The 144,179-nt window shown below is 45.6% G+C and overlaps 2 protein-coding genes and 1 pseudogene across 11 annotated transcripts in view; 2 read left to right on the plus strand and 1 right to left on the minus strand.

Annotated features, from left to right (window-relative positions):
- Nucleotides 1–5,954: 5,954 nt before the first annotated feature.
- LOC149354040 (serine/threonine-protein kinase PLK1-like) lies at nt 5,955–78,689 on the minus strand (annotated as a pseudogene). The gene is made up of 26 exons (XR_016291149.1): nt 78,059–78,689; nt 75,718–75,751; nt 73,181–73,242; nt 69,982–70,020; nt 67,340–67,492; nt 63,154–63,187; nt 60,614–60,675; nt 57,406–57,444; nt 54,764–54,916; nt 50,576–50,609; nt 48,038–48,097; nt 44,828–44,866; nt 42,293–42,354; nt 36,195–36,228; nt 33,656–33,717; nt 30,450–30,488; nt 27,730–27,882; nt 24,323–24,408; nt 18,387–18,503; nt 17,343–17,656; nt 15,598–15,797; nt 14,390–14,512; nt 13,649–13,723; nt 12,161–12,473; nt 8,531–8,776; nt 5,955–7,716 (listed from the first exon to the last, which is right to left on the minus strand). The product of XR_016291149.1 is annotated as a serine/threonine-protein kinase PLK1-like (transcript).
- A 2,939-nt stretch (nt 78,690–81,628) lies between these two features.
- On the plus strand, nt 81,629–91,526 carry LOC149354041 (uncharacterized). The gene is made up of 4 exons (XM_089583015.1): nt 81,629–87,963; nt 88,154–88,291; nt 88,382–88,561; nt 88,772–91,526. Exons 1-4 carry the CDS (start codon nt 87,711–87,713, stop codon nt 89,785–89,787), a joined length of 1,587 nt encoding a protein of 528 aa, XP_089439141.1. The 5' UTR covers nt 81,629–87,710; the 3' UTR covers nt 89,788–91,526.
- A 9,269-nt stretch (nt 91,527–100,795) lies between these two features.
- Nucleotides 100,796–144,179, plus strand: part of LOC149354042 (uncharacterized) — a 43,503-nt gene continuing 119 nt past the window's right edge. The window contains exons 1-10 of one of the 9 annotated variants that reach the window (XR_016291148.1): nt 100,796–101,752; nt 103,918–104,064; nt 104,431–104,601; nt 106,634–106,665; nt 113,732–113,858; nt 118,126–118,244; nt 129,650–129,758; nt 131,738–131,812; nt 139,490–139,605; nt 143,313–144,179. The exon at nt 143,313–144,179 is cut by the window's right edge and continues 119 nt beyond it. Coding sequence is in view for 1 of the 9 variants with exons in the window: in XM_089583016.1 (XP_089439142.1) it covers nt 101,573–101,752; nt 103,918–104,064; nt 104,431–104,601; nt 106,634–106,746; nt 113,732–113,840 (720 nt within the window). In the remaining 8 variants the exon portion in view is untranslated. Of the gene's footprint in view, nt 101,753–103,917; nt 104,065–104,430; nt 104,602–106,633; nt 106,747–113,731; nt 113,859–118,125; nt 118,245–129,649; nt 129,759–131,737; nt 131,813–139,489; nt 143,282–143,312 lie in introns of those variants that run through there. The other 8 variants (XR_016291143.1, XR_016291141.1, XR_016291145.1 and 5 more) reach the window with 8 other exon arrangements.

Below are 144,179 nucleotides of genomic sequence, written 5' to 3' on the forward strand. Positions count from 1 at the left end.
TGCCAGTGAAAAATTAGCATTAGTCAATAGACATCACCTTTTCTGCCTCCATTCTTTGGACTATTCTCGCTTGTGGTAACATTTGCGAGTATCTTGTGGGTAGCTTAAGCGACCTTGGAGCCAAGCGCCACTGGAGCCCCATTGCTCCAACATGTTCCATTCACCTCTGCCAAGAGATGACGCGAAGAGCAAAAAACAGAGAGTGAAGAAAAACGGAGAATTAAGACGACTTTTAAAAATCACTGTCATGCTAGCCTGCATGGGAAGGCGATTTGGGAGAGAAAGACAAAGATAGTTCGGTGCGGAAAGGCAAAGTAAAAGCAGAATTAGGGGGAGAAGATAACATGCGGCCTTTAAATACGTATTAACGTGTATCCGCGAGTAATATTGCAACGTATGAAATGATGAAGTCCATAGTCTGGCAACTGGGCTAAGAAAGTTCACTGTGTAAAGAATGCATGACGGTAAAATGCAAGGTGAAATTCTATCTTTTCAAGAGGTCTAATGTCATGTAAATATCCAAAACAAAAATTAATTGCATGTCTTAGTGGCCTAAGGCAGGCTAAGGGACGTAAAACACTGCTCATTGTCAGAACCATTGGGGAGAGCTTTACTATGCAATGTTCATAGTGCACACGCCTGTCAGCGTACGCATGACAATCATTCAGGATGTGCGCCACCATTTCGATCGTGCCGCGGTTGTCACAAAGCGGACTGTTGATTTGGCCAAAACGGTGTCGCAAGCCGTCTGTAAATGCACCATTCAGGGGAGGTCGGGGGTGACGTGCTTCCAGACAGCGCAGAAATCTGGTTGGGAGTCTGGACCGGAAATGTGGGTCGATGGAGTAAAGAAACTGGTAGTGATGTGTCGGCAAGCTCCAGAGCCGATACGTTTTTTTTGGAAGCAAATCTTTTAGCCATTTCGGATGCATCTGATTTGATGAATGTGTGAAGAATGCATCTACGATGTTGATTGCTTTTACGGGCTGCTTCATCTGCTTTTTTGATTGGTCAGAATGCCAGAGTATGCTAGAATGCACTAAAATGCTAGGCAGTTGCCTTCGGTAATAGCCAAATGATGCAGATACTCGATGTCAGGGGAAACGGGCTGATTCCTTTTCTTCAGCAGGTTGGACAGATTCCACAGAGATCCCTTGGAGTCAGTAATAACTCATCTGACGGGAGTTCGGTGCAGGATATTGGAAAGAGCTTCTTTGATGCCGTGAAGCTCAGCAATCGAAGAGGATCTCTTCCGCTGCAGCCATTAAGAAAGGACATGGCTTGTTGAGGGCACATAAAGGCCACAAGACGAAGTTACTTGCGTGGTTGAACCGTCGGTGAAGATGTGGATATACTGCATATATTGCTCGGTTACTTACGCGAGAGTAGCTTGTAGAAGCACTTCGTGTGGCATGCGGCTCTTTCCCGCATGCTCCTTACAAGAGCACGCAGCTCTTCACCTTGAGAGGCGGCAGTGTCCGGGGGGGGGGGGGGTAAAGGTCAGAGGTAGTCGTGTCGGTGGCTGATTGATGGTAAAGAGTAAGAGGATCTGCACAGCTTGGTCAAAGCCAGAGTTACAATGAGTAAGGTGGATGCGGTGTAGGAAGTGCTTCTTGCCTTGGAGGACATGGAGGAGATGGGTACGCACAGTTTCCTGGGCAGAAATCACATCTAGCAAGAGACAGCCTGCGTCCGCTAGTATTCCTGATGCAGAGGAAGGCTTTGGGAGGCCAAGGCATATCCGCCGGGAGTTGTTTCGCGCGGCCTTGAAAATCTTCTTGCTTTCTGGAGATAATCTTTGAAGCACCGGTAGGCAGTAGCGAAGCATCCTTTTACAAAGTCCTTTTCAAGCAGAACCATTGACCGGCAATTGCTGCCCCACTGTGTTCCCGTATTGAACCTTAAAACTTGCGATGCTGCAGTGATCCTATCGTGGAGCTTATTGATCTGAGGTGACCATGAGAGATTGCTGTCAGTCGCAACACCTAGGAATCGCTGAGTTCGTACATAACGCACCATCCACTAAGGAGGAGCGGATATAGCGACGTCGTTTATCTTGTAAAAGCCAAGGCAAAGATCGTTTCTGGCGAACGACGAAGACCTTGGGGCGCCAGTTACATTGACGTGTGCAGTAACGCTCTCTAAAAACTTTGCTAGGTTGTATAGTGCGAACGTGACGCGCTCCAGATGCAGATATTACTTGCAAAAATTGCTATGTGTATTCCTCACGGAAGGTTTCTTATTACGTGTATATGGGTAAAAAATTGGGCAAAAAACTGCCCACATTAAAAATGGATATAACTCACACTTGAAAACACCCAGCCCCATTCGTTCGTTTCTGTATTATACAGTTTTTCAGAAATATAAAGTGGAAGAAGTTTATAGTGCTTTTATATAAGGGAAATTGTTGACTTTTCTGCGTCGGGCTAACATCATATATTGGCAGTCTGAGGTAGGAAGTTTGATACGCTTCAGTAGGTATTAAAAAAAAAAACTACAGGGACAGGCACTGAAGACAGAGCTCTACGAGAAAATAAAAATTGTACAAAGTGTAGCGGCCAACGCAGTGGAGAAATAGCACATCGTTGTGCTCAGACCTGAATCTGGCCGGTCGCCGCCATTTTTAAATTCTGTATTAACTTAAACTTCTCTAAAACCCAATTTACTAGTTCAGACGGACATTATTGTTCACTAGTAAGTCAATAATATAATGAGTAAGATGAGTGCCCTCAAGAACTTCTAATTTCTCTACGCAGGGGAAAGAATGCATATGAAGTTGCCACCACCAACCCTACTTCTGGGTACTGAGCTAGTGATTGGGCGTTAGCGCGAATTTTCCTATTTTTCCTTTCAGAAATTTCCAGTCACATGCCAATGCATCTAATTACTAGAGGTGATATGAGATCCCTCTAGTTCGGACTTTTAGTAAAAGCTCCAGGAACCTAACGTAAACAGGTACCAGTATGTTGGAATCCATTTTCGTATAATACATGTATGTACATTAACACCATCGCCTCCTCAATGGTTCTCGAAAAAGTCTGAAAATCGGTTTCAAATCTGACAGCTAAAGGGCCAGGGGATTTCCCCTGAAAGTAAGAATTTGTTTTCTCCGCCCTCCTTACCTGGTAAGTCGTCCGAATTCAATTTTTTTAAAATGTTTTTTGTCAAACATAAGTAAGTTTTTGGAGTGTAACTTAGGTTCGGCAGGTTTTCATTTCTGATTAGTGCTTTTCTTGCACAGTGGCGTTAAAGTAACCGTGCAAGATGCGTAAGGATGAATTTGCAGGGCTGTTACAAGTTGTGAAAGCGAAATCTCAAAATCTGCTGGTGCTGCAAAAGGCAAGAATTTCAATAAAGAGGCGTTAAGTCTTGAGGACGTGGGGAGTGTTTCTGTGGGAGCCACAGCAATCGACAATGGCTCTGACGCCCTGTCCCCCTCAATCTGTATTGAGGGGCGCAAAAAAGGCGGGCTACCATGTGATTTGTTTTACATAGGTTTCAATTTTCACTACGAGTGCTTGCATTTCCTTTCGCATTTCCTTCGGTGGAATGCATGGTGGTGCAGACGCTGTCTGGATTGATTTTTGTCGCTTCCGAAAGGAATATAAGGAATACTGATAATGCTGTTTCTAATTTCCTACAGGTATGAACTGGAATCCGGACACCTAAGTGTCGGTTGCTTCGAATTCAACCTCTTGAAATTAAAAGAAAAATTGGAGCAGACACTTCAGCTCCGCCTTAAGCGTGTGGTGCTATATCTTAATATATGTAGAAATGGACATTCTCAACTTAACATCCTCATACCACTCCTGACATACTGGTGCAGCGGTTAAGTGATGCGCCAGTGCCCTGTGATGGCAGGCTGTGCCGCCGGTGGGGCTTGTGCGACACAGTTGCTAGCGACAACTCATTAAATTAACTGCCACCTGCGTCGGTGCGCAGTTTGGTATATATTTCTGTGAATAGGTTGTGATGACACGAAAAGGTTTGTTGTGACCAAGGCGGCCCACATGATACCTAGGTCGCTTCACTCGATATTTTTCGTGGATTTTTCGCACATGGTCATCGACACCGGCGACGCAGTGACACCGCACTTTTTGCTACACGAGCTCCTTATCACTATCGAGTTTAAAAATGACAGGCGTTTGTCATAGTTAATTAAATGCATGCAAAGGAGGAGCGCTTGAACTTCTTACCCCTGCTGTACTTTGTTGCTTCTTATGATGATACATGAGCAAAGCAGATGCTCGAGTTTCGAAATAACCCCATTTGGAGCAGTGAGGCGACGTCCCCAGGGCGAAAGAAGATAATCCAAGAGCAGGCTACTGCGAAGGGAGCATAGCGTGTACTCGTCTGCTTCCCGTGAAGGCTTACAGTCGACTGACACGAGGATGAGAGGAGACATGTGAAATTTGGGGGAGTGAAAGGAAAACACGTCCGCTGCTTCTGCAGAGTCCCCAGCGGGAGTTTCACACAATGGTTGCAGCTTCTCAGCAGATTTCTCGCTTCGAAAGAAGCCATACCGTTCGACTGAGAAGCATACCACGTTTTGGGAAGCCGATTGAGAAATAAGAGTTCAGTCTTTCACATCGCTTTTAGCGTCCAGACTTTGCAGCGACGCCAGAACCATCGTAATTATTAGTGTTCGGAATCCTGCGTCTCGTGCACTTTTTAAACTCATTGGCGGTTTCAAGCACAGGATCAGTGCTTGCTAAAACTGGACCACAGTTTTATTCTTACAGTACTTTATTACTTACTGGAGATATTCAAGCCTTGATGCAGAGAACGGGAGGGTCCTCCCTATGCACAAGCTGATTCTCATTATGAATGCAGCTAAATTGAGAGCCGTCGCAATTGCTGAAAAGAAACGGAACTGTTAAGTGGGTTACAACGTACAGGTAGGTTTACAGGTTTCTGTCCCAGACAACTAACGCACGGTGCACGCAAAGGCACGTTGCACTTTTCAGGCGCTTCATTCTTTCATATTACTGCTTCCTCTTCTCAACTTCCTTAGGTGAAAACCACCCCCATTGCTGTGTATGCACAGAACTACATTTTCTGGTGTTCTGTAGGTGCTGCTCATAATGCTAAATTTCTCTGCTCTGAAAAGTTCCAGTCAGATGTTCGGCCCGGGAGGCACCTAATTGGCCGTACACTCGGTGTCCACTGCCGCACCACCCTAGCGCACAGCATTCACAGTGCGAGATAAGTGGAAACATCAATGCAACAAGTGAGCCCGCAGAAGAAGACAGTGGCTGTACCGAAGGCGCTGAGCCTCCCACCCGTTTATCCTGCGTCAGAACAAGCGTGAAAAGAATGCGAGGACCAAGAACATATGGTGGAACAGATCTCTCTATTCATGCGCTCAGACAGCGCCTTCTAACCACAGGACACGGTTAGCGGTCGATCAGTGTTCCTTCTGCACAGACTATCGAGGGTCGCATTGCTCTCCGCGGCTGCAGTTCGATGAAGATGGAACGAATGCTACAAGGTATTTATGAGTGGTAGTGTAGTTCACAATTACGCAACAGTGCTGTGCGAAAAGCAAAGCAAAGCAAAGGAAAAAAATAAAGTATGTCAATAAATTTATAGCCAAACAGTGAAGAGCATGCTCTGTTGAAGATGGCAGCATGAAGAAAAATACGCAATCCAAAGACCGCGCATTAAAAGTCACGCAAACAGAGAAATTCAATTCGAGCATTCACGCTTTAATTTGCGAGCCGTTTCAGATATCTTTGCAATCTCAATTCGCAGTTTCCTTTCCTCAAAAACTAATGTTATCTTTCATGAAAGGGATCGATAGTAAGTTAAAACGCAGTGGAACACAAACGGCGCTATTAAAGTTCTCTCATTCAGTTAATTGCTTTTAGATGTGAAGAGCGTAATTCAAAGTTCGACATATGCAGTGATTTTGCGTGCATCCCACCGCACGAAATATCTTCAGTTCAGTTCAGTTCAGTTCAGTGTATTTATTTCAGTCATGTACAATGGCTGAGGAGAAAGGAAAAAAAGCCGCGCACGCGGCTTGAAAAAAATCCCATCTCCCGTAGCGGCTTGGCACGGCGATGACAGACAGCAGTAAAACAATAACAAGAGAATGCATGAAATAACAAATATGTACAATATCTTCATAACAGATCACCAGAATAGTCTCGGTACTGTTACGCACACGCAAATGATAGTTTAATCATAATGCTGAGACTGCATTAAATGAAACTTATTGTTGCTTCGTTGACCCAATGTTTAGGGGAATCTCCAGGTTTATTTGTAATATTGGTTATTTACTGATTAGTATATAAAAGCAGCCATACCACTACATAGGAAAGCTGCACAGCTATACCCCAGACCAGGACGAATTTTTGTTCAGCAACGAAGTTTCTGCGAAAACTGTATAGCTTTCCTTTTCCGCCGTATTACTGCACTTGGATGAATGCTAACACTCCCTTATTCGTCACCAACCTGACTACGCCAACTGCAGGGCAAAGGCCTGTCCCAAGTCTCTCCAACCCATTCCTTATTACCATTCCTTTAATTACTTTAATTGCATTTGTAACGTTTAACTACGCCCTGCAGTTTATGCTGTGCACAGCGACATTGTAACTCTTGCGGCGGAAAAATCTCCCGTAGCCTAATCAAAATACCATGGCAAAGCAGATAGTAAACCACAAAGTGCAGCTTATTTCACTTTTATTTTCACAATAACCAGAACTATGCTCAAATTACAACAGTGTTGAGAGCTATATTAGAAAGAAATACTCCTGGAAGCCATTAAAGATAACGCAAATTAAAAGCAAAATTGGTACGCTTCCATTCAAATTTACATATTTTCTGCGTATATGCAAGAGCGCGTCATAAACTAGCCCGGTGACCGAAACAGGAAATATCGAACGAATTGTAATAAACACGGTAAAAATTTAAGCCTTTATTGCAACGCTGATTAGCACCATAACGTACACTCCGAATGCGACCTGCTGGCTCTGAAAAGCTTTCCTTAACAGACTAAGTGAAAGCGCACAAAGGTTAATCTAATCTGAGTGTTCGTCACTCTAGCTGCCCCGTCTAAGTGTACGTTGCCCATTACAGGGCAATAAGTTGATAGATACTGCCGCACAAAGGTGTCGTGCAACCCGCGGCCCATTATATGCAACCTTTTGATGTCGCCGAATAGTCAATCTTGCGAGCAGTCTCTGTCGGAATACAAGCTCAGAACACAGCGTTCAGTTCAAAAGAAGCAAACAAAACCTCTGGAAGAGCTTGTTCGATATTGTGGTGATGTGCGAAAAATAAAGGCAGCGATGCTAGAATTGGGCTACGCAGTTCACGATGCATGCATGTGCACTGTGAAATAATGATAGTGGTGCAGCTGATTATGACCCAGCAAAGGAGTCACGTGTCAATGAAAACAAGTATGAAAATATAAAAGAAACATGCGGTAGAAATGCATCTTTAGAGTAAATATAACACGTGAAATCACGGTCTGCCCATTGCATCCCACCAGTCGAGTAAAACAGTGGCCCTGTCCAGCTAGCGTGACTGAGTGGCCATTTTGTCCAGGATAGTGCGGGTGTACTGAAGGAGCGAGAGCAGCTTCGGCGGGCAGCCACGCTGAAGTGTTTTGAGCCTGTATGTGTGAAAGGTGCCGGTGGGTTTGACGTGCGTCACCGCGGTCATGCGAGGACACGGAATGAGCTTCGAATGGTCCTGAAGAAAGTTGACCTGCAAAGATGACACACTATTTGAAACGGATGTTGTGCTTTAGGCGATGGCAACCATCTCTGAAAGAAATATTTGTCATGCATAAAGTAGCCCCGAACATTCACAGGTTGTATAATCTAAGACAATAATAAAAAATACACTTTGCTCTCAGCACGACCGATTTAGCGGAAACGAGCTGTGACATGCCATGGATTGCACTTTCGCATCTTGTTACCCAATCAATATTTGATGCTTGCACTCTTCTGCCATTTTCACGAGAATGGACGCAGAAATAAATCCACGAGAATATAAGTGAAATTTTCGCATTAAAGTTTACACAAAACATCGCGCACGTGAAGCGGCTGACGTTTCATCTCCCATATATTGCGTATTTGGAGTCTTAAGCGGCTTTCACTGCATCGAAAACCTAAAAAAATACATACGATCGAAAAGATAAATGTTACTACGCAAATTTACATGAAAATGCGTTTGGCCAGAATTCGCGTCGAATTCAGCCTCAGGATTGCTGGCTCTTCGCTCGCGCCTTGGATACAGTATGCCACAGCGTTAACGTGGCTAACCACTCACGCCAATAAAATGCTTAGTCACGCGCCGACTTCACGCTTTTGCCAAACTCATTGTATGCATCAACTATACATTTGCAAACATGTCACCCCGTTCAGTATTTTTTTTACTTTTTATAATAACTACACGATACGGTAATCTAAGCAGACTACCGTTACAACGCCTAGCTTAAAACAGAGCAATCCTCTCGAAAAAAAAACTTTGAGTTGAATACTTTCGACATTTAAAGAATAAACGTGGCCACGTCTACCTGCACGATCCCATTAGTGAGGTAGAAAGACATGGCTGTACGGGGGCGAGCCACGATCCCAACACGGGCAGTCTGACCAGATTGTCGCACTCGCGCAGACTGACGTCCCGACCCGTCTTCTGCAGCTTCGACTCCATGTAAGTCGAGTAGTAGTTCAGCAACTTGGTTTTCTTCTCAAGCGATGAGGGGTAGTCTTCCACGGTGTGGTAGTGCTCAGTACCGTCCTCATCCACGTACCTCATACTCCTGCAAAACACGAGTGACAGCATTACGGGCGTAATATTGCATAAATGTGCAAATTTTTCCTCAACAAAATGAGCAGTTTGCTTTTTAAGCTTCCAGAAAGTAGGGGTGGGGGATGTTTATTATTAAGTACAAACACGCCGTATTTCTCAAAATCAAATTACGCAAGCAGCGGCTCCAGGAAACTATAGTACAGTTCTCTGCCGTTGGCAAATACATCACTTTTTCACGAGAGAAATACGGTGAAGCAGTATACATCGCAAGATCCGGAAATCTAGCCATTAATATTGCATGCCCAAGGTCCATACCCTAGAAAGAGTCTTCGAACACGTGAGATGAAGCTTGCCTGCCATAATGCTCAGCGAACTTAACACCCATGCCTTACGGCTTTTTGGCAACATATAATTTCTTTTCTTGTGACGCCAAAGTTGTACCCCAATCTACGGAGCTCAATCAAGAGTTAATCGGGCGGCAAGGCCTGGTGAATATGAGCCAGAAGACACCCGTCTCCGTCTGGGTGGAAGGACCAACGGCTTGGTGCCACGGGAAGGTAATAAAACCGAAGAATTCACTCCGCTACCGTCAAGAAACGCTGAGTTCTGAATGCATTGTAAGGCTGTTTAGCAGCACTGCATATCCTCAGCCATTTGATGCCTCTTTTTTTCTTGTTCCGAGCCCCTAGAGCAAGCATTTTTGCCGTCAGTGTTGAGAACAAGCATTGCAATGGGAACAGGGAAGAATATGAAGCAGCACATTGACAAAATGAGCAAACACAGATGAAGGCGCGTATTTACAGCATAGATAGTGTTTTGGAATAAGGAAACAAACTGATAAATGCAGCACATCTGCAATTACAGGTCTATTAATACGTTAGCATTACAAGCACCTGCGCAAATGGAAATGGCGAACGCCGCCACGCGTGGCGCGCCACCTGGTACGCCACCTATGATATACAGTGCAGTCCACTTGTAACGATATCGAAAAATCCGGAAAAAACGATCGTTATAACCGATCATCGCTATATCTGGACTGCCATAAAAATGGCTGCCAAACTTACCTCTGTAGCTCCTGACTCAAGTTTTACACTTGCGCTGAAGAACAGTAATTGCAGAACGTACGATTTGTGAAACAACGCGTTTATTCGTCACGTTTAACAAGTGCCTCAAGCGTTAGGTGCGCTAAAGTAATTTATATGGGCACTTGCTTGCGTGGCAGTTGCAGTTTCACTACTGCAGTGTGCATAGCATCCAGCTGCTGCGCGTACACTGGCGGCAACCCTTTCGCGTGCATAAAGTCGATCAGCGATTCTATCTTGCACAGCGCACTTTGCGTAGTCATCGGTGTCGAAGGTGGGCCAGTGTCAATTTCGTCGTCGCTGTCGCTGCTGCCGCCGCACTCTGCCGTGACAACACATTCTCGGTGACCTCCTCGCAGAACGTAGCAGCACTATCTGCACTTAGGAACTCCTCAATGGACGTACCATTCATTTCGTCGACATTTGCGGCGTGCTCCCAGAGCTCAGTAATGTCCGCAGCTTCCACCGTATCAGTTTCCACGTCAGGGGGGGTTTCGTCCTGGCGCACAAAGCCCGCCTTCTTGAAGCAGTTTGATCTTCAAGTCCGCGGCCTGCTCTGACGTGCCAAAAACACGATCGGTTGCTAAAATTAGCCATTCCAGCACGCGTCGCCGATACAATGCTTTGAAATAGGCGATCACGCCGGCATCCAACGGCTGCAGGCACTGCGCTTGTTCTGCTCTCGTACAGGCGCGCGAGGGGCGCCCGCTTCTCTTTTTTTTTTTTTTGCCCTCTCTCTCTCTCATCGGCTGCAGGCACTGCGCTTGTTCTCCTCTCTTACAGGCGCGCGAAGGGGCGAAGAGCGCCCCCCCCCGCTTCGTTTTTTTTTTTTTTTTGCCTCTCTCTTTCCCATCGTCTTCCGTAGCCTAGGCGATGCGGCCGACGCGCGGACGCGCGTGACTTTAGACGCGCGGAGCAACTCGCGCCATCTTGCGGCGCTTACGCCAACTCGCGATGCTCGCTTGTGGCCGCCGCGATCTCCTCCGGCGGCGGCGCGCCGCCACGATCACGGAGGCCACGGCTCGCTCTCCGTGGCTTTCGCAATCGGCGCGCACGGAAAAAATGGCGGCAGGCACGGCGAACTCGCGTATCCGAAGTTATCGCCCGATCTCGGCATCGTTCAAGGGAACTTTGCACCGCGAATGTCACGCTCAGCATGGAAAACGATGTCCAGAAGAAAAAATTCTGATCGTTGTATCCGATATTCGGTCACGGACATATCGTTATATATGGTTTTTTTTTTCCATAGCCTCAATGCATAAGTTGATACTCTTAAGACAACTTATCGTTATAACCGATATATCGTTATATGTGGTATCGTTATAAGTGGATTGCACTGTAATGAACTTAAGTGTGTTAAGCTCAAATATTACTAACTGTCGTGTTACATCGCATATAACGAACCTGAGTATGCACCCTTGGATATATGAACTTTCATTTGTTGACCTCTGATGTATAGAACTTCTATGTGTTGACCTCGGATATAGGGAACCCAAGTGTACTACCTGGGATACTACGAACTTAATATGCCAACCTCGGATGATAACGAACGTTAGACTGCTAACGCATTCAACGATCTACCGAGGATCACCTAAGAGTTTTTGCCAAATATAATTACACGCATGGAAAGCAGCAGAACTGACTCTGTGCGGACTCCGCAATGCTTAGAACATAATCTGGCCGGAAAGGAAAGTTCCGGGTACCATTACCACTTTAAAAATACATTGAGATTACAGTTTATCAAGATCACGCCAAGGATATCAAGAATTGATTATAGAAGATTATATTGTGTTTAATGCCCTAAAACTGCACATGGAATATCAGACGCCGCGGTGGAGTACACCGGAATAATTTCGACTACCTGGATTTCTCTCCATTTTACCTTAATGCGTTTTACTGCAAAAAAGTACTATCATGCAGAACCATTCAAAAAATTGCTGCATGTCATGGTTATAAAGAACGGTCACGGAAATCTGTGATCAACTCTTCACATGGGTCGACGTCAATGCCGCAGAAAAAAACAACAGCTTCAAAAATAGCAACCCTGAACCGTTTTCCTTGACCAATAAATTCGTCCAGATGTGCGCTCACCCGTATGCTTTCCACGATAGAAAAAATATCAAAAAACGCGCCCTTGTTTCAAATCACCCCTCTTTATACTAACTTGAATCGAGCTTATTGCGGCTTAAGTTCTAGATTTATTCGGACTCCTTTATTCCCTGTGACTCCACGTTAAGAATGCCTCATAATGTTGCATCCTATCCCTTTTTTACTCCTTAACCGAAACCTTAAGATCAGGCAGAGGTGCTTACACGTTGTTGAGCAGGACGATACGTGTGTTGTCAATGAAGACCAGTCCAATGCTGCCGTCGCATAGCTGGTAGCCCATGTCATACTTGTCGGTGTAGTCCGCCCACTTGCTGATCCAGAACATTGGCGCGGAGGCAGGGTCCTCCGCCTCGTCGGGCCGATCGAAGCAGTGCTCGGGGGGCCGCGCACTCAAGAGCTGCTGCAAGAGACGCTGCAGCGTCTTCACGTACTCTGCACGGTGACTTTCTCGTTGCTGCCCAGGGCTCAGCATTTCAGCTGCTGGAGGTGGGGCTTGAGCTTCCTTCGGCATTGCAGCTACAAAGTGCGGCGAGTCAAGCATGCAATAAGTGATGGTCAAATGTTTAGGGGAATCCCCCAAAGCGGAGTAGATTTGTAATAAGGGAGTAATTACTCACTGACATGCACCCGAGCGCAGCCATACGGCTACAAAAAAAAACTGAACAGCTTTTTCGGAAACTACGTAGTTAAAGAAAAATTCGCCCTGGTCTGAGGTTCGAACCCAAGACCACCGCTTGACCGAAGCAGCCGCTCTATCAATTGAGCTAACCGGGACGGCAAGCTTATAGTAGGGCGAGAACGAATTGATCAGTAACTCGAAGTGAGAACAGTGTTGGTCAAATGTTTAGGGGAATCCCCCAAAGTGGAGTAAATTAGTAATAAGGGAGTAATTACTCATTGGCATCCACCCGAGCGCAGCCATACGGCTACAAAGGAAAGCTAGACAGCTTTCTCAGAAAGCTGTTAAGCTTTCCTTTGTGACCGTATGGCTGCGCTCAGGTGGATGTCAATGAGTAATTACTCCCTTATTACGAATAAGGGATGCATACAAATATTTTGTACCTTATAAATGAAATCATTAATTCAACTTGAGCAGTGCATGTAATATGGACAACAGAGCCTTTCTGGCTTTCTAGGATAAAAGAGCGCAATAAAGGAAAAGAACACAAAAACGTCAACGGCAGATGGCGAGCTGAAGACAGGGTTAAGTAATTTCTTGGGGCAGTCCAGCCCCGTTGAAAAGAGCATTGTCATTTGTTTCATTCGGTAAAATTTCATTTCAGACAGGCATTATTAAAAAAGTTAAACATTAAAAGTTAAAGCGGAAACCAATACCTTAAACGAAACTGACGATATTATTAAGGTATTAGCTTCAAACCCAACGTGACACAATAGTACAGTTGACAGCAGCGCTGCGCACGCAATTGATGCTTTGGGGCACGATAAGAAAAATACGCCTAATCCTAAAGCTTAATCAGTTACAGTATTTGCGAAGAAATTGTAGTGTAAAGTATGTATCACATAGGCCCGTTTCTTCACCGGATCAGTATCAAAAGGCCAAAGGGTACAGTACATGCAATCCTCCGATTATGTTTTCGCGGGAAATAAATTGTCCTCCCATTTTATAATTACCGGAGCAACAGGCTGCTCCATAACTGTGCAGCTGGAGAGGGACCCGAAATGTTACTTACGCAGCTTCGACTTCACGCTCTGGGCCGGTCTTTCATCTTTTCCCTGACGCTTCTTCAAAGGAGTAATCGTGGCCACTAGCTCTGCAAAGCAAAAGCGCGCAATGGAAGTGATATTTTCGTAAAAGGTTAGCTGGCCAGAAGTACGACTACATTTTTTTTTCTTCTGTTGCCTTGCTTCAGCATGCATTCCTAAGTCAATAATGGCTTGTTCTAAAGGGAAATATTTTATTCCAGGAATGCCAAGAATGTGGTTAACAAGATTTAGCGAGGAAATGTTCACAAAAGACGAATATTGTAAGGGTATTCTATAACTTTGAGATACAGCTCAAAAACATTCTTAGAAAATTTCTTCACAATATTCTCAATACCCTTCGACAGATCTGGGCAAATTTGAAACAGGCCCACCAATATTATTTACTGGTCCTGCGACGCCCATAATCACTTTCTAGAAGATTTTATCCCTGTTTCAGCTTTCGTAAGTCGCAGAACTGACGTATTGAGCCAGTTAACATAAGTTTTCGTGCTTGCAATCACTAACATCAATTAGCGGTGGTTACGCCATAGGAAATGCTAGTGACCTACAGCAATTGTGTACACTCTTATGACTTCGGTTGTGAACGTTTGGGCCGCAGCGAGTACTGTTTCGTCAAGACACGCGTGCCCATCCAGTTGACCGCACACGTTCTAGAGTTTCCGGATGACGAGGCGATTCTCGTTCAGTGATTATTATTTTTGGTCGACTCACCTCGTTCGTCGTTTTTGCCATAAGAGGCGGACGGTCGACGATGGTCCTGGCGGTATCAAGAGTGTCAAATCGTGGTGGTATCACCAGGTAGGACGTAGGGAGGCGGGAAGGCAGGGGCCCTGCACATAATAAGAGCACTGCAACGAAGAGCTCCATCTTCCTAGCGCGATGGTCAAAATTTCAATTTTGGTGCAGGATCGCAATTAAGAACAAGAAATCAAGAAAACAGTCTATGCCGAAATGACCTTCATGCAGAGATGGCATTGCTATTGGCACCGTCTTGCTACAGAAGAGAACAGCAAGACACCGGTTGTTTTGCTCAAGCGGCGAACACATCCACGTTTTCCCTGTTACGCGCCTATTATATATTTCTCTTTGGTTTCACTGTTTGCACAGTAATAGCCACAATGGCGCGCCGTTCACTCCTGGTGGCAGGCCCACCCTCAGTATCGCTAGACTCACGGTGCTAAATGTTTGGAATAGGTGTATTTTTTCTAAGTATGTCAGCCTGGCACAAACGTGATAACACATAGTACCAGCTTGATTGTGAGCTGCTGCTATGTGTATTCCTTTCACCTGAACACACGCAGCTTCATATCAGGATAAATATATTTCAAGCATATGAGGTTACGAATTGATACACGGCATGAAGGTACAGCACTTAACTACCCTCCGATTTCCTCTCAGCAGGTATAGTGACAATCGTTGCGTCGGGGACAAAGTACAACACATTCATCGACGTCCCAAGCTACTCCCACCTGTAGCTCCGAAGAGGCGAAAGAGACTCCCTTCCTATTCCGACCACGTGCTTATTATTATTCAACCTTGCCTTTTTCTACTCACTCGTTATAGTTTGCTCTATTTCATTCCTCATACGGTGTTTCATACATTTAATTGCAGTGTTTTAATATATTTCTATGCTGCTCCACATACACCTCCTCTAGTGACATTGCGTTCGTCTGGCAGTGAAAGGTCTCTACACAACTCTCAAAAAGTAATTTTTGGTTGAGTTAACTTTAGAACACGTTAGACAGAAAGCATCTACCACCTATTAAGGGTGAAACATTTCCCAGAACACCTACAGCCTGTGGTGTCAGAATTAAAGCGCCCTAATATGTACCCGTACATCTACGTTTACGGCAGCAGTGACGCTCACTTCCGCGCAAAATATCCCTGCAATGAGAATGCACATTGAAATACGTACCGGAGGTAATGAAACCATCCTCCAGGATGACCTCGATGGTGGGTCTCCTTTTTGGATCGTGCTGGAGGATGCTTCGGATGAGTGCACGGGCTTTGGAGCTCATCGTCGGAGGCATGCTGTATCTGTTCTCCTTAATCCGGGCGTAAGTTTCCTCCACACTCGAGGTCGCGAACGGAGGGTGCCCCACAAGCATCATATACCTGCAGAGGACAGTACCTCAGGGACCAATGACGGCCGTGCACTTCATTTGCAATACCCTACGTGCACTGCATGCTTTTCTTTGGAAGGGAGCACATCTGTGATAGCCCGGAAAACTAGTAAATATAAACACTCAACGCAAGCGTTATTTGCTTAAAATGCAGTGTATCGAAGAAGACAGATTGTGACGTCAGAAATATGAAGATTGTGTCTCTTGAGCGACCCTAGGCACGCGCTTATAGTTGCTTTTTTACTGCACAGGGACATCCAGTGGAGTCTGTTATAGGAATGGGGCGGTTGCTCTGCTTGTCGCCTACGCAGAAAAGCTCTTTCGAGACCACTGTCAGTCACCCTACCATCCGGTCTTCCTGTTCCTGCTTCACATTTTCATTGCACCACTCTTGGTGAGAAACTGGAGCATTGCTCCGGCGTGAGGTCGCTAGCAGGAAATAATGCCCAAGACGCCACGAATCCGAGTACAAATTGAATATTTTCTAGAGTCACAGCCCGAACAGAGCTCTGCCACTCACCTTTGCAGGGAGCTGACGCTTTAGAATCGGAAGGGCCTGATATTTTTACTTCTGCGCCCGCCGGCATTTGCCGGGAAAACGCGCGAACACCTGTCGACATGCAGTCTGAGTCGTCCAGATACGTTCCACGTCTTCTCCATCTTCCTTTGTGGTGTGCCACGTGACTCAATCCTTAGGTTGGCCGTGCAACCCGCGAGCACCCATAGTCGTCTTAGCTCCACCGCAAACGCATGCAGTCATTGCTTTGACCGCTGGGTACAGCTGGTCTGCTGTCGCATAGAGTTGCAGAGCTATATGTTGTACTGAGGTGTGGAGGTTAGTGCAGTGTTTGTAATGCAGCTTTCCGTCTAATAAACACTTGTGCAATCATTAACTACGCCTTCCTTCTATAGAGCGCGGGTACGCGGCAAGTTCTGGCGATGCCTTCAGCTTCCTTTGGCTTTAGAATACACGTCATGTGAGCAACGCATATTATCACCGGCGATTATCCTTCAAAAACTACACTAAGCTTCTCTACGCAGAAGTTTTCATTTCTGAGTCACTACAGTTTAGATATTTGTGACATTTTTACAGTCCAAGAAAGACATACTATTTACTTACACTCCTTATCCCAATCACATGTCAAACTCAATAGGGTTTTGTGTACTTAAGCTTTTTATTTAATAGTAAAGTGTTTTTTTACTTATATGAACATGCTAAGATGTTGCGAAAGAATATTCGAGAATGTTTTGTCAGAGGGTGAAGCATGATCCCGAAATTTCCTGTGATACTGCCGGTGACAACCCAAAACAGTTATTCAAAATTATTTAATGATAACGCTCCAAAAGTCTCTATGCTCGAACAGTCAAACAGTACATGCAGGGACACCTGAACTGCAAATCATCTTGCGCAAACGGACATCTAAAAGTACTTGTTCAGAAGTCGATCTCGTTTCAGATTTTTCGTCTGGCTTTCACCGGCGCTGAGCAGTGTTTATAAAGCAGTGGAGAGGCCTCTATGGCGACGTAGAAAACTCACAGGATGCATTCGATCGACCAGACGTCCACTTCGAAGCTGTGCCCCTTCTTCAACAGTACCTCCGGGGCGATGTAGTTGGGCGTTCCGCAAAGAGTCCTCTTGCGCTCGCCCTCATAGCTGACGCGGGTGGCAAGACCAAAGTCTGCCACCTTCAGCTCCATCTCCTCGTTCAGCAGTAGGTTTCCCAACTTTAGGTCCCTGTGGACGACCCGCTGCTCCCTCAGATATTGGCAGGCGAGTAGAAGGCGATGGATGAAGTACCTTGCCTCGCCCTCTGTAAGCTTGCTCCGTCGCCTGTGCATTTCCGCGAGTGACTGGAAAAAGAATGCCGCAAAACAGTTTATCTAGCCCCGCGCAGCGCTCCACTCTAGGCATTCGGCTCTGAATGACTGCCCATTGCAACACCCGAGCTAAAGAGTTATTTAGTGGTACTGAAGTAAGCAGTCCAATTTTTTCACTAGAGTCAAATATTCGCTGCACTGCATTGCAGTGACAACACACGCGAGCATGTGTTCTTTTTGACGCGAGAGCGTTATCGAAATCGTTCCGCAGAATATGCGCGTCGTCAGTGTCGGCGTTGTGAGCTAGAAATCCCCGGAAATAAAACCTCGGTGCGCCACCTAGGTCGTGTGACATGGTAACATCAAGACAACCTACCCGCCAGATTGTGAGCAAGCTGACCATCGGGGCAGGTGGCTGCTAAATTAATGACTATAGGTCGCAACGTAGTTTGCAGAATCCCCACACGTGACAGCACCTGCCTTCGCAGGGCAGTGGCACACCGCTTAACCACTGCACCACTGCGCCAGGAGGGGCATGAGGACTCCAAGGGATGTAGAATGTTAAGTCGAGAACGAGCAGTTCCATATGTATGGGCATTAACCCATTAACGATATCGCATCCTATCTTTAAGGCGGAGCCTAAGTGTCGCCTCCAATTTTTCTTATGGCCTGTTTACTTGCGCCGCTAAATATAAGACTGGAACCAAACTAGACCAAAGGTCTAAAGTCTCTAACCGCGAGAAACAAACGAAGCTGTTCATACCCGCCTGCAGCACAGCTCAAGGACGATGTACACGTTGTGTTCATCCTCGAAGTAGCTGTGTAACCCAACAATATGCTTGTGATTGAGGTTCTTGTGGATGAGGATTTCCTGGGCCATCTGTGGACAACGAGCATAAGATATGAATCATAAGTGGACACACACTACACAAATGCAGGGCGACGGCAAGACTTGAAGACAGACATTTTAAAATATAATTGTCTAAGGGCGGACCAAAGGTCCAATAACAGTAACTCGAGGTAGATATTACAACCCCGTTTTGAGGCAGGAGGACTTGTGTCTGAGCTAGTTGGTGTGACCTACTGGAAAACAACAGCCAACAGACGGACGAGTCCGTTCTTTGGCGTTGGCTAGCTCGGTGAAGGTGAAACTGTTCTCAAAAGCTAGTGTGGTGTCAAGGGGCTTATATTTGTAAGCAAAGGATGAAGATATCACAGCCTTGTTGCTACGAGGCGAAAAGACTGCACTCGCCGATGTGTTGAGAGCTACGCTTGTCACCTTTGTACATCAAAACCACCCTGGAATCGTACGAACTAAGCAAAGGCTGCGTGACCTTTATTGCGGGCCTCGCATGGAAGAACAAGTTGGACAAGCTATAAGTCACTGTCACATTTGCCAGACACTTCGGCTTTTGTATCGGTTTCGGAAAGAAAGCGTTTGCATCTCTGCTCTGGAATGCTCACGCATGGTACGTGGGTTCAGGACAATTTCTACCGTGATAGTGCGTGAAAGGTTCTCCATAGCCTCCAGGGACCTGTGTTCTTTGATAATGATGCACAATTCTCTCTCCAAGCCACCATCAACACCTCTAGAACATGGGAGAACTCTGTCAAAAATTCGCAACTTCTCGCTCTGAAAGTGCAAACATAAATGCACACTGTTCTTGCACCACTTTCTGGTGAGGATCTAGAAATGCCGTCTGCCCTGCATCTTTTTGGTGATATGAAAGAGGTCAGTGACGTGAAGCCTCGGTTGGTGTACGTGGCATGGAGCTGCCCGCGAATAATCTACGAATAACAAGGAGGTGGTATGGAGCACGAGCGTCCGCCTCGACCTCTGCCGCCCACGATATGTCACTGACGTCTACACCGACGCACTCAGTCGGGGTGGCAGCCTTCCAGTCAGCCATGTATAGAATGTAACAATCATATGCTAGTTACATGTACGTGAACACTGTGCAGAACTAGTAATAGTACTTCGTCACCAGCCCTCATTTTAGCGAAAGTGCAACTGACCTGTGGAGAGAAGAAAATGGTTGGAGACTTGAATCAAGCAGTTTCTTCCTGACCACTCTTTAAGCAGACTGCGAATGGTATTTCATTTTAGAGAGCACCCCGGGCGTCAAAGTCATGCACAGTTTATGCAGGGGTGGATCCGGTCTGTTTTCCGGGAACGTAGATGGCATTTGAAGTCATGAGTTGCGAGTCATGAGTGATGATGACGGGCGCACATAAGGTGTCAGTGCAGGGTCCTTGTCCACTGATCGCTGTCAGCAGTGGAAAGATTCGCGCCATTCATGCCTAGAGTAGAATGTGTCGAGGTGTTTTCGTCTTATTACGCGTCTGTAGTACAAAAGATGGGTTCTAGATGGTCTGCAAATACATGAATTTAGGAAAAATCCCGAATCCAATAAGAATTCATCACAAGAAGGCTCATCCATGGGTTTTTTTAATCCTAGTCCGGGTATGATTCACGTCCCTAAAATATAATGCGTTATGCTGATCTGTAGGACAAAAGGTGGGTTCTATACTGTCTCCAAATTTGTGAATTTTGGAAAAATCTAGAGTGCAATAGGAATTCGTCATAACATGGCGGTTCTATGAGTTTGTTGATTACACTCTGAGTTTACAATGCCATAGTTGTCTGCGTCCTGTTTAGTCATGCGGGAATCACCTCAGCGGCCTGACATCGCAATAGTGGCAGCAGGCTCTGCGGCCACGTTAGTGTGCTAAACCATATCTTCTCTGATGCACGCTAAGCGGTTAGCATAAACAGATCTATGTCCTCTCATGTGCGATAGGACTTCATAACGTGCATCATTCTGAATGATGCATTCTCCTTCGCTAGAAGCTACGTTGCCCTCGCTACTATTTCGAGCTTGTGCATTCTAAGGTTCGATGCGCTGCGTCTCGAGATTATGCTGCTTGCACTTAATCTGAGTCCCACGGTGGCGTGGGATTTTCTGCGACACGAGCTCCCTAACGCTATAGCGCATAAAGGGTACCGTAGCGATGACCTAGGAGTTTTAGCATTTTCGTCGCATGCAGGATGTGCGGGGTTCGATCCCCAGCACCGCCGGGTAGCCACTGGTGATAAAATGGATACAATCTTTCCCCCACGCCTGGTGCTTGACTTCTTTCTGGTGAATTGCGTGGGAGTAGACGAGTAGACGAAAACGTTGAGTAGACGAACACACCTCGTCTGGCATGCTTTGGCCACAGATGCGCTTGCGACATAAAAATTCATCATCATCAAAAGGGTACCCTGGCACTGACAAGAAGGCGCCGTAGCCAAGCACGGTGGGAGTTAACTCCTCGCCTTCTTGCTCGTGGCAATACCCAGCTAGCCTAATTTTAATACACAGCCTATCATAATCCTCTCCCATTTTAGACAGTACAACAAAAAGGTAAAGATACATTTCTCTGGCGCTGTGTTGTATTCGTCGCTCTTGCGCCTATAAACTCCTATTTAGCACCTCAGTCGTGCGACTCGCCTCCGCTGCACCCTCGAGTTTCCCGTGTTTGGCTTCAGCCTTGCGCTGCCGCAGATTGGCGTCACCTAGCGCTTCCATGGCATACACTCAGCGTCCTTCGCCTTCACTGTGGAGTCACACTGCTAGGTCTCGTTCATCCAGCGCAGGATTCTGACAGCATGCACCGTCGCTTCCGTTCAGCAGCCGCCGTACCCCTCTACATCGTTGGAGTCAGATCCCGCGACGAGGTTGGCTCCGGTTTCATGAGGGATCCGTACTTAACGAAGATGGGAAGAAGGCTGGCTATACGGCTCGCTCTCTGCACGCTCATCAGTTGCGAATGGCTCGGAAGAGCCCCGAGAGCTTTCTGACTGGCTCTTAGTACGCTCCGAATGGATTCGAATAATGGCGTTTTGTGACGTCTTACCTCAACAATAATTGCTTTTGTGTCCAAATGCACTGCTAAGGTATATATTCACAGTCTGCTTTTTGAAGACACAATTTTATATCATTCGGTGTTAAATCATCATATTTCGTGAAACTGTGTGGTGGTGTGACATCAAAAGCATTTGTTGGCTTCCAGTTTTCTGTTGCAGGGGTCTTGTGTGGCCTTCAAAGCCTCAAGATGTGCATAAGAGGACAATGTCCCTGTGGTCGGAATTGCGCAAAGTTTCACGGGGCTGCCAGAGTTTGGGGTACCCTACCGGCTCGGATTTTCGTTCGCCTGATGTTATATTTTTTGTTCTGCGTAATGAAAGCCTCTTACCGTATTTAACCTAATGAAAGAATGTCAATATATTTAGTGTGCTTACAATCAAGTCGTCAAGTGCAGAAGCTATTGCCTGTGTCTACATCTCCTTAACATCGGTGGTTCGATGTTTTTCTGAAGCAGTTTGTTATTGATAGTTACATAGTCGCATTTATTCTAGGATCGCGTTTGTTTGGTTCTTACCTTCTTTTCGTTATAAGAGCAAGAAAGATTGCCGGTTATAATAGCATGATCACAAAGACCATCCAGATAGTTTAAGTCGGGGCAGATGTCAGGATTTGTAATCAAGACAAGGTACAAAATGTCAGCTATACTAGTTCTGGGTCGCGTCGGCAGATGAACGAGCTGCGTTAACGAAAAATCAAGACAGGAGTAGAGAAAACATGGGCTTCAGTGTGACTGGGTAGGACGGCGAGCGAGTGGCAGTTAATGCTTGGGTAATTAAAATCATCTAAAATGAGGCAACTTACTGTTAGGGAAATGCGGACGCACCTCATTCAGAATTCGAGAAAATTCTTCCGAGTAGCCAGCTATGAGGTCAGGCGGACAGTAAAAAACACCACTGATTATGTTAGTTGCCCCGCACGGCACTGTGATTGAAACGCACTCGAGAAATGAAGTAACAGTGACTGGTAGAACCATAAATTCTTTTCGGAGAGCGAGAAGGATGCTGGCTCCTCTGGGAGAGTTCCTATCACATCTAAAAAATGAAAGAATGACCCCTGTACTAAAATACAGTCATCATAAACGGTATCTTTAAGCCAAGTTTTGGAAAGAGGTACCAGCGATGCTGAGTATGAATCAATGAGGGGTGAAAGCGTGACGCTCTTCGGCAAGGCACTTCGGATGTTAGTGTACCTGAATGAATAAATGGTATGTCAATATTGCTTTCTAAACCATTGTTTCAAGAGAACCACAAAATTGCGCATCTGTGTGTGACCGTGCGCATGTAACGCCACATGCTACATAGTCTTCTCTTTGTAAAAAAGCAAGGCGGTGGTCACGCTGGCACGCACCTGAAGCCGTACTGGCGATTTTCACAACCTAGAAGGAATCTTCGCTTCATGCATTAAGGCGCCGCTACGTGGGAGTGTCGCCAGGGTCAGCCTTATGAAATCACGCTTGTTTAAAATTGCTCTTGCAAAACTCGCGCTTTTTGCTGTTCAAGCAACTATGCATGCATTAATGAAAGAGGTCTTTGCTCTCGAGGGTCCAACGGAATAAACGAGAAAGAGCGAACAAATTGCTGCCTGCCATTTTGAATGACTGACAAGAAGATGGAGTGATAGACGGGAGACGTGCTCTTTGGAGACAATAGAAAATTGATGATCTTGGCGATGAAAAATTCTGTACAGTGGAGGAATGACAAAGCCAGAATGTCAGGCAAGAAATATCAAGCGATTGACAATTTCGGATAATTCTTCGAACAAAAGGAGCTACAAAAGTCAATCCCACACTGCAGCTGGGATTTCACCTGTAAAGCTATTTTTGCACCCACCACCGGATTTGTGCCCTCGCTTCAGCTGATAAGGCATCGAATGATTTGCTTTTATGCAAACGTGCATCACTTCTAGTGACTCTATGCACTGGGTATAAATGTCAGCGTACAGTATTCAGTTGGCAATATACGTCCTTAGTGTGGGGATCGTTTTTGAAATGAATCTTGGCATCTTAAAGGAATACATTTAACATGGCAGAATGCGTTGCCTCATAAGTGTTCTCTAAATTGCCATGTTTCGATTTGTGGGTTTATGGGGCTTTAAAGACTCAAAGCAACTCAGGCTATGAGGGACGCCGTATTGAAGGCATCCCGGAATTTTGACCACCTGGGGTCTTTTAACGTTCACTTACAGGTACATTCCACAGTACACAGGCCTCTACAATTTCGCCTTCATCCAAATTCGACCGCCGCAGTCGGGATCAAACCCACATTTTTCGTTTAGCAGCTGAGTGCCATAAGCACTGATATGTTATGTTATGATAAGCACTGATATTTGATTTGATTTGTTGGGGTTTAACGTCCCAAAGCGACTCAGCCTATGAGGGACGCCGTAGTGAAGGGCTCCGGAAATTTCGACCACCCGGGGTTCTTTAACGTGCACCGACATCGCACAGCACACGGGCCTCTAGAATTTCGCCTTCATCGAAATTCAGCCGCCGCTCAGCACTGATACGTTATGAAACATAAATTGATATGTTTCGTCTCATAGGAGCTTAGCATGAGTTTAAAAGCTCTACATCTAGTCCTGAACGGGCTGGCAGCATTCAGCGAAGCTGTTTTTTATGCTTTCGATGTAAAAAATTTCAGAATTTGCTTTCACATTAGCAAATCAATATACACTCTGTCTACTGTAGAGCACTATTGTAGAACTGTGTCTATCGGTACCTCAACAAACATGGTAAGAGCACGGCATCACAAAGAAACAGTTGGGGGCAAAATAATATTGGTCTACAAACCTCAGCTTGTCCTATTGCGACCCCGATAAAGGAGACACAGATTAAAACCATCGACCAAGCTTTCGTCATATCTGAGGACAGCAAACCTAGAAATAAGAAAACGGCAAATATATTCTCCCAGATACTTGCTCACTAAAGCACCAACCAAGCAGTCAGTCAGCTAAACAGGTTTACCAGGTATGCGAAAATTAACGATTTCAATGCGTAAGAAATCATTCGGAATATTTTCTTTGCCTTTCATCTGACGTGATTGGCATCAGAATTTGAAAGGAATTTGAAAGGCTTCAGTGCATGTAGTGCTGTAGCTGTGCAATACCGTTTCAGTCGTAGCCACCTGATTGATAAAGAATTGTTTTGTCCTACTGTTCGCTTGTTAAGTTTAATGGCTGTTTTATACACACCGCACTCTTCTCCGAAAAGAAAACAGCTTTCTAGCTGGAGCGCTAAAAGGCAGTAACTCCACCGGCTCGAAGAATTTTCATCCTGGGAATATATCTGATTTACTTCCAACGGCGCTTCAGCTGCAGGATATCACAATGGAAGTCGTATTACTCGTGTTTAGAATTACTTATTTCGATTTCGTTTTCAGAATTCAATAAAAGAAAGACCAAAATTTTTGGCTTGGACGCTTTGTGGAATTTACGCACTTTCAAATCTTCGCCTTCTTGCTTCATCTCCGCCTGCGTCATAGTGGCCTTTCAGCTTGATACCGAAACATGTGAGAATGCTGCACAAAGGCGGCATGAACGCAGAAAGACGATAACTATGGAGCCCCAATGTTTCGGTCACCGCAAACCATTACAGAGGTTCATTTGTGGAGTCTGAAAGAATGGCTTTATGTGCAGTTGCGTTTGAAACTGTGGCTTGAAAAGGCATATCAATATTTTTAACCACAGACAAACCATCCTCCACTATAGCAGATGCCTCTGCAAGTAGTCTCCTTTCCGCAGCCCATCCGCACACTGAAGAATGCCGCCAGCTTCAGCATTCGTTCACCACTCAGCACCAAAAACTCAGCCAGGAAAGCACCAACCCGAGCCCATCATATCCGATGCTCGTTTGGCTTTGGTTTCCTTACACCAATCCTGGTTTATCACCGCTAGCACGGGCCTTACCACGTTCACTTTGATCCAATTCGTTATTCTCTTTCCATGGAAAGGGGGGAGCTGAGAGAAAAGGCTGACTTGCCTGACGAAGGCCTCTGCACCCATATACAGTTTGCGAGACAGTGGCAAAAAGAGAAAGAAAAAAAATCTTATTTGTACATGCTACCTTATTTATAATAAATGTCAGGGGAAAAAAAAAAGGTTGTATATGCAGGTTGTAACACAATGATGCCCCAGAACAATTTGCAACACTCAATTTTCTACATAAAGTAAATAGAACAACCTAACAAAGATTTTCTTCTCATAACACATAATCGTCAAACAAAGTAGCATGAATCATGGAAAGCACCCAGTAACTGCAAGGAAATCTCGAGCGAAATATTACGGAAACTGAATGATACTACTTATTAAGTATTGTTTAAGGTTCTCTTTGGACCTTGATGCGGAAGAATTGAAATGAAGTGGCAGTAATTTATTAATGGCTGCAGGAATTTGGTAACATAGTGTCCATTTACTATAATAAGACCAGATTTCAGGAACCAATTTTTTCTGCATTCTGAAGTGCAATGTTAAGGAAGAATTATCAAAAATAAAAGCGTATGATCAGTTTTTGTGAATATGTTCAAATAGTCTGAACAAATATATCTCATCTCCCTTCAGAATACAGCGTTTGATGAACAATGGCATTGTTCAGAGGTTCTGTGGTCAGCTGTGATTTCCCCAATTGCTCTCAATGCTTTCTTTTGCATCGTTATTAATTTTTTTGTAATTACCAGAAGTTGCAGTTCCCAGACGAGAATGCAGTAAAATATTTTGGAGTGAATGTGCCTAGTTCATTGATATCTTTGGCCATGTAGGTATTACGCCAGCCAATCAGTAAAGGCAGCCAACCACTCTGCTCAGACTGGCAGCAAGTTTCAAATTATGTGTATTCCAACATAGCGTCTCGCTGAACCAAACACCAAAAAATTTGTGACTGGAAAATCTTCTAAATCGCAGTGTAACCAGAATAAACATTAGCAGATACCCTTCTATAGTGTTAATAGGCCTGAAAATTATGTAGAGCGTCTTCGAAAGATCTAAGACAGTCTGTTTGTATGCAACCAGGAGAGAAGGTGAGCTAGAAGGTTAACGCATTAGCCTTGTCTTCAAGCGGGCCCAAAGCTGGATCACTGAAAAAATTGTGTCCCCAGTTATACATTACCACGTCTGATGAATCTGTCATATTAATATATCGTTAACACAAGTTATCAACAGAAGCGGCCCTAAGATCGAGTCCTGTGGCACACACCTTGTGTGATGTGGAGCTTCTAGGAATCACTGGAGTATATGTGGACATACTGAAAACTGTTTGCGAAATAACTATCAAACGGGGCTGCGGAAATTCCATGCACACCATAAAAATTGTTAGTGGAGGAGAATAATACGATAAACGCAGTCAAAAGCATTTACAAAGTTTAAAAACAAGCAAGCCTGCACTTTCTCGCTCCGATGTTATCAATAATTTTCTATTTAACTGTTAGCAGTGCTTTTTCTGTAGACCTTTCTTCAAAATCACATACTGTGAATCATTCATAATGTTACGTTTGGCAATGAAATTTTGTGACCCGCAGTTGATGGCGCCTTCAAATATTTTAGATAAAATATTCAACAAACCTTCACAGTGAACTATATTGGTGAGGCCATTGAGTCTTCTTTGGACCATCGTCACTAAAACCACTTAACGGTGCACGTTGCCTGCCTCAAACTTTACTATGACCCACTTGTTCTTTCTGCCCTGCAAGTATGGTTTACGGCGGTTTAACGTTCCAAAGCAACTCGGACTGTGAGGGACGCTGTAGTGGAGGGCTCTGGAAATTTTGACCACCTGGGGTTTTTTAATGTGCATTGACATCGCACAGTACACGGGCCACTATAATTTCACCTCCATCGAAATTCGACCGCCGCGACCGAGATCGAACCCGCGTCTTTCGGGTCAGCAGCCGAGCGCCATAACCACTGAGCCACCGCGGCGGCCCTCCTGGCTAGTTTACTTCTGCTTCAAGTGCCTGTGTATGTATGCACGCATACCATGCATTTCAATGGTTCATCTGCTGACAAGTATGCGTCCATCCCTTCTATATTCTTTTTCTTTTCCCTTCCGCAATGTGATTCACCTGCCACATAAACGTCGTCAGGCCTTTGGCTGCAATTACGGCACCCACTGCTAGCTTTAAACATCGCCGGAAGGCACAGCAGCAGCTATGGTGGTCGTACTAGAGCACTGCAGAGAAACCACACACAGTTCATAAAATAACTCACCATATGGCCTGCGCAGGCTCCCCTTCCCCAAAGTGTGGATGAATTGACCGTGTTTGGAGAAGATGTAGATGCAGCAGTCATCTTTTACGGCATACTTCCCATCCTCCATGGCTACGACCGCTGATGGACGACAGAACGCCTCCTTTGAGCCGCCTGAAAAAACAATGAGTAATAACAGTGGTCTGAGCCAAACAGGAGCCCAGTCTTCTGCAGTTCAGGCAAACCCTCGCACAGTAAACAGGCCTCTAGAATTTCGCGTTCATTGAAATTCGATTGCCACCAGCGGGATCGAACCCGCACCTTTCGTGTTAGCAGCCAAGCACCATAACCACTGAGTCACCGTGTACAGTGTGGGGGAAATTAATTACATAACATTACAGGGCTAGCTGATAGAGAATTAAATATAGACTGCTGTGACAGTGTTTGCTGCATTGAAATTTGACTAGTACACACATTTCATATAAATCAATACAAGAATTTCTGCTGGTAAAACAAGTAAACGAAAATTACGCTTATTGGAGTCGTACCACGCATTGTAAAACATGAAGCCATGCAATTAAAAGCAACAAGGATTCCTGGGTTCATTTACGATGCCTGACATGAACTTTTCTAGCGGCTGAGATCAGATACTGAGCACCCTCCTTCGTGGTCACTGCGTAAAGACCCTTAATCAAGCTACTGTGTATCATGAATTGCGTTCACAGCACCAGGAACCAGTTTAGCGCTGCTAGGCCAAAAACAGCATTTCACTTCGCCTAGTGCAGTCGAATCTCGATACGAATCTCACGGGGTCGTGAGCGAATTCGCATAATCCCAAGCAACGTATCACCTCAAAAACAAACAAAATCGGTATCGAGCATCATGCGAAATGTACTCGCACATATTTCAAGCATCATGCGAAATGTACGTGCACAGACTCGTTTATGGCTGACAGTATTTATTTATGGCCACATGCTGCCACTCACTGCTCCTTGTGCGCACAAACTAGGAATTGTGGAGTCTGTGATGTGTGGGCCGAGCGCCACTGCTCGCAGCTTGCACGTACATATCCGTAACGGAGTGAGGACGTCTTTGGAACATCCGAAATTAACCACACTGTTCACAATGCACTCGGGTCGGGGAATTTCCCGAATTTGTATCATCCCTAAATTTGCATCAACCGAGTTCGTGGTACCTAGTACACGATGTGAAGGGGAGAGATGTGGCCCTGAGTGATGGCAAACTACTTGAAGGTACAGAGTTACATAGAGATGGCTAGAGAAAATGCTGGCATCGCAATCATTCATCCACTTCGGAAAGAGCGGCAGTGCAGCTTTATTTTTCTGGGCAAGTACAAGCAAAGCCCGAGAATAAGTACGTACTCAGTCGTACGAATACGACTTTTTTTCAAAAGATACTTTCTAGGGATGCTTCACTAGTTTTCAAACGTGGCAAATACAATACATGTTCGACTGACAAAAACACTACATTAAATATATATCATCGGCTCAAAGTGAGGAACACTACAGTGCAGCTGCATTTTGCTTCAGGAAGTATCATGGGGCTCTGAAAGATGAAAAGAGCGTAAAAGCTCAACTTGAGCTTTTTTTCCCCCCAAACCGAGCGTCGTCAGACTGTCCAGCCACGGTTGGAAAAACACGCAGAACATACAGAAATGACCCCTTTTTTTGTCCGAGTTGTATTGCTCTACTTGATGTGTTCCAAGTTGTTGTATCATCCTGTCATCAGTCCTGTATTTTATTTTATGAATTTCCATTTAGTACTGTATCCTCAAACTAAGAGCACATTTTAGCAGATATATATATTTGTTGTCCTACTTAATGTACCTCATTCCAGTTGTTGCGATGTGCTCTTAGTAGCGCTTTTTTTTTATTGCTGCATAGCATTCAGTGTGTTCTAAATGTGTAGTTTAGTTTTTTAGAAGGAAACTGCGGTGTTTCCAAACATTTAACTAAGTTGGAGGTTTAGGGCCCTGTCAAGTACACCGTACTTTATGTCCTCGACATTTTTGTTTTCTCTGTATTGAAAACTGAGAACAAATAATGTGAAAATGAAATTAAACGGAGGCCTATCAGAGAAAAGATAAAAACACGCTTATTGGTGTTCCATTGCATGTACTAGTATACAGCACACAAAAATGTGCCACATGGGGACACAGTTTACCTTTTTCCAGCAATCGAAGCAAGTGGGACTCTCGAATCCTACTGAATATACCAATCGAGAATATTCTTTGCAGTATACTTAAGTGAGACCAGGTATTCACAACAAGTAATTACATTAAACAAAACAGAGCCATTTCTAAACAGCCCGATTTGAACAGGATGAGGAAAACTTCAACAATGTCGTCGTTACTACATATCAAAAATAACAGGAGAGCTGGAATACTTCCTTGGGAGACAGCAGAAGAGACAGGAACATTACCTGAATAATTGTCAATACTAACAAATTGTATTCGATTAGATGGCAAGCTAAACCACAGTTAACTATGATGCTAGGAAGACCAACTTGTTGAAGCGTGGGAATTAATTTAGGACGGGAGACGAGGTCCCATTCTTTACTGAAATCTATAAAAATGATATTGATCTGGCAGGACTTCTGACGGACGGATGTGAAACTAAAATCCAATGTTACTTCGACAGACATCAGCAAAGTCTGAAATTGCAGCAGAAATGCTTAGCAGAAAAAAAAAGAGAGGAAATGCACACATTCAAAGCACGTACCTGGGCTCAACACCACATCCAATACGCCGAAGCCCTGCACTGAGAGAGAATACATACAAAGTCAACAGGGAGAACCGGCACTTGCAGAGAAGGTGCAGCAGGTACTAAAGTTCCATTAGCAAGAGACACGCCTACCAGTCTAGTATACCAAACTTTTGTCACTCTTCTGCTAATGAAGATCCAATGCAACAACTGTGCTCTCCCACTGCATACGGAAGGGGCACACAGGAAACCCAAGAGTCCCACCCAGGGCTACAGAAGTGTGAAGCACTGTTCACTCGGCACAGTCCACCTGTTGTACTTGCTCTGCAACTTTTCCCACAATCAAAATCCCTTTCTTGCTTTTCATAGCTAAATTTCCACATTCCTTTGTAACTAGTCCTATCATATTCCCAACAAGCACAGTGCCCTCAAGCTGACACCTTCACTCACATATTGCATCACTCATTGGTTAATATCATAAGCTTGCTTTTATGTCATGGCAGGAAAACTTACCAGCAGTTAGTCCTAGTCAAACCACTCCCATATACCACCTGCTATGAATTTGGCTTCGGCCATATCAAAAAGTAGCAGCGACAAATGGGATTTAACCCTGTGTCTGCCAACAGCAAAGTCATTGAGAAAAAAATGACAGATTTTCATCCCACTGAAAAGGTTCAAAGGCACATGTGCCATGAATGCTTACCACGTGAAGCATGGCTATTGAGCTAGGCCTTACAATGCAACAATACAGTGGCACAAATTAGTGCCACATTTGCTGCCAGGTGCTTCTGCATAGGAAAATCTATTCCATTCAGTGGCTGCTAAGTGCCTAGACAACCATTTAGTGCACAGCTGCAGGGCCATGGGCAAAGCTCAGCCCTCTAGCTGACAGGCTAGCAGCAAGGAAGCACTGGAGCTAAAGCTACATCAGGAAATGCTTAGGCAATCTTAAATTATTTTTTTTTATTTTCTACTCATTTGCAGTTTCACAATGCCTTCAGGAATAAGTGGGTAACATTTTATGGCTCTATTCACAGCATTTGCAGAAATCCATCAGTCTGGATGAGCGATAAAAAGCAACCAGCCCTGAAAACATGCCCTGTTGGTGCCCTTCTATTCCCGTAACTGTAGAGCACAATTCCATGCATCGACATTGGCAAGCCAGTTGAAGCAGGGAGCTCTAGAAGACTGAAGGAGAAGAGTAGAATGTGCCCACGGGCATGTTTTTCTCTTTTCTCGCCTAACATGCTATTTGGGGGGGGGAGGGGGCGAGGTTAACTAATGCATTTACACGGCTATGTATGTCGACTGAAATAAAGTTGAGCCCCCCACACACCGCATGTCAGAAAAAAAAGAGCTTGCCCGAAGGCACATTCCAAAATGAAAATACATTATTCACTGGACTACTCGACCACCCTTGCGCCATCGTCCTCACTAGTGCTGTCGTCATCATCACTGCTGCGGTCCCACAGCACGCGGTTGTTACGTTCTCATCCCCCGAAATCCATATAAACACATTTACGAGAATAGCAACCATGCTTAGGCACATGGTGCAACACAAACACATCCAACAGAAAAGTCGTCATACTTATAGCTACACAAACAGCAATCTTAATGTATGCTTTGATAGCGCCTGTCATAGGCTGCATTCCATGCCTAGGCAGGGATTTAGGAACACACATGTTTTACAACAAATTCAAGTGGAAACAAGAGATGGTGCACAGAAAGCGCTGATTATATAACAAACTTCACTGCAATGCAATTAAAAATGCTTTTCATGTTCCCCCACTGGCACATTCCACAGCACATCCACAAGCAAGTACTTGTATATATTCCCAAAGCTCAGCCCATTAGCTCACAGGCTGCCATGCGGATATCAGAAGGTGGGATTAGGCAGCATAGGGATACTGTTCACTCCCTCAAGGAATCAGTGGGCTTTTGTCACCTCTCCTATTCTGCCATCTGCTTCATGCTATGATTGTGGCCATGCCACCGCCTAGATTCCTCAGCTCAATATAGGCTGGTGGTTGTGTGCACGTGGCTGCTTAGGAATGGCTCTCCCTCCACGCAGCCCTCTGGCTCCAGTTCTCGGCCAATGCCTCTCAGTGCGAGGGAAGTGGGCGCGTGGCGGACAGCAGTGCGGGAAGCACAGCTGATTGAAGAGAAGCCTGGCGTAGGCAAGTGCGATAAGTCGGTTCTCAGTTGGAAGCGAACGCAAAGGGAAATAGTTTTTCTCTTCAAATAGCTTCAAAACAAAGTTAACTTCTGAATCCAAGCAAACAGTTTGCAACTGGAAAAGAAACAGAAAAAAAGGCAATTCACAAGAACTGAATGGCATAAGCCAAAAGATTAGGTTTACAGAATTCACTAAGGCAACTGAAATAAAAATGAAGTGGAAAGAAAAAAAAACGCTTTCACATGAAGGCCCTCCCATGAACGGGGGACGCATAGTTAGGGTTCCACTGTAGTCATTGTTTACAATAAAAGGTCTAGCCTTGTTACCAGTTTACCATCGCACAATAACTTTACATTAAAATGAACCTAAAACTGATTTCTGCGAAGCCTTTGAGAGCAAAGTGCACGGACACACAGCCAGGGGAGCGCCACCTCCCACTGACGGGTATGTGTCGCACGCGTAGAACATTGCTCCGAACCATCAGCCCAGGCATCATTACTGTTAGCTGAGCGCCAGATCATTGGAGGATCCTCATTTTAACTTATAATTACATCACGTTTGCCAGTAAACTGACCTAGCAACCTGTTTTACTTTACAAAGTTTATTCGTGCCGGTCGTCGGGCGTGCATCTTATCATTCGTACTTTCATTGCAGTATGCATTAGAAGAATTTACTGTAACTCAGCTAATTTGTGTCACAGCATGAAAAAATGGGCTGCATAATGGGGGCACCGCTAATCCCAAGTCCTGTGCAGGCCCCATGCAATGGCCACACTGTGTCATAACTGCAGAAAAAAGTGCGGCAGTCACACGTGTACATAAGGTAAATTTTACGGACCATTTGTCTAGCCAACATTCAGCTGCTTAATGCACACAGACTACAATTTTTGCCATGATGCTGATGTTTGGGTAAAAGTAAACCAGACTAAAGCTGGACATTTTTTTTTTTTCCGTATGCCCGCACTTGAAAATGCCTTCAACTTCAACCAAAACCCAGCCATGCAGAGGAATTGTAAGATTTTTGTACACCAAAGATTGGCAGCACTCACACCTTAAGGCTGGCCCTCGAGCTGGGCAGCTGCAGATGTCCCGCAGCTGCTGGTGCCCCTCTCTGCAGGATGAACGGAAACGGCCACACTGAAACCTTCCACACTGATTCAAACTTGCAGCATTAACAGTAGACAGCTTTCTGATTAGGAGCAAGCCAGGGTTGGATAGAAAAAAGAATTTCCAACGCCGATTATTAATTATACAATTTCGGTCGGGTCCACAGTGCGAGTCGACACTTTTCTTCAAGGTCTCAATTTACGTCTTGACTCATTCCTGTAATAATAAGTTAGGGAAACAAATACACACATTTCATATAAATCAATACAAGAATTTCTGCTGGTAAAACAAGTAAACGAAAATTACGCTTATTGGAGTCGTACCACGCAATGTAAAACGTGAAGCCATGCAATTAAAAGCAACAAGGATTCCTGGGTTCATTTAGGATGCCTGACATGAACTTTTCTAGCGGCTGAGATCAGATACTGAGCACCCTCCTTCGTGGTCACTGCGTAAAGACCCTTAATCAAGATACTGTGTATCATGAATTGTTTTCACAGCACCAGGAACCAGTTTAGCACTGCTAGGCCACAAACAGCATTTCACTTCGCCTAGTGAAGTTGAATCTCGATACGAATCTCACGGGGTCGTGAGCGAATTCGCATAATCCCAAGCATCATATCACATCAAAAACGAACAAAATCGGTACCAAGCATCATGCGAAATGTACTCGCACAGACTCGTTTATGGCTGACAGTATTTATTTACGGCCACATGCTGCCACTCACTGCTCCTTGTGCGCACAAACTAGGAATTGTGGAGTCTGTGATGTGTGGGCCGAGCGCCACTGCTCGCAGCTTGCGCGTACATATCCGTAACGGAGTGAGGAAGTCTTTGGAACATCCGAAATTAACCACACTGTTCACAATGCACTCGGGTCGGGGAATTTCCCGAATTTGTATCATCCCTAAATTTGCATCAACCGAGTTCGTGGTACCTAGTAGACGATGTGAAGGGGAGAGATGTGGCCCTGAGTGATGGCAAACTACTTGAAGGTACAGAGTTACATAGAGATGGCTAGAGAAAATGCTGGCATCGCAATCATTCATCCACTTCGGAAAGAGCGGCAGTGCAGCTTTATTTTTCTGGGCAAGTACAAGCAAAGCCCGAGAATAAGTACGTACTCAGTCGTACGAATACGACTTTTTTCCAAAAGATACTTTCTAGGGATGCTTCACTAGTTTTCAAACGTGGCAAATACAATACACGTTCGACTGACAAAAACACTACATTAAATATATATCATCGGCTCAAAGTGAGGAACACTACAGTGCAGCTGCATTTTGCTTCAGGAAGTATCATGAGGCTCTGAAAGATGAAAAGAGCGTGTAAAAGCTCAACTTGAGCTTTTTTTTCCCCCCAAACCGAGCGTCGTCAGACTGTCCAGCCACGGTTGGAAAAACACGCAGAACATACAGAAATGACCCCTTTTTTTGTCCGAGTTGTATTGCTCTACTTGATGTGTTCCAAGTTGTTGTATCATCCTGTCATCAGTCCTGTATTTTATTTTATGAATTTCCATTTAGTACTGTAACCTTTAACTAAGAGCACATTTTAGCAGATATATATATTTGTTGTCCTACTTAATGTACCTCATTCCAGTTGTTGCGATGTGCTCTTAGTAGTGCTTTTTTTTTATTGCTGCATAGCATTCAGTGTGTTCTAAATGTGTAATTTAGTTTTTGAGAAGGAAATTGTGGTGTTTCCAAACATTTAACTAAGTTGGAGGTTTAGGGCCCTGTCAAGTACACCGTACTTTATGTCCTCGACATTTTTGTTTTCTCTGTATTGAAAACTGAGAACAAATAATGTGAAAGTGAAATTAAAAGGAGGCCTATCAGAGAAAGATAAAAACACGCTTATTGGTGTTCCATTGCATGTACTAGTATACAGCACACAAAAATGTGCCACATGGGGACACAGTTTACCTTTTTCCAGCAATCGAAGCAAGTGGGACTCTCGAATCCTACTGAATATACCAATCGAGAATATTCTTTGCAGTATACTTAAGTGAGACCAGGTATTCACAACAAGTAATTACATTAAACAAAACAGAGCCATTTCTAAACAGCCCGATTTGAACAGGATGAGGAAAACTTCAACAATGTCGTCGTTACTACATATCAAAAATAACAGGAGAGCTGGAATACTTCCTTGGGAGACACCAGAAGAGACAGGAACATTACCTGAATAATTGTCAATACTAACAAATTGTATTCGATTAGATGGCAAGCTAAACCACAGTTAACTATGACGCTAGGAAGACCAACTTGTTGAAGCGTGGGAATTAATTTAAGACGGGGGATGAGGTCCCATTCTTTACTGAAATATATAAGAATGATATCAATTTGGGAGGACTTCTCAGGGACGGATGTGAAACTAAAATTCAATGTTAGTTGCACAGACATCGACAAGATCTGCAATTGCAGCTAGAAGTGCTTAGCACAAAAAAAAAGAAATGCACACATTCAAAGCACATACCTGGGCCCAGCACCACATCGAATGCACCGAGAGCCTGCACAGAAAATACATCAACAAATTCAACAGAGAGAACTGGCACTTGCAGAGAAGGTGCAACAAGTATAAGACAAAATTCCATTGTTAAGAGACAGGCCTACCAGACTAGTATACCCCACTTTTGTCACCCTTCTGCTAATGAATATCCATTGTGCCAACTCTGTGCTCTTCCCGTTGCGTACGGAAAGGGGCACACAGGAAACCAGTGTCCCATCCAAATACAAAAGTGGTTTGGTTGGATTTGGTTTATGGGGTTTAACGTCCCAAAGCGACTAAGGCTATGATAGACGCCGTAGTGCAAAGGCTCCGGAAATTTCGACCACCTGGGGTTCTTTAACGTGCACTGACATCGCACAAAAGTGCGCAGCACTGTTCACTCGGCACAGTCCACCGGCCGTACTTGCTCAGCAAATTTTCCCTCAATCAAAATCCCTTTCTTGCGTTTCATTGTATATAGTACTATCATATTCCTAACAAGCATGATGCCCTCAAGCTGACACCTTCACATATTGCATCACACATTTGTTACAATCATAAGGTTGGTTTTATGTCATGGCAGGAAAGCTTACCTGCAGTTACGCCGAGTCTAACCACTCCCATACCACATGCTATGAATTTTTAAACGTAATATCGAATACATGACAGATCTAATCTCCAAGCTTCGTATGTATGCGGCGCATACTGTTCTTTCCCAGGAGAAATTTTAACAACTGCATTCCCACGTGCTGGCTGACCCTAACTGTATTATTTGATAAACATGTTGCAGAAGAGAGCACAGGGCCTCCACTAGGCACAGAATGTCACTTGCTACCTCCAATCACTGACCATATTTCCAGTCCCAAGGTAGACGACTGTGTGAAAATGTTCGCGAGCTATATAAGGTAGATACGGCAGACTTAGAAAACGATAAAATTATTAATGAAAAGAAATGCAGAGGTAAGCACTATTAGCTGAGCTGGCTACAGCCAGAACACTTGGTTTAATAATAAGAGGAGTTCCAAAGGACAGAGCACGTTGATTGGAAAAATTGGTGTTTCTATTCTGTAAAAGCAGTACTTCTCTTCTCTACACAACCTTCATCCATGTCAGACTATTCTTTGAGGAGGTGTATCTGCTTCTGAAAGCACTCATGAAATTTTTCTTTTAGTTGGCATTGAAAGCTCTTGCATCATGGTGCAGAGGTGCAGACACTGTATTTTCAATCTATGCAGCCTTTCAAATACACACTGGCTACCACTTCGCTCCACCCAGACACTCACGGAATTGAGTTGCGGGCTTTGCCCTCTGCCCCAGCCAACGATTTTGACTCCTTTAATCTTCCTCGTCTTGTTCTGTGCCACGGCACACCTCATGAACTGCAGAGTGACCATGGATGCGTTTTTCTTTCGAATGCCGCTGAAGCAGCGCTCAAAATCATTCATCGCTCCACTACAGCGTGCCACCCTCAAACTAATGGCATGACCGAGCTCTTCAACCGCACCCTACGCAACATCCTCGCCATGTACACTGGCTATGCTCACCCAAACTGGGAATAGGCCCTTCCTTGTGTCACGTAGAACTGCAATAAGGCAATGGATACTACGACAGGCTTCTCTGTCTTTTCTCTTCCTTTGAGGTCGCGAGCCCACGTCTACCATGGACACCATCCTCCACTATAGCAGATGCCTCTGCAACTAGTCACCTTTCCACAGCCCATCCGCACACTGAAGAATGCCGCCAGCTTCAGCATTCGTTCACCACTCAGCACCAAAAACTCAGCCAGGAAAGCACCAACCCGAGCCCATCATATCCGACGCTCGTTTGGCTTTGGTTTCCTTACACCAATCCTGGTTTATCACCGCTAGCACGGGCCTTACCACGTTCACTTTGATCCAATTCTTTATTCTCTTTCCATGGAAAGGGGGGAGCTGAGAGAAAAGGCTGACTTGCCTGACGAAGGCCTCTGCACCCATATACAGTTTGCGAGACAGTGGCAAAAAAAGAAAGAAAAAAAATCTTATTTGTACATGCTACCTTATTTATAATAAATGTTAGGGAAAAAAAAGAGGTATATGCAGGTTGTAACACAATGATGCCCCAGAACAATTTCCAACACTCAATTTTCTACATAAAGTAAATAGAACAACCCAACAAAGATTTTCTTCTCATAACACATAATCGTCAAACAAAGTAGCATGAATCATGGAAAGCACCCAGTAACTGCAAGGAAATCTCGAGCGAAATATTACGGAAACTGAATGATACTACTTATTAAGTATTGTTTGAGGTTCTCTTTGGACCTTGATGCGGAAGATTTGAAATGAAGTGGCAGTAATTTATTAATGGCTGCAGGAATTTGGTAACATAGTGTCCATTTACTATAATAAGACCAGATTTCAGGAACCAATTTTTGCTGCATTCTGAAGTGCAATGTCAAGGAAGAATTATCAAAAATAAAAGCGTATGATCAGTTTTTGTGAATATGTTCAAATAGTCTGAACAAATATATCTCATCTCCCTTCAGAATACAGCGTTTGATGAACAATGGCATTGTTCAGAGGTTCTGTGGTCAGCTGTGATTTCCCCAATTGCTCTCAATGCTTTCTTTTGCATCGTTATTAATTTTTTTGTAATTACCAGAAGTTGCAGTTCCCAGACGAGAATGCAGTAAAATATTTTGGAGTGAATGTGCCTAGTTCATTGATATCTTTGGCCATGTAGGTATTACGCCAGCCAATCAGTAAAGGCAGCCAACCACTCTGCTCAGACTGGCAGCAAGTTTCAAATTATGTGTATTCCAACATAGCGTCTCGCTGAACCAAACACCAAAAAATTTGTGACTGGAAAATCTTCTAAATCACAGTGTAACCAGAATAAACATTAGCAGATACCCTTCTATAGTGTTAATAGGCCTGAAAATTATGTAGAGCGTCTTCGAAAGATCTAAGACAGTCTGTTTGTATGCAACCAGGAGAGAAGGTGAGCTAGAAGGTTAACGCATTAGCCTTGTCTTCAAGCGGGCCCAAAGCTGGATCACTGAAAAAACTGTTTGTGTCCCCAGTATACATTACCACGTCTGATGAATCTGTCATATTAATATATCGTTAACACAAGTTATCAACAGAAGCGGCCCTAAGATCGAGTCCTGTGGCACACACCTTGTGTGATGTGGAGCTTCTACGAATCATTGGAGTATATGTGGACATACTGAAAACTGTTTGCGAAATAACTATCAAACGGGGCTGCGGAAATTCTATGCACACCATAAAAATTGCTAGTGAAGGAGAATAAAGTCTAAAAACAAGCAAGCCTGCATTTTCTCGCTCCGATGTTATCAATAATTTTCTATTTAACTGTTAGCAGTGCTTTTTCTGTAGACCTTTCTTCAAAATCACATACTGTGAATCATTCGTAATGTTACGTTTGGCAACGAAATTTTGTGACCCGCGGTTGATGGCGCCATCAAATATTTAGATAAAATATTGAGCAAACCTTCACAGTGAAACCTTCACGGTGAGGCCAATGAGTCTTCTTTGAACCATCATCACTACAACCACTTAACGGTGCACGTTGCATGCCTCAAACTTTGCTATGAAACTTTCACTCGTTCCTTCTGCCCTGCAAGTTGCTAAGATGGCTCCTTTTACGGTGGGGACGTATTGCAATCGACCATGCAGGCATCGCAGAATACTACAAAGGTAGAAGCTGTAGCAACGTTTTGGAGGATCGCCACACAGAACTTCTGGCTAAGCATTTCAGCAAAGAAGCACTGGTGCTAAAGCCACATCAGAAAATGCTTGAGCAATCTTAGATAATTTTTTTCTATTTCCAAGTCATTTACAGTTTCGCAATGCCTTCTGGAATAATTAGGTAATATTTTTTGGCTCTATTTGCTGAATTCGCAGAGGTCCATCAGTCTGGATGAGCGATAAAAAGCAACCAGCCCTGAAAACATGCCCTGTTGGTGCCCTTCTATTCCCGAAACTGTAGAGCACAATTCCATGCATCGACATTGGCAAGCCAGTTGAAGCAGGGAGCTCTAGAAGACTGAAGGAGAAGAGTAGAATGTGCCCACGGGCATGTTCTTCTCTTTTCTCGCCTAACATGCTATTTGGGGGGGGAGGGGGCGAGGTTAACTAATGCATTTACACGGCTATGTATGTCGACTGAAATAAAGTTGAGCCCCCCCCACACACCGCATGTCAGAAAAAAAAAGAGCTTGCCCGAAGGCACATTCCAAAATGAAAATACATTATTCACTGGACTACTCGACCACCCTTGCGCCATCGTCCTCACTAGTGCTGTCGTCATCATCACTGCTGCGGTCCCACAGCACGCGGTTGTTACGTTCTCATCCCCCGAAATCCATATAAACACATTTACGAGAATAGCAACCATGCTTAGGCACACGGTGCAACACAAACACATCCAACAGAAAAGTCGTCATACTTATAGCTACACAAACAGCAATCTTAATGTATGCTTTGATAGCGCCTGTCATAGGCTGCATTCCAGCCTAGGCAGGGATTTAGGAACACACATGTTTTACAACAAATTGAGGTGGAAACAAGAGGCGGTGCAAGGAAAGCGCAGATTATATAACAAACTTCACTGCAATGCAATTAAAAATGCTTTTCATGTTCCCCCACTGGCACATTCCACAGCACATCCACAAGCAAGTCAGTATATATTCCCCAAGCTCAGCCCATTAGCTCACAGGCTGCCATGCGGATATCAGAAGGTGGGATTAGGCAGCATAGGGATACTGTTCACTCCCTCAAGGAATCAGTGGGCTTTTGTCACTTCTCCTATTCTGCCATCCGCTTCATGCTGCGATTGTGGCCATGCCACCGCCTAGATTCCTCAGCTCAATATAGGCTGGCGGTTGTGTGCACGTGGCTGCTTAGGAATGGCTCTCCCTCCACGCAGCCCTCTGGCTCCAGTTCTCGGCCAATGCCTCTCAGTGCGAGGGAAGTGGGCGCGTGGCGGACCGCAGTGCGGCAAGCACAGCTGATTGAAGAGAAGCCTGGCGTAGGCAAGTGCGATAAGTCGGTTCTCAGTTGGAAGCGAACGCAAAGGGAAATAGTTTTTCTCTTCAAATAGTTTCAAAACAAAGTTAACTTCTGAATCCAAGCAAACAGTTTGCAACTGGAAAAGAAACAGAAAAAAAGGCAATTCACAAGAACTGAATGGCATAAGCCAAAAGATTAGGTTTACAGAATTCACTAAGGCAACTGAAATAAAAATGAAGTGGAGAGAAAAAAAAACGCTTTCACATGAAGGCCCTCCCATGAACGGGGGACGCATAGTCAGGGTTCCACTGTAGTCATTGTTTACAATAAAAGGTCTAGCCTTGTTACCAGTTTACCATCGCACAATAACTTTACATTAAAATGAACCTAAAACTGATTTCTGCGAAGCCTTTGAGAGCAAAGTGCACGGACACACAGTCAGGGGAGCGCCACCTCCCACTGACGGGCATGTGCCGCACGCGTAGAACACTGCTCCGAACCATCAGCCTAGGCATCATTACTGTTAGCTGAGTGCCAGATCATTGGAGGATCCTCATTTTAACTTATAATTATGTCACGTTTGCCAGTAAACTGACCTAGCAACCTGTTTTACATTACACAGTTTATTCGTGCCGGTCGTCGGGTGTGCATCTTATCATTCATACTTTCATTGCAGTATGCATTAGAAGAATTTACCGTAACTCAGCTAATTTGTGTCACAGCATGAAAAAATGGGCTGCATAATGGGGGCACCGCTAATCCCAAGTCCTGTGCAGGCCCCATGCAATGGCCACACTGTGTCATAACTGCAGAAAAAAGTGCGGCAGTCACAAGTGTACATAAGGTAAATTTTACGGACCATTTGTCTAGCCAACATTCAGCTGCTTAATGCACACAGACTACAATTTTTGCCATGATGCTGATGTTTGGGTAAAAGTAAACCAGACTAAAGCTGGACATTTTTTTTTTTTTCCGTATGCCCGCACTTGAAAATGCCTTCAACTTCAACCAAAACCCAGCCATGCAGAGGAATTGTAAGATTTTTGTACACCAAAGATTGGCAGCACTCACACCTTAAGGCTGGCCCTCGAGCTGGGCAGCTGCAGATGTCCCGCAGCTGCTGGTGCCCCTCTCTGCAGGATGAACGGAAACGGCCACACTGAAACCTTCCACACTGATTCAAACTTGCAGCATTAACAGTAGACAGCTTTCTGATTAGGAGCAAGCCAGGGTTGGATAGAAAAAAGAATTTCCAACGCCGATTATTAATTATACAATTTCGGTCGGGTCCACAGTGCGAGTCGACACTTTTCTTCAAGGTCTCAATTTAAGTCTTGACTCATTCCTGTAATAATAAGTTAGGGAAACAAATACTACACACATTTCATATAAATCAAAACAAGAATTTCTGCTGGTAAAACAAGTAAACGAAAATTACGCTTATTGGAGTCGTACCACGCAATGTAAAACATGAAGCCATGCAATTAAAAGCAACAAGGATTCCTGGGTTCATTTAGGATGCCCGACATGAACTTTTCTAGCGGCTGAGATCAGACACTGAGCACCCTCCTTCGTGGTCACTGCGTAAAGACCCTTAATCAAGATACTGTGTATCATGAATTGTTTTCACAGCACCAGGAACCAGTTTAGCACTGCTAGGCCACAAACAGCATTTCACTTCGCCTAGTGAAGTTGAATCTCGATACGAATCTCACGGGGTCGTGAGCGAATTCGCATAATCCCAATCATCATATCACATCAAAAACAAACAAAACCGGTATCAAGCATCATGCGAAATGTACTCGCACAGACTCGTTTATGGCTGACAGTATTTATTTACGGCCACATGCTGCCACTCACTGCTCCTTGTGCGCACAACCTAGGAATTGTGGAGTCTGATGTGTGAGCCGAGCGCCACTGCTCGCAGCTTGCGCGTACACATCCGTAACAGATGTGAGGAAGTCTTCGGAACATCCGAAATTAAGCACACTGTTCACAATGTACTCGGGTCAGGAATTTCCCGAATTTGTATCATCTCTAAATTTGCATCAACCGCGTTTGTAGTACCTAGTACATGTTGTGAAAGGGAGAGATCTGGCTCTGTGTCATGGCAAACTTCTTGAAGGTACAGAGTTACACAGAGATGGCTAGAGAAAATGCTGGCATTGCACTCATTCATCCACTTGGGAAACCGCGGCAGTGCAGCTTTACTTCTCTGGGCAAGTACAAGCAAAGCCCGAGAATAAGTACGTACTCAGTCGTACGAATACGACTTTTTTGGCCAAAGATACTTTCTAGGAATGCTTCTCTAGTTTTCAAACGTGGCAAATACAATACACGTTCGACTGACAAAAGCACTATATTAAATATATATCATAGGCTAAAATTGAGGAACACCACAGTGCAGCTGCATTTTGCTTCAGGAAGTATTGTGAGGCAGCTGAAAGATGAAAAGAGCCTAACAGTTGAACTTGAGTTTTTTTTTTTTCACCAAACAGAGCGTCGTCAAACCGTCCAGCCAAGTTTGGAAAAACACGCAGAACATACAGAAATGATCCCTTTTTTTATCCGAGTTGTATTGTTCTGCTTGATGTGTTCTGAGTTATTTGTTGTACCATACTGTCATCAGTCTTGTATTCCATTTCATAAATTTCGATTTAGTACTGTAACCTTTAACTAAGAGCACTTTTTAGCAGATATATATATTTGTTGTCCTACTTAATGCATCTCACGTCAGTTGTTGCGATGTGCTCTTAATAGCGCTTTTTTTTTATTGCTGCACAGAATTCAGCGCGTTCGAAATGTGTATTTTAGTTTTTAGAATTGCGCTGTTTCCAAACATTCCAAACTGACAAAGTTTGCGGTTTAGGGCTCAGTCAGGTACACCGTACTTTGTCCTGGACATATTTGTTTTCTCTGCATGGAAAACTGAGAACAAATAATGTGAAAGTGAAATTAAAAGAGGCCTACCAGAGAAAGATAAAAACATGCTTATTGGTGTTCCATTGTATGTACTAGTATACAGCACACAAAAATGTGCCACATGGGGACGTAGTTTACCTTTTGCCAGCACTCGAAGCTAGTGGGACTCTTGTGTCCTACTGATTACACCAATCGAGAATAGAGTATACTTAAGTGAGACCAGGTATTCACAACAAGTAATTATATTAAACAAAACAGAGCCGTTTGGAAACAGCCTGATCTGAACAGGATGAGGACAACTTTAACAATGTCGTTACTACATATCGAAAATAACAGGAGAGCTGGAATACTTCCTTGGGAGACACCAGAAGAGACAGGAACATTACCTGAATAATTGTCAATACTAACAAATTGTATTCGATTAGATGGTAAGCTAAACCACAGTTAACTATGATGCTAGGAAGACCAACTTGTTGAAGCGTGGGAATTAATTTAGGACGGGAGACGAGGTCCCATTCTTTACTGAAATCTATAAAAATGATATTGATCTGGCAGGACTTCTGACGGACGGATGTGAAACTAAAATCCAATGTTACTTCGACAGACATCAGCAAAGTCTGAAATTGCAGCAGAAATGCTTAGCAGAAAAAAAAGAGAGGAAATGCACACATTCAAAGCACGTACCTGGGCTCAACACCACATCCAATACGCCGAAGCCCTGCACTGAGAGAGAATACATACAAAGTCAACAGGGAGAACCGGCACTTGCAGAGAAGGTGCAGCAGGTACTAAAGTTCCATTAGCAAGAGACACGCCTACCAGTCTAGTATACCAAACTTTTGTCACTCTTCTGCTAATGAAGATCCAATGCAACAACTGTGCTCTCCCACTGCATACGGAAGGGGCACACAGGAAACCCAAGAGTCCCACCCAGGGCTACAGAAGTGTGAAGCACTGTTCACTCGGCACAGTCCACCTGTTGTACTTGCTCTGCAACTTTTCCCACAATCAAAATCCCTTTCTTGCTTTTCATAGCTAAATTTCCACATTCCTTTGTAACTAGTCCTATCATATTCCCAACAAGCACAGTGCCCTCAAGCTGACACCTTCACTCACATATTGCATCACTCATTGGTTAATATCATAAGCTTGCTTTTATGTCATGGCAGGAAAACTTACCAGCAGTTAGTCCTAGTCAAACCACTCCCATATACCACCTGCTATGAATTTGGCTTCGGCCATATCAAAAAGTAGCAGCGACAAATGGGATTTAACCCTGTGACTGCCAACAGCAAGGTCATTGAGAAAAAAATGACAGATTTTCATCCCACTGAAAAGGTTCAAAGGCACATGTGCCATGAATGCTTACCACGTGAAGCATGGCTATTGAGCTAGGCCTTACAATGCAACAATACAGTGGCACAAATTAGTGCCACATTTGCTGCCAGGTGCTTCTGCATAGGAAAATCTATTCCATTCAGTGGCTGCTAAGTGCCTAGACAACCATTTAGTGCACAGCTGCAGGGCCATGGGCAAAGCTCAGCCCTCTAGCTGACAGGCTAGCAGCAAGGAAGCACTGGAGCTAAAGCTACATCAGGAAATGCTTAGGCAATCTTAAATTATTTTTTTTTATTTTCTACTCATTTGCAGTTTCACAATGCCTTCAGGAATAAGTGGGTAACATTTTATGGCTCTATTCACAGCATTTGCAGAAATCCATCAGTCTGGATGAGCGATAAAAAGCAACCAGCCCTGAAAACATGCCCTGTTGGTGCCCTTCTATTCCCGTAACTGTAGAGCACAATTCCATGCATCGACATTGGCAAGCCAGTTGAAGCAGGGAGCTCTAGAAGACTGAAGGAGAAGAGTAGAATGTGCCCACGGGCATGTTTTTCTCTTTTCTCGCCTAACATGCTATTTGGGGGGGGGAGGGGGCGAGGTTAACTAATGCATTTACACGGCTATGTATGTCGACTGAAATAAAGTTGAGCCCCCCCACACACCGCATGTCAGAAAAAAAAGAGCTTGCCCGAAGGCACATTCCAAAATGAAAATACATTATTCACTGGACTACTCGACCACCCTTGCGCCATCGTCCTCACTAGTGCTGTCGTCATCATCACTGCTGCGGTCCCACAGCACGCGGTTGTTACGTTCTCATCCCCCGAAATCCATTTAAACACATTTACGAGAATAGCAACCATGCTTAGGCACATGGTGCAACACAAACACATCCAACAGAAAAGTCGTCATACTTATAGCTACACAAACAGCAATCTTAATGTATGCTTTGATAGCGCCTGCCATAGGCTGCATTCCATGCCTAGGCAGGGATTTAGGAACACACATGTTTTACAACAAATTCAAGTGGAAACAAGAGATGGTGCACAGAAAGCGCTGATTATATAACAAACTTCACTGCAATGCAATTAAAAATGCTTTTCATGTTCCCCCACTGGCACATTCCACAGCACATCCACAAGCAAGTACTTGTATATATTCCCAAAGCTCAGCCCATTAGCTCACAGGCTGCCATGCGGATATCAGAAGGTGGGATTAGGCAGCATAGGGATACTGTTCACTCCCTCAAGGAATCAGTGGGCTTTTGTCACCTCTCCTATTCTGCCATCTGCTTCATGCTATGATTGTGGCCATGCCACCGCCTAGATTCCTCAGCTCAATATAGGCTGGTGGTTGTGTGCACGTGGCTGCTTAGGAATGGCTCTCCCTCCACGCAGCCCTCTGGCTCCAGTTCTCGGCCAATGCCTCTCAGTGCGAGGGAAGTGGGCGCGTGGCGGACAGCAGTGCGGGAAGCACAGCTGATTGAAGAGAAGCCTGGCGTAGGCAAGTGCGATAAGTCGGTTCTCAGTTGGAAGCGAACGCAAAGGGAAATAGTTTTTCTCTTCAAATAGCTTCAAAACAAAGTTAACTTCTGAATCCAAGCAAACAGTTTGCAACTGGAAAAGAAACAGAAAAAAAGGCAATTCACAAGAACTGAATGGCATAAGCCAAAAGATTAGGTTTACAGAATTCACTAAGGCAACTGAAATAAAAATGAAGTGGAAAGAAAAAAAAACGCTTTCACATGAAGGCCCTCCCATGAACGGGGGACGCATAGTTAGGGTTCCACTGTAGTCATTGTTTACAATAAAAGGTCTAGCCTTGTTACCAGTTTACCATCGCACAATAACTTTACATTAAAATGAACCTAAAACTGATTTCTGCGAAGCCTTTGAGAGCAAAGTGCACGGACACACAGTCAGGGGAGCGCCACCTCCCACTGACGGGTATGTGTCGCACGCGTAGAACATTGCTCCGAACCATCAGCCCAGGCATCATTACTGTTAGCTGAGCGCCAGATCATTGGAGGATCCTCATTTTAACTTATAATTACATCACGTTTGCCAGTAAACTGACCTAGCAACCTGTTTTACTTTACAAAGTTTATTCGTGCCGGTCGTCGGGCGTGCATCTTATCATTCGTACTTTCATTGCAGTATGCATTAGAAGAATTTACTGTAACTCAGCTAATTTGTGTCACAGCATGAAAAAATGGGCTGCATAATGGGGGCACCGCTAATCCCAAGTCCTGTGCAGGCCCCATGCAATGGCCACACTGTGTCATAACTGCAGAAAAAAGTGCGGCAGTCACACGTGTACATAACGTAAATTTTACGGACCATTTGTCTAGCCAACATTCAGCTGCTTAATGCACACAGACTACAATTTTTGCCATGATGCTGATGTTTGGGTAAAAGTAAACCAGACTAAAGCTGGACATTTTTTTTTTTTTCCGTATGCCCGCACTTGAAAATGCCTTCAACTTCAACCAAAACCCAGCCATGCAGAGGAATTGTAAGATTTTTGTACACCAAAGATTGGCAGCACTCACACCTTAAGGCTGGCCCTCGAGCTGGGCAGCTGCAGATGTCCCGCAGCTGCTGGTGCCCCTCTCTGCAGGATGAACGGAAACGGCCACACTGAAACCTTCCACACTGATTCAAACTTGCAGCATTAACAGTAGACAGCTTTCTGATTAGGAGCAAGCCAGGGTTGGATAGAAAAAAGAATTTCCAACGCCGATTATTAATTATACAATTTCGGTCGGGTCCACAGTGCGAGTCGACACTTTTCTTCAAGGTCTCAATTTACGTCTTGACTCATTCCTGTAATAATAAGTTAGGGAAACAAATACACACATTTCATATAAATCAATACAAGAATTTCTGCTGGTAAAACAAGTAAACGAAAATTACGCTTATTGGAGTCGTACCACACAATGTAAAACGTGAAGCCATGCAATTAAAAGCAACAAGGATTCCTGGGTTCATTTAGGATGCCTGACATGAACTTTTCTAGCGGCTGAGATCAGATACTGAGCACCCTCCTTCGTGGTCACTGCGTAAAGACCCTTAATCAAGATACTGTGTATCATGAATTGTTTTCACAGCACCAGGAACCAGTTTAGCACTGCTAGGCCACAAACAGCATTTCACTTCGCCTAGTGAAGTTGAATCTCGATACGAATCTCACGGGGTCGTGAGCGAATTCGCATAATCCCAAGCATCATATCACATCAAAAACAAACAAAATCGGTATCAAGCATCATGCGAAATGTACTCGCACAGACTCGTTTATGGCTGACAGTATTTATTTACGGCCACATGCTGCCACTCACTGCTCCTTGTGCGCACAAACTAGGAATTGTGGAGTCTGTGATGTGTGGGCCGAGCGCCACTACTCGCAGCTTGCGCGTACATATCCGTAACGGAGTGAGGAAGTCTTTGGAACATCCGAAATTAACCACACTGTTCACAATGCACTCGGGTCGGGGAATTTCCCGAATTTGTATCATCCCTAAATTTGCATCAACCGAGTTCGTGGTACCTAGTAGACGATGTGAAGGGGAGAGATGTGGCCCTGAGTGATGGCAAACTACTTGAAGGTACAGAGTTACATAGAGATGGCTAGAGAAAATGCTGGCATCGCAATCATTCATCCACTTCGGAAAGAGCGGCAGTGCAGCTTTATTTTTCTGGGCAAACACAAGCAAAGCCCGAGAATAAGTACGTACTCAGTCGTACGAATACGACTTTTTTCCAAAAGATACTTTCTAGGGATGCTTCACTAGTTTTCAAACGTGGCAAATACAATACACGTTCGACTGACAAAAACACTACATTAAATATATATCATCGGCTCAAAGTGAGGAACACTACAGTGCAGCTGCATTTTGCTTCAGGAAGTATCATGAGGCTCTGAAAGATGAAAAGAGCGTGTAAAAGCCCAACTTGAGCTTTTTTTTCCCCCCAAACCGAGCGTCGTCAGACTGTCCAGCCACGGTTGGAAAAACACGCAGAACATACAGAAATGACCCCTTTTTTTGTCCGAGTTGTATTGCTCTACTTGATGTGTTCCAAGTTGTTGTATCATCCTGTCATCAGTCCTGTATTTTATTTTATGAATTTCCATTTAGTACTGTAACCTTTAACTAAGAGCACATTTTAGCAGATATATATATTTGTTGTCCTACTTAATGTACCTCATTCCAGTTGTTGCGATGTGCTCTTAGTAGTGCTTTTTTTTTATTGCTGCATAGCATTCAGTGTGTTCTAAATGAGTAATTTAGTTTTTTAGAAGGAAATTGCGGTGTTTCCAAAGATTTAACTAAGTTGGAGGTTTAGGGCCCTGTCAAGTACACCGTACTTTATGTCCTCGACATTTTTGTTTTCTCTGTATTGAAAACTGAGAACAAATAATGTGAAAGTGAAATTAAAAGGAGGCCTATCAGAGAAAGATAAAAACACGCTTATTGGTGTTCCATTGCATGTACTAGTATACAGCACACAAAAATGTGCCACATGGGGACACAGTTTACCTTTTTCCAGCAATCGAAGCAAGTGGGACTCTCGAATCCTACTGAATATACCAATCGAGAATATTCTTTGCAGTATACTTAAGTGAGACCAGGTATTCACAACAAGTAATTACATTAAACAAAACAGAGCCATTTCTAAACAGCCCGATTTGAACAGGATGAGGAAAACTTCAACAATGTCGTCGTTACTACATATCAAAAATAACAGGAGAGCTGGAATACTTCCTTGGGAGACACCAGAAGAGACAGGAACATTACCTGAATAATTGTCAATACTAACAAATTGTATTCGATTAGATGGCAAGCTAAACCACAGTTAACTATGACGCTAGGAAGACCAACTTGTTGAAGCGTGGGAATTAATTTAAGACGGGGGATGAGGTCCCATTATTTACTGAAATATATAAGAATGATATCAATCTGGGAGGACTTCTCAGGGACGGATGTGAAACTAAAATTCAATGTTAGTTGCACAGACATCGACAAGATCTGCAATTGCAGCTAGAAGTGCTTAGCACAAAAAAAAAAGAAATGCACACATTCAAAGCACATACCTGGGCCCAGCACCACATCGAATGCACCGAGAGCCTGCACAGAAAATACATCAACAAATTCAACAGAGAGAACTGGCACTTGCAGAGAAGGTGCAACAAGTATAAGACAAAATTCCATTGTTAAGAGACAGGCCTACCAGACTAGTATACCCCACTTTTGTCACCCTTCTGCTAATGAATATCCATTGTGCCAACTCTGTGCTCTTCCCGTTGCGTACGGAAAGGGGCACACAGGAAACCAGTGTCCCATCCAAATACAAAAGTGGTTTGGTTGGATTTGGTTTATGGGGTTTAACGTCCCAAAGCGACTAAGGCTATGATAGACGCCGTAGTGCAAAGGCTCCGGAAATTTCGACCACCTGGGGTTCTTTAACGTGCACTGACATCGCACAAAAGTGCGCAGCACTGTTCACTCGGCACAGTCCACCGGCCGTACTTGCTCAGCAAATTTTCCCTCAATCAAAATCCCTTTCTTGCGTTTCATTGTATATAGTACTATCATATTCCTAACAAGCATGATGCCCTCAAGCTGACACCTTCACATATTGCATCACACATTTGTTACAATCATAAGGTTGGTTTTATGTCATGGCAGGAAAGCTTACCTGCAGTTACGCCGAGTCTAACCACTCCCATACCACATGCTATGAATTTTTAAACGTAATATCGAATACATGACAGATCTAATCTCCAAGCTTCGTATGTATGCGGCGCATACTGTTCTTTCCCAGGAGAAATTTTAACAACTGCATTCCCACGTGCTGGCTGACCCTAACTGTATTATTTGATAAACATGTTGCAGAAGAGAGCACAGGGCCTCCACTAGGCACAGAATGTCACTTGCTACCTCCAATCACTGACCATATTTCCAGTCCCAAGGTAGACGACTGTGTGAAAATGTTCGCGAGCTATATAAGGTAGATACGGCAGACTTAGAAAACGATAAAATTATTAATGAAAAGAAATGCAGAGGTAAGCACTATTAGCTGAGCTGGCTACAGCCAGAACACTTGGTTTAATAATAAGAGGAGTTCCAAAGGACACAGCACGTTGATTGGAAAAATTGGTGTTTCTATTCTGTAAAAGCAGTACTTCTCTTCTCTACACAACCTTCATCCATGTCAGACTATTCTTTGAGGAGGTGTATCTGCTTCTGAAAGCACTCATGAAATTTTTCTTTTAGTTGGCATTGAAAGCTCTTGCATCATGGTGCAGAGGTGCAGACACTGTATTTTCAATCTATGCAGCCTTTCAAATACACACTGGCTACCACTTCGCTCCACCCAGACACTCACGGAATTGAGTTGCGGGCTTTGCCCTCTGCCCCAGCCAACGATTTTGACTCCTTTAATCTTCCTCGTCTTGTTCTGTGCCACGGCACACCTCATGAACTGCAGAGTGACCATGGATGCGTTTTTCTTTCGAATGCCGCTGAAGCAGCGCTCAAAATCATTCATCGCTCCACTACAGCGTGCCACCCTCAAACTAATGGCATGACCGAGCTCTTCAACCGCACCCTACGCAACATCCTCGCCATGTACACTGGCTATGCTCACCCAAACTGGGAATAGGCCCTTCCTTGTGTCACGTAGAACTGCAATAAGGCAATGGATACTACGACAGGCTTCTCTCTGTCTTTTCTCTTCCTTTGAGGTCGCGAGCCCACGTCTACCATGGACACCATCCTCCACTATAGCAGATGGCTCTGCAACTAGTCTCCTTTCCACAGCCCATCCGCACACTGAAGAATGCCGCCAGCTTCAGCATTCGTTCACCACTCAGCACCAAAAACTCAGCCAGGAAAGCACCAACCCGAGCCCATCATATCCGACGCTCGTTTGGCTTTGGTTTCCTCACACCAATCCTGGTTTATCACCGCTAGCACGGGCCTTACCACGTTCACTTTGATCCAATTCTTTATTCTCTTTCCATAGAAAGGGGGGAGCTGAGAGAAAAGGCTGACTTGCCTGACGAAGGCCTCTGCACCCATATACAGTTTGCGAGACAGTGGCAAAAAAAGAAAGAAAAAAAATCTTATTTGTACATGCTACCTTATTTATAATAAATGTTAGGGAAAAAAAAGAGGTTGTATATGCAGGTTGTAACACAATGATGCCCCAGAACAATTTGCAACACTCAATTTTCTACATAAAGTAAATAGAACAACCCAACAAAGATTTTCTTCTCATAACACATAATCGTCAAACAAAGTAGCATGAATCATGGAAAGCACCCAGTAACTGCAAGGAAATCTCGAGCGAAATATTACGGAAACTGAATGATACTACTTATTAAGTATTGTTTGAGGTTCTCTTTGGACCTTGATGCGGAAGATTTGAAATGAAGTGGCAGTAATTTATTAATGGCTGCAGGAATTTGGTAACATAGTGTCCATTTACTATAATAAGACCAGATTTCAGGAACCAATTTTTGCTGCATTCTGAAGTGCAATGTTAAGGAAGAATTATCAAAAATAAAAGCGTATGATCAGTTTTTGTGAATATGTTCAAATAGTCTGAACAAATATATCTCATCTCCCTTCAGAATACAGCGTTTGATGAACAATGGCATTGTTCAGAGGTTCTGTGGTCAGCTGTGATTTCCCCAATTGCTCTCAATGCTTTCTTTTGCATCGTTATTAATTTTTTTGTAATTACCAGAAGTTGCAGTTCCCAGACGAGAATGCAGTAAAATATTTTGGAGTGAATGTGCCTAGTTCATTGATATCTTTGGCCATGTAGGTATTACGCCAGCCAATCAGTAAAGGCAGCCAACCACTCTGCTCAGACTGGCAGCAAGTTTCAAATTATGTGTATTCCAACATAGCGTCTCGCTGAACCAAACACCAAAAAATTTGTGACTGGAAAATCTTCTAAATCGCAGTGTAACCAGAATAAACATTAGCAGATACCCTTCTATAGTGTTAATAGGCCTGAAAATTATGTAGAGCGACTTCGAAAGATCTAAGACAGTCTGTTTGTATGCAACCAGGAGAGAAGGTGAGCTAGAAGGTTAACGCATTTGCCTTGTCTTCAAGCGGGCCCAAAGCTGGATCACTGAAAAAATTGTTTGTGTCCCCAGTATACATTACCACGTCTGATGAATCTGTCATATTAATATATCGTTAACACAAGTTATCAACAGAAGCGGCCCTAAGATCGAGTCCTGTGGCACACACCTTGTGTGATGTGGAGCTTCTACGAATCATTGGAGTATATGTGGACATACTGAAAACTGTTTGCGAAATAACTATCAAACGGGGCTGCGGAAATTCTATGCACACCATAAAAATTGCTAGTGAAGGAGAATAATACGATAAACGCAGTCAAAAGCATTTACAAAGTCTAAAAACAAGCAAGCCTGCATTTTCTCGCTCCGATGTTATCAATAATTTTCTATTTAACTGTTAGCAGTGCTTTTTCTGTAGACCTTTCTTCAAAATCACATACTGTGAATCATTCATAATGTTACGTTTGGCAATGAAATTTTGTGACCCGCAGTTGATGGCGCCTTCAAATATTTTAGATAAAATATTCAACAAACCTTCACAGTGAACTATATTGGTGAGGCCATTGAGTCTTCTTTGGACCATCGTCACTAAAACCACTTAACGGTGCACGTTGCCTGCCTCAAACTTTGCTATGACCCACTTGTTCTTTCTGCCCTGCAAGTATGGTTTACGGCGGTTTAACGTTCCAAAGCAACTCGGACTGTGAGGGACGCTGTAGTGGAGGGCTCTGGAAATTTTGACCACCTGGGGTTTTTTAATGTGCATTGACATCGCACAGTACACGGGCCACTATAATTTCACCTCCATCGAAATTCGACCGCCGCGACCGAGATCGAACCCGCGTCTTTCGGGTCAGCAGCCGAGCGCCATAACCACTGAGCCACCGCGGCGGCCCTCCTGGCTAGTTTACTTCTGCTTCAAGTGCCTGTGTATGTATGCACGCATACCATGCATTTCAATGGTTCATCTGCTGACAAGTATGCGTCCATCCCTTCTATATTCTTTTTCTTTTCCCTTCCGCAATGTGATTCACCTGCCACATAAACGTCGTCAGGCCTTTGGCTGCAATTACGGCACCCACTGCTAGCTTTAAACATCGCCGGAAGGCACAGCAGCAGCTATGGTGGTCGTACTAGAGCACTGCAGAGAAACCACACACAGTTCATAAAATAACTCACCATATGGCCTGCGCAGGCTCCCCTTCCCCAAAGTGTGGATGAATTGACCGTGTTTGGAGAAGACGTAGATGCAGCAGTCATCTTTTACGGCATACTTCCCATCCTCCATGGCTACGACCGCTGATGGACGACAGAACGCCTCCTTTGAGCCGCCTGAAAAAACAATGAGTAATAACAGTGGTCTGAGCCAAACAGGAGCCCAGTCTTCTGCAGTTCAGGCAAACCCTCGCACAGTAAACAGGCCTCTAGAATTTCGCGTTCATTGAAATTCGATTGCCACCAGCGGGATCGAACCCGCACCTTTCGTGTTAGCAGCCAAGCACCATAACCACTGAGTCACCGTGTACAGTGTGGGGGAAATTAATTACATAACATTACAGGGCTAGCTGATAGAGAATTAAATATAGACTGCTGTGACAGTGTTTGCTGCATTGAAATTTGACTAGTACACACATTTCATATAAATCAATACAAGAATTTCTGCTGGTAAAACAAGTAAACGAAAATTACGCTTATTGGAGTCGTACCACGCATTGTAAAACATGAAGCCATGCAATTAAAAGCAACAAGGATTCCTGGGTAAAGACCCTTAATCAAGCTACTGTGTATCATGAATTGCGTTCACAGCACCAGGAACCAGTTTAGCGCTGCTAGGCCAAAAACAGCATTTCACTTCGCCTAGTGCAGTCGAATCTCGATACGAATCTCACGGGGTCGTGAGCGAATTCGCATAATCCCAAGCAACGTATCACCTCAAAAACAAACAAAATCGGTATCGAGCATCATGCGAAATGTACTCGCACATATTTCAAGCATCATGCGAAATGTATGTGCACAGACTCGTTTATGGCTGACAGTATTTATTTATGGCCACATGCTGCCACTCACTGCTCCTTGTGCGCACAAACTAGGAATTGTGGAGTCTGTGATGTGTGGGCCGAGCGCCACTGCTCGCAGCTTGCACGTACATATCCGTAACGGAGTGAGGACGTCTTTGGAACATCCGAAATTAACCACACTGTTCACAATGCACTCGGGTCGGGGAATTTCCCGAATTTGTATCATCCCTAAATTTGCATCAACCGAGTTCGTGGTACCTAGTACACGATGTGAAGGGGAGAGATGTGGCCCTGAGTGATGGCAAACTACTTGAAGGTACAGAGTTACATAGAGATGGCTAGAGAAAATGCTGGCATCGCAATCATTCATCCACTTCGGAAAGAGCGGCAGTGCAGCTTTATTTTTCTGGGCAAGTACAAGCAAAGCCCGAGAATAAGTACGTACTCAGTCGTACGAATACGACTTTTTTTCAAAAGATACTTTCTAGGGATGCTTCACTAGTTTTCAAACGTGGCAAATACAATACATGTTCGACTGACAAAAACACTACATTAAATATATATCATCGGCTCAAAGTGAGGAACACTACAGTGCAGCTGCATTTTGCTTCAGGAAGTATCATGGGGCTCTGAAAGATGAAAAGAGCGTAAAAGCTCAACTTGAGCTTTTTTTCCCCCCAAACCGAGCGTCGTCAGACTGTCCAGCCACGGTTGGAAAAACACGCAGAACATACAGAAATGACCCCTTTTTTTGTCCGAGTTGTATTGCTCTACTTGATGTGTTCCAAGTTGTTGTATCATCCTGTCATCAGTCCTGTATTTTATTTTATGAATTTCCATTTAGTACTGTATCCTCAAACTAAGAGCACATTTTAGCAGATATATATATTTGTTGTCCTACTTAATGTACCTCATTCCAGTTGTTGCGATGTGCTCTTAGTAGCGCTTTTTTTTTATTGCTGCATAGCATTCAGTGTGTTCTAAATGTGTAGTTTAGTTTTTTAGAAGGAAATTGCGGTGTTTCCAAACATTTAACTAAGTTGGAGGTTTAGGGCCCTGTCAAGTACACCGTACTTTATGTCCTCGACATTTTTGTTTTCTCTGTATTGAAAACTGAGAACAAATAATGTGAAAATGAAATTAAACGGAGGCCTATCAGAGAAAAGATAAAAACACGCTTATTGGTGTTCCATTGCATGTACTAGTATACAGCACACAAAAATGTGCCACATGGGGACACAGTTTACCTTTTTCCAGCAATCGAAGCAAGTGGGACTCTCGAATCCTACTGAATATACCAATCGAGAATATTCTTTGCAGTATACTTAAGTGAGACCAGGTATTCACAACAAGTAATTACATTAAACAAAACAGAGCCATTTCTAAACAGCCCGATTTGAACAGGATGAGGAAAACTTCAACAATGTCGTCGTTACTACATATCAAAAATAACAGGAGAGCTGGAATACTTCCTTGGGAGACAGCAGAAGAGACAGGAACATTACCTGAATAATTGTCAATACTAACAAATTGTATTCGATTAGATGGCAAGCTAAACCACAGTTAACTATGATGCTAGGAAGACCAACTTGTTGAAGCGTGGGAATTAATTTAGGACGGGAGACGAGGTCCCATTCTTTACTGAAATCTATAAAAATGATATTGATCTGGCAGGACTTCTGACGGACGGATGTGAAACTAAAATCCAATGTTACTTCGACAGACATCAGCAAAGTCTGAAATTGCAGCAGAAATGCTTAGCAGAAAAAAAAGAGAGGAAATGCACACATTCAAAGCACGTACCTGGGCTCAACACCACATCCAATACGCCGAAGCCCTGCACTGAGAGAGAATACATACAAAGTCAACAGGGAGAACCGGCACTTGCAGAGAAGGTGCAGCAGGTACTAAAGTTCCATTAGCAAGAGACACGCCTACCAGTCTAGTATACCAAACTTTTGTCACTCTTCTGCTAATGAAGATCCAATGCAACAACTGTGCTCTCCCACTGCATACGGAAGGGGCACACAGGAAACCCAAGAGTCCCACCCAGGGCTACAGAAGTGTGAAGCACTGTTCACTCGGCACAGTCCACCTGTTGTACTTGCTCTGCAACTTTTCCCACAATCAAAATCCCTTTCTTGCTTTTCATAGCTAAATTTCCACATTCCTTTGTAACTAGTCCTATCATATTCCCAACAAGCACAGTGCCCTCAAGCTGACACCTTCACTCACATATTGCATCACTCATTGGTTAATATCATAAGCTTGCTTTTATGTCATGGCAGGAAAACTTACCAGCAGTTAGTCCTAGTCAAACCACTCCCATATACCACCTGCTATGAATTTGGCTTCGGCCATATCAAAAAGTAGCAGCGACAAATGGGATTTAACCCTGTGACTGCCAACAGCAAGGTCATTGAGAAAAAAATGACAGATTTTCATCCCACTGAAAAGGTTCAAAGGCACATGTGCCATGAATGCTTACCACGTGAAGCATGGCTATTGAGCTAGGCCTTACAATGCCACAATACAGTGGCACAAATTAGTGCCACATTTGCTGCCAGGTGCTTCTGCATAGGAAAATCTATTCCATTCAGTGGCTGCTAAGTGCCTAGACAACCATTTAGTGCACAGCTGCAGGGCCATGGGCAAAGCTCAGCCCTCTAGCTGACAGGCTAGCAGCAAAGAAGCACTGGAGCTAAAGCTACATCAGGAAATGCTTAGGCAATCTTAAATTATTTTTTTTTATTTTCTACTCATTTGCAGTTTCACAATGCCTTCAGGAATAAGTGGGTAACATTTTATGGCTCTATTCACAGCATTTGCAGAAATCCATCAGTCTGGATGAGCGATAAAAAGCAACCAGCCCTGAAAACATGCCCTGTTGGTGCCCTTCTATTCCCGTAACTGTAGAGCACAATTCCATGCATCGACATTGGCAAGCCAGTTGAAGCAGGGAGCTCTAGAAGACTGAAGGAGAAGAGTAGAATGTGCCCACGGGCATGTTCTTCTCTTTTCTCGCCTAACATGCTATTTGGGGGGGGGAGGGGGCGAGGTTAACTAATGCATTTACACGGCTATGTATGTCGACTGAAATAAAGTTGAGACCCCCCACACACCGCATGTCAGAAAAAAAAGAGCTTGCCCGAAGGCACATTCCAAAATGAAAATACATTATTCACTGGACTACTCGACCACCCTTGCGCCATCGTCCTCACTAGTGCTGTCGTCATCATCACTGCTGCGGTCCCACAGCACGCGGTTGTTACGTTCTCATCCCCCGAAATCCATTTAAACACATTTACGAGAATAGCAACCATGCTTAGGCACATGGTGCAACACAAACACATCCAACAGAAAAGTCGTCATACTTATAGCTACACAAACAGCAATCTTAATGTATGCTTTGATAGCGCCTGTCATAGGCTGCATTCCATGCCTAGGCAGGGATTTAGGAACACACATGTTTTACAACAAATTCAAGTGGAAACAAGAGATGGTGCACAGAAAGCGCTGATTATATAACAAACTTCACTGCAATGCAATTAAAAATGCTTTTCATGTTCCCCCACTGGCACATTCCACAGCACATCCACAAGCAAGTACTTGTATATATTCCCAAAGCTCAGCCCATTAGCTCACAGGCTGCCATGCGGATATCAGAAGGTGGGATTAGGCAGCATAGGGATACTGTTCACTCCCTCAAGGAATCAGTGGGCTTTTGTCACCTCTCCTATTCTGCCATCTGCTTCATGCTATGATTGTGGCCATGCCACCGCCTAGATTCCTCAGCTCAATATAGGCTGGTGGTTGTGTGCACGTGGCTGCTTAGGAATGGCTCTCCCTCCACGCAGCCCTCTGGCTCCAGTTCTCGGCCAATGCCTCTCAGTGCGAGGGAAGTGGGCGCGTGGCGGACAGCAGTGCGGGAAGCACAGCTGATTGAAGAGAAGCCTGGCGTAGGCAAGTGCGATAAGTCGGTTCTCAGTTGGAAGCGAACGCAAAGGGAAATAGTTTTTCTCTTCAAATAGCTTCAAAACAAAGTTAACTTCTGAATCCAAGCAAACAGTTTGCAACTGGAAAAGAAACAGAAAAAAAGGCAATTCACAAGAACTGAATGGCATAAGCCAAAAGATTAGGTTTACAGAATTCACTAAGGCAACTGAAATAAAAATGAAGTGGAAAGAAAAAAAAACGCTTTCACATGAAGGCCCTCCCATGAACGGGGGACGCATAGTTAGGGTTCCACTGTAGTCATTGTTTACAATAAAAGGTCTAGCCTTGTTACCAGTTTACCATCGCACAATAACTTTACATTAAAATGAACCTAAAACTGATTTCTGCGAAGCCTTTGAGAGCAAAGTGCACGGACACACAGTCAGGGGAGCGCCACCTCCCACTGACGGGTATGTGTCGCACGCGTAGAACATTGCTCCGAACCATCAGCCCAGGCATCATTACTGTTAGCTGAGCGCCAGATCATTGGAGGATCCTCATTTTAACTTATAATTACATCACGTTTGCCAGTAAACTGACCTAGCAACCTGTTTTACTTTACAAAGTTTATTCGTGCCGGTCGTCGGGCGTGCATCTTATCATTCGTACTTTCATTGCAGTATGCATTAGAAGAATTTACTGTAACTCAGCTAATTTGTGTCACAGCATGAAAAAATGGGCTGCATAATGGGGGCACCGCTAATCCCAAGTCCTGTGCAGGCCCCATGCAATGGCCACACTGTGTCATAACTGCAGAAAAAAGTGCGGCAGTCACACGTGTACATAAGGTAAATTTTACGGACCATTTGTCTAGCCAACATTGAGCTGCTTAATGCACACAGACTACAATTTTTGCCATGATGCTGATGTTTGGGTAAAAGTAAACCAGACTAAAGCTGGACATTTTTTTTTTTTTCCGTATGCCCGCACTTGAAAATGCCTTCAACTTCAACCAAAACCCAGCCATGCAGAGGAATTGTAAGATTTTTGTACACCAAAGATTGGCAGCACTCACACCTTAAGGCTGGCCCTCGAGCTGGGCAGCTGCAGATGTCCCGCAGCTGCTGGTGCCCCTCTCTGCAGGATGAACGGAAACGGCCACACTGAAACCTTCCACACTGATTCAAACTTGCAGCATTAACAGTAGACAGCTTTCTGATTAGGAGCAAGCCAGGGTTGGATAGAAAAAAGAATTTCCAACGCCGATTATTAATTATACAATTTCGGTCGGGTCCACAGTGCGAGTCGACACTTTTCTTCAAGGTCTCAATTTACGTCTTGACTCATTCCTGTAATAATAAGTTAGGGAAACAAATACACACATTTCATATAAATCAATACAAGAATTTCTGCTGGTAAAACAAGTAAACGAAAATTACGCTTATTGGAGTCGTACCACACAATGTAAAACGTGAAGCCATGCAATTAAAAGCAACAAGGATTCCTGGGTTCATTTAGGATGCCTGACATGAACTTTTCTAGCGGCTGAGATCAGATACTGAGCACCCTCCTTCGTGGTCACTGCGTAAAGACCCTTAATCAAGATACTGTGTATCATGAATTGTTTTCACAGCACCAGGAACCAGTTTAGCACTGCTAGGCCACAAACAGCATTTCACTTCGCCTAGTGAAGTTGAATCTCGATACGAATCTCACGGGGTCGTGAGCGAATTCGCATAATCCCAAGCATCATATCACATCAAAAACAAACAAAATCGGTATCAAGTATCATGCGAAATGTACTCGCACAGACTCGTTTATGGCTGACAGTATTTATTTACGGCCACATGCTGCCACTCACTGCTCCTTGTGCGCACAAACTAGGAATTGTGGAGTCTGTGATGTGTGGGCCGAGCGCCACTACTCGCAGCTTGCGCGTACATATCCGTAACGGAGTGAGGAAGTCTTTGGAACATCCGAAATTAACCACACTGTTCACAATGCACTCGGGTCGGGGAATTTCCCGAATTTGTATCATCCCTAAATTTGCATCAACCGAGTTCGTGGTACCTAGTAGACGATGTGAAGGGGAGAGATGTGGCCCTGAGTGATGGCAAACTACTTGAAGGTACAGAGTTACATAGAGATGGCTAGAGAAAATGCTGGCATCGCAATCATTCATCCACTTCGGAAAGAGCGGCAGTGCAGCTTTATTTTTCTGGGCAAACACAAGCAAAGCCCGAGAATAAGTACGTACTCAGTCGTACGAATACGACTTTTTTCCAAAAGATACTTTCTAGGGATGCTTCACTAGTTTTCAAACGTGGCAAATACAATACACGTTCGACTGACAAAAACACTACATTAAATATATATCATCGGCTCAAAGTGAGGAACACTACAGTGCAGCTGCATTTTGCTTCAGGAAGTATCATGAGGCTCTGAAAGATGAAAAGAGCGTGTAAAAGCTCAACTTGAGCTTTTTTTTCCCCCCAAACCGAGCGTCGTCAGACTGTCCAGCCACGGTTGGAAAAACACGCAGAACATACAGAAATGACCCCTTTTTTTGTCCGAGTTGTATTGCTCTACTTGATGTGTTCCAAGTTGTTGTATCATCCTGTCATCAGTCCTGTATTTTATTTTATGAATTTCCATTTAGTACTGTAACCTTTAACTAAGAGCACATTTTAGCAGATATATATATTTGTTGTCCTACTTAATGTACCTCATTCCAGTTGTTGCGATGTGCTCTTAGTAGTGCTTTTTTTTTATTGCTGCATAGCATTCAGTGTGTTCTAAATGAGTAATTTAGTTTTTTAGAAGGAAATTGCGGTGTTTCCAAAGATTTAACTAAGTTGGAGGTTTAGGGCCCTGTCAAGTACACCGTACTTTATGTCCTCGACATTTTTGTTTTCTCTGTATTGAAAACTGAGAACAAATAATGTGAAAGTGAAATTAAAAGGAGGCCTATCAGAGAAAGATAAAAACACGCTTATTGGTGTTCCATTGCATGTACTAGTATACAGCACACAAAAATGTGCCACATGGGGACACAGTTTACCTTTTTCCAGCAATCGAAGCAAGTGGGACTCTCGAATCCTACTGAATATACCAATCGAGAATATTCTTTGCAGTATACTTAAGTGAGACCAGGTATTCACAACAAGTAATTACATTAAACAAAACAGAGCCATTTCTAAACAGCCCGATTTGAACAGGATGAGGAAAACTTCAACAATGTCGTCGTTACTACATATCAAAAATAACAGGAGAGCTGGAATACTTCCTTGGGAGACACCAGAAGAGACAGGAACATTACCTGAATAATTGTCAATACTAACAAATTGTATTCGATTAGATGGCAAGCTAAACCACAGTTAACTATGACGCTAGGAAGACCAACTTGTTGAAGCGTGGGAATTAATTTAAGACGGGGGATGAGGTCCCATTATTTACTGAAATATATAAGAATGATATCAATCTGGGAGGACTTCTCAGGGACGGATGTGAAACTAAAATTCAATGTTAGTTGCACAGACATCGACAAGATCTGCAATTGCAGCTAGAAGTGCTTAGCACAAAAAAAAAAGAAATGCACACATTCAAAGCACATACCTGGGCCCAGCACCACATCGAATGCACCGAGAGCCTGCACAGAAAATACATCAACAAATTCAACAGAGAGAACTGGCACTTGCAGAGAAGGTGCAACAAGTATAAGACAAAATTCCATTGTTAAGAGACAGGCCTACCAGACTAGTATACCCCACTTTTGTCACCCTTCTGCTAATGAATATCCATTGTGCCAACTCTGTGCTCTTCCCGTTGCGTACGGAAAGGGGCACACAGGAAACCAGTGTCCCATCCAAATACAAAAGTGGTTTGGTTGGATTTGGTTTATGGGGTTTAACGTCCCAAAGCGACTAAGGCTATGATAGACGCCGTAGTGCAAAGGCTCCGGAAATTTCGACCACCTGGGGTTCTTTAACGTGCACTGACATCGCACAAAAGTGCGCAGCACTGTTCACTCGGCACAGTCCACCGGCCGTACTTGCTCAGCAAATTTTCCCTCAATCAAAATCCCTTTCTTGCGTTTCATTGTATATAGTACTATCATATTCCTAACAAGCATGATGCCCTCAAGCTGACACCTTCACATATTGCATCACACATTTGTTACAATCATAAGGTTGGTTTTATGTCATGGCAGGAAAGCTTACCTGCAGTTACGCCGAGTCTAACCACTCCCATACCACATGCTATGAATTTTTAAACGTAATATCGAATACATGACAGATCTAATCTCCAAGCTTCGTATGTATGCGGCGCATACTGTTCTTTCCCAGGAGAAATTTTAACAACTGCATTCCCACGTGCTGGCTGACCCTAACTGTATTATTTGATAAACATGTTGCAGAAGAGAGCACAGGGCCTCCACTAGGCACAGAATGTCACTTGCTACCTCCAATCACTGACCATATTTCCAGTCCCAAGGTAGACGACTGTGTGAAAATGTTCGCGAGCTATATAAGGTAGATACGGCAGACTTAGAAAACGATAAAATTATTAATGAAAAGAAATGCAGAGGTAAGCACTATTAGCTGAGCTGGCTACAGCCAGAACACTTGGTTTAATAATAAGAGGAGTTCCAAAGGACAGAGCACGTTGATTGGAAAAATTGGTGTTTCTATTCTGTAAAAGCAGTACTTCTCTTCTCTACACAACCTTCATCCATGTCAGACTATTCTTTGAGGAGGTGTATCTGCTTCTGAAAGCACTCATGAAATTTTTCTTTTAGTTGGCATTGAAAGCTCTTGCATCATGGTGCAGAGGTGCAGACACTGTATTTTCAATCTATGCAGCCTTTCAAATACACACTGGCTACCACTTCGCTCCACCCAGACACTCACGGAATTGAGTTGCGGGCTTTGCCCTCTGCCCCAGCCAACGATTTTGACTCCTTCAATCTTCCTCGTCTTGTTCTGTGCCACGGCACACCTCATGAACTGCAGAGTGACCATGGATGCGTTTTTCTTTCGAATGCCGCTGAAGCAGCGCTCAAAATCATTCATCGCTCCACTACAGCGTGCCACCCTCAAACTAATGGCATGACCGAGCTCTTCAACCGCACCCTACGCAACATCCTCGCCATGTACACTGGCTATGCTCACCCAAACTGGGAATAGGCCCTTCCTTGTGTCACGTAGAACTGCAATAAGGCAATGGATACTACGACAGGCTTCTCTCTGTCTTTTCTCTTCCTTTGAGGTCGCGAGCCCACGTCTACCATGGACACCATCCTCCACTATAGCAGATGGCTCTGCAACTAGTCTCCTTTCCACAGCCCATCCGCACACTGAAGAATGCCGCCAGCTTCAGCATTCGTTCACCACTCAGCACCAAAAACTCAGCCAGGAAAGCACCAACCCGAGCCCATCATATCCGACGCTCGTTTGGCTTTGGTTTCCTCACACCAATCCTGGTTTATCACCGCTAGCACGGGCCTTACCACGTTCACTTTGATCCAATTCTTTATTCTCTTTCCATAGAAAGGGGGGAGCTGAGAGAAAAGGCTGACTTGCCTGACGAAGGCCTCTGCACCCATATACAGTTTGCGAGACAGTGGCAAAAAAAGAAAGAAAAAAAATCTTATTTGTACATGCTACCTTATTTATAATAAATGTTAGGGAAAAAAAAAGAGGTTGTATATGCAGGTTGTAACACAATGATGCCCCAGAACAATTTGCAACACTCAATTTTCTACATAAAGTAAATAGAACAACCCAACAAAGATTTTCTTCTCATAACACATAATCGTCAAACAAAGTAGCATGAATCATGGAAAGCACCCAGTAACTGCAAGGAAATCTCGAGCGAAATATTACGGAAACTGAATGATACTACTTATTAAGTATTGTTTGAGGTTCTCTTTGGACCTTGATGCGGAAGATTTGAAATGAAGTGGCAGTAATTTATTAATGGCTGCAGGAATTTGGTAACATAGTGTCCATTTACTATAATAAGACCAGATTTCAGGAAACAATTTTTGCTGCATTCTGAAGTGCAATGTTAAGGAAGAATTATCAAAAATAAAAGCATATGATCAGTTTTTGTGAATATGTTCAAATAGTCTGAACAAATATATCTCATCTCCCTTCAGAATACAGCGTTTGATGAACAATGGCATTGTTCAGAGGTTCTGTGGTCAGCTGTGATTTCCCCAATTGCTCTCAATGCTTTCTTTTGCATCGTTATTAATTTTTTTGTAATTACCAGAAGTTGCAGTTCCCAGACGAGAATGCAGTAAAATATTTTGGAGTGAATGTGCCTAGTTCATTGATATCTTTGGCCATGTAGGTATTACGCCAGCCAATCAGTAAAGGCAGCCAACCACTCTGCTCAGACTGGCAGCAAGTTTCAAATTATGTGTATTCCAACATAGCGTCTCGCTGAACCAAACACCAAAAAATTTGTGACTGGAAAATCTTCTAAATCGCAGTGTAACCAGAATAAACATTAGCAGATACCCTTCTATAGTGTTAATAGGCCTGAAAATTATGTAGAGCGTCTTCGAAAGATCTAAGACAGTCTGTTTGTATGCAACCAGGAGAGAAGGTGAGCTAGAAGGTTAACGCATTTGCCTTGTCTTCAAGCGGGCCCAAAGCTGGATCACTGAAAAAATTGTTTGTGTCCCCAGTATACATTACGTCTGATGAATCTGTCATATTAATATATCGTTAACACAAGTTATCAACAGAAGCGGCCCTAAGATCGAGTCCTGTGGCACACACCTTGTGTGATGTGGAGCTTCTACGAATCATTGGAGTATATGTGGACATACTGAAAACTGTTTGCGAAATAACTATCAAACGGGGCTGCGGAAATTCTATGCACACCATAAAAATTGCTAGTGAAGGAGAATAATACGATAAACGCAGTCAAAAGCATTTACAAAGTCTAAAAACAAGCAAGCCTGCATTTTCTCGCTCCGATGTTATCAATAATTTTCTATTTAACTGTTAGCAGTGCTTTTTCTGTAGACCTTTCTTCAAAATCACATACTGTGAATCATTCATAATGTTACGTTTGGCAATGAAATTTTGTGACCCGCAGTTGATGGCGCCTTCAAATATTTTAGATAAAATATTCAACAAACCTTCACAGTGAACTATATTGGTGAGGCCATTGAGTCTTCTTTGGACCATCGTCACTAAAACCACTTAACGGTGCACGTTGCCTGCCTCAAACTTTGCTATGACCCACTTGTTCTTTCTGCCATGCAAGTATGGTTTACGGCGGTTTAACGTTCCAAAGCAACTCGGACTGTGAGGGACGCTGTAGTGGAGGGCTCTGGAAATTTTGACCACCTGGGGTTTTTTAATGTGCATTGACATCGCACAGTACACGGGCCACTATAATTTCACCTCCATCGAAATTCGACCGCCGCGACCGAGATCGAACCCGCGTCTTTCGGGTCAGCAGCCGAGCGCCATAACCACTGAGCCACCGCGGCGGCCCTCCTGGCTAGTTTACTTCTGCTTCAAGTGCCTGTGTATGTATGCACGCATACCATGCATTTCAATGGTTCATCTGCTGACAAGTATGCGTCCATCCCTTCTATATTCTTTTTCTTTTCCCTTCCGCAATGTGATTCACCTGCCACATAAACGTCGTCAGGCCTTTGGCTGCAATTACGGCACCCACTGCTAGCTTTAAACATCGCCGGAAGGCACAGCAGCAGCTATGGTGGTCGTACTAGAGCACTGCAGAGAAACCACACACAGTTCATAAAATAACTCACCATATGGCCTGCGCAGGCTCCCCTTCCCCAAAGTGTGGATGAATTGACCGTGTTTGGAGAAGACGTAGATGCAGCAGTCATCTTTTACGGCATACTTCCCATCCTCCATGGCTACGACCGCTGATGGACGACAGAACGCCTCCTTTGAGCCGCCTGAAAAAACAATGAGTAATAACAGTGGTCTGAGCCAAACAGGAGCCCAGTCTTCTGCAGTTCAGGCAAACCCTCGCACAGTAAACAGGCCTCTAGAATTTCGCGTTCATTGAAATTCGATTGCCACCAGCGGGATCGAACCCGCACCTTTCGTGTTAGCAGCCAAGCACCATAACCACTGAGTCACCGTGTACAGTGTGGGGGAAATTAATTACATAACATTACAGGGCTAGCTGATAGAGAATTAAATATAGACTGCTGTGACAGTGTTTGCTGCATTGAAATTTGACTAGTACACACATTTCATATAAATCAATACAAGAATTTCTGCTGGTAAAACAAGTAAACGAAAATTACGCTTATTGGAGTCGTACCACGCATTGTAAAACATGAAGCCATGCAATTAAAAGCAACAAGGATTCCTGGGTAAAGACCCTTAATCAAGCTACTGTGTATCATGAATTGCGTTCACAGCACCAGGAACCAGTTTAGCGCTGCTAGGCCAAAAACAGCATTTCACTTCGCCTAGTGCAGTCGAATCTCGATACGAATCTCACGGGGTCGTGAGCGAATTCGCATAATCCCAAGCAACGTATCACCTCAAAAACAAACAAAATCGGTATCGAGCATCATGCGAAATGTACTCGCACATATTTCAAGCATCATGCGAAATGTATGTGCACAGACTCGTTTATGGCTGACAGTATTTATTTATGGCCACATGCTGCCACTCACTGCTCCTTGTGCGCACAAACTAGGAATTGTGGAGTCTGTGATGTGTGGGCCGAGCGCCACTGCTCGCAGCTTGCACGTACATATCCGTAACGGAGTGAGGACGTCTTTGGAACATCCGAAATTAACCACACTGTTCACAATGCACTCGGGTCGGGGAATTTCCCGAATTTGTATCATCCCTAAATTTGCATCAACCGAGTTCGTGGTACCTAGTACACGATGTGAAGGGGAGAGATGTGGCCCTGAGTGATGGCAAACTACTTGAAGGTACAGAGTTACATAGAGATGGCTAGAGAAAATGCTGGCATCGCAATCATTCATCCACTTCGGAAAGAGCGGCAGTGCAGCTTTATTTTTCTGGGCAAGTACAAGCAAAGCCCGAGAATAAGTACGTACTCAGTCGTACGAATACGACTTTTTTTCAAAAGATACTTTCTAGGGATGCTTCACTAGTTTTCAAACGTGGCAAATACAATACATGTTCGACTGACAAAAACACTACATTAAATATATATCATCGGCTCAAAGTGAGGAACACTACAGTGCAGCTGCATTTTGCTTCAGGAAGTATCATGGGGCTCTGAAAGATGAAAAGAGCGTAAAAGCTCAACTTGAGTTTTTTTTCCCCCCAAACCGAGCGTCGTCAGACTGTCCAGCCACGGTTGGAAAAACACGCAGAACATACAGAAATGACCCCTTTTTTTGTCCGAGTTGTATTGCTCTACTTGATGTGTTCCAAGTTGTTGTATCATCCTGTCATCAGTCCTGTATTTTATTTTATGAATTTCCATTTAGTACTGTATCCTCAAACTAAGAGCACATTTTAGCAGATATATATATTTGTTGTCCTACTTAATGTACCTCATTCCAGTTGTTGCGATGTGCTCTTAGTAGCGCTTTTTTTTTATTGCTGCATAGCATTCAGTGTGTTCTAAATGTGTAGTTTAGTTTTTTAGAAGGAAATTGCGGTGTTTCCAAACATTTAACTAAGTTGGAGGTTTAGGGCCCTGTCAAGTACACCGTACTTTATGTCCTCGACATTTTTGTTTTCTCTGTATTGAAAACTGAGAACAAATAATGTGAAAATGAAATTAAACGGAGGCCTATCAGAGAAAAGATAAAAACACGCTTATTGGTGTTCCATTGCATGTACTAGTATACAGCACACAAAAATGTGCCACATGGGGACACAGTTTACCTTTTTCCAGCAATCGAAGCAAGTGGGACTCTCGAATCCTACTGAATATACCAATCGAGAATATTCTTTGCAGTATACTTAAGTGAGACCAGGTATTCACAACAAGTAATTACATTAAACAAAACAGAGCCATTTCTAAACAGCCCGATTTGAACAGGATGAGGAAAACTTCAACAATGTCGTCGTTACTACATATCAAAAATAACAGGAGAGCTGGAATACTTCCTTGGGAGACAGCAGAAGAGACAGGAACATTACCTGAATAATTGTCAATACTAACAAATTGTATTCGATTAGATGGCAAGCTAAACCACAGTTAACTATGATGCTAGGAAGACCAACTTGTTGAAGCGTGGGAATTAATTTAGGACGGGAGACGAGGTCCCATTCTTTACTGAAATCTATAAAAATGATATTGATCTGGCAGGACTTCTGACGGACGGATGTGAAACTAAAATCCAATGTTACTTCGACAGACATCAGCAAAGTCTGAAATTGCAGCAGAAATGCTTAGCAGAAAAAAAAGAGAGGAAATGCACACATTCAAAGCACGTACCTGGGCTCAACACCACATCCAATACGCCGAAGCCCTGCACTGAGAGAGAATACATACAAAGTCAACAGGGAGAACCGGCACTTGCAGAGAAGGTGCAGCAGGTACTAAAGTTCCATTAGCAAGAGACACGCCTACCAGTCTAGTATACCAAACTTTTGTCACTCTTCTGCTAATGAAGATCCAATGCAACAACTGTGCTCTCCCACTGCATACGGAAGGGGCACACAGGAAACCCAAGAGTCCCACCCAGGGCTACAGAAGTGTGAAGCACTGTTCACTCGGCACAGTCCACCTGTTGTACTTGCTCTGCAACTTTTCCCACAATCAAAATCCCTTTCTTGCTTTTCATAGCTAAATTTCCACATTCCTTTGTAACTAGTCCTATCATATTCCCAACAAGCACAGTGCCCTCAAGCTGACACCTTCACTCACATATTGCATCACTCATTGGTTAATATCATAAGCTTGCTTTTATGTCATGGCAGGAAAACTTACCAGCAGTTAGTCCTAGTCAAACCACTCCCATATACCACCTGCTATGAATTTGGCTTCGGCCATATCAAAAAGTAGCAGCGACAAATGGGATTTAACCCTGTGACTGCCAACAGCAAGGTCATTGAGAAAAAAATGACAGATTTTCATCCCACTGAAAAGGTTCAAAGGCACATGTGCCATGAATGCTTACCACGTGAAGCATGGCTATTGAGCTAGGCCTTACAATGCAACAATACAGTGGCACAAATTAGTGCCACATTTGCTGCCAGGTGCTTCTGCATAGGAAAATCTATTCCATTCAGTGGCTGCTAAGTGCCTAGACAACCATTTAGTGCACAGCTGCAGGGCCATGGGCAAAGCTCAGCCCTCTAGCTGACAGGCTAGCAGCAAGGAAGCACTGGAGCTAAAGCTACATCAGGAAATGCTTAGGCAATCTTAAATTATTTTTTTTTATTTTCTACTCATTTGCAGTTTCACAATGCCTTCAGGAATAAGTGGGTAACATTTTATGGCTCTATTCACAGCATTTGCAGAAATCCATCAGTCTGGATGAGCGATAAAAAGCAACCAGCCCTGAAAACATGCCCTGTTGGTGCCCTTCTATTCCCGTAACTGTAGAGCACAATTCCATGCATCGACATTGGCAAGCCAGTTGAAGCAGGGAGCTCTAGAAGACTGAAGGAGAAGAGTAGAATGTGCCCACGGGCATGTTCTTCTCTTTTCTCGCCTAACATGCTATTTGGGGGGGGGAGGGGGCGAGGTTAACTAATGCATTTACACGGCTATGTATGTCGACTGAAATAAAGTTGAGACCCCCCACACACCGCATGTCAGAAAAAAAAGAGCTTGCCCGAAGGCACATTCCAAAATGAAAATACATTATTCACTGGACTACTCGACCACCCTTGCGCCATCGTCCTCACTAGTGCTGTCGTCATCATCACTGCTGCGGTCCCACAGCACGCGGTTGTTACGTTCTCATCCCCCGAAATCCATATAAACACATTTACGAGAATAGCAACCATGCTTAGGCACATGGTGCAACACAAACACATCCAACAGAAAAGTCGTCATACTTATAGCTACACAAACAGCAATCTTAATGTATGCTTTGATAGCGCCTGTCATAGGCTGCATTCCATGCCTAGGCAGGGATTTAGGAACACACATGTTTTACAACAAATTGAGGTGGAAACAAGAGATGGTGCACAGAAAGCGCTGATTATATAACAAACTTCACTGCAATGCAATTAAAAATGCTTTTCATGTTCCCCCACTGGCACATTCCAAAGCACATCCACAAGCAAGTCAGTATATATTCCCAAAGCTCAGCCCATTAGCTCACAGGCTGCCATGCGGATATCAGAAGGTGGGATTAGGCAGCATAGGGATACTGTTCACTCCCTCAAGGAATCAGTGGGCTTTTGTCACTTCTCCTATTCTGCCATCCGCTTCATGCTGATTGTGGCCATGCCACCGCCTAGATTCCTCAGCTCAATATAGGCTGGTGGTTGTGTGCACGTGGCTGCTTAGGAATGGCTCTCCCTCCACGCAGCCCTCTGGCTCCAGTTCTCGGCCAATGCCTCTCAGTGCGAGGGAAGTGGGCGCGTGGCGGACAGCAGTGCGGGAAGCACAGCTGATTGAAGAGAAGCCTGGCGTAGGCAAGTGCGATAAGTCGGTTCTCAGTTGGAAGCGAACGCAAAGGGAAATAGTTTTTCTCTTCAAATAGTTTCAAAACAAAGTTAACTTCTGAATCCAAGCAAACAGTTTGCAACTGGAAAAGAAACAGAAAAAAAGGCAATTCACAAGAACTGAATGGCGTAAGCCAAAAGATTAGGTTTACAGAATTCACTAAGGCACTGAAATAAAAATGAAGTGGAGAGAAAAAAAACGCTTTCACATGAAGGCCCTCCCATGAACGGGGGACGCATAGTCAGGGTTCCACTGTAGTCATTGTTTACAATAAAAGGTTTAGCCTTGTTACCAGTTTACCATCGCACAATAACTTTACATTAAAATGAACCTAAAACTGATTTCTGCGAAGCCTTTGAGAGCAAAGTGCACGGACACACAGTCAGGGGAGCGCCACCTCCCACTGACGGGCATGTGCCGCACGCGTAGAACACTGCTCCGAACCATCAGCCTAGGCATCATTACTGTTAGCTGAGTGCCAGATCATTGGAGGATCCTCATTTTAACTTATAATTACGTCACGTTTGCCAGTAAACTGACCTAGCAACCTGTTTTACATTACACAGTTTATTCGTGCCGGTCGTCGGGCGTGCATCTTATCATTCATACTTTCATTGCAGTATGCATTAGAAGAATTTACCGTAACTCAGCTAATTTGTGTCACAGCATGAAAAAATGGGCTGCATAATCGAGGCACCGCTAATCCCAAGTCCTGTGCAGGCCCCATGCAATGGCCAGACTGTGTCATAACTGCAGAAAAAAGAGCAGCAGTCACACGTGTACATAAGGTAAATTTTAAAGACCATTTGTCTAGCCAACATTCAGCTGCTTAATGCACACAGACTACAATTTTTGCCATGATGTTGATGTTTGGGTAAAAGTAAACCAGACTAAAGCTGGACATTTTTTTTTTTCGTATGCCCGCACTTGAAAATGCCTCCAACTTCAACCAGAACCCAGCCATGCAGAGGAATTGTAAGATTTTTGTACACCAAAGATTGGCAGCACTCACTCCTTAAGGCTGGCCCTCGAGCTGGGCAGCTGCAGATGTCCCGCAGCTGCTGGTGCCCCTCTCTGCAGGATGAACGGAAACGGCCACACTGAAACCTTCCACACTGATTCAAACTTGCAGCATTAACAGTAGACAGCTTTCCGATTAGGAGCAAGCCAGGGTTGGATAGAAAAAAAGAATTTCCAACGCTGATTATTAATTATACAATTTCGGTCAGCTCCACAGTGCGAGTCGACACTTTTCTTCAAGGTCTCAATTTACGTCTTGACTCATTCCTGTAATAATAAGTTAGGGAAACAAATACTACACACATTTCATATAAATCAAAACAAGAATTTCTGCTGGTAAAACAAGTAAGCGAAAATTACGCTTATTGGAGTCGTACCACGCAATGTAAAACATGAAGCCATGCAATTAAAAGCAACAAGGATTCCTGGGTTCATTTAGGATGCCCGACATGAACTTTTCTAGCGGCTGAGATCAGACACTGAGCACCCTCCTTCGTGGTCACTGCGTAAAGACCCTTAATCAAGATACTGTGTATCATGAATTGTTTTCACAGCACCAGGAACCAGTTTAGCACTGCTAGGCCACAAACAGCATTTCACTTCGCCTAGTGAAGTTGAATCTCGATACGAATCTCACGGGGTCGTGAGCGAATTCGCATAATCCCAAGCATCATATCACATCAAAAACAAACAAAATCGGTATCAAGCATCATGCGAAATGTACTCGCACAGACTCGTTTATGGCTGACAGTATTTATTTACGGCCACATGCTGCCACTCACTGCTCCTTGTGCGCACAACCTAGGAATTGTGGAGTCTGATGTGTGAGCCGAGCGCCACTGCTCGCAGCTTGCGCGTACACATCCGTAACGGATGTGGGGAAGTCTTCGGAACATCCGAAATTAAGCACACTGTTCACAATGTACTCGGGTCAGGAATTTCCCGAATTTGTATCATCCCTAAATTTGCATCAACCGCGTTTGTAGTACCTAGTACATGTTGTGAAAGGGAGAGATCTGGCCCTGTGTCATGGCAAACTTCTTGAAGGTACAGAGTTACACAGAGATGGCTAGAGAAAATGCTGGCATTGCACTCATTCATCCACTTGGGAAACCGCGGCAGTGCAGCTTTACTTCTCTGGGCAAGTACAAGCAAAGCCCGAGAATAAGTACGTACTCAGTCGTACGAATACGACTTTTTTTGCCAAAGATACTTTCTAGGAATGCTTCTCTAGTTTTCAAACGTGGCAAATACAATACACGTTCGACTGACAAAAGCACTATATTAAATATATATCATAGGCTAAAATTGAGGAACACCACAGTGCAGCTGCATTTTGCTTCAGGAAGTATTGTGAGGCAGCTGAAAGATGAAAAGAGCCTAACAGTTGAACTTGAGTTTTTTTTTTTTTCACCAAACAGAGCGTCGTCAAACCGTCCAGCCAAGTTTGGAAAAACACGCAGAACATACAGAAATGATCCCTTTTTTCATCCGAGTTGTATTGTTCTGCTTGATGTGTTCAGAGTTATTTGTTGTACCATACTGTCATCAGTCTTGTATTCCATTTCATAAATTTCGATTTAGTACTGTAACCTTTAACTAAGAGCACTTTTTAGCAGATATATATATTTGTTGTCCTACTTAATGCATCTCACGTCAGTTGTTGCGATGTGCTCTTAATAGTGCTTTTTTTTTATTGCTGCACAGAATTCAGCGCGTTCGAAATGTGTATTTTAGTTTTTAGAATTGCGCTGTTTCCAAACATTCCAAACTGACAAAGTTTGCGGTTTAGGGCTCAGTCAGGTACACCGTACTTTGTCCTGGACATATTTGTTTTCTCTGCATGGAAAACTGAGAACAAATAATGTGAAAGTGAAATTAAAAGAGGCCTACCAGAGAAAGATAAAAACATGCTTATTGGTGTTCCATTGTATGTACTAGTATACAGCACACAATAAATGTGCCACATGGGGACGTAGTTTACCTTTTGCCAGCACTCGAAGCTAGTGGGACTCTTGTGTCCTACTGATTACACCAATCGAGAATAGAGTATACTTAAGTGAGACCAGGTATTCACAACAAGTAATTATATTAAACAAAACAGAGCCGTTTGGAAACAGCCTGATCTGAACAGGATGAGGACAACTTTAACAATGTCGTTACTACATATCGAAAATAACAGGAGAGCTGGAATACTTCCTTGGGAGACACCAGAAGAGACAGGAACATTACCTGAATAATTGTCAATACTAACAAATTGTATTCGATTAGATGGCAAGCTAAACCACAGTTAACTATGATGCTAGGAAGACCAACTTGTTGAAGCGTGGAAATTAATTTAGGACGGGAGACGACGTCCCATTCTTTACTGAAATCTATAAAAATGATATCGATCTGGCAGGACTTCTGACAGACGGATGTGAAACTAAAATCCAATGATAGTTCGACAGACATCAGCAAAGTCTGAAATTGCAGCAGAAATGCTTAGCAGAAAAAAAAAGAGGAAATGCACACATTCAAAGCACGTACCTGGGCCCAGCACCGCATCCAAAAATCCGATGCCCTGCACCGAGAATACATCAACAAAGTCAACAGGGAGAACCGGCACTTGCAGAGAAGGTGCAGCAGGTACTAAACTTCCATTACCAAGAGACACGCCTACCAGTCTAGTATACCAAACTTTTGTCACTCTTCTGCTAATGAAGATCCAATGCACCAACTGTGCTCTCGCATTACGTATGGAGAGGGGCACACAGGAAACCCAAGAGTCCCACCAAAGGCTACAAAAGCGCGCAGCACTGTTCACTCGGCACAGTCCACCTGTCGTACTTGCTCTGCAACTTTTCCCACAATCAAAATCCCTTTCTTGCTTTTCATAGCTAAATTTCTACATTCCTTTGTAACTAGTCTATCATATGCCCAACAAGCACAGTGCTCTCAAGGTGACACCTTCACTCACATATTGAATCACACATTGGTTAATATCATAAGGTTAGTTTCATGTCATGGCAGGAAAGCTTACCTGCAGTTAATCCTAGTCAAACCACTCTCATACCACCTGCTATGAATTTGGCTTTGGCCATTTCAAAAAGTAACAGCCACAAATGGGATTTAACCCTGTGACTGCCAACAGCAAAGTCATTGAGAAAAAAATGACAGATTTTCATCCCACTGAAAAGGTTCAAAGGCACATGTGCCATGAATGCTTACCACGTGAAGCATGGCTATTGAGCTAGGCCTTACAATGCAACAATACAGTGGCACAAATTAGTGCCACATGTGCTGCCAGGTGCTTCTGCATAGGGAAATCTATTCCATTCAACGGCTGCTAAGTGCCTAGACAACCATTTAGTGCACAGCTGCAGGGCCATGGGCAAAGCTCAGCCCTCTAGCTGACAGGCTAGCAGCAAGGAAGCACTGGAGCTAAAGCCACATCAGGAAATGCTTAGGCAATCTTAGATTATTTTTTTTTATTTTCTACTCATTTGCAGTTTCACAATGCCTTCAGGAATAAGTGGGTAACATTTTATGGCTCTATTCACAGCATTTGCAGAGATCCATCAGTCTGGATGAGCGACAAAAAGCAACCAGCCCTGAAAACATGCCCTGTTGGTGCCCTTCTATTCCTGAAACTGTAGAGCACAATGTCATGCATCCACATTGGCAAGCCTTTTGAAACAGCGAGCTCTAGAAGACTGAAGCAGAAGAGTGGAATGTACCAACGGGCATGTTCTCTTTTCTCGCCTGACGTGCTATTTGGGGGGGGGGGAGGGGGCGAGGTTAACTATTGCATTTACACAACTAAGTATGTCGACTCAAATTAAGTCAAACCCCCTCACACACACCGCATGTCAGGAAAAAAAAAGAAGAGCTTGCCCAAAGGCACATTCCAAAATGAAAATGCATTATTCACTGGACTACTCGACCACCCTTGCGCCATCGTCCTTACTAGTGCTGCCGTCGTCATCGTCGCTGCAGTCCCTCAGCACGCGGTTCTTATGTTCTTATCCCCCGAAATCCATATAAACACATTTACGAGAATAGCAACTATGCTTAGGCACACAGTGCAACACAAAGACAGCACACAGAAAAGTCGTCATACTTATAGCTACACAAACAGCAATCTCAATGTGTGCTGTTATAGTGACTGTCATAAGCTGCATTCTATGCGTAGGCATGAATTTACGAACACATATGTTTTACAACAAATTGAGGTGGAAACAAGAGGTGGTGCAAGGAAAGCGCTGATTATATAACAAACTTCACTGCAATGCAACTAAAAATGCTTTTCATGTTCCCCTCCTGGCACATTCCACAGCACAACCACAAGCAAGTGAATATATATTCCCCAAACCCCAAGCTTAGCCCATTAGCTCACAGGCTGCCATGCGGATATCAGAAGGTGGGATTAGGCAGCATACGGATACTGTTCACTCCCTCAAGCAATCGGTGGGCTTTTGTCACTTCTGTCATTCGGACATCCCCTTCATACTGCAAGTATCCTGCTCTGATTCAAGTACTGTATTATTCCCTCGTTCTTAATTGCACATTTATTGCACCACTTCAAATGCCTGCTAGAACTGCACCGTAATCTGCTTTCAAGAATACATACTATGCACGCACAGTGTACCAATCTGAAAGAGAATCAGTCTTAAGGCTTCTCGATCCAGCACATCATATGGCCCTTTGTTAGTCTACAGGAACCTTGAGAACTTGTCCAGTTAAGAGCCTAGTCATTGCTACCAATGTGTGGAGTCCATCTAAAGAGCGAACAAGTCTATGATGTAAGGTCCAATTGCTTGGTTATCGCCCATGTCGCAGTTCAACTCAAACATAAGCACTGAGGTTGTATGCCTGTAAACCAACTCACCAGCAGCCTTTCCTCCCACGTGTGAGAATTCTAGCTGATCATATTGAAGGGCCCCTTGACAACTGCCCAACCAAATGCATGAATGTGGCGCAAGTTCCATGCTTACCTCTGCTCACTGAAGGCGATAAATTTTTCCCAACTGTTCCAAACAGGAACAGCCCACTGCAAGCTATTCAACAGCACTTCTTTCCCTTCAAGAAAAATAGTCGTGAACAGTTCTACACAGATTGACAGATTGACAAATGAGCAGATTCTGTTACGTGTGCAATTATTGGAAAGACACTCTCGGCAACTAAAACCATAAGCAAGGACATGACTATCCTCCCTGATGAAACATTCGCAACCCTCATGGCAGTATATAAGATTTTAAAAAACAGAATAACAAAACCTCATATACATGGACTCACAAGTGCTGTACCGGCCATTTCGGGTGCAATGAGAAATATGCAAGCCAGTGCACTGTCATTTAAATAAATATGCATGACGGTGCTTGGGTGTACCACGAAGTCACTGAATAAGGCCTGCAATCAACAATTTTTTGGGTCCCAAGCCACTATTACATGGAAATGAAGGTGACAAGGCAACAGCATTTGCATCCAAAAATATAAGACCTGTGGATATTACCCACACTCCTTACCTGGATAACAGATGTCAGATTAAACACAAAAATAACTGAAATGAAGCAAAACAGACGATTAAGCCTTATATCAGTGACTGGAAACACCAGCTTAAAAACTGCCATTTTAGCGGCTTCGACAATACTGAGGATAGGCCATACACATCAGATCCACTCATCTCTACTTATGTCAAACCCTCACCCTGTATGTGATAAATGTGGGCATAGCAACTTTGTTGTGCACCCCCTCACTAAGTGTAATCGATGCAAGAACGACCGGACAGCACATTTTCTACAAATGTACAAACAGTGCACCCAACTTATCCCTAAACTTCTCCTTGCACCAGATTCATTAGTCCCACTGCAAAGAATGCTCAACTTTTTAAAAGAAAATTGGTGTTCTATTATTCACCTCTTGAGTGAACAGCTGACATGATCCCGGAGTTTTGTGCTGCAGTGCTGAATTTTTAGGTTGCTCAATTTTTCCAGGTAATGTTATGCCCACTGTTACTCTATCACTTTCTATGAATGTCTCATCCTGGGTTAATCCAATGTCTCTGGAGCTCTTTGGCCTTGATGTCCTTGCGGTAAAAACACCATTAGCCATCATTTCGCTCTCATGCACCTTTCTGACCTCACGACACTACAGATGCCACTGTGGCTAAGAGGTCAAAGTAACAGGATCGGACCGCGGTCATGACTGCCGTACCTCAATGGAGGCGAAATTCAGAAACACCTCTGTGATGCGAAACCTAAGCACACATTAAAGACCCCCCACATCGTCGATATTACTTCGCAGCATCCAACTACCGACTGTTGCACAAATCAGAGAAAATCTAAAAAATATTCTCTCGGCTTAACCGCGCATTTGTTCGGGCTAAAATTTCGCACAGAGGTTGCATTTGGTGGTCAGTTTTGTTTTTTATTATATTTAGGTGGGTTATTTGCTTGATTCAGTCAGAATTATCAGGAAATCCCCATCGTATGCGGTGACGGCGAACCAAAACCAAAAAACTTTGCAGCAGTGGTACCCGTGGCGCCATCTCGCACCCATCGGAGAAACGAGCTCTCTACCGGGGAGGGCGGTGGGGAGCAGTTGGCCACGCATAGCCACGTGCATAGCCAAGTCACAGCCATGGCCTTCTCTTGATCGCTGTACGATCGCATTTTCGGTGATGTCTCGCCATGTGTCTCGCGCTGCTTCGCAGCAGAGAGATAGAAGCAAAGATAATGTGCTCACCAACTTAGCACAGCTGGGTTTCTCCGGTGGGTGCGAGATGGCGCCACGGGTACCATTGCTGCGATGTCTTTCAGTTTTGGATCGTCGTCGCCACATACGATGGGGATTTCCAAATAATTCTGACTGACTCAGGCAAGTACCCCACCCAAATGTGGTATAAAACAAAACTGACCACCAAATGCAACCTCTGTGCGAAATTTGAGCCCGAACAAACGCGCGGTTAAGCCGAGAGAATTTTTTTTTCGATTTTCTCTGATTTACGAAACACGCGATACAGCCACATGTTAAGGCCGGTTCACATGCAAGCGACTGAGCGATTGAGCGACGCGTCGCAGCGAAAATTTCCAACTTGTTGCAACCTCGCCGCTCGTCGCAGCGACGACTCAAAAACAGGTTTTTCCGCCGCGGTGACAGGATTCGCTAGCATTTTCGCTGTCATGTGAAACAGGATTTAGGCATAGAAAAATTTCGACGCTGTACGTCAGAGAAATGTCGCTGTGGCTCAGTGGACGAAGTAGCGGGATAGGAGCGCGACCGTGACTGCCGCATTTCGATGCAGGCAGAAACGCCCGTGCGCTGCGGAATCTCAGCACACGATAAAGAACCCCACGCGGTCGAAATTACTCCGCGCGACATGTTAGGCCCACAAAACTTTCGACCTCGTGTAAAGTCAGACGCCGCTGCGGCTCATACGGCAAGGTGGCGGGATCGGGTCGCGGTCGTGACTGCCACATTAATTTCGATGCAGACGAAATTCAGAAACGCCCGTGCGCTGCGAAATGTCAGCATACGATGAAGAACCCCACGTGGTCGAAATTACGCCGCAGCCCTCCCCTCGACTCCGGCATTTTAGGCCTAGAAAACGTTCGCTTTTCGCGAACAGCCAACCGGCCGGCATTAACCAGGCGCTAGCGATCTTTCGTTCGATTAGCCTGAAAAGAAAAATGCCATGGAGTACTCGCCGACCGCGGAATCACTCAGGCTACACTAACAAGTACAGGGGCGATAGTGCGCAGCGCATTACGCTCGATCATCACAGGCTAGTGAAACGTGCATCGAGACATTCAGTAACCCCCCATAAAAAGTACCAAAATTGCTTCAGTCGACACTTACACATTCTGTTTGGCCAAGAATAGGGACAGCGACATTGCGCGGCATCACCCATTGATTCAAGACTGCACAGGAACTACGACCACGGGGTTACAGCAACCAACCGCTACCTCCATGGCTGCAACAATTAATGGTGCTTACGTGTACCTTGGTCGTTGGTTGTCAATCTACAATAGCAACGCTAAACGGTTAGTGTTTGAAGCAAATCTTTCGAAGGCTGTGGCGCTGTGATCGCTTAACTTTAGGGTGGGAGAAAGAAAAATGTGGGGTCACTGGGACGGTGTCTCTAGCGGAGGCATGAGCGGAGGCAACGTTCAGTTTCAGTTTCGCCATGGCCGGCCCGCGTGTTTATTTTTCAGCGCAAGCCCAGCCAGGCCACTGCTCACTGGCTCGCTGTACTGTGGACGCCACTTTCGCTCCGATTAGTACGCAAGCATTAAAAGTAAATGGCTGTTCTACAAAACTATCTATACAAACGTTTCATATGCATACAAAATATAACAAATCTTTGAGAAACTAGATTTCAACGTTTAGTTTGGTCACATGACTAGGCGCACACGAGCAGACCCAAGAGTGCGATCACGTGACATGACGTCACTTTTGTCAACAGTCAAAATGGCCGCTTTAAAGGTCGTCACGGCAGTCCCGGTGTTTTCGGGCAGTTGTAAGCTAGCAAGCGGTTCCAAGACTAGTGCAAGCCGCCTAGTTGAATCCAGGATACCTGCAGTGTTTTCCGAATGCTGAAATGAACTTGGCGTTGTGCAGCTAGTCGTACTTGTTGCAGTGATTGCGACCGAAGCGAGCGTTGTTATACGACGTTGTTTCTGTTACGTATCCATCACCGATTTTGATCGCGCTTCGTGTAGGTACTGTGCTTCGAAACTGCTGTGTGTGCGACGTGACGCGATCTTAACTGCGCGGCCGTCGAACTGTTTTCTTCCGCGACAACAACAGCGTCGCCATTCTTCGGCGTGTTGCTGCTTCATACAGTACATTTTGTGATTATGGATGCTCGGGTTACGACGTGCGAAAACATCGGTGTGTAGTGCAGTGGTCTCTTGTGGTGCGTCGTTTTTTTTTATTTCCTGCCTGCTGTGTGGACCTATGTCTGCAAAAATATTTGCGTGAAGAATTGGTGACAACACAAACTTCTTTGCATGATGGTGGGCTGAGCCAGAGGAGTAGTTCTGGGTTTAGGTTGTGGTGCACTCCGTTTAAAAAGTGCTATAGCATTGTGGGCTGCGGAGAGGCATCTGTGAGTCTATAATGTAAGCTTGCGACTCTGTTCTTTATTGTTAAGCAGCTTAATTTATTTTGTGCAATGAGTAATCTGAGCCAGGATGTGAGTCGCCGAGCACTGATAATGCTTTTGACACCAGAAAAAGAAGTGCTTTGGCATCCAGAAAGTGTTTGAGGAGGAGGAGTCGCTGGGCCTGGCAGTTCATGGGTTAACACAAAACTCTCTGCACACAGTGCGACAAGCAGTATGATGGCAATTACAGTGTAAAAAAAGCATATGATTCAGGCTGTGCTTGACTTATCTACTCAAATTCAAGAAGTCTTAACAGTCTTTGCGCTCTGCACAATTATGCGACAAAGAGCTGTATTTATTTTCACTCTGTCTACTGTGTCATGAGCGAGTTTCCATGTTATTGAGGTGTGAGTGCATTGAAAAAGTTTTGCCCCCAGAAATACTGTCCATAATTTGAATCCATAATGGGGTCTGTGTTAACGAGGCATGACCGTATAAATTAAATTATAGTTATTTTAGTCCTGATGATGACACAAGTTATTCAGCTGTGTTATTTGCCTAGGCGACTTATGAAGTAAATTTGCCATTGCAAATTATGAAAGCTGATTAAAAGAATGTTGTATGGCACAGCAGTTTCGTGGTTGTAGAATAACAATTGGCTTTACCTGACACCACTTTGAAACAGCGGATAGGAAAACAAGGCCTGTGGAGCTAGTGAAACTACAAGGAACAAAGACGACAGGAAAGAACATCACCACCACCGCACCCAGTAGCCATTCTTGTTCTGTCATTCTCATCCTTAGTACATCGTCGACATGCCGTCTTTCCAGCAGTTCATCCAACAGCACACTTAAGCCCTGTGAAACTTGGAGAATGCAACAGCTGGACAGGACACAGTGTGTACATATATCTTGTGCATGCCATGAAGATAGCCTCCTGTCTCATCATAGCTTGGCCCCTGTATGTGTATTGCCAGTCATCACCCAGCACCTATGACCCTATTTGTGCCGTTGGCATGTGCGCCCAATTGTAAACATAATTTATACTCTTGTGGTGCTATAATGTTATGGCCAATTAAGTTGTTTCATCCAAATTGGCAAGGCCTTGGAAAGCATTCCTGCGATAGCCAACTTGCTCTCATTCTCCCTCAACGGCAACATCCCCCTTAATGCTTTTTTTTCTGGGCTTTGAAAGAGCGTGTGATAAAATCCCTCATTTATATAAATTAGGCGCAATTTCTCATGCTATAACTTGAATCCAGTTGCTATAAACTGATTCCAAGCTTTAACAGCCAGCCGTTGACAGAATTCCCATACTAATTCTTACGCGTCCTGCTTTTTTCCTGCAATCTCGGGCGTCCCCAAGGCATTGCCCTTGGGCCCGAGGTTTTATTAAATACATTATGAGCTTCCTTTCAGTGTTTCCTAACATGCCTTCATTGACGACTATGGAGTCTGCCCTCCGCAATCAATAACAGTATTTCAGTTCTCAGAACAATATTTCGGATGCTCTCGACTAGCCTGTTTGCTAATGTTATTAAGAATGCACTAACGTTTTTTACTTTCAGGATAACTACATCTTGCCTACTTAAGGCCTTACTGAGAAAGGCATATTCACTGCATACTGAAAAAAAAAAATTGGTTTTTGAGGAAAGGAAATGACGTAGTAACTGTCACATATCTCGGTGGATACCCGAACTGGCTGACAATGTAACATGGTCTCACCTAACAATCCTTCATCATCATCATTTATTGGCCCTTAAAGACCCCTGCAGGGGTATTACATAAGGGGGGGGGGCGAACATCGAAACAAGTAATGACATTATTAGGTCAAAAAAAAAATATACAGTGAAACAGTGAAAAAAAAACAGTGAAAAAAGCATACAGTGAAACAATCGTTGCTTGGGGAAGAGCAAAAAACAAATACACGTTTATAAATCAGGTAGACAGGTGCAGTAGTAGATCAAACAATCATAACATAAAAATAAAACGCAAAGGCAACAGTCAACCACATTGGGATTTCAAGTGAAATGACAGCATTTGGCGGAATTTAAGAGCATCGCGTTCGGTGACAATACATTCGGGTAGTGAATTCCATTCTTCAATGGCAAGAGGCAGAAATGACTTCTTAAATGCGTTTGAGGAGCTATGGAGTCTTAGGATGCTCATGGAGTTGAAAAGACGGCGTGATGTTCGGAGGGGAGGGAGCAGAAGGGAGTCTCGAAGTGAGGGAAAACAATAGTACAATTTATGCAATAAACGGGCAATTTTACGCCTATGCACAAGAGGCTCGATGTCGGCAGATAATTTTATTTTGGTAATGCTAGAGCGGGTGTCATAGTTGGAGGAAATAAAGCGGGCTGCATGGTTTTGGACGGCTTCTAGGTTGGCTATTAAGTAGGCTTGATGTGGGTTTCATATTGGGGATGCAAATTCAAGTTTGCTACGGATGAAAGTTTTGTAGGCTAGGCTGCGAATGGAAGAAGGGGAGAAACTGAGGGGACGTCTGATAAAGCCGAGTGTTTTCGATGCATCAGCAGCAATCTTCGTGATGTGCTCGGACCAAGTGAGGTTGCTCGTGATATGGATGCCAAGATACCGGTATGATTCGGCTTTAGTGAGGTTGGTTGAACTGAGTGAATACGCGTAGTCGATATTAGTGCGCTTGCGTGATACCTGCATGTATTTGCATTTTGTTACATTGAGCGTCATTAGCCATGTGGAACACCGGCTTTCAATCCTGTTTAGGTCGCTTTGAAGCAATTCCTGATACAACTACCTTATACAACTTATACAACTACCCACAGCCCAGGACATGTCCTTACCCTGCTGAAAAAAGTTCTATGATGCAATAAACTCATACAGTTTATCATACAAATTTCATAGACTTATAATACAAATCATAGAAAATTATCATTAAAATGTCATGCATTACTGTAAAATCATACAGTCATCATAGAGATGTCATAGGATATCATACTAATTGTATGATATATCATACAGATTGTATGATATTCTATGATGAATGATCTATGAGGTTATTGCATCATAGAACTTTTTTTCAGCAGGATAGTGTCACCGTCTTCCATGTTGCTTGCATTCAAAATTCCTGTGCAGCATCAGCAGAATATTGTTATGCCACATGGCACAAATCTAATTTTTCTCATCCTGGGATGAATTCAGAACTGAGCTGCTTGTTTTATTCTCTCAGTAGAAGCTCCAGCGTCACAGTGCTAAACATGAATCTTCTAATTTCTTCGTCTTATGTAGAAACTGCAGGTTTTTTTTTTGCTCTTTACTGTCACATAACCAACTAATCTTTTCCTGCTCATGGTTCCTTCTGCACTAGCTGCACAAGCACTGTCCCTCCCTTAGCTTATGCCATTGTATTTCAAGATTCAATTTTGTTTTTGCCACGAAAGGCTAGAATGGTCTTCCATCTCGCAAGGCTATGCTTAATAACCTCTTGTCCTTCGAACTGGTCACTGTAGAAATCCATGCAGTTAATGACAATGCAAGTCCAATATTTTTTAGGAATCCCCCAGTGTGGAGAACGTTTGTAATAAGGGAGTAATTCATTATCACCCACCAAAACGTAGCCATATGGCTACAAAAGAAAGCTACTCGGGTTCACAGAAACTTTGTAGTTAGAGGAAAAGTTACCCTAGTCTGGGGTTCGAACGCAGGACTACTGCCTCACCGGGGCAGTTCCCCTACCAAGTGCGCGAACCGGGATGGCTAGCATATGATGGGGCGAGCTCGAAATGGGAGCGGTGTTGGTCCAATATTTTAGACGAATCCCTCAAGGTTGAAATGATTTCTAATAAGGCAGTCATTACTCATTGGCATCCACCCAAGCACGGCCATACGGCTACAAAAAGAGCTACAAAGCTTTTCTTTGCAGCTGTATGACTGCGCTTGGATGCTAATGAGTAATTATTCCCTTATTAGTACATTGTGAACTCATCAAGCTCCTACTTGTCTCACCATGTCAAAGTTCACCGTTCAGGTATTGCCACTTAGGACCGTTGAGGTATAATAAATATTAAAATAAATTGATCTAATAAAGTGCCTACTGACTCGTTCACTCGGGCAAACCAATAAAATGCTCTATTATGCATAATGTGGTCATCGAGAACTTTCCTCTATTTCAAGTAATATCACGGCATATAAATATGTCCTTTGCACAGCCGCTTTTAGAAATATTATCCTTTACTATAATACATGTAATGCCCCTCTGCTAAAGTTTTAACCAGAGAGAGAAGTTTTAACACAAATCCTCTATCGGGTCGAACACACTGAGTGGAACAAGTCAGGCTGCAGTACAAGCTGCTAACAACCGTCATAATTACAAAATCACATTTTTCAAATAGCTAAGGTTATATGTTTTAAATCATTAGTGAGTTATTCAAAATAGCACACAGCAGTGGTTTTACACCTGTGATAGAAAAAAAAAATATTGGCCAAGGGAAGGCGCAAAAAAGGACGATCACGAGAGAACAGACAGGATGGGACGAACGTTTCCTAGCAGTGCACAGTAGTTGTCACTGTAATATGTAAACAGGCTTCCTCCCTGCTGACAGTTATTGCAAAAGAGATATGCGTATAACAACGCTCGCTTCGGTCGGGATCACTGCAACCAGTACGACTAGCTGCACAATGCCAAGTTCATTTCAGCATTCGGAACACACTGCATGCGTAGTGAGCCTTCGCACGTGCGCACTTCTCTGCCTCGGCGGAGAAGCACTAGCTCCGACCGCAATCACTTTCACTTCTCGGACACTGTCACTGTGCAGTGTAGCTTATGCACGCACAGGAAATTCACCATGAGCAGCCTCCTTTCTCCAAGGTGAGCAGCTGTTACTCGGCGCTGTCCGTGGTGATCCTCACAGGAATTATAAACGCTTGCAACACGGCCACAACCGCTTCGTGACATCACCACCGCGTAGGTCCTACGTCGGTTTGAAGACCAATGCAATACGCATATCTAGCATCCAACCGCGTGGCTTGCATAGCACCTTGGAATCGGCGCACTTTAACCATTCAGAGGCAAGTATCCTGGATCCAACTAGGCGGCTTGCACTGGTCTTGGAACCACTTGCATACAACTGCCCGAAAACACCGTGATACAGTGCTCTAGAACCTGTAACCGTGACACTTTACCGTGACTTGCCGCGACGACCTTTAAAGCGGCCATTTTGACTGTTGACAAAAGTGACGTCATGTCAAGTGATTGCAATCTAGCCACGTGACCAAACTAAACGTTCAAATCTAGTTTCTCAAAGATTCATTATAGGCAGTATGCATAACCGGCATCGATAGCGACAGGCAGGCGGAAGTCGCAATGCACTCTGGGTAATGCGCCATTTTGAAGCAATAACAAGCAGACAAGAAAAGCAGCGCGTGCAACTGGCCGGTGTGCTTACCTGCCAGCCATGGTTTATTGCGCCGTTGTAGGCTGCAAAAGCAGCACCTATACTAAAGCTGAGAAGAAAAAGGCAAAGCAGGAAGGCAACAACCTAATCAACTTTCAATTCTTTAAGATTCCGAAGGTGCGCGTTCATGAGTGCGGCAAGACGAAGCAGCTGTCGGAACGGCGGCGGCGTGAGTGGATTGCTCGCCTCAACAGGAGGGGTGTCGCCGAATGTCCAGACAAGTACAGAGTGTGTTCCCGACACTTTTTATCAGGTATGCAGTTTACGCACCTGGGTTACCTTTACGTTGCCCGCTCCTGACAGTGTAAATGTTTTCGCATCAAGGATGCAAGCCTTGCTTTCAGCAGAGCGTTGGTCTATGCGGAATGGCCGATTTCACTACGCCACAATTTAACGAACGGTGCATGCGAAGAATTGTATGTTCTATAATCTGTACGTTTCAGGCTATCCATCAACTCTCTTTGACGACTGCAATCCTGACTGGGCCCCATCGAAGCATTTGGGGTATGATGCCAAAACTAGCACCAGAGAATGGTACAGTCGTCGAAAGGCACGTTCGCAAAGTCAGCTTTTCAGCATTGGTAAGTGCCACGCCACTACACCTTCCACTATTTATTTTGATTGTTTTACGAAGTCGGTAAATCACTACCCTGTGCTATGTTTCTTTGCAGCAGTCACCAGTGCCGCTCCCATTGTACCAACAGCAGCGACCAGTCCTGCTCCCTCTGCAGCGGTCTGTGCTTCTCTCTACGCAAACACAAGTCCTGCTCCCTCTGCAGCAATCAGTTGTACTCTTCCCATTGAAGAGTCTGCACCTTGTTCACCAGATCAGGAACTGAACGAAAATGTTGGTACGTAAACTCTTGAGGCTAAACTAGCGCTGATAAGTGCAAAAACAAAAAAAAATTGACTTGTTTCCTGTGATGTGGTGACATGTGTGTTTAGCAGATATTTAATGTTTTATTTATTTTTTACTTGTTTGTGCTAACTTCATGGCATTTTAGAAAAAAAAGCCTCCCATCACTTCCCTCATTTGTTTTGTTGTTCTCTTCTGTAAATAGATGCTGCCTGCCAGACGGACATGTCCAATGAGGACATCAGCGAACTTGAGGAGACCGTGGCACGACTCCAGTTGCAGCTGGGTGCATGTCAAGACGCTGTTAAATCAGCAAGGTTCACCGAAGAAAGCCTGCAGGACAATGATGCGAAAGTTGCTTTTTATACAGGCCTTCCGACATTTTTCATGTTAATTTCAGTGTTCCGACTGTTAAAAGGTCACGTTTCGCATTCGGCTAAACATTCCCTCTCACAATTTCAAGAAATTATTCTTTTTTTGATGAGACTAAGGCTGGGCTGTCAACTGCAGGACCTTGCCTACTGTTTTAACGTTTCACAGCCAACAGCGTCGCACATCTTTGAAAGATGGTTGGTAGTGTTTTTCAACCGCATTGGTCCATTGGTACGTTCGCCAGACAAAGAGCAGGTCATGAAGACAATGCCGGTGGTCTTTGTCGACAGCTTTGGCGTAAAGGTCCGAGTGATTTTGGACTGCTTTGAGATTAACATTGATAGGCCTAGCTCCTACCTTCCTCGTGCTGAGACGTGGTCTCATTATAAGCACCACAACACCGTGAAATTTTTGTTGGGGATTAGTCCGCAGGGGGCAGTCACTTTTCTTTCCGATGCATATGGAGGCCGTGCCAGTGATAAATCAATAACAGAAGAATGTGGTGTCCTGAATCTTCTAGAGTACGGTGACCTTGTGCTGGCTGGCATGGGATTTTTAATTGCAGAAAGTGTAGGCATGTGCCATGCAACACTTGTTGCACCTGCTTTTACGAAAGGGAAAAGGCAACTTTGCAGTGATGATGTTGAGCGGACAAGGGAAATCGCCAACGTAAGGATACATGTTGAGCGGGTCATAGGCATGGTCAGAAATAAGTACACCATCCTGAAAGGCAGTTTGCCCGTTGAGTTCCTAAATTGTGATGAGCACGGCAAGTCTCAGATTGACAAGGGAGCACGTGTTTGTTGTGCACTCACAAACCTCTGCAATTCTGTTGTGCCATTTGACTAAGGAGAAGTTAACTGTTGAAGTCAGGGGGAGGCCACCATGAATGCTTGAGGCTGTAATCAGATACCATATTGCCGCGAATCTTTGTAGCGTTTGTTTGTTGTGTTTGTTTGTTCATGCTTCAAGGCTGCCGGCACGCCGCTTTATCGCTTCGTTTGTAATGCAAGACGCGCCTAGGATTATCTCGATTGATCGCATCCGGACGGAGCTGATCTAGCTTGCGCCACAATGTTCTAGTAACTTCTAAAGCTTTATCTCGAAGGTTCGCTATCAGCTTTAAAAAGAGTACGGCCGACAGCGGCTGTCATTTTCTGTTCGGCGACCGCCATTTCTGTTCGACGACCGCCATTTTCTGTTTCGACTTCAGCCATGGCTACGACACCAGCCCCCATTATTTTACACCAGCCCCGACTGCCGCCCACATTCAGCGCTTCACCGGGCGAGGATCCCGAGGAATGGTTGGAACAGTTTGAGCGTGTCGCCGTGTTCAACAGTTGGGACGACCAGACAAAGATGAGCCATGTTTTCTTCGCCTTGGAAGGACCAGCGAGAACCTGGTTCGAAAACAACGAAGCTTCTCTAGCGACGTGGGAATTATTCAAACGGGAGTTCCTGAAGGCCTTCACGAGCATCATCAGGAAAGAAAGAGCTCAACTGCTCCTACAGTCACGCATCCAACACCCGAACGAGTCAGTGACCGCATATGTAGAAGATATGAAGCGCCTTTTTCGACCAGTCGATCCTGACATGGGAGAGGAGAAGGTGGAGCTTCTGATGCGTGGTGCTAAAGAGGCACTTTTCGGCGGTCTCACCCGCAATCCACCGACAACGGTCGCGGAATTCACCACTGAAGCAGCCGCCATTGAGAGAACCTTGGCTTATTGGCTGAAAAATGAAGGAACAAACAACTCGGGAAACAGCAGACAAATATTACTATGTACAGTCTGGTCTAGTGTTAAAGGGAACATGAGATCGTGTGGCCTCCGCACTTTGCGGAACGCTGCCGCCCAGAACTGGTGGGAATTGTCGGCACAAAGTGCATACACAGTAAACACACCGGCTGGTCTTTCCGTGCATGCTCCTGATGTCGCCTAATCTCGCCGCATGTGGGCAGCACGGCTTCATGAAGTGCAGAGGCCACGCGATCGCATGTTCCCTTTAACACTGGACCGTACTGTACAGGCACACCAAATGAAGCAGCTATTGATGCAAAGCACAAAACGACACTACATAACTGCATAAAAAGCGCATGCAGTTGATTGTTCCAAGACAGATGTGTACTTTTGTCCACTCTAACTTAGTCTGCTTCAGTGTCTCTGGACATGATTGTGTATTGAGGAAAGGAAATGGCATAGTATCTGTCGCATATTTTGTTAGACACCCAAACCGTGCCATAAGGGAAGGGTGGAGGGTGGGAGTGAAAGAAGAAAGGAAGGAAAAGGTGCAGTAGTGGAAGGCTCCGGAATGATTTCGTCCACCAGAGCATCTTTAACATGCACTGACATTGCACAGCACACGGGTGCCTTTGCGTTTCGCCTCCATAGAAATGTGGTCGGGTTCGGGCATTGCTAGTGGCCACTCTGGTCGTAAGGAATGTGTGGGGCAGCGGCCAAACAGCTCGGCTTGTTTTGCCCGAGATCCTTGTGGAGCTGACTTTTACCAGCATAGCATGTGCGAGGCAGGAGTGAAGCATGTGTATGTAAGGAACTTTTGAATTGCAATAAAGTGAGATCAACCATGCAGTCCACATCTCGCAACCAGCAACTGAGTTCACAATTATCACAGAACGCTTATCACAAATGTTCATGACGGAAGCCAACAGCCACCGAAACTAAGGAGCACAAGGGGATGTTTTCTATTTTAGATATACTTGTTTTTTAATTCGCGGAATGGTGGTTGATTAGAAAGCAGGATAAAAAAAAAAACACATCCTGCCGGTGAGATCCGAGCCCACGGTGGAATTCAACCTTTCAGGTTCCAATCCCACCGGCGGAATGTGACTGACCATTCCCCGAATTATAAAACAAGTAATATCAAAAATAAAAAACATCCTCTATGCTCCTTGGTTTTAGTGGCTGTTGGCTGCCGTCATGTATGTCATACGGAGCCCCTCTTTTCCCTTCCCTTGTCAGCTCAATAACAAATGTTTTTATGTGCATATGACTAGCGTTCTTGCTTAAGCTTGCATGGATGCCGTCTTGCACGAACTACAAAACCACTTGACACTTTTTGGCGCTCTAGTTAGGCCCACACATTTGAAGTGAAACCATGTTGTGGTACAGTTGGGACCATCACACGCAATCATTTTTCCTTCCTAGGGTCCTTCACATATACAATACTTCTGTCTGTACAACTTGTGGCCTTTGTCACAGGTGACACTGTAACAGATTGGCTAGCAGTTGGAGGCTGGCTGCTGTTTGCATGGCTTGTTTGCATGACGAGTGTGGTATTGATTTGCCACTTCCAGGTAAAAAATTTAGTACAAATGTCACTTTACTGTGATGTAATTATGACCACTTCATACCTGAAAAGCCTAAGAAACATTCTGTAGTTTAGTTACATTATTCACTAGTGCTGCAAAGTACCCCTAATAGTCAAAACCACATATTTTGAACTAATGTGCACACTTTTGTGTTTCGAACATTAGTGTGCACATATTCTTTTTGTGGAAACAGCTGGTTCGCATTCTATTCTAGAGCTAACATTGTCTGCACTGTGGACTTTCCAGAAACCTTGGACGTTGCAAATGTCGGGGCAGCACCTGCTTCAGGAGATCATGCTGCCAGGGCTGCAGACCCGTGTAAGACACACTGCGAATGAAGTGGTGCCATGTGATCATCACTTTCAACACCTAATGATTCTTCTTTTTTCTCTCCAGGCACACATGGCATGCGCTCCGTTACAGAAATAGGCGAGTTGTTTGTCTTTTCTAGTGGTAAACTTGCAACTTAATATTGCACCATGAAATAGTTAGACCTGGTGCAAGACCAACTTTTTGGTCATCAACGGTACCAACTTAACACTGGATGAGATCACAAAAGCAGACTAGGGCCACCTCATAACTATGGACTGTAAATTTAGGCATTTGACTAAAAATCATGACAAATGCCTAAATGTGGCATTATGGAACTTCCTTGCCTTTTTTCGGGTTCTGTGCAGCATACTGCCATTTTGGCTCATTACTGGAAAAAAATCCTGTCGCAAAGTATGAAAAACCATGTTTTCATTTGATGGATCGACCTCTAGTTCAGCTCTGTGTTACAAGATGTAGTTGTGCAGATTGTATTGTACTGATGGAGGTATTCTGGAAGAAGGCTTGTGCAACGGCAGCTGCTAGCAAGAAACAGTTGGGCCGGTAATGTAATTAATATCCGATAGTGTACTCTTTGTAGACTATAAGGACGGCGTATGTCTTTAGCGGAGAAGTTGTTCATAACTGCAGCAATGCCTTACCTGGGCTCACTCATTGCAACTCATGACCTGCTTGGACTGAACTCATTTCGACTCATGACTCCATCTGTGCTCACTCATTCGGGCTCACTTGCACATTTCAACTAATGGCTCACCCAGGCTCACCTTGACTCAGACTCCTATAAGCCCACACATCGAAGAGCTCAGGCGTTTTTGCGCCGAACGGCCAGAGTTATGCGCCTAAAATGGCAAAAAAAGGGGTTAAAAACGCAGTTATGCGATGAGCTCTCAACTGCAGCTAGCCAGTAGGCACGCCCTGCTCAGAGGCCTGCAGTCGCTCGCGGGATGTAAAGATCTAAGGCTGCTACATGTGTTCGCCAACCAATTAAAAAAACAAGCAAGGGAGAACTAGAAGAACCACTATATAGCAAGCCACAGCTAATATCTGACGAGACCAAGCATGGAGACTGATCACTCATCTTTTAGTAATGTTCTAGGGTGCAGCTGTCACAAAAATTATATACCATCAAACAGTGAAGTTGCTCTACATCATCTCAACCAAAAGTGCAGTCAATATTATGAGTGCACAGGAAACTCGTGTTCTACCGGACTGAACAGGACTCGGATCACGATCTGAATGTGAGCGCGGACTCACAACTCGGATCATGATTTGAAATGAGCCCGAGTGAGTTTGCCGACCTATGCACGTCAATGCATTCATTGTTACTAGTAAGGTTGATTCATTGTTTTTGTTAAAACTATCACAAATAGCTCTTAGTATTAGACAATTTATGTGCACAGGTGGCAAAATTAAGCAGTGCTAGCCTGTGCCTCAGTCAGCTTTCATAATATGCCTTGTTTTTTGTCACAGTAAAACTTTACTTCATCATGTGAGCAGAGTACAGCCTTCAATTGTGCACTTACTCTGCACAACTTTTGATATTTATGACATGTGATCTCTCTCCACGAAGGGTTTGTAAGCTGTGGTGTGTTCTCATTGCTAGACGGTGCCTGTTTTCTTTCTTTTTTCCCCAGAGGCTTCGGTGACATTGGTTCACCTTCCCGCAGCTATTGAGGCTGCAGATGTACGCAAAGAACTGGCAGCCACAAAAGCAGCCCTTGCCAAGTCGCAAGGCATGGCTGCATTTTGGAAGCAGCAATACGAGTGTGTGAAACAAAGGCTGCTGACCACTAGTACACTTCAGCAGCCTAGTGAATGTAAACATTATACGGGGCTGCCTTCATATGAAGTTTTCAAAGGGCTGTACACTGCTCTGAACAGTGCCATGCCTCAGTCATCCAAAGGGCCATCACGCGCACTTGGCAGCATCGATGATTTTTTCATGGTGCTGGTAAGGCTTCGAACAGGGATGCCCATTAAGGAACTTGCACGCAATTTTGGCATGACCCAATCTTACGTGAGCAAGACCTTTTCTAAGTGGGTGCTGTTTATGCACAAAGCCTTGCGTGCCATTACCCGTGTGCCATTGCTAGCTGAAGTGCAGCAAAATCTTCCGAAACAATTTTTAAACTTTCGGGACACGCACATGGTTATTGATGGCACAGAGATCAGGTTGCAGACACCGTCATCAGTGGATGCACAGCGCCAAACTTTCTCACCCTATAAGCATGGCAACACAGTTAAAGTGCTTGTAGGTGCCACACCAGACGGCTATGTCTGTTTGTCTCAGATGCTTGGGGGGGGGGTCAATTTCTGACAGGGATTTAGTACTGAACTGCAGTACTGGAGACTGGTATATGTACATTGCCAAATCAGGTTATGCTTTTCTGTGTGCGATCCCAGTCAAGCTGTGTATGTTAAAACTGCAGTACAATTTTTTATGTTGCAACTATGAAAAAGAGCAGTAACATTTCCTTTGCTGCGACAAGGATTAGTATAGTGCAGCCATGTCGGTTTTTGTGAGCACACGCACCATGACCATGCTGCAGGTGGTAGGTTGCAAGGTATTTAGCACAGAGATAAGAAAGGACTGTTGTGGGGCAGGGGCTACCTCGAACCCGGGCTCTAGTGGGTAGTGTGTTTGAGCCAAGGAAAAGATGGAACTTGAAGTTTGGGAAAATGATAACAAGTGGGTTTAGTGGCACCTTTGGTGAAACTTATTTACATAATTTACGAACAGTCAAAAACTCAGGAGTTCATGCGTCAAGCGACTGAATGAGCCTTGTCACCAGGGCCCAGAGTGTTTATTCTCACTCTGCACGCTCCTTAAATCCCCTAAGGTCTGCCCCTTCACCAGGCGGTGGCCAATGCAATACATGGCACATTTCTTCAAGATGAGAAAAGTTGCGAAGCATGTAGCAAGCAGAGGCACTCGTGGGAATAGGAGAGGAGAAATCACAAGTCTGCCGCTATTTCCTACTGAGGTGCAACAGTCTTGCAAGCAGCACACCGGTGATTCATGTGGGGCCGTGGGCCACAACTGCGGCAATCTCTGATTCGGGCCGGCTCCTGTTGGACATGGTTAATTGCTTGAAGGCACCGTTCCCTTCTTCCTCTGTCGTTTGTCCATCGTCAGTTGCTGCCCCAGATGTCCTTCTAGCTGGGAACCTGTCAAAGGGAACCCCCCCGCAAAGAGTGGGAAAATCTCCGCAGGCACTTTCACAGCCAGGCATCCTTTCTTTTTTTCAACGGGGGTCAACGGATGGTCAAACGCGTCGCCAGCAGGGTTGTAACAGGACATAAACTTGTCTTGCAATGCAATGCAATGATTGTGAGACAGCACTCTGAGCGAGATTACATACCACTACCTGGCAGTAGCATATTGCACTATGAACACTTCCCTTGATGGCCTGCCAGCACAGTCTTTCTTGGTGTCCTAAATTCCACAATACTTGAGCCTCTACCCCATTAAGAGTCTAGGCGAAGAAGTCCGCTAAAGATGCAGGTTTGATAACTGCTGCTGCGGTCATCGCTTTTTTTTCCTTTTGCACACTTGACACAGTACAGTGAGATTCTCGTTCTCATTGCTGCAGACTAGTAACGGCCTTCTCAGAAAGTCTCTGCTCCTTGACTTCAAACAGTGGAGTATGATGGCAGCAGTGAAGCAGCAGCTTCCTGAAGGCATCAGTGGTGCTGCCTTCCTGACTACGTCTCTGGCACTTCCATTTTTCGGCTGCCACGGTGGTTCAGTGGTCATAGCACTCGGCTACTGACCCAAAAAGATGCGAATTCGATCCCGTCCGCTGCGGTCACATTTCGATGGAGACGAAACGCTAGAGTCCTGTGTATTGTGGTCGAAATCCCCGGGTGGCCAAAATTATCCGCAGGCCTCCACTACGGCGCCCCTCATAGCCCGAGTCACTTCAAAACGTTGTTGAGGATTTGCGGGGTCACAGCGGAGCACCAGAGCAAGATGACCAGCGCGGCAGGCTTCTAGTTCTGAACAGCCCGTGCCGGGCAGAGATGGAGTAGCCACAGCAGGCAAGCAGGCAGCTAGAGGAACAGTGTCTCCACGGGGTCGCTACAAGGTCCGGTAAGTTCATGTCAGGGGCCGGGAAGAGCCGTCGGGTGGAGTGCGCTGGCTCAGGTGGACGAGCCTGGCTACTGCGCAACGGGTGAATGATGCAGGGTGCGAGCCGACAACGGACATGGGGGCAGGGGAGGCCATGGTCGGGCCGACACCGACTGTAGTGCTGCCCGCTGACACAAGTGTCATCGATGTTGGAACGTTGCAGCTGATGTCGATGGGGATCTGACGCGCCGTGTACGCGGTCACAAGACACACGCTTGCTTCGCACGCTCAACACACAGAAGGGAAAGGCGTTTCTAGGCTTGCCCCCCAACTCGGTTTGCAAGTGGCGGCCGCTAGAGGGACACACCACTGGAAAAAGGCCCATTGCCATCATACTGCTTGCCGCACTGTGTGCAGAGAGTTTTGTGTTAACCCATGAACTGCCAGGCCCAGCGACACCTCCTGCTCACACACATTCTGGATGCCAAAGCACTTCTTTTTCTGGTGTCAAAAGTGGTGTCAGTGCTCGGCGACTCACATCCTGGCTCAGATTACTCATTGCACAAAATAAATTAAGCTGCTTAACAATAAAGAACAGAGTCGCAAGCTTACATTATAGACTCACAGATGCCTCTCCGCAGCCCACAATGCTATAGCACTTTTTAAACGGAGTGCACCATGTCACAACCTAAACCCAGAACTACTCCTCTGGCTCAGCCCACCATCATGCAGAGAAGTTTGTGTTGTCACCAATTCTTCACGCAAATATTTTTGCAGACATAGGTCCACACAGCAGGCAGGAAATAAAAAAAAAAAACGACGCACCACAAGAGACCACTGCACTACACACCGATGTTTTCGCACGTCGTAACCCGAGCATCCATAATCACAAAATGTACTGTATGAAGCAGCAACACGCCGGAGAATGGCGACGCTGTTGTTGTCGCGGAAGAAAACAGTTCGACGGCCACGCAGTTAAGATCGCGTCACGACGCACACACAGCAGTTTCGAAGCACAGTACCTACACGAAGCACGATCAAAATCGGTGATGGATACGTAACAGAAACAACGTCGTATAACAACGCTCGCTTCGGTCGCAATCACTGCAACAAGTACGATTAGCTGCACAACGCCAAGTTCATTTCAGCATTCGGAAAACACTGCGTGCGTATTTCTCTGCCTCGGCGGAGAAGCACTAGCTCCGACTGCAATCACTTTCACTTCTCGGACACTGTCACTGTGCTGTGTAGCTTATGCACGCACAGGAAATTCATCATGAGCAGCCTCCTTTCTCCAAGGTGAGCAGCTGTTGATCGTCGCTGTCCGTGGTGATCCTCACAGGAATTAGAAACGCTTGCAACACGGCCGCAAACGCTTCGTGACATCGCCACCGCATAGGTCCTACGTCGGTTCGAAAACCAATGCAATACGCATATCTAGCATCCAACCGCGCGGCTTACATAGCACCTTGGAATCGGCGCACTTTAACCATTCAGAGGCAAGTATCCTGGATCCAACTAGGCGGATCCAACAACAGGAAAGAACACCACCATGCCGCACCCAGTAGAAATTCTTGTTCTGTCATTCTCGCCCTTAGTAGCTCGTCGACATGCTGTCTTTCCAGCAGTTCACCCGACAGCACACTGAAGCCCTGTGAAACCTGGAGAATGCAACAGCAGGACAGGACACAGTGTGTACATATATCTTCTGCATGTCTCATCATAGCTTGGCCCCTGTATGTGTCTTGCCAGTCATCATTCAGCACCTATGACCCTATTTGTGCCGTTGGCATGTTCACCCAATTGTAAACATATTTTATACTCTTGTGGTGCTATAATGTTTTGGCCGATTAAGTTGTTTCATCCAAATTGGCAAGGCTTTAGAAAGCGTTCCTGCGATAGCCAACTTGCTCTCATTCTCCCTGAACGGCAACATCCCCCTTAACGCTTTTTTTCTGGGCTTTGAAAGAGCGTGTGATAAAATCCCTCATTTATATAAATAAGGTGTATTTTCTCATGCTATAACTTGGATCCAATTGCTCTAAACTGATTCCAAGCTTTAACAGCCAGCCGTCGACAGAATTCCCATACTAATTCTTACGCGTCCTGCTTTTTTCCTGCAATCTCGGGCGTCCCCAAGGCATTGCCCTTGGGCCCGAGGTTTTATTAAATACAATATGACCTTCCTTTCAGTGTTTCCTAACATGCCTTCATTGACAACAATGGAGTCTGCCCTCTGCAATCAATAACAGTATTTCAATTCTCAGAACAATATTTCGGATGATCTCGACTAGCCTGTTTGCTAATGTTATTAAGAATGCACCAACGTTTTTTACTTTCAGGATAACTACATCTTGCCTACTTATAAGGCCTTACTGAGAAAGACATATTCACTGCATACTGAAAAAAAAAATTGGTTTTTGAGGAACGGAAATGACGTAGTAAATGTCACATATCTCAGTGGATACTCAAACTCGCTGACAATGTAACATGGTCTCACCTAACAATCCTTCCTTATACAACTACCCACAGCCCAGGATATTTACACCATAGCATGTCCTTAGTGTCACGGTCTTCCATGTTGCTTGCATTCAAATCTCCTGTGCAGCATCAGCAGAATATTGTTATGCCACATGGCACAAATCTAATTTTTCTCAGATCCTGGGATGAATTCAGAACTGAGCTGCTTGTTTTATTCTCTCAGACTATTGTAGAAGCTTCAGCGTCACAGCACTAAAGATGAATCTTCTAATTTCTTTGTCTCATGCAGAAACTGCGGGTTTTTTTTGCTCTTTACTGTCACATAACCAACTAATCTTTTCCTGCTCATGGTTCCTTCTGCACTAGCTGCACAAGCACTGTCCCTCCCTTAGCTTATGCCATTGCATTTCAAGATTCAATTTTGTTTTTGCCACGAAAGGCTAGAATGGTCTTCCATCTCGCAAGGCTACGCTTACTAACCTATTGTCCTTCGAACTGGTCACTGTAGAAATCCATGCAGTTAATGACAATGTAAGTTCAATATTTTTGAGGGATCCCCCAGTGTGGAGAACGTTTGCAATAAGGAAGTAATTGTTCATTATCACCCACCCAACCGTAGCCATACGGCTACAAAAGAAAGCTACTCAGGTTCACAGAAACTTTGTAGTTAGAGGAAAAGTTACCCTAGTCTGGGGTTCGAACGCAGGACTACTGCCTCACCGGGGCAGTTCCCCTACCAAGTGCGCGAACCGGGATGGCTAGCATATGATGGGGCGAGCTCGAAATGGGAGCGGTGTTGGTCCAATATTTTAGACGAATCCCTCAAGGTTGAAATGATTTCTAATAAGGCAGTCATTACTCATTGGCATCCACCCAAGCACGGCCATACGGCTACGAAAAGAGCTACAAAGCTTTTCTTTGCAGCTGCATGGCTGCGCTTGGATACTAATGAGTAATTATTCCCTTATTAGTACATTGCGAACTCATCAAGCTCCTACTTGCCTCATCATGTCAAAGTTCACCGCTCAGGTATTGCTACTTAGGACCGTTGAGGTATAATAAATATCAAAATAAATTGATCTAATAAAGTGCCTACTGACTCGTTCACTTGGGCAAACCAATAAAATGCTCTATTATGCATAATGTGGTCATCGAGAACTTTCCTCTATTTCAAGCAATATCACGGCGTATAAATATGTCGTTTGCACAGCCGCTTTTAGAAATGCTATCCTTTACTATGATACATGTAATGCCCCTCTGCTAAAGTTTTAGCCAGAAGCTGGCAGTGTTCCAAATAAATAAATATATGCGCACAGTAGTTGCATTCAGGCTAACTTGCACACTGTGCACACGAATCCTCTATCGGGCCGAACACACTGAGTGGAACAAGCCAGGCTGCAGTACAAGCTGCTAACAACCGTCATAATTACAAAATCACATTTTTCAAATAGCAAGGTTATATATTTTAAATTATTAGTGAGCGATTCAAAATAGCACACAGCAGTGGTTTTGCATTTTTGATAGAAAAAAAATACTGGCGAAGGGAAGGCGCAAAAAGGACGATCAGGATGGGACGAGCGTTTCCCTAGCAGTGCACAGTAGTTATCACTGTAATATGTAAACAGGCTTCCTCCCTGCTGACAGTCATTGCAAAAGAGATGCGTATAACAACGCTCGCTTCGGTCGCGATCACTGTAACCAGTACGATTAGCTGCACAACGCCAAGTTCATTTCAGCATTCGGAAAACACTGCGTGCGTAGTGAGCCTTCGCACGTGCGTATTTCTCTGCCTCGGCGGAGAAGCACTAGCTCCGACCGCAACCACTTTCACTTCTCGGACACTGTCACTGTGCTGTGTAGCTTATGCACGCACAGGAAATTCACCATGAGCAGCCTCCTTTCTCTAAGGTGAGCAGCTGTTGATCGTCGCTGTCCGTGGTGATCCTCACAGGAATTAGAAACGCTTGCAACACGGCCGCAAACGCTTCGTGACATCGCCACCGCATAGGTACTACGTCGGTTTGAAAACCAATGCAATACGCATATCTAGCATCCAACCGCGCGGCTTACATAGCACCTTGGAATCGGCGCACTTTAACCATTCAGGGGCAAGTATCCTGGATCCAACTAGGCGGCTTGCACTGGTCTTGGAATCACTTGCTTACAACTGCCCGAAGACACCGCGACCAGCCGCGACGACCTTTAAAGCGGCCATTTTAACTGTTGACAAAAGTGACGTCATGTCACGTGATTGCAATCTAGTCACGTGACCAAACTAAACGTTCAAATCTAGTTTCTAAAAGATCCATTATATTTTACATGCATATGAAACGTTTCTGTAGATAGTTCTTTAGAACAGCCATTTACTTTTAATGCTTGCGTACTAATCGGAGCGGAAGTGACGTGCACAGTTCAGCGAGCCAATGAGCAGTGGCCTGGCTGGGCTTGCGCTGAGAAAAAAAAACACGCTGCCAGCTTTCCCTCTAGGTAATAGAAACTCTATGGCTTGTAGGCGCTTCATTTCACGCTGCTGTTTGCAGTTTTCCCGCGATGTCTTTTACTACCAGGACTGCGCTGAAAGGTGCACCTCGTTTTCAGCAAAAGTAAGTCGCCTTCCAATTCTCTCGTGTGTTGAAAGCGTCAACCTTACTGCGGCTAAGTTGCCAATGCGCCTCATTCAACCGTCGGCTGTGCGTTCCTCCTTTGGTTTGCAAATCACAAAGCTGTCTCAGCCAGTGTTTTCATACTAAAGTGTAACGTTCGATGTACGAAAACAGGGCGTTTCCAAGCGTTTGAGTTCTCGTTCAGTGGGTACCGCTATGTTGTTCTTGCAGCATCCTCAATGAGCTGCTTTCTTAAGAAAGTCGTCCATAAATTGGAACCATAAAAAAATCAAGTGTCATCATTTGTGACATAGCTTCAAAGCGACCACGCTTTGTTTACACACGGGTAGAAAAGGCGCGAATTTTTTCTACATATTGAAGTGTGCTCGATTACATACCGATAGGAATTTTATTGTTGCAAACAACTCTGTTCTGTCCTTGCGAATGTTCGTATTGAACTTAATTTGATGACTGCCAGTGACACTCATGTAAAGAAGTCGTTGGTTATGATTATAATGGCGGAATAGAATGTGCAGTGCCCATTATCATGAAGTGATCTTGAAACCCGTCGTAATGGCTGTGTGGCTGTGCGTTCGTTTGCCGTTCGCAAGCTGACGCCGTCCGCGGCGGCGCACGTCGTTAAAAGTCGAAATACAAAGACTCCTGTGTGCTGTCTTAAGTAAGGGCACGTTAGAGAACCCCTAGTCGTCCAAATTAATCCGGAGCCCTCCACTATAGCGACCCTCGTTGCCCATATATCGCTTCTGGACGTTAAACCCCGGAATTTACAAGTAATCATGTGGCGTAAATTGTATTGGTTGCATGAAATTCAGTGACTGCATGCATAATATATTGTCGATGGCTTCTTTTTGTTCCAGGTCTTGATGAAAATATGGAATAGTACTTTGTCAGTTAACTATGATTACCTGATTTCTGTTTATTTGAGCAGGGCTACCCTGAGCTATTTCATTTGTTGTTTGCAGGCGTATATGCCTTGTTGCTGAATATTATGGAAGTGTTGTGTTTTGCCTTAGGTCTGCAGTTGGTTGTGAACTTAGAGAAAAAATAATGGAGTTGAGGGAACTGTGAAAATCCGGATGCATTACTGCATAGACTTGTTGGACCTGTCAAGCATTTGTTTCACGATGGTTGATAGCTACAGCACTGAGGAAACCTACTCGGTGGTACTGCTCTGTACGTGTGCTGGCCGTTTGACGATGTATGGAAGTAGCCCCTTGGCAGGCAGGCCTCCTTGAATTTTTTCGTAAGCCATTGCAGTGTGCACAGCTGGTGTTTCCGATGAATTCACCCTGTACATTTGTTTTTAGGTAGAAGTTGTTCAACAGTGGTTTTCAGAGAACCTCCTGGCCTGCTGAACTTATAGAGTTTTGGAAAGCACTCTTCACAGCTGACAGTGTTTTCCCTTCACTTCACGCTTTCTTGTATGGGTGCAGCAGGCAGGTAGCAAAAATTTATTTCATGAATTCTGTTCTTTGCTTGACCTGACCTTTTGGTTTTGTTAGACCTGCTACAGTTTGCCAAACGAGCAAGGGCTTTAGTTATCCAAAAATTGCACACAACCACACTCTTTACAGTGCAAAACCAGATTACTGCCATTAATAATTAAATAGTTTTTAGGTGCAAAGACAGACGAGACATATATGAAGGTAACAGGATGAAGCGCCAAGTTCCAACTGATTTTATTGCATCCATGAAGTTTACTTATACAGCTTGTCATCACATGCACAGGAGGGTCACCTAAAGCTCAAGAACGACATGATAAGGTGCTCTCCAGGAATTTCTTTTCACAGTTATACAATACAACTGATGTGTCGCTTATGCACAAGTCTCCTTTCTTTTTGATAAAAAATGCTTCTATCAACTCCCTAGCAGTAGTGTCATTGCTTTTGCCCAGAATGCGCACATCACTGAAGACATCACCGCACATCGGTGATGCCGGCTTGGTGCCTGTGTGCATGTTTTAATGGCTTTGTTAGAGCAAAGATAGGCCAGTTGCTTTTGTATGTATTTGCCGATGGTGTCAACGTGAAGTGCATTTGCTGTAGTTTAATGGGAGTCACCATGCAGGGCGGTCTACCATTAGGTGCATGCTCCCTGTGCTCCACGGGAGCAAGATGACTTCATACCTCTGAAAATTTCTGCAGAATGGTCACGGTGTGCCGAGCGACCGCAGCAGCAGCTCTGCAAGCAGCTGTACAGGGGAGCCGGGCCCAATCGCCGACTATGTCGATGTGTTCGTGACCTGTGTCACAAGTACTGACAACGTGTTCTTCAGGTTCATCGACTACGACGTAAGTGTAATTTGGAGTTCTCTCTGTAGTTGATGTTGATCTGAACTGTACGTAACACTGCCGAAAAGGGTTGCTACGGGCTTTATTTTACGATAAATGTAAAGGACTGGGTGGTGGTCCGGGTTGCTAGGTACCGAAGGTGCAGTTTGGCCTTCAGGCCTGCTTTCTCGTCATGTGAAAGTGTGCTATTTTTACCCCAAGCTTGCATCTTGCAGTGTGCTTGAGAAAGAGTTGTGTAGCGTGTTTACACATGATGCGCGGGAGTCGCCACTGGCATTGCAGTGTTTTGCCTCTCAAAGGTCAACAGACAGCCATTCGGTGTCACAAAGAGAATGTGCATTGTGTTAATCTGCTGTTGTTGGACAGGCGCAGTACAGCCGGCTTCTGCAAGACATGGCTGCCTTCTACAATGGCCCTGCGGGAACAGCAGCCGTCCGGGGCAGCGTCGAGGTTGGCGAGGGGAAGCTATGCGCCACATTGTACGAGGGGCGTTGGCTGCGAGCGCAGGCTGTTGCTCTCCACGAAGAAGGACAGAGGGTGAGAGAGCTTCTCTTGGGCGGCTTGGCTGCTCTTCTCTGTTGTTCCTTAAAGATGTGCTGAAGAAAGGCCCCCCTCCCCATCTCTCTCTTGCTCAAGATTGCGGCTGCAGGCGCCTGAACAATTTGATTTAGAGCCCAAATCAGGTGTGTTCTTCGTTGGCTGCGTTTCATATGGTGCCGTGCCACTACATCGGGGTTCCTTTTGTTATAATTAAGGGCTTGCTTTGTGTTACGAAGACTGCTCTGCAGTAAAATGGTAGAGAAGGCTTAAATTTTAATTCTTGATCAGTACACTGAAATTTTCGTTCCTTACCCCTGAGCACCATTTATTGAAATATTTCCCTGGTTTTGCTATTTCTAGTTACCGAGCGCTTACTACTTTCCTGCAGCAAATTTGTGCAGGAAGCTTGCCAGCTTATGTGCATGCGGCTGCAGTGCAGTTGGAAGTTGAACTGTTCACACGAGCGCCATGCGTCGAGACGACAAAAAAAAAAAAAGAAGGCAGCTATTTTTGCTGCTGATAGGCTTGGGCAACAGGCTTATAGCCTTCAATTATAAAAGTACCGCTTGGCGCCGGTGTTAGTGTAGGAGCACGTCAGTACATAAGACTGACCCTTGCTATTTGTCCGTTGTAAAGAGGTTCAACTGAATTTATGATCTGCACAAAGAAAAAAAGTGCTCCCTGAAGATTTCAGAATTGTGACTTCATTAATAAAATTTCTAAAACCTGCTTCCCTTTTTGTTCATGTTTCTTGTTCCCATCATCATTTGCTCGTGCTCACTGGTGGCGCTCAGTTTACAAGCCAGCTGTGTTGGCCTTACTAGCACAAAGCAGGCATGGCATCCCATGTTGGAGATGAAAATTGCTGTAAGTCTACAAGACCGTTTCATTCCTTCCTGGAAGCAGCACTTCACTGCTTTCGAAGGAAATTCACTGGAGCGATAGTCATTGAACATACTGGAACATTTCAATGCGAGGTTTCTTAGTTTAGCTGAAAAAATTATTTGAAAATGATGTTCACTCGAGCGCCATTTTCCTGCTCTACAAGACATCCTTTACTGTTTTTCTTTTTCCATAGCTGGCTTGTCGTGAGTGAAAAATGTGGTCATGGTGTTTTTCTTAAACAGGGCAGCGCTTAAACGAGTATTGGACTGGTTGACATTCCGCTCATCTGGGCTTGCAGGTCGAGTGCTATTTCGTTGACGAGGGCATCACAGGCTTTCTTACACTACGAGCCCTGTTGCAGTTGGACGCTACCTTTGCCCCGCTTCCTTATCAGGGGAGGGTAATGCACGTGGTGACAGTGTCTCCCTCGGCGAGTCATGCTCAAAGGGGACCGAAAATATGTTCGAATGTTGCAAGGTTGCAATTTACAAGAGCCTTTTCAAACCTTTTGCAGTTCGCAGGACCAAAGCATCAGGTGTATTGCATGCATCAGACTGGGTTGCTGGGAAAGCCTTTGGTTCTGCCCTTGGAGGGCTTTTTGGGTTCCCCCAGCACTCGTATACATGCATACCTCAACCCTGTCTTTCCTTCACCAACTGTATTTCGGGGCTGACTGTTTCGAAATTGCTCATAGTAAACTCTTGCAGTGTACAGCCAGTTATTGAATTTGGGCGTTTGTTGACGGGCCATGCAGCTCTGTGCATGTTAAACAGATAGGGATGGAAGCCAGGAAGAAATTCAGGTTCCCCAAGGCCAAAAAAGATTCAGAACGCCTCGCATGTAACAAGCTTTATTTACGTGACACCCTTTCGTGTTTTACTTGCCGTCGAATTTTCAGCTACGATGTTTAACTAGAGTTAGAGCATCTGGCGGTCAAACATCTCTGGTGTGGCTATTGCTGCTAAAAGGAATAAGAGACCAACTGCATTGTGTGTTCGGAATTTGCTGTCTGTCTTCTTAAACGACGTGCTCTATGGGCTAGCTCTGAGAGGCCGACCTTTGTGTGAGAGAGGGATTTTGTGCTGGCGTGGGTGGTGGTGAGAAAAGGTTTGACATTCTGCCATGTTCTCTTTGTTGCTTGCAGGCAAAGCCATGCCGACTTGCCGGGATTGTTGGGTATGCAGACTGTGACGGTGTTGCTGACATACTCAGTGATGTGCTCCTGGGAAAGACTCTGGTGGCAGAGATCATAAATATGTGAGCCAGGGACTGTGGGTAGTGCAGGCTTCCTGTTCACGCATTCATTTGCGCATGCATTTGTGCATGTGTTTGTCTGTTATTTACATAGGCATGTGACCTCTGTGTGCTTTGTGCATGTGTTTGTATGTTCTGTACATAGACATGTGACCTCTGTGTGCCACAATAGCTTTAAAAAAAATAATCTTTACTGTTGTGGTGTTCGCTGTTAAGTTTCCAGAAGCAATCGGATTAATTTTTATTAATGAAGTCACAACTATGAAATCTTAAGGGAACGTGCAACTTTGCATGCTGATTCCAAATACGTAGTTTAATATGCAATACGTCAGCTAACTTATGCCAAGGGTATGAAAGAAGTTCTCCTGCAGGGAACTTGTTAGATTGTATGACATTGGTTTCTTTTTACATCAAGCTATGTAATAAGGGTAAAGTTATCATCCTGCCCCTTATAGAAGGTGAGTTATAGGATATTGAAATCACGAGTTTCTTCGCGTTTGTAAAGTGGCAAATTCAAAACTTTGTAACTCAACTTCTATGATAGGCAGGATATTAATTTTAGCCTTACTGCATAGCTTGATGTCAAGAAAAGCCAATGGCTTGCGCCTTAGCAAGTTTACTGCAGCAAAATTTATTCAAAGCTGTTAGCAAAAAGTTACATAACATATACAGTCGCCGACCGATTTTTCGGACCCTCAAGGGGCCGAGATGGGGTCCGGAAAATCAGGCAGTCCGAAAAAACGAATTCACGCAAAAAAAGCAACTTTATTGGCTGATCCCGGGCTGGCGTTGCATATGTCTCCTCGCCCAACGCCGCCTCTCCTCCTCCTCTTCTCTTCTCGCCCAACGCCGCCTCTCCTCCTCCTCTTCTCGCCCAACGCCGCCTCTCCCCCTCCTCTTCTCGCCCAACGCCGCCTCTCCTCCTCCTCTTCTCCGTTCCTTCTTTCACCACCTCCTCTACTTGCCTCCTCCCCCACATCGTTTTGAGAGCCGTCGGGCCTCATCGCATCTCCAGCGCTGCGTGCTACCACGGCGCTCTCGCGGGCTTGCTGCCGCCGGCCTGGCGTTGCATAAGTCAGTGCTCACGCGCGCTTCAACGAAACGTCTTGATACTGCTACTCGGGGTTCAACAGACCCCTGCGATGACAAAACGCCGGCTGTAAGCCGCCCTAGGCTAATATCGCATCTCCAGCGCTGCGTGCTACCACGGCGCTCTCGCGGGCTTGCTGCCGCCGGCCTGGCGTTGCATAAGTCAGTGCTCACGCGCGCTTCAACGAAACGTCTTGATACTGCTACTCGGGGTTCAACAGACCCCTGCGATGACAAAACGCCGGCTGTAAGCCGCCCTAGGCTAATATCGCATCTCCAGCGCTGCGTGCTACCACGGCGCTCTCGCGGGCTTGCTGCCGCCGGCCTGCCGTTGGATAATTAAATGCTCATGTGACGAACCGTGTGATACTGCCTTGCTGGCGTTGTTACACAACTCTCTCTATAGTGCAAGCATGCCGAGCATTTAGGTACATCATAGTTTTCAGAATTACTGTAAATTTGTTCACCGATTGTCTCTTTGTGAAGTTATAATTGATGATAAAGTGCCATAAGTTATTCCCGTTAAATAAGGATTTCTCGTAAAGTAGTTGGTGGAGCTAGGCGTTTTAAGTTAACGAATAAGCAGTAATTTACCCTAACGAGCAAAGTATTTTGTTCCTTTTTTTTCGCTAACGCCTACAACACTGTTTATATCTCATTATCACAATTGTTTTTATGACGTGACACGACTGTTCTTACGTCGCCGCGCACGTGAAAGTGCGTGGCGCGAAACGACTGCACCATGTGTCTGCGCACAGGCGACTTGGTGTAGAGAGAGGAACTCGAGTGAGACACAGCTGGAAGCATCGTGCCGCATGCTCTGCCGAGGCGCGATTGGTGGCCCCGAGAGGGACCGTTGAAAAAAAAAAGCTGCCGAAGCAGCTTTGAGAGAAGAGGAGGAGGAGAGGCGGCGTTGGGCGAGGAGACGTATGCAACGCCAGCCCGGGATCAGCCACTATTTCTCGAGCGGCTTGAAAAAGTGGTCAATGTGCCTCTGCGGGGCGCTACGTTGCCGTACAAGTAAGTCAGCTTGCACGTCGGCAAGGGTGACGTTCTCGCTGTACACAGCCGAAAGCACCATCAGAGCGCGGGTTAGTTCATTGCTAGTTGGCAGCACAGTCTCTGGCTCCTCACTGTCAGAGCCCGAGTCATCACTTTCCAGCACCTGGCGAACAATTTCGTCGTCGGTAAGCTCAGCGCAGAGCTCGATCTCGCTGTCAGCGTTGGCAAACTGCTCCAGCGACACTTCCACGGGAACGGCTCCTGCAGCGCGCAAGTGCTCGATGAGGTCAGCAGATGAAGACGGCTGATCAGATTCACTGGCGCTATCATCGGATGACGACGGCACTTCGTCTCTGATCGCGAAACCCGCGTGGCGGAAGCAATTCCGCAGTGTGTCCTCGGTCACCGCCTTCCATGCATCGGAAAGCATGCCGAGTGCAGACAGCAAGTTGACGCTGTAAGTTTTGCCGCTGTCCACGCATAACACCATGCGACTAAGCACGCGTGACCGATATAGGTGCTTGAGGGTCCGGATAACGCCTTGGTCCATGGGCTGTAGTAGGGACGTCGTGTTCGGCGGCAAGAATTCCAGCTGCATAGCTTTCAGGTCCCTGACATGGCCATGTGCAGCGCAGTTGTCCACCAGCATCAGAACTTTGCGCCCTTGGCGCTCAAACTTTTTGTCCAGCTTCCGGATGTAGCCTTCGAAAATCTGCTGAGTTACCCAAGCCTTCTTGTTGGCTTCGTACAGCACTGGAACACGCGCTCCTTTAAAACATCTTGGATTTTTTGATTTCCCGATCACCAGCATCGGGAGCTTTTCAGTGCCGAGCATGTTGCAGCCGACAAGGACTGTCAGCCGTTCCTTGCTGTGCTTGCCACCGTGGCAAGGGTCGCCAGCGAAAGCAAGGGTTTTTTCCGGTAACAGCTTATAAAACAGCCCGGTTTCATCACAATTAAATATATCTTCGGGCGCGAACTGCTGGAGCAATGACTGCAGCTTGCCACACCGATAGCTTTCAACAGCCGCCTCGTCAACCGCGGCACTCTCGCCGCACATTTTTTTGAAGCTGAGGTCGTGTCTCCGCTTAAAATTTCGGACCCAACCATTGCTTAACTTGCAGCCTTCAATATTCATCTGCAGCGCCAGTGTTTCTGCTTTTTTTTTTAAAACATCACCGGACACCGGCACCTGTCTGGCAATCATGGATTTCAGCCACACCAGAATGGCTTCCTCAAGCTTCGGGTAGGCACCTTGGCTGATGTTCTTTTGGCGGGATCCGGATGACTTCTCGGCGGCTTCTAGGAGTTTTACCTTGTTTTTTAGGTAATCCGAGATCGTCTGCTTCGAGATCGCAAATTGCTTGGCAACGTCCGCTTGCGATCGGCCACTTTCCACTTGCCTGATAATGGCGGCCTTCTTTTCTATAGTCAAACGGCTGTAATTTCCTCGCTTTAGTGCTTTCGTCGCGGAGGCGGACGAGGATGGCGTTATCGCGGACGAGGACGGCGTTATCGGCGCCATCGGTAACCGCCTGTAGTTGACGCGGCGATAACCAGCACAACACACCACACGTGAATCGACCACGGCGACTGACGGCTGTAAACAGGACCGTAGCACGGCAGAGCTAACACTGGCGGGGCGACGTAGGCACAAAGGAGGTGCAGTAAGCGATGCCTGCTATCGAGGCTATACTGGGTACGCTAGGTTCCGGTTCCGATGGCGTGATCAGGTTCCGGTTCCGATGTCGTGATCATATGACACGTGGGTTCGAGGTTGCAGAAAACCAAAATGGCGCTGGCGTTGTTTACGTTTTCGTTAGCTCTCGAGTCGCCAATCGAAAGAAAAAGTCCGGAAAATCGAAAGAGAAGGATTTCAAGCGTCCGAAATTTTGGTCGGTGTTATACATTGGCTCTATGGAGCGCGTGGCGGTGCCATGGCAAGGTCCGGATTTTCAGGCAGGTCCGGAAAATTGGGCGTCCGAAATATTGGTCGGCGACTGTATTATAAGTGTGCGGGAACTTGTTTTACATAAAATTAAATTACTTATTTGGAATCAGCACGCAAAAATAGGTGCTTCTTGAAGATTCCATTATTGTTGCTTAACAAATTTTTTTTTCTAAGACCAGCTTCCCCCCTTGAGCCTTAAATTTTGAGGGTGCACACAGGTCCCTGAAACCCTTGAAAACCCTTGATTTTAAAAACTCGATTTTCAAGGCCCTTGAAAGTACTTTTTTTTAAATCCTTGAAAGTACTTGGTTGAAAACTTTTGTTCCAAAGATGGAAATCGCGATTTGCGCTAAAAAAGCTTGCAAAAGTGGTGCAAAATTCTTTATAATTCTTTATAATTCTTTATTTTCTCGGCATGTATACTTCAACTTGATGTTCAAAAAAAAAATTCTTGGAAATTTCTTGTTTGGTGGATGTGCATTGTGGCTGGCCACATTGAGGTGGTGTAACGGCTGGTCAAAAAGGGGCAGCCGTATTGCCATCACCGTCCATTCGGCTTGTTTTGTGTTCCACGTGCATTGGCGGTTGACCAGATGTAAAGAATTCGCACAAACAAGTGAATGCAGCAGGTCTGCAATGCGAAAGAATGCCTGAGAAGTATAAATTTCAAAGTGCATGGCCGAGCCACGGCTTTTGCAAAAACTGGGTGGCAGCGGGTGCAACCAGTCCACACTGAGGGAAATGCAAACCATGCGGGAAATTTTTCGACCTGGTTGCCATGGCAGAGTCAGCTTTGAAAAGTCATAATTACCGTAATTACCTTTCCCAAAAAAGAGCACTTTACGTGGCAAGGCTTCAATCGGTGACCAGCGCCAGCGGGAAATTTGTGCCAGTCCAGCATCATTGTCTCTAATACTGGGCATGGGAAGATGGATCCCACCAGCCTATCAGAGTTTGAGAATATCAGGTAAAGTGTGGAAACGCTGCCACCGTATTGTCTTGTGGGAAAGTTCACAAGCTGCTAGAGGCTCTTGGCAGTGATCATATCACTAAATTCATTTGTGAGGGTGCAGCGAGAGGACAAAATGGGGGACCTGTGCACCCAACGCACGGAAGGCATATTAAAATCACCGCCAAGTATATGATCGGTCGTCTGCCTTAGGAGGGCACGAGAGAGGGAAATAAAACTTATCTGGACTGCTACAGCTAGGGCTACGATAGAATACTCCAAACGCAATATGTGTGGCATCATGCAGACTAACTCGGGACCACACATTTTCACAGTCAATATTTGAGCTATCTATTAAAGCTGGAAGTAGGACGTGAACTGCTCTGAGATTGAACCGAACGAACGAGCTTAAACAAGGCAGCGCTTAAATGAGTATTGGACTGGTTGACATTCCGCTCATCTGGGCTTGCAGGTCGAGTGCTATTTCGTTGACGAGGGCATCACAGGCTTTCTTACACTACGAGCCCGGTTGCAGTTGGACGCTACCTTTGCCCCGTGAGGGTAATGCACGTGGTGACAGTGTCTTCCTCGGCGAGTCATGCTCAAAGGGGACCGAAAATATGTTCGAATGTTGCAAGGTTGCAATTTACAAGAGCCTTTTCAAACCTTTTGCAGTTCGCAGGACCAAAGCATCAGGTGTGTTGCATGCATCAGACTGGGTTGCTGGGAAAGCCTTTGGTTCTGCCCTTGGAGGGCTTTTTGGGTTCCCCTAGCACTCGTATACATGCATACCTCAACCCTGTCTTTCCTTCACCAACTTTATTTCGGGGCTGACTGTTTCGAAATTGCTCATAGTAAACTGTTGCAGTGTACAGCCAGTCATTGAATTTGGGCGTTTGTTGACGGGCCATGCAGCTCTGCGCATTTTAAACAGATAGGGTTGGAAGCCAGGAAGACGTTGGGGTTCCCCAAGGCCAAGAAAGATTCAGAACGCCTGGCATGTAACAAGCTTTATTTACTTGACACCCTTTCGTGTTTTACTTGCCGTCGAATTTTCAGTTACGATGTTTAACTAGAGTTAGAGCATCCGGCGGTCAAACATCTCTGGTGTGGCTATTGCTGATAAAAGGAATAAGAGACCAACTGCATTGTGTGTTCGGAATTTACTGTCTGTCTTCTTAAAGGGGCCCAGAAACACAATCTTAGTTAACTGTTTTGCCTGTTGATTGCATACAGTGAGTTATAATGGTGCTATTAGCGTCGGTAACACCGCGTATATTCCGTTTTTTAATATTTTAATGTCCCCCCAAAAACAACTTCATGGCTCTGATGGTGTCGCCACACAGTGGCGGGTTTTTAGCAGCGGATATGACATCACCTGGTGCGAGCTTGATGACCGGACAAACAGTAAATATACTGCAAATTGTGTGAATAAATAGAGAAACATTTTGTCACCTGTCTGCGTTTTATATTATATCAACAAAGACAATTTTTTTGTCCTAGATAAAAGCCCTGCAAGGCAAGTAAAATAAAAATACACCACCAGGGGCGCTCTGGCACGGAAACAACGCTGCCAGTCTCACAGAGAGCAGGCAACCATGGAGTACAAACTTCCGCGACGTGCTCTGGCTGGCTGTTTTGATTGGTTGCGCCACGTGCCGTCATTGGGAGAGCGAAATAGGAGTGGGAAGCCCCGCCAAAATCGAGTTGAGGGCAGCGTTTTGTTTGCTTGTATTTTGAAATTTCTTCACTGAATAACTCCCGTTCCTGTGCATCGATTCCTGTAATTCTTTTTAAGTCAGCATCATTGTGACATAAAGAACCCACCTGAAGTATAGCCGGTATTCCCCCAGGCAGTGTTTCGCAGCCCCTTTAAACGACGTGCTCTATGGGCTAGCTCTGAGAGGCCGACCTTTGTGTGATAGAGGGATTCTGGGCTGACGTGGGTGGTGGTAAAAAGGTTTGACATTCTGCCATGCTCTCTTTGTTGCTTGCAGGCAAAGCCGTGCCAACTTGCCGGGATTGTTGGGTATGCAGACTGTGACGGTGTTGCTGACATACTCAGTGATGTGCTCCTGGGAAAGACTCTGGTTGCGGAGATCATAAATATGTGAGCCAGGGACTGTGAGTAGTGCAGGCGTCCTGTTCACGCATTCATTTGTGCATGCATTTGTGCATGTGTTTGTCTGTTATTTACATAGGCATGTGACCTCTGTGTGCTTTGTGCATGTGTTTGTATGTTCTGTACATAGACATGTGACCTCTGTGTGCCACAATAGCTTTAAAAAAAATAATCTTTACTGTTGTGGTGTTCGCTGTTAAGTTTCCAGAAGCAATCGGATTAAATTTTATTAATGAAGTCACAACCGAAACAACTTTTTTTTTAATTATGAAGTTAGGGGGCTGAAATTTGCAGAGCTTGTAGAAAGTGATCTTCTGTTATGAAATATGTGATCAGTTTTATGATATCTACAGTAGTTCAGTTTTTATGCTCTATGAAATGTATAATTAACTCCTTTTTTGTGCACACAATTTTTCTTAGTAATCATCATGACAGAGCATTTTAAAACACCCTGGGCTGTTCATTACAAGCCACAGAATGTTGAAATCTAGGTGGAATTATTTTTGTCTGCATCTTTCTCAGCCAAAAAATTTATGAAAATTAGGGTGTCATTTTCTTTTGTACTTCAGTCTGTTGGTATGATAATCTAGTAAAAATATGGTGAGACTAATTACATAAACAAGATTTCCACACTCTATGCACCCTAAGGAACATCTGTGCAAAATTTCATTGTGATCCAAGAAGTGTAAGAGGAAAAAATTGTGTGCACAAACTTTAAAAATTAGCAAAAACACCAATTTGAGAAAACCTGAATTGAAAGTTTGTTTATATGTTCGATGCCAAAATTCTCAATCAAACCACATGAAACTTGGTAGTAATGTAGTTCAACATGTTCAACATGCTAAGAACGCCACAAAACCTCGACAGCTGATCGTGTCGGTGTCCCACACCTATCGAACGGGCAGCGACCACCGCTTTCACATTGATAGCGAAACTATCGCGGGGGCTTCACTGTACCGCTCCGCGTCGCTGCCTTCACGGCTGTCAGCATCAGCACGTCGCGACGTATACACAGCAGAAATTGCTGCTGCCCGGCATGCTGCATTGGTAGTACACCTGGGCTCCAGGAGAGAAGCGAGGCTTTCCGCTTGTTTTCAACCTCGATCACCGCGAGTTCGCACTTCCCGCACGTCCCTCCCGCACATGGCACCGCTAACGAGTCGCTAACGAGTCGGATCAGCGCTTCAACTTCGCAGATAAGGACGCTTGCACGGGTTCTGCTCTCCCTATCTCGTCATCTTGGAACGCTGCCAACTTCTTCGACACGCTCACGAAGTGGGAAGCGTCACTGATAAAATCAGACGTGCTTGACTTGGCAGTGCTGAACAGCGTGGTGCTGCTGTTCCGCTGGCGTAGGGGGCCTGCAGCGTCCGCCGCGTTTGTGGCTCACCTTCGCTTCTCTTTGCGCTTACTCTTGTATGGGCACGCAGTCCATCATGGAAAAACTTCCGATAATATCAGAAACGCTGAATAGCCATGCGAGGCGATGCAACGCGAGCGGATACGAAACTGCAGGGGTGGCTACACTACACGGCGATAACCAATGGCGGCCTCGGGTTCGCGTCACGTGACATCAGGAGCGTTCGGAAGACACGGGGGAAAAATGTTTTCTTCATATTTTCCCGCTAAAATACGAAACTGACTGCTGTGCCTGTCGAAATAAGAAGGCTTAGACTACTTTTTACAAGTGGTTGCAATGGCGGCCGGCGCCGCAGCGCTGATCGGCGGCAGCTCAAAGATGGCCAAAATTGAGCAGCACGCGCGATTTTTTCGGTCACCGCGACTCATTTAGACGCGTTTTTGATTAACTTTTCGTACAAATCATGCCTTCATATTTTGCTGCATGAAAGCAGGATGTTCAAAGATGATAAAACAAGCGAAAACAGAAAATTGAAAAATTTCAAAATCCCGATTTTTCGGCCCGCGTCTCCCCTTAAGGGAACATGCAACTTTGCATGCTGATTCCAGATACGTAATTTAATATGCAATACGTCAGCTAACTTATGCCAAGGGTATGAAAGAAGTTCTCCTGCAGGGAACTTGTTAGATTGTATGAGATTGGTTTCTTTTTACATCAAGTTATGTAATAAGGGTAAAGTTATCATGCTGCCCCTTATAGAAGGCGAGTTATAGGATATCAAAATCATGAGTTTCTTCCCGTTTGTAAAGTGGCAAATTCAAAACCTTGTAACTCAACTTCTATGATAGGCAGGATATTAATTTTACCCTTACTGCATAGCTTGATGTCAACACGAACCAATGGCTTGCGCCTTAGCAAGTTTACTGCAGCAAAATTTATTGAAAGCTGTTGGCAAAAAGACACATAACATATATTATAAGTGCACGGGAACTTGTTTTACATAAAATTAAGGGGGGACACTGGTCTTGAAAAAAAAATTTTTATTAAGGAAGTCACAGTTACGAAATCTTCAGGGCATATGTATTTTTGTGTGCTGATTCTAAATATGTCATTTAATTTCATGTAAAACAATTCCTTGGGCACTTATGCAATCTTTATGCTAGTATTTTGCGGAGAGTTTTGAAGAAAATTTGCTGCGGGAAACTCGCTGAAATGTATGCCATTGGGTTCTCTTGACACCAAGGAATACAGTAAGGGTGAAATTGTCTTCCTGCCTATCATAGAACTTAAGTTATAGAGTTTTGAAGGTGTCGCTTCAGAAATGAGAAGGAAAATGTGTATTTCTGTGTGTGAAGTGGCAGCTTCAGTACCCTATTACTCAAGTTCTATGATAGCCAGGATGATAATTTTACCCTTATTGTATTCCTTGGTGTCAAGAGAACCCAATGGCATACATTTCAGCGAGTTTCTTGCAGCACATTTTCTTCAAAACTCTCCGCAAAATACTTGCATAAAAAGTGCATAAGTGCTCAAGGAATTGTTTTACATGAAATTCAATGACATATCTAGAATCAGCGCACAAAAATACATGTGCCCTGAAAATTTCACAACTATGACTAAATTAATAAAATTTTCTTTTCAAGACCAGTGTCCCCCTTAAGTTACTTATTTGGAATCAGCACGCAAAAATAGGCGCTTCTTGAAGGTTCCATTATTGTGACTTAACAAATTTTTTTTTTCTAAGACCAGCTTCCCCCCTTGAGCCTTAAATTTTGAGGGTGCACACAGGTCCCTGAAGCCCTTAAAAACCCTTGATTTTAAAAACTCGATATTCAAGGCCCTTGAAAGTACTTGCTTGTAAACTTTTGTTCCAGAGATGGAAATCGCGATTTACGCTAAAAAAGCTCGCAAAACTTGTGCAAAATAGACAATTCTTTATGTTCTAGGCATGTATGCTTGAACTTGATGTTAAAAAAAAAAATTCTGGAAAATTTCTCAACTTTGGTAAATGCGCGTTGTGGCTGGCCGCATTGAGGTGGTGTAACGGCTGGTCAAAAAGGGGCAGCCGTATTGCCATCACCGTCCATTCGGCTTGTTTTGTGTTCCACGTGCATTGGCGGTTGACCAGATGTAAAGAATTCGCACAAACAAGTGAATGCAGCAGTTCTGCAATGCGAAAGAGTGCCTGAGAAGTATAAATTTCAAAGTGCATGGCCGAGCCACGGCTTCATTGGCGGTTGACCAGATGTAAAGAATTCGCACAAACAAGTGAATGCAGCAGTTCTGCAATGCGAAAGAATGCCTGAGAAGTATAAATTTCAAAGTGCATGGCCGAGCCACGGCTTTTGCAAAGACTGGGTGGCACCGGGTGCAACCAGTCCACACCGAGCGAAATGCAAACCATGCGGGAAATTTTTCGACCCGGTTGCCATGGCAGAGTCGGCTTTGAAAAGTCATAATTACCGTAATTACCTTTCCCAAAAAAGAGCACTTTACGCGGCAAGGCTTCAATCGGTGACCAGCGCCAGCAGGAAATTTGTGCCAGTACAGCATCATGGTCACTAATACTGGGCATGGGAAGATGGATCCCACCACCCTATCAGAGTTTGAGAATATCAGGTAAAGTGTGGAAACGCTGCCACCGTATTGTCTTGTGGGAAAGTTCACGAGCTGCTAGAGGCTCTTGGCAGTGCACGGCCTTTATAGCAGTGTCCGTTCACTTCTCTTGACTGTTGTGGGAGCTCAGGTCCAGTTTTGCCAGATATTTATCTGGACCCTGCTTGACCTTGCAAACCGAACCTCGAACTGAAGCCGAAGCGAAGACCAAAGTGGCAGTGCACCTAATTCTCATTTTAAGCTAACCACACTAAATCATCTGCCCTTGTTTTTCTTTCTATTAATATTTGCAGGGCACCAACTGTCAGTGCATAGGCCTGAGTTTGGCAAAGTCTATGCCTGCCGGTACAGGGCGGACCTCTGATTCTACAGAGCCGTGCTGTCCTCTCCCGACCCGCTCCCATCTGGCGAGGTATGTTCTGGCACTCCCCTCCGTTGTGGGCCTCCTTGTCACCACGGCCTGTATAGCAGTGTCCGTTCACTTCTCTTGACTGTTGTGGGAGCGGTGGTGCGAGAGAGCGGTGCAGCAGGCGCAGCTTGTTGAGCGATCGGTGCGCACGAAGTCCGCTCTGTCGGAAAAGTCAGCGACGCAGCGCAAGTTTGAACTTCTTGGCCTCAGGAAAACGATGGTGAAATAGAACAAAATCTCCAACACGCGATCGATATTGTCCAGGATTACTCGGAATGGGCAAGACTAAAATGCTCGCCAAGCAAATCCGAACTTCTGGTGATCCGGGGGGCTAGCAAACACGATACCAACGCAGGAGACATTCACGTACTGGTAAATGAGACTCCGGTAGCCAGAGTTGACAAAATCAGGGTCGTAGGACTTATAATACAGGACAATAGAAAGAACACAGAGACAATAAACAGGCTTAAGTCCACAATTAACATGACAACCAGGCTCATAAGGCGAATAGCTAACAAAAGACGGGGAGTCAAAGAGAAAGATCTCTGCCGAATGGTTCAGGCTTTCGTGATAAGCAGAATAGTTTACGCCGTTCCCTACCTCAAGCTGGGGCTGGTGGAACAGAACAAAATAGATGGGATCATAAGGCAGGCATATAAAGCAGCATTGGGGCTGCCCCACTGCACTCCTACGGAAAGACTTCTTAAACTGGTGATCTACAACACCACCACGGAACTATGCGAGGCACATATACAGTCGCCGACCGTTTTTTCGGACTTGAAGGGACCCGAAAAATGGTCCGAATAATCGAACAGTCCGAAAAATCCGTGAAGCACAAAAAATCACTTTATTCAGAGGAAATCAGCTTAAAAAAGTCGCTGATTTTACCTTGCGGCAAATTTCTTTTGCTGGCGACGATTTGCGCTTGTATTTGCGCCAAAGTTGTCGTTTCGCTGTACACGCTGGACAGCAAGTTCACAGCGTTCGTAATTTGTGCAAGCGATGGCTGTGGTAGGCCGCCCGAGTCGTCGTCGGAGTCCGACTCGTCTTCAGGTTGAAGAACCTGGCGTACAAGTTCGTCGTCCGTGAGGTCCGCACACATATCGAGGCCGTCGTCCACTTCAACAAACTCGCGGAACGTGGAGCCCGTTGGAATGTCCATTCCGTTCCCGCGAAGGTCAACGATGAGGTCTTCGCCACAGTCTGCAGTCAAATCCTCAGAATCGTTGCAGTCTTCTACGTCGTCAAACACCGCTCTTCAAACACGCAAAAATGAGGCACTTTTCATTCAGAGCGGTGGAACCGCCGGACGCAAGGAACCGCCGGACGCAATCACAAAACGGCCAAAGGATTGACGGCGCGCCACTCGGTTGACGCGGTCGGAGAAACTCGTGTGACAACACGGCGAATGGCGAACGTATGAGACAAAGCACAAAGGGATAGCTACCCGCGTCAGCGTTGGCGACAAAAGCAGGTTGACGGCGATGACAATCCGACTGCCACCTCGAAGTGGCAGAAATTGCAGGGACCTCTACTGGCAAAAATGGGGCACCGAAACCATGTCAAGCCAATCCAACTGCAGAGCCAATCCACCTCAATCCAAGATGGCGCCTGTTGTGCCGGCGAAAAGCCGATAAGATGGCAGATTTTGGCCTGCAGGCGACTGAAATTAGTCCGAAAAATCGAACTTTCGGACTTTTAAAGTCCGAAATATCCGTCGCGAATATGTATGCGCTTCTATGGGGTGACTGACGGTGCCTCACTGAAGTCCGAAATTTCCTACAAGTCCGAATTATTGGAGTCCGAATTACCCGTCGGCTACTGTATTTGCGCAATTAAGGAGGCTTGCGACCTCACCCCCGGGGAGAAAGATCGTGAGCAACCTAGGATTACATGATAGAATTCCGGAAAGAAACGCGGAGGCAAAATTACAGATTGAAGTTAGAAAATTACTCACTATTAAACCACTTCCAAAAAACATGCACCCTGCTTTTCACGAAGGCAGGAGGAGAGCCAGAGCAAAGGCCCTTGAAGCCAAGCTCGAAGGCTCGGAATACACAACCTATGTAGACGCGGCGGAATACGAAGGAGGCGACTCCTTTGTGGTCGTGGCTGTGAACGACTCGGGTCAAACATTAACGGCCGGTTCGGTCAAAACAAAAAACTCAGGGACAGCGGAGGAGGCGGCTATCGCCATGGCAATGGCCAGCACCAAAGCAGTCACCATAATTAGCGACTCCAAGGTGGCTATCAGCAATTTTGCGTGGGGTATGATCTCCCAGGAGGCAGAACGAATCTTAAGACATAAAGACTGGGACCAAAGAGAGGTGGAACTAATATGGGTCCGGCACACTCGGGGAACAGGGGAAACGAGTTGGTTCACAGTATAGCTCGAGGTTATGTCAGCCGAGCAGTGAGCCGGGTTGAGTCCCCAAATTTCACGAGAGATGCATTCATATCATTTCACGAATACACCAATCAGTTTAAACTGGAAAGGAGGATCTATCCGCCACCAGACAAAAAGCTCGACAAAAGCCAGGAGGTAACGTGGCGTCGGCTCCAGACGCGAGGCTTCTTTAGCCCGTCGAGACTAGCACACATGTATCCAACACAATACAACGCTACTTGCAAACAATGCGGCGAGATAGCCGGATATGACCACATTTTATGGAGCTGCAAAAAGGCGCCGCCACCGGTGGACCTACTACCAGTCCCTTCTCTAGAGCGGTGGGAGGCTATACTGGCCAGCTCAGACCCGTTGACGCAAGTCCGGGCCACTGAGTGGGCTCACAAGGTCGCCAAGAGCCATGGGCTCGAAGCCACCTAGTATAATGCCCACTAGGGCTCAGTGCTGACAACAAACGTTTTCCAATCCAATCCTTGGCCTCAGCGCGGAGTGCCAGACCGGTGATGCTGGTGCTGAGTTCGTGATTGTGGACATGAAAGTTTTAAACAACTTTTTAGCGCAAGCTAAGTGCGGGACCTGCGGCGCAGGAAGTTGACTTTGAGGAAGGCGCCCTGCGTTTGCGCAAGGCTAATGGACCTCATCTAAAGAGCACTAATACGAGAAGCTCACAAGGCGGCACAAAACGGGAGCAACTAAAGATTACAGTCCTGGACTGCTATGGAGACGTTCTCCAGCGGCACAGGGCAGCGTGCTGCCTTACATCCAGGCGGTTTTTCTCAAAGACAGAGTAGAAGAACGGTCCTTTTCAGGACCATCCAACTGCTTGCCATGGTGGGGGCTCGGATCTCTTTGGCTCCAGACCTCTAGGTCCCTCAGAAAACAGTTTTCAGGATTCCAAATATTGCCTTTAGAGCTCAACACCCTAGCCCTGCACTCCATTGTCAGTAAAAAAATGTACTGATAACTTCGTTAGAAATCATTTTTTTTACAACTTCATCACACTTTCACCTTCGACATTCTTTTTTAATAATGTTTCCTCGGATGGAATAAGACACTTTTTGTTTTGTTTTGTAGGAAAACAGATAGGGAACATCTAAATAAAATACGTTGTTGAAGATTCCCCACAAAATTTCCTGTAGTCAGTGTCAAAACTTTAAATGCGATTTTCTCAGCTTCGCGCTTCTTGCCAATGTCACTAGCCTTACGGAACTTTTCATTCTGTTTTTGTGGTCCAAGCTTAATAAATTTTACACCGTTGAATTCAGAAAGAATTGAACTGTGGAGCTATGCTATTTTTATGTGGCTAAGTTGAACACACCAAATTTCGCAGACAATAATACCAGCTAATTATATTCCAGAATTGTGATGCATCGACATAATTGAACATTTTTATATGACGATGTACCTTAATAACAATATAAATAGCGTAGCTCCGCATGGCAGGTCTTTGGCTACATTTTAATCGTAACCAAAAAATATTGAGGGAAAGTGTCTTAATGACCCGTAAGAAATTACCTAATTATGCTTCAGTTATTTTCTTATACGTTGAGAACTAATTGAGATAAGCTGAAACTAATTACATTTTTGAAAACAGGAGGAAGAAATACATATGCACAGCAAATTTGATTACAATATCTCTAATAATAAAAATTTTCGTTTTAAGACCAGTGTCTCCCCTTAATAAAAAAGGGGTCAAGGGCACCAAGGACAACTTCATCTGTCCTGGCCTCTGGGATCCGTGCCAAAAAACTTTCAACACTTCGCAGTTTACTTGCAGAATCGATTGGTGATCGCAACACCGGTGTAAATTTTGAAAGTGTTTTCTAGGTTATAAAAGCCCAGTTTTCAGTGAAAATGAAGGCGAATTCTAGAGGGTCGTGTACTGTGCGATGTCAGTGCACGTTAAAGAACCCCAGGTGGTCGAAATTTCCGGAGCCCTTCACTGCGGCGTCTCATAGCCCGAGTCGCTTTGGGACGTTAAACGCCAGAAACCATAACCATAAACCGGAGTCTTTCTTTTTGGAGCACGGTAATCGATCGGTGCAGTTTCCTTTCGGCACAGATCTCGGAGGCCAGACTACACTGCCCTTCACTTGATTACAATATGTCTTCAGTGTTCCTTTGACAGTGGTGCATTGCGTGGTTGAATTCATTTCTGGAAACCTTAGTGTCAGTCACAGGGTCACAGCTGATGTGAATTGCAGGTGTGCTACAAATTCATAAAGTTCCCTGGAGTGCGCCATATACGGCATTGAGAGTTCTAAATTGCAGGCATCTCCTGCACCTGTGCCTTGCACACAGGTTCTCGATCCCAAAACGACAAATCCAAACTACGTTTCACACAGAAGCAGGCAACGCTGCCAAAGCTGGCACGTCTGTTCATGCAGGTCGAGTCCGCGCCCAAAAAATAGTTCACCATACGACCCAGGTGAACACAAGCATATTTCATTGCAACAAATCTGGGGCACTGCCACTGGCAGCCTCCTCCGCTTAGTTCTACCTCTTAACACATTTTAATCCTGAGACTCGAGAATTTGGGAAGGAAGGCTGATATGCGGCTGGTAGGGAGAATCGCTCAGCCTCCATCCGCGCCTAAAAAGTAGTCCACACTCGATGAAAATTATGGACACAGGCCCCGAACGCTGACCGCCTCATGGGTATAACCATGATTTTCAGTGCTACCATTTCGCTTTATGTATTTCGCTCTTTGTTTTCATCCAAGCACAGGCGCTTCGAGTAGAACGAATGTTAAGAGGCGGAGCAACATGGATTCGCGGATGCTCTACTTCCGCAGCTTCTGCAGCGTTGCCTGCTATCTATGAAAGAAACGGAGGATCTATGTGGGGCATATGGAAGTGAGCTCATAACTTTCTGTTGCGCGAAACTTGAAATATCTAAGAAAAAGGCATTTTACCCAGTTTTTTGTCGAGCTCATTATCTTTGGAAGACTTGACTTCAGGAGAATATGCCATAGTAGATCCTTCATGTGCCTTAAGGTTCCTAAAAGAAATGTATTGAATAAATTGTAGGTGCCTTAATTCCAATTCTAACGCGTGTCTGTTCTTACCGCGCTTTCAGATGTGCATCCGATTGTTACGCGCATGCTACTTCGAATTTCATTTTGAATTCAGTATTGGAAACTTCTAGTCCTTTGAGAGAACTGAAATTTGTCATCCTGTGTCCAATGTGTGATAGTCATAGCTGCCTGTGTACCTTGTGGGTTTCTAAGTGGACACAGGCCACCACCCACCGCGGGTTCGAGCTTCGCGCGAGCCAAGGGCCCCGATCAGCCGTCACCACACACACACTGGGACACCGATGCAGTGCACTCAGCCTCCGCTGGGAGGAGAGCGATTCGCCGCAAAGAAATAGGCCTCTAAGTTCACAAAGGAGACGTTTATTCACATCGTCCTCCAGCAGGTACACACGCACTCAATAGTCACCCCGTCCCGGGGGCGCGCGAGGAGCAAGGCTCCGCTGCGCGCACGAAGCGACTCGAGTAATGCGCACCGCTAGCACGCCGCTGCAGGAGAATGTCCCCGCGGCAGTGCTGTGATCTCTCTCTCGTGTCGACCGTTGGGCCGGTTGCGAGAGAGAGTGGGCATTCAACGCAAGGTACGCCTGTCAGAGGTCGCTGGACCCCGCTGGACAGGCTCGAGCCGCTGCAGGTCAGAGGACACGTGCGGGCGAGCTCGAGTAAGCACTGGTCCGAGCGGCAAAGGCCGGCAGGGACAAACAGTAACGTACGCACCTTTCGCTGTCTCGGAGGGATCTCTCTCTCTGGGCCCCGCTCGGACGGTCGCGGGATCCGCGGCCGCCAAAACGGGTCCCGGATTCCCGCCAAAAGGCGCCAATGGCAAAGGCCCTTGGGGAGCCGGGGCGGAGCTGTGGCTAAATGACAGTGATTAGTCACCCAGCCGCCTCTCCACCGCCTGAGGCGGGAGCAAGGGAAAGAGGAGAAACAACGCGGGCGGCCGGCACAGCCGCGCAAAGGCGACGGCGGAAAGCCAGATTCCCACATCCCCCTCTCCTTAAATGCCCTCCTACCCATCGGCAAAGCACGCGGCCAAAATAAAGAAATCAATACACAAAAAAAAACTACACTTCAGTTCCAAAATAAAGAAATGAATACACAAAAAAAAACTAGCTACACTTCAGTTCCAGCCAGAACAACGTAAAAAAACAACGCACAGACAAAGAAAAAACAAGGCAAACAACACTTGCATACGCTTCAGTAAATCAAAAACAGCTTGCAGATTATATACATGGTACACAAGATGTGAATTCAACTGTACAGCTATGTGACAGGTGGATGTCAGCCTCAAAGTTCGATGGCGCGGCAAATTGGGCCGGTCGGCGACTCACCGCTCGCAGACTTCAAGTTGAACGGGTTGGGAGGGCCGACGACTGATGGCGGTCTTCTTTCCGTTGATGTATGGTGCGTTGATGACGACGGGGCCGCGGCAGAGCACTGACCTCGCGCCCTTGGACACGACCGGTCGGGCACAAGAAAGTTAGTGCACCCCTTTCACGCCGGCTGACACGGGTGAGGACGTTCGGCGGCGTCCTGATGTGTAACCTTGGCCACAGCGAGGGGTCCTTCTCATCCTCGCGCTCACGCAGAAGCACACAACGGCACAACTCACAGGCGTCGCCTTGGCTCATGGTTACGCGCGCACACAGCCACAGCCACAAACACGCATACACCGGCACGTGCGCGGACGCTGGTCGGCGACAACGACCCCCCCCCCCCATCAGGAGCGTCCAGATGCGCCGCGGCGAGGGTCAAAGGGTGTACTTTCCGCCCCCCATCGTCCCAAACGCCCCGCCAACTTCCCCTCCATGCGGGCCGCACAAAACTCGCACCGCGACACACGGCTCCTTAACGAGCCAACCACCCACAGTCGGGCCGGAAATGAGGAAAGGCGCGGTACAAACGACACCCATCTTTTGCTTCTAGAAGATAAGAGCAAGCAGGAGCGGGCTGAAGTTTGCCTATGTACATCTCGGTACGTTAGAACAAAAACAGACGAGCTAGCGGGAAACGAAAGTGGCTAGAAACTGACTCAAGCAAACAAATAAATAAACTGATAAACACACAAGGCTGGAACTGAGCATGCTGCCAAAACAACAACAACAAAAAAAATAACACACCGTGCTTCGCCTGGGTAGGGCCTGACGAGAAAGCTCGCCAGCTAGCTGAGGCTGCGTGCCTTCGGTTGCGGAAGAGTCCGCCGTCCGGCATCAATCACGCCGGTGACCGTCGCCTCAGATTGTACCGGTGCTCCGTACGCTTGCGTTCCGCAGCACCAGTTGTGCCTTTGCGCTTGCCTTTGATACCAACGGGCACCGGCGCAAGCTCGTCAGACCGTGACGCGTAGGCCTTCAGGTCTATGAACCCCTGCTTGCTCCTGGGGAAAGGCCCCATCAAATCGCAGGTGGCCATCTGCCACGGACGCACACTGTCAATCGGTTTCATCATTCCAGGCGGCTTGCCGCCCCGTGACTTCACCGCTTGACAGACATGGCAGGAACGGCAATAGCGGAAAATGTCACGCTTCATGCCGGGCCACGTCACCGAATGACTCAGTTTCGCGAAAACTTTGGAGCCACTCAGATGACCGGCCAGTGGTTCGTCATGAGAGAATCGCAAAAGTGCGCCTCTCAGACTTTTGGGGATAACCACCTAGAACGGGTCGATGGACTCGTCATCGGTGGCTATGTACTTCAGCACGAGCCCGTCATGGTCCAGCAAATATGACTCCCCGGGGTTCGCCGCGACACACGCTGGCTTCTGCCCCCCTGCGCCCGCTACAATACAAGTAGCGTCACGGCGCTCCGTCTCCCTGAGACCGTCGCTCACCTCGCGACAAAAGGGGTCATTTTGCTGGGCTTTCAGTAGCTCTTACGGCTGAAAACGATTCCAGTCATCCCAGAGGGGAGCATGGTCTCGTCCCCACTCAGGTTTGCAGCCAAAATTTCCGTTCGCGTCGGCACTTCCGAGGCGCTCACGAAGAGCTTTGCCTCTCGACCGCTTTGCGAAGCGCTGCTTGCCTGGTTAGCGGAATGGGTTAACCCGTTTGCGGGCTCCCCCTCCTTGCCGCCCGGCGGCTCGTCCGCTGTTTCGCCCCCTCCGCTTACAGGCGTCAAGGCGCCGCTGGCGAGTGGGGCACGGGATAGCGCGTCAGCTACCACGTTCGTGCTCCCCTTTCGATACTGCACGGAAAAGTCGTAATGCTGTATCAGGAGAGCCCAGCGCGCCAGCCGACCCGCAGGCTCGCGGAGCCGCATCAGCCAACTGAGCGCACTGTGGTCTGTCTGCACCACGAATTGCATTCCATCAAGGTAGACGTCAAATTTACGCAGTGCAAACACGATGGCGAGGCACTCCTTCTCGGTCACGGAATAATTCCTCTCCGAGGGCAGCAAGGAGCGGCTGGCAAAGGCCAGCGGTTGCAGCACGCCATCGAATTCCTGTAGGAGAACTGCTCCTAAACCCAGATCGCTCGCGTCAGTCTGGACTACGAACTGTCTGGTCAGGTCGGGTAGCCTGAGCTGCGCTGTCTCGGCAATGGCACTAGACAGGAGGCGAAAGGATCGCTCTTGCTCGGGCTCCCATCGCCACGCGGCAGTCTTTCCCAAGAGCTAGGTCAAGGGTGCCTGCACGCGGGCACAGGACGATAAAAGGTGGCCATTCCCACAACTGGCGCCCAACGTGCTAAGTCATTGGCGCTTACGCCTTTGATGGCACTTTAGCCGAGCAGGTCGCCTTGACGATCACGCTTGCGCACCGTGTCTACCACCCCCAGCGCGGCACTCGGCAGCTACATGTCGGCTCCCTACGGAGTTGTAGCGTCGTTTGATCCGCTGGCTGCTGTTCCTTCGAATAGCTAGACACCGTGGTTGGCCGCGGCCCCCATTGGGGTTTACGGTGACACAACCCAAAATGTTGACCACGTGGCTCCCATTGGAGCTGTATCGGAAGCACCCTGCGGTGCATCCGCTGGTCACATGCCTCAGCTGTGCACGCTTTCCGCCCAGTGCGAAAGCAGTTCGTGTCACGCTGCCGCAACCGGCAGTTTCGAACAGCAGCAGCCGTGCCCCGCGAGCAGTCAATTCTGCTCTGGGAACGGCGAGGCGCTGGCCGGTTCCCTGTGGAAACCGCGCCGCTCATCGAACTAGGAGCCTTGCCTCCCTCGTTCGTGCAGCCCGCCCAAGCCTCCACTGAGGCAGGGGTGCAGTCGCTGAGGCCGGGGCTCCATTGAGCCAGATGCGGAGAAACTTCGAGCCATACTCGAATTTCCCGCGCCCAAGGACGTACGCGGCCTGCGCCGTTGGGCGCCAGTTGTGGGTTTCTAAGTGGACACAGGCCACCACCCACCGCGGGTTCGAGCTTCGCGCGAGCCAAGGGCCCCGATCAGCCGTCACCACACACACACTGGGACACCGATGCAGTGCACTCAGCCTCCGCTGGGAGGAGAGCGATTCGCCGCAAAGAAATAGGCCTCTAAGTTCACAAAGGAGACGTTTATTCACATCGTCCTCCAGCAGGTACACACGCACTCAATAGTCACCCCGTCCCGGGGGCGCGCGAGGAGCAAGGCTCCGCTGCGCGCACGAAGCGACTCGAGTAATGCGCACCGCTAGCACGCCGCTGCAGGAGAATGTCCCCGCGGCAGTGCTGTGATCTCTCTCTCGTGTCGACCGTTGGGCCGGTTGCGAGAGAGAGTGGGCATTCAACGCAAGGTACGCCTGTCAGAGGTCGCTGGACCCCGCTGGACAGGCTCGAGCCGCTGCAGGTCAGAGGACACGTGCGGGCGAGCTCGAGTAAGCACTGGTCCGAGCGGCAAAGGCCGGCAGGGACAAACAGTAACGTACGCACCTTTCGCTGTCTCGGAGGGATCTCTCTCTCTGGGCCCCGCTCGGACGGTCGCGGGATCCGCGGCCGCCAAAACGGGTCCCGGATTCCCGCCAAAAGGCGCCAATGGCAAAGGCCCTTGGGGAGCCGGGGCGGAGCTGTGGCTAAATGACAGTGATTAGTCACCCAGCCGCCTCTCCACCGCCTGAGGCGGGAGCAAGGGAAAGAGGAGAAACAACGCGGGCGGCCGGCACAGCCGCGCAAAGGCGACGGCGGAAAGCCAGATTCCCACAACCTGAAACCCTGTGAAACGATAAGTAGCTGAATGCATCGCAAACCCATGCTTCAAACTGTGGACTTGCTTAGATTCACCTCTTAGGCATGAACGTCAGCTTCTTTTTTTTTATAATGCAAATTTCGGGCGGTGCACAAATTTTTGTGAACATGAGATTTGTGTCAATCTTTCTTGTAGCTGGGGCTTTTTCTGATGCCCTCAGGAGTGCAAAACTTAATACAATCCCGGTATATCGAACAATTGTAGCGGCACTCCCGCGGGGAGTTGCCGTCCGCAGAGACGTGTTCGCGGCATGGCATTGGACGCCTTCCGACAGCGTTGGCACAGTGAAACCACATGAAGAAGTAAACGCGTGGTTTGCTAGCCTTCAGTCTCCCATATTCTGTTACCATGCGACACCGCTGTCGTGTGGTAAAGGGAACTTTCGGTGCACAGCTCTTTGTGGTGAAAAACCAACCTGTCTGGCCGAACAAAGCCTGGCAGCAGCCCTCGCCTGGTGTGCTTCGCTGCTGATTGGAGCTGCGGAAATTATCTGTATCTTAATTTTAATGAGAGATTATTCAATTTATAGTGTGCTGTCAACACGATTAGACCTCTTATGACAGGCAGTTAATAATTTCAAAGTGCAGTCTGCTGCGGCTGCCATGTGCTAGGCCTATTGAGTGGCGTGCTGCCAGCATGCTGGCGGGTGGCGTGGTGCTGCAAGAAGCATGTCACTGGTGTGGACGCAGTGCATCCTTGAGTCTGTTTCACCATCCCCTCAGAGTCCGGCATATCCGGGACAGACTGTATGGCCTGTCATCTCGGACACAGTCCAATTCTTTCCCTTCTCTCTCTCTTGGTTGCAGTTTCAGCTGCTATTCATCGATTTTGGCTACGAGGACCGGGTGTGCCTGTGAGAGCTGAGAAGCGTGGACAGTCTAGGCGACTTCATAGTGCGCCTTCCATACCAGGCATGTTTTCAGCCCGTTTTACTACGTCAGCTGTAAAGCCTTGCGACCAAAAAGCCGCTGTCTCTGTGCCCAAAGCTTTCCACCTTCTTCCACTTTCCAAAAGGTCATCTCCCACAGTCCAGAAGAGGCTTGTGCGAATATTCTATTGAATAGTAAAGTAATCAGTATTCAGTTCGATCAGAATGTTTGGTATTTGAAGGTATCGAGAGTATTCGTCTCAAGCGAATGTTTGTGGAGGGCCACTTCGTATGGCATTGCTTGTTGCGATGCTTGCAGTATGTCGCCATGTACGGGGCACGGATCCTGCAGAGGCCCCTCTTGAGGCTTTTTTTTTTATATGCGGCCCCTCAACACCGGTGATGGTAAAGTAAACTGGTTGATGTACTATTTCTTACGTGATGGCACTGCAGTGCGCACCCAGCTAAAAGCCCCAACCGCAGAGCGACACAGTTGCATTTACCGCCAGCATTGTGATGCACAGTTTTGTTGCCTTCGACCGCCACTTGCAACTTCCATGCCTTCCTCTCGCATGCAGTCAGGCTGACTAAGTGCCAACCAGACTGCTGTAAAAGGTAAAACGGGTGGGGGGGGTCAATGAATAGCTGGCAATGTACAGTATTATATGGCACATTATTGCCTTTGTAGAGCTTTTAGGATGGGCTCGAAAACAATTTGTGTAATTTTTGCACCCTCTTTTTGAAGCCGCAGAGAAAAAAGTGCTCAAATTATGAGAGTAAATACTGTAGTTGCTTTGAAATTATTTCAAGAAAAGTACCAATATTCGCACAAGCTTACTCCAGAATCCTGCTAAAGCAGGCTTGCCAGACCGAAAACAGTTGAGTGTAGTAGGGAAAGCAGTAAAGGGCAAACAGATGAAGAACTGGATAGCTCGAAACAGCGAGTAGTGAGGGCGTGGTGGTGATGGTGGCTGCTGCTGTGTAAAGAGGCTGCATGCATTAAAGTATTGTAGTCGGTTTGCTCTGTTGTTGCTTATCTGAAACATTGCTTCGTAAATAACGTCTGCGTATGCGCTGCTTTTGTCCTGAACGTGAAATCTGCGTTTTTTTGGAAGTCCCTCGTCCTATGCGAGGAGCGAATAGTTCGAGGTTCGTGAGAGATTGTTGGGAGTTCTCGAGCTTTCACCTCTCGTCATATTCATATAAGTAAATACTGCCATTCCTACTGATGTACATAACATCAGTGGCATAAAAATGACAGCTATCACATAACATCATGAAAAATCCTTAAATTGCGATTTTTTGCGCAGTCGCGGTAAAATACGGGTCTTGATTGTAAATTATTTAGTGGTTGTAGGCAAATGTCAGTGGGTGATCTGTGTATATTCGTCTCAAAGCATCATTTTCACTGAAGGAAAAAAGAATTAAATTGTGTAACCGCACATTCAAACATTTAGAGAGGCGTGGCAAAAACCAATCTCACTCTCTCCAGTTTAACGTCCCTAAATGACACTTAAGCAATAGATGCCATAGTGGAGGACTCCAGAGTAATCACCTAGGGTTATTTGATGTTATTGCGCTGTACACAGGTGCCCCTTGCATTTCTGTATGATGTCAGCGCATGTTAAAGAACCCCAAGAAGTCTAAATGAACCTGGAGCCTCCACTGCGGTGTCCCTCATAGCATGTGTGCCACTTCGGGACATTTATTTGAAGTGGTTACTTATTTATTGTTTTCGCCACGGCTGTTTTGAAAATGTGCAGTTATTTATGATAGAAACGTGCCTTAACAAGTATCAGCAATGTGCAGCAAAAGGTCGTTGAAATTTTTGAACTATTATGATCTTCACGAATGTGCAATTTAAAGAAAATCAATTAGGAGCCACTGCGTGTCATCATTGACACCAGTGTTTTGTGTGGCTCCATACAGCACCATTAACCTTGTCTGTTTGGTACGGGTCTTAAAATGTGAATGTTATAATGCCTGTTTCTACCTAAACTAAATGCATCTCTATTCACACAGACAGTTGCAGACATGCAAGAGTCTGTGGGAGTTCCTCGTCATTTCAGACTGACCCCAGACAGAGAGCTCCTTGCAGCAGGTAACAGAACTTGATGTGGACTGCGATGAGGAAGCAGTCAGGTTGAGATCAGCCTGTTTTATTGCTCAAAAAAATTCTGCGACACCCTGCCTTCTTCCATTAGGCGTGAACATAACGAAACACCCCCTCGTCACGTTCAGAACTGAGGATTGGGCGGGCGGCATTCAGGGCATCCCAGTGAGTGAGTGAAGAAACTTTATTTCCGCCAGAAGAAGACCGGTGCCCCTCCGGGTCTGCACGCAGGCGTCCGGGGAGGGGCAGCGTCGCAGCTGGAAGACTAGCAACGGTATAGTCGCGCAGCTTCTGCTGCCAGGCGGGTAGCGTATCGTTGTATGCTAAGGTCGGCACTTCTGAGTATGGTCTCCCATTCCTCTGCATTATTGATTCTGCCATATCCTGGGGCACTGGGGCATCTCCATAGTATGTGTTCGAGTGTAGCGGTATGCCCGCAGAACTCGCACACCTCCGCATCCTCCCTCGTGTCACCTCCTGTCCAGCTCCTCCAGAGCGGGGATGCGAAGTTTCTAGCTTGGAGTCTTCTCCAATCATAGGCCTCAGCCGAGCTAAGCGATCTATCCGGAGGAGGATAGATCCTTTTGTTCTTTTTCTGAATGTCTGTGATGCTATTAAAGGTATTTGTTTCTTTAGTGCTGATTTCGTGTGAGGTGTCCACGGCTCCCCGGGGTAAAGAGGAGCGGGCGAGCCTGTGGGCGGCCTCGTTTCCAACCAGACCCGAGTGGGCTGGGGTCCAGATAATTAGAATATTGTGGGCTGGGATAAAGTCTTTTAGATATTTAGCCGCCATTTCGTGGATGCGTCCCTTGCTGTAATTTCTAATTGCGGCTTTGCAGTCGCTTACTACGTATTTGGTACCTGGCTGAGTTAGAGCGATCGCTATTGCAACCTCCTCCGCCACAAGGGGTTTTAAGTCAAGGTGTCTTACAACGCGCAACGTTCTGCCTGAGTCCCCGACGGCTACGGAGACGGTGTCTCCTAGCGTGCCTACCGCGGCATCAGTGTAGGCCACGGTTCCCTGTGGCATCTTGCCTAGCTTAGCAGTCAGCTGTGCGACCCTGCTTTTCCATCTGCCTTTGCCGTGGATGGGATGCATGTTTCTAGGTATGGGAGCGATAATAAGATGCTCTCTTATTTCTCTTCCCAGATCTGTTCTGGTGTTCACTGTGCTATCTACGGTTGCCCATTTCGCTAGCTCTAGGTATTTCCTTCCTGCGGGTGTGGATGTTAGCCTTTCGATTTGCGATGTTCTAACCGCTTCAGTCAGTTCTCTCCAATTGTTATGCAGGCCCATTTTCTCCAGTATATCATTGGACGTGGAAATGGGCAGCCCTAGCGCTCGTTTGACACATTTTCTGATGATTGTGTCTTATGCCTTCATCGTTAGCAGGATATGCTACGCAACCCCATTCCTGAAAATAAACAAAACCGAAGAAAAGGGCATCCCAGCTTGCCTGTGCAAAAAGCAAAACAATGTTCAACAGTCTAGCAAGGGAACAGCACTTCACAATTGGTAGCAAAGTTCTGGAAGTGGTAAGGGAATACGTCTACTCTTCTAAAGACAGGTCTACTAAAATAATACGTCTAGGCCAGGCAGTGGCTGCTGGTTCGCATTATGAGGTGGAAATGAATGGAAGAATAAGAATGAGGTGGAGCGTATATGGCACATTCTCTCAGAACATGAATGGCAGTTTACCAATATCCCTCAAGAGAAAAGTGTACAATAGCTGTATCTTATTGGTACTCACCTGTGGGGCAGAAATGTGGAGGCTGACAACGAGGGTTCAGCTTAAGTTATAGACAACGCAGCGAGGTAAGGAAAGAAAAGTGATAGGTGCACCATTAAGAGACCGAATGCGGGCGGAGTGGGTGAAGGAACAAACGCGGGTTAATGACATCCTAGTCGAAATCGAAAGGAAGAAATGGGCTTGGGTAGGGCGTGCAATGCGAAGGCAAAATAATTGCTGCCCCTTAAGAGTGGATCCCAAGAGAGGGCAGGCGTAGCAGGGGGCTGCTGAAACTGAAACACATGAAACTGCAGCGTTATTGATTATACTTCCGAACTAAAAAAAAAGGCTGGAATTGTGTGTGTACAACTTTTCGAAAATTGATTGGCTAGGTATGTTGGTAATACAAAAAATACAAGCAAAATAAAAATGAGCCGCTGCACTGAGGCTGAAGTTGATTACAAAACAAGAGTCAAATATACAAGACTTTGCACATATTCTTAGCTACCATTCTTCCGATTTTCAGCTTTGTACATACAGTCAAGCCCACTTATAACAATATTCAAGTGCCATGGAAATACAGTAAAAGCTCGTTAATTCGAACTTCACGGGACCGGGAAAAAAGTTCGAATTATCCGATGTTCGAATTATCGAATGGCCGCGAATAAACCGACAAGAACCATTTGCATTACGGTATATGTAGGGTATTTACTCGCATAACGAACCCACTCAAATAATGACCCCCCCCCCCCCCCCCCCTTGATTTTCGCCTAAGAATCTAAAAAAAAAAGCGTCAGTCGTTAACGCTTCCCTCTGTTTGGCACCGTCACGGCCCACAACGCATTTCTTGGCGCTTTTTTTTTTTTTTTTCAGATTCTTACGCCGGGGGGGGGGGGGGGGGGGGGGGGGGGGGGTAGCTCCAGCAAGGGGGAAGCGAACTTTGGCAGAGTGCCAGCGCTTGTTCGGTTGTGCAAGCCCTCGTTTTCAGTATGTTCGCCTTATGTGCCATGGGCGATTGGGGCGGACGCCGTCTACTGCCACTCAAAAGCCGGCGTCTTGTTCGCGGCTGAGCGCGTGCTTCCGTTGGCGATCAACCGATGGGTGGAAGCATGGACGACACTCGCAAAGAAAAAAAATTTTTTCGCTCATAATTTGTAGCGCCGGTCCGAAGTTATAGCCTTCATGGGCGTTGGCTGGAACTGCGCTGACAGTGCTTATCCGTATTTTCGAATTAACAGGGCTCGAATTAACGAGTATTTAGATGCGAGTTCCGGAGGTTGCGCGGAAAAGAGGGTAGGCAGCCGCCAGCGCGGTCGCCAACCCCTACCATCCGGTGCGGCCGGCCACCGCACCGGTGATGGTGCCATTTAAGCGGTGCCATTTAAGCTTTACCCACTTTTCCAAGGTTTTATCTAGTTCCATCTTCTGTTCCCGTTTAAAACGTATGCAGCTAACTAGTATGCGGAGGAGGTGCTTTTTTTTTTTTTTTTGGCCACATGCTGTGTGCCAAGCCGCCCAGACGCGGTGGCGCGTAGGTCGAATTATCCGTAACAGAACCGACTCGCTTTCGAATTAACGGGCTTTTTTATACACAGATCTCTATGGAGCTTGGCCGGACCAAGTAGTGTAGTTCGAATTATCCGAAGATTCGAATTATCGAGTTTTGAATTAACGAGCTTTCACTGTACCATTGTTATAACCAATACAGTTAAACCTCGATATAATGAAGTCGTAAAAATCGGCACTTTACTTCGTTATAATGAAATTTCGTTGCATCGAAATTTCGTACCTAGCATGCGGAAACATTACCAAATCACTTGCCAGTTGTAAGCACTCATCCTTTATTTTCTCTGAAAGTAATCAGTGACTTTCTTTTGCGTCTGCTTTGCAATCAGAGATGGCCTCACACTGCGTTCATAGGCCCACAAGGATTGCATTGCATCTTGCTGCCCAATCGAACTCGCGTGGCGCCGCAGAACATCAATTGCGTCAAGCACTTCGCGGCTGCTCGGGGCATCGTTGTCTTCAGCATCGATATCGCTGCCTGGGTCCTCCTGCGTGCTTCCTAGCACATCCTGCACGATGGAGTCGTCGGTAACTTCCTTGGTGGCAACGACGCAAGAGTCGGCGTAGAGGAAGTCTTCCAGAGCGACACCGTCAGGAACGGCCCCGTCACTCTCCAGGCACCTCCATGCTTCTTCAAGGCCGGCTTGATCGCCTTCCTCGCCATCGAATGGAGCCCTTTCATTAGCCTCCGTGCTGTTATTGTCTTCGGAGGCACTCGCTGCTGCAGCCACGCCGTTCTCAAAACCGGCTTTCCGGAAGCAGTTCTTGATAACTTCCTTTGATGTCGCCTTCCACGATGCGGAAAACATCTCTAAGGCTTGAAAAATATCCACCTTAGTGGGGCGTTTTAAGCGGAGATTGAGCAGCAGCTTGTCAATCAACCGGCGACGATACGCACACTTCACGCTGTTGATGACTCCTTGGTCGAGCGGCTGAAGCAGCGACGTGCAGTTCGGTGGAAAAAACCGTAGCTCGACATTGGTAAGCTCCAAGTCGTCTACGTGATGGGCGGAACAATTGTCCACCAAGAGGCACACGCTGCGGCCGCCACTCTTCATATCCTTGTCGAACGCCCGGAGCCAGTCACGGAAGATGTCGCGGGACATCCACGCTTTCGTGTTAGAAGTGTACTCCACTTCCAGCTTCCGAGCGTTTCTGAAGCACTGCGGCTTCTTGCTCTTGCCAATCACAAGTGGCACTCTCTTATCACTGCCATCCATGTTGGTGCACAGCAGAGCAGTTATGCGCAGTTTACTTTGTTTGCCACCATGGCAGCGATCACCTTTCAGTGCTAGCGTCCGATTCGGTAGCATCTGATAAAAAAATCCAGTTTCTTCCGCGTTGTAAACGTCCGATGGCTGGTATCGCGTCAGTATTGCTGGCATTTCCTTCTCCAGCCAACTAGCGGCTTCAGGCGCGTCAGCCGACGTTGACTCCCCGCACAGCACCCGTCCGACGATCCCGTACCGGGCCTTAAAACGGTGGAGCCAACCACTGCTTGCCTTGAATGAATCCTTCTCGAGCAGGCAACCGAAATCCTTCGCTTTTTGCTGCAAAATTGCGCCACTTACCGGCACATTCTGCGCTCTGGCGTCCATGAACCAGGCGAACACAGCCTTATCTACGTCTTGATACGTAGCAGGCTTCAATCGCTTACGTTGGGCGCTCGTTCCACACTTCACTGAGCTGAGGATAGACTCCTTGGCTTTCAAAATTGTTGAAAGCGTACTCATGGATATGTTGAATCGAGCCGCTACGTCCTTCTTCTTTTCGCCTTTCGAAACTGCGTCCAGAATCGCCTCTTTTTGCTCAAGCGAAAGGGCTTTCCGCTTGCCACTCATGGCGGCGACGCACGCGGGCATACACGAGGGATACCAAAGCAACGCCTGCGAATTATCCAGCACGTGTGGTAGCAGCGAGTGAACAACGCGACAGCGCGGACAAGGAGTACGGCGGCGACGGTGGCCGCGCAAGTGCGCAAGCAATCACATGGGTTGGCAGATCCAATGAGAGACGGGCGTGTAAGCTGACGCATGCACAGCAAAGAAGCCTGAGAGGAGTGGGCGGGGGGGGGGGGGAGGGGGGAAAGAAGAGGAGTGCGCCGTCGCCGGCCACCGAGCAAAAAAAAAAAGGCGGGCCCGGACGGGGGGTAAGAGAGAGGGTTGCTCTCTCTCTCCCGCTTGCTGGGAGCGAATTCCGCTAGCCCCATGAGGCCCATCCGCGTGGGTTACCCAAGTCACTCACGTTAGCACCGCTTTCCCCGCAGCCGTCATCGTCACGGCGACATTTTCCTTCCGGGCAAATTTTTTTAGGATACGCGACTTCGTTGTAATGAAATTGCAGCAATATTACTTCGTTATGTCGAGGCAAAATATACATGGTTTCCAATGGGGATTAAGTTAAATATGCCTTGTAACTTCGTTATATTGAGGATTTCGTTATATTGAAGTTCGTTATATCGAGGTTTAACTGTAATTGTTATAACAGGGTTGTGCCGAAAAAAAGAAAAGATGACAATCTTCAGGGCATTTATTGACAGTAAAAACCCGGAGAGGTTTGACTGTTCTAATGCTGCAAAAGCTCATTAATTCGAACTTCAGGGAACCGGAAAAATGTTCACCGTTCACCGATGACTAAAGCACCACCATCACTGCACCACCGGGAGCTTTGCGCACCTCCATGTCACAGGAATCAAGCTGGCTTTCCGGAAGTGATTCTCATGGGAAATTCAAGAAGCATGCAGAACTAAGGGTGTGGTGACAGCTGACAAGAGAAAAACCGCTCTGGCTGCACGCACGCGCACTGCACCGACTGATTAGGGGTACGCATGGTGCACGTAGCCAATGCAGCAGCTCTTCTGATGCGATGACGCCTGCCCCTGGGACACGGGAAATTTGTGAAGCGGGTACCATGGGGAAGTTGTAGAAGAACAGCAGAAGATGGGACAACGTACGTGCTGCCGGTGCGAGCCATAGCTCAGAGTGTAAAAACAAAGAAAAACGCATCTGCACATTTTTTTCTGCGAGCGGCGCACCCCTCAGAAACGTCAATAATGGACTGCTCCGCCAAGGCTCCCTACCATGCTCCCTACTTTCTTCTCTGCATGGGTCTTTTGCTCAGGGGAACGCATTCACGGGTTCTTTTGCTTTCGTGGCGTTGCTGTGCCAGCTTAGTCCTTTGGTCGGCCCCACACGCGCGCTTTTGTGTTGTAAGCATGGTTTTGCTGGCGTGGTTGTAGCATTTCCTTGTTTGTTTTTTTTCCATAATGGTTGACACTCAATTTCCAGATTTAATTGTTATAACCAATAATGTGCCTTGACAGCATTGCTATAAGCAGTTTATTTTACCATAGAACACATACCAAAGCTGATGGTGCCATGACTGACCATTGTTATATCCAATATATTGTTATAACCAGTATTGTTATAAGTGGGCTTGACTGTAATACACAGCACTTTCCGAGGCCTTCTTTCAAGGTAAAAATGAGTGCTGTGCTACTAGAGAAAGCAAGTCTCGTGAGGACGAGAACTGGAGATGACCTGGAATGGGCCGCACATTACACTTGTTCCAAGTTCTGTTCTTGTTTTTTATAGCAGAGATTACACTTCCCCCTTTTCTCCATTTTTTTATGGGGGGGGGGGGGGCTAGCTAGGTTCTATGGGTGAAAAGGCGTGGCACGGCTTTCCTCGGCATCATCATCGTAAAAGTGCTGCCACATTTGGTGAAATATACTTTGGCAGCATGTTCCGAAGGTAGCTAAATATTTTTGGAAAGCATCCTTTGCTGCGGAAGTTTTGCTGTGGTAACTATGGCTCTGTCATCGAACATGCCTGACATTCTTGGTCAGAAACTCTGAAAATTCGAAAATAATAGGATACTGTTGTGGAAATATTCAAGTGATATTCCTCCGATATTTCCGTCAATCGCGGCGAACAGTTAAGACTGCCTTAAACCATCAGTGGGGAACGAAATTGACGGTAGCAAAGGCGTTGATGGAAAAAAAATAAATACAGATCTGCCATTGGATGATCTGTGGATATATTCATTGTTATTGTGAAATCTTGCATGATACGGAAAACTTGCGCGTTCATAAACGGTTTCCCTCTCAAAAATGCTTTTGTCCTCAGCTGCCGTAGCAGCCCCGTTCGATTCGAGTGATGTGCAGGAAACAACACTTGCGTTGCAAGTATTTTTCTGTGCACTGTGAGAAGCTGCTCACTAAACAATATTGATCCACCGCCCTCCATTACAAGGTGTCCAACGGCCAGGTGCTGCCTTTGGGCTTGGAAATGCAAATATTTGTTGCTGTAGTTGCCGTTGCATGTCAGATGTAACTATGCCCTTTGTACCACTTGTGCTCTTTGTGCAGGTAACTGCTCCAAGCCACAGACAGCGAACCTGCTGTCGTGGAACTCTTCAAGCGACACCCAGAGACCAGGCAGCTGACGTGCATCAACTCTGAGCTCTCCCGCGTGGCACCTTAATGTGAGTGTCGGTGTCGCACTCTGGGGGGGAAACGTAGAGTTGTGTGCGGTAAGTGTGTCAAGGCGCTGATTTAAAACGTTTTGCAATAGGTTTGGTAGCCTTGTTTGTAGATGAATGGCCACTCGGAGCGGTCAGTTTTTCTGTCATCCTCTTAACGCGGCTCAAAAACTCGCAGGACTCTCTTTGAATAAAATTTGGAGGGACCCTATTTATCAGAAGTTTCTTTTGCAAAAAGAGAGAGCAGAATGGAACAACATGAGCTCAGACTTCACTGCAAAAGAGTAAAAAAAAAACATTGTGAATTCTGTTGACAAGTTACTGAAAATTAAAGAAAAGGTAATTGTAAATCTGATGATACTTTTTCCACCTATAAACTACAGTGGAATTGGTCACTCAGCTGTGAAGGTAAAAAAAAAAATTGGCATTTCTTTGCTTTAGCTTTCACAGCCGTTTTGCATCAGCGGTTGTACTCGAGAGGCCCTCCCCGTTGTTGACACGGCTGCTATTTCGTACGGGTCAGGTGCCCAGTCTACAATGCACCCTGCAATAGGAGGGATTTTTACTCTTTTGCTTGCCCCGCTGGTGATGCTTCCACTCTGGCCTCCTTCTGGAGCCCCATGCAAAATTCCCCAAGTGGGCTTTCCCCGCATATGACAGTTTATCGTAATTACCAGGCAGCTGGATGGAGCTCACGCTTGAAGAGTTGTGAACAGAGAGAGGGCTGTGGGTGCCAAGTATGAAACACAGCGTAGCAGGATAATAGGAGAAACCTTGCGCTTTCACGTTGTGATTGTTAGAACCGCCTCGGTGGTGATTCAGTGGTTATGGTACTCGGCTGCTGGCCAGAAAGACAAAAGAGTTCGACCTCGGCAGTGGCGGCTGAATTTCGATGGAGGCGAAATTCTAGAGTCCCGTGTACTGTGCTGTGCAATGTCCGTGCAAGTTAAAGAACCCCAGGTGGTCGAAATTTCCGGAACCCTTCACTACGTCGTCCCTCATAGCCAGAGTCGCTTTGGGACGTTAAACCCTATAAGCCAAGTTTGAAGCGGCTGGTTGGTTATATTGTTTTCATCAATTATGGTGTGTGGAGAAGCCCACTTGTGGAATTTGAACGAAGGCCTGCAGCATCTGTGACCAGCCCACACGGCGAACGACAGATTAGAGAAGGGATGGCTTTGTTCTTTTTTGCCGAAGGTTTGAAATTGATCTTCGGATAATTGGCCAGATGTTGTGGTTTTTAAACACAGTCCGATTTATGTAAGTTTGCAGTATTTGGTCGCTGCCAAGTCATTGAAACTTTTCTAAATGGTATTTGTTTTTTGGAGATTTTTTTTTACATTGTCTTAATAAACTATAAACTTTAGACCAGGGGATCCCCAACAGTCTTCATTGTATGCCAAGGGCCCTCACCTCACTCTTCACATTCGGTCATCACAACTGTCACAACAGGTCTTTGCTGGTTGGGAATGGCTCCCCTGTGCTCTTTTTGCTGCTTCATTCACTTTTGTAAATATTTTTTTCTTGCCTTGGGCTGTTATTTAATCAATGCCCATCTCTCACTCATGCTCTCACCTCTAACCACAAAACAAGAATGCAGAAAACTGTCACAAGACAAACAAACGTTTCCTTGTATTCGCGTATTCGACTGGCTAGGCTTGGCACGGAATCACTTGACGTCTGATCGGCTTCATTGGCTATCTGCCGCTTCCAGCTCGTGCCAGCATAACTTGGAGTTTCTTTTTTTTTAGGGAACGCCAGCCTTACTAGCCTAGTCAAGCTAAGGTCATGGGTGCTGAAATTTGACCTTCAAGTGGAAGAGCTGGTGGTGTGGCAGCCACATGACATATCTTCTCTTTTTCCCCCTGTCTTCCCTGGAAGAGGGTCTTAGAAATAAATTTTTAATAATGAAGTCACAGCCATGCTACCTTCAGGAAACATGTATTTTTGTGTGCTGATTCCAAATATGTAATTTAATTTTATGTACAACAAGCCCTTGTGCACTTTTGCAATATGTTAGGTAACTTTTGCTGAGAGTTTGAAAGAAATTCTACTGCAGGGAACTTGTTAAATTGCATGCCATTGGTTTCTCAAGTTATGCAAGTTATACATCAAGTTATGCAATAAGGCTAAAGTTATCATCCTGCCTGTTTTTGAAGGTGAGTTATAGGATTTTGAAATTGTCAGTTTCTTCCCGTTTGTGAAGTGGCAACTTCAAAACCCTGTATATAACTCAACTTCTATGATAGGCAGGATAATAATTTTTCCCTTATTGCCTAGTCTGATATCAGGACAAGCCAATGGGATGCGTCCTAGCAAGTTTCGTGCTGCAAAATTCATTGAAAGCTCTGGGCAAAAAGTTAAAGAACATATAAGTGCACAAGGACTTGTTTTACCTAACATTAAATTACATATTTGGAATCAGCACGCAAAAATATGTGTTTCTTGAAGATTCCATTGTTATGGCTTCATTATCAAATTTTTTTTCTAAGACCAGCTTCCCCCCTGAAGCTGCTCGGGTGTCCACCAAGATGAGACGGTTACTGCCCCATTTCCTTTTCTCAGAAACCAAACAAAACAAGTGGGCCGCCAGTGTTCATTTGGTTTGTTGGTGTTGACGTTGTACAGTCCCTTGATTTTGATGGGAGGAAAGGCGCACAACTGGCTCCCGGGGTCAGTGGACACCTCAGTCTCTCATGTAGGTGGCGTTGGTGTCCACCTGCAAAAACCTGCCTTCACTCAATATTCCGTGCTTAGCAGTGCTAACCTCTAGCAATCATTTTTTTGAATTGTGAAAGATATTGGATTTCCAGTGCAAATGGGCTTACTGGCAGCAAAACCTCGCCTCAGAGTTTTCGAAGCCATCTAATGGTGCGGACTGGGTTAGCTCGGTGGTGCAGCCCGCGACTCCAGTTGTCGCGCTCAAGATTGCACGTAGCACGCGTCTCCTTGTGCTCCACACCCCTTGCATACCACCTTGCCAGCATTTTAATCCTGCGTCCACCGGTGCAGCAGCATCTCGGCAGGCTGCGCCAAGACACTGGGGACATGCCAGTGTGGGTGCTCGGAGAACGAACAAAAGCAGCCCGTAGAACGCAGTTTGAGAATCCCTGTCTTATACTAGTGCTCCATTTAAGTGGTGGTTCTATTTAATCTATTTCCGCTTATACAGATTCTACTGTTGGTGCTATGTTCCTGTACACAGTGATGGTCAGAATGGTTTGAAGAAATAGGCAATGTAGCGCACGCAATCTTTATTAGCCAGCCTTGGCGTCTGTTTTCTCTTTACCCTGGCAAGTATGAATGAACAGAATTTGTGCAGCAAACCTTTTATCTTTTGTGGAGCAATTGGAAGAGCCATGATTTCTAAAGTCCTAGCAGGTTTGCAAAAGTTGCTTTGTTCTCATTCATGAGTTTTGGTAGGGAGCTTGATTTTTTCATGTTTCCTGTCGATGCAAATTTGTTGCAGTTGTATTTGGATGCCATGGCCAACAGTGGCAGTGTACAGTACTAGTTTTGTACTGGGTCATTCAAAAAATGAATCTTGTATTGCAAGACTGACAGAGGTGTTGTCATATTGCACAGAATACGACATGTTGGGCTGTTTTACACAGGGCTAACCTCTCTGCTAACCGCCATGTTTTCACAATGGAATGTCGCCTCTGCTGGATACCTGAAAATGGATCTCTTATGTTCTGTGTTATTTTCAGGTGGTTCCAGCATATTCTACCTGCTGAAAGGACAGATTAACTACTACCCCAGCTTCAGCAACTAGGACATTTTCAAATTGCTGTGTGGCATTTTTTTTCTGAAGCTGCACGCAGGTTTCTGTGCTTGCATGGGCATCGCGTATGTTTGTAACAAGATTTTTTTGTAATTGTTGTAATGATATACAGTGGAACCTCGATTATACGTCCCCCGGTCATGCGACGACCCGCATTTTACGACGAATTTGTGCGGTCCCGGCAAAACCCCCATAGAGACAATGCATTAAAAACCTCGGTTATACGACGCAAATTTTAGAAGGACCCCGCTTCGTACGACGTCTGGCTTGGCTCGTACCGTCCGTCAAAAAAGGTCGTCAGCAAACGCAGGCCGGGATGTGCCGTATTTTCGCGATTCTAACCCCCCCCCCCTCCCCTATTTTCGGAAAAAAATTTCGGAAAAAAAAACTTTGCATGCGAATCTAAGCACCCCCTTTTTTGCACGGAAGAGAGCGTTGCCGAGGCCGCCAAGTGCACTTGCTCTCTTTTTCGTGGAGCCTGTGCAGTCGGAGTCCCGAGGAGGCGCGGCCTGCGCGTTGTTGTTGTGACTGAGAGAAGGATGAAAAGGAAATTGCACGGGCCTGCCGACTGGCTTGAGCCAAGCCACCACCGCTGCCAAGTGCAGATAGAGGAGAGTTAAAAGATCAGAGGAAAGATAAAGAGAAAAGATAAGACGCGCCGTGTCGCAGCAATGGCGGACCGGAGGCTGCTGAAAAAGCAGATAAGCGGGCGAGGCCGTGCTGCCAAAGCGAGGACAGCGGCGTCTACGGCGCTTTTTGTGTTGCTGCGTTCCGACACTACAAGACAGATGGC

Source organism: Amblyomma mixtum, chromosome 3 (assembly GCF_055824585.1).
Source record: "Amblyomma mixtum isolate Tamu chromosome 3, ASM5582458v1, whole genome shotgun sequence".
Taxonomy (NCBI): Eukaryota; Metazoa; Arthropoda; class Arachnida; order Ixodida; family Ixodidae; genus Amblyomma; species Amblyomma mixtum.

Excerpts from the sequence above, each read along its gene's own strand:
- LOC149354041 (XM_089583015.1), top strand. The coding sequence starts at position 87,711 with ATGGTTTATTGCGCCGTTGTAGGCTGCAAAAGCAGCACCTATACTAAA. Across the intron at positions 87,964-88,153 it reads TTCCCGACACTTTTTATCAG|GCTATCCATCAACTCTCTTT; the intron begins GTATGCAGTTTA and ends TGTACGTTTCAG. Across the intron at positions 88,292-88,381 it reads AAGTCAGCTTTTCAGCATTG|CAGTCACCAGTGCCGCTCCC; the intron begins GTAAGTGCCACG and ends GTTTCTTTGCAG.